Consider the following 144,179-nt stretch of genomic DNA (forward strand, 5'->3'; position numbering starts at 1 on the left):
TCCAATACCGCCTCCCTGTCGGAGGGAGACGTTGGTACAGCAGACTTCAGGAAACGGCGAGGGGGAGACGTCTCGAGTTCCAATTTGTACCCCTGAGATACTACCTGCAGGATCCAGGGGTCCACTTGCGAGTGAGCCCACTGTGCGCTGAAATTCTTGAGACGGGCCCCCACCGTGCCTGAGTCCGCTTGTAAGGCCCCAGCGTCATGCTGAGGACTTGGCAGAAGCGGGGGAGGGCTTCTGTTCCTGGGAAGAGGCTGCCTGCTGCAGTCTTTTTCCCCTTCCTCTGCCCCGGGGCAGATATGAGTGGCCTTTTGCCCGCTTGCCCTTATGGGGACGAAAGGACTGAGCCTGAAAAGACGGTGTCTTTTTCTGCTGAGAGGTGACCTGGGGTAAAAAGGTGGATTTCCCAGCCGTTGCCGTGGCCACCAGGTCCGATAGACCGACCCCAAAAAACTCCTCCCCTTTATACGGCAATACTTCCATATGCCGTTTGGAATCCGCATCACCTGACCACTGTCGCGTCCATAACCCTCTTCTGGCAGAAATGGACAGCGCACTTACTCTTGATGCCAGAGTGCAAATATCCCTCTGTGCATCTCGCATATATAGAAATGCATCCTTTAAATGCTCTATAGTCAATAATATACTGTCCCTGTCCAGGGTATCAATATTTTCAGTCAGGGAATCCGACTAAGCCACCCCAGCACTGCACATCCAGGCTGAGGCGATTGCTGGTCGCAGTATAATACCAGTATGTGTGTATATACTTTTAAGGATATTTTCCAGCTTCCTATCAGCTGGTTCCTTGAGGGCGGCCGTATCAGGAGACGGTAACGCCACTTGTTTTGATAAGCGTGTGAGCGCCTTATCTACCCTAGGGGGTGTTTCCCAACGCGCCCTAACCTCTGGCGGGAAAGGGTATAATGCCAATAATTTTTTAGAAATTAGCAGTTTTTTATCGGGGGAAACCCACGCTTCATCACACACCTCATTTAATTCATCTGATTCAGGAAAAACTACGGGTAGTTTTTTCACACCCCACATAAAACCCTTTTTTGTGGTACTTGTAGTATCAGAAATGTTCAAAACCTCCTTCATTGCCGTGATCATGTAACGTGTGGCCCTACTGGAAAATACGTTTGTTTCCTCACCGTCGACACTGGAGTCAGTGTCCGTTCCATAAGACCATCCAGTCAGGTGTCGACTCCCTAGGGGGTGACATCACTATTACAGGCAATTGCTCCGCCTCCATACCATTTTCCTCCTCATACATGTCGACACAACGTACCGACACACAGCACACACACAGGGAATGCTCTGATAGAGGACAGGACCCCACTAGCCCTTTGGGGAGACAGAGGGAGAGTTTGCCAGCACACACCAGAGCGCTATATATATATATACAGGGATAACCTTATATAAGTGTTTTTCCCCTTATATAGCTGCTGTATTGATTTATCTGCCAAATTAGTGCCCCCCCTCTCTTGTTTTACCCTGTTTCTGTAGTGCAGGACTGCAGGGGAGAGTCAGGGAGCTTCCCTCCAACGGAGCTGTGAGGGAAAATGGCGCCAGTGTGCTGAGGAGATAGGCTCCGCCCCTTTGTCGGCGGCCTTTCCTCCCGCTTTTTCAAGGAAAAACTGGCAGGGGTTAAATGCATCCATATAGCCCAGGAGCTATATGTGATGTATTTTTTGCCATCTAAGGTATTTTTATTGCGTCTCAGGGCGCCCCCCCCCCAGCGCCCTGCACCCTCAGTGACCGGAGTGTGAAGTGTGCTGAGAGCAATGGCGCACAGCTGCGGTGCTGTGCGCTACCTTATTGAAGACAGGACGTCTTCTGCCGCCGATTTTCCGGACCTCTTCTGCTCTTCTGGCTCTGTAAGGGGGACGGCGGCGCGGCTCTGGGACCCATCCATGGCTGGGCCTGTGATCGTCCCTCTGGAGCTAATGTCCAGTAGCCTAAGAAGCCCAATCCACTCTGCACGCAGGTGAGTTCGCTTCTTCTCCCCTTAGTCCCTCGATGCAGTGAGCCTGTTGCCAGCAGGACTCACTGAAAATAAAAAACCTAATTTAAACTTTTACTCTAAGCAGCTCAGGAGAGCCACCTAGATTGCACCCTTCTCGTTCGGGCACAAAAATCTAACTGAGGCTTGGAGGAGGGTCATAGGGGGAGGAGCCAGTGCACACCAGCTAGTCCTAAAGCTTTTACTTTTGTGCCCAGTCTCCTGCGGAGCCGCTATTCCCATGGTCCTTTCGGAGTTCCCAGCATCCACTAGGACGTCAGAGAAATAAAGTAATGCCTCCAGTATAATAGAAATATATAGTGATACCTCCAGTATAATAGAAATATATAGTGATACCTCCAGTATAATAGAAATATATAGTTATGCCTCCAGTATAATAGAAATATATAGTGATACCTCCAGTATAATAGAAATATATAGTAATGCCTCCAGTATAATAGAAATATATAGTGATACTTCCAGTATAATAGAAATATATAGTGATACCTCCGGTATAATAGAAATATATAGTGATACCTCCAGTATAATAGAAATATATAGTGATACCTCCAGTATAATAGAAATATATAGTGATACCTCCAGTATAATAGAAATATATAGTGATACCTCCAGTATAATAGAAATATATAGTGATACCTCCAGTATAATAGAAATATATAGTGATACCTCCAGTATAATAGAAATATAAAGTAATGCCTCCAGTATAATAGAAATATATAGTGATACTTCCAGTATAATAGAAATATATAGTGATACCTCCAGTATAATAGAAATATATAGTAATGCCTCCAGTATAATAGAAATATATAGTACTGCCTCCAGTATAATAGAAATACATAGTGATGCCTCCAGTATAATAGAAATATATAGTGATACTTCCAGTATAATAGAAATATATAGTGATACCTCCCGTCAGAGGCGGAACTACCGCCAGTGCAACCAGTGCGTTGCACTGGGGCCCGCCTCTGTCCAGGGGCCCAAAGCATGTAATGAGTCAAAACTGACTCATTACATGCCGCTGTGTGCTGCGGGCAACCGCTACCCGCAGCACACAGCCGTCCAGAGTGGAGAGGAGCGCACTGCAGCGGCCACGGGGGAGAAGGAGGAGGAGGGAGGTGGAGAAGGGAGCCGCAGCAGCGCTTTGTTACTGGTGGAGGCGCTGCTGCTGCTGCCCCTCTGCTTCACTATAGGCTGTCTTCCGAGAACAGCCTATAGTGAAGCAGAGGGGCAGCAGCAGCAGCGCCTCCACCAATAACACAGCGCTGCTGCGGCTCCCTCCTCCACCTCCCTCCTCCTCCTTCTCTCCTGCCTGGGAATCGTCAGAAGCTGCACCGAGGAGCCTGAGCCAGCAGAGAGGGTATGTATAATTCTTCTTTCTTTCTTTCTTTCTTTCTTTCTTTCTTTCTTTCTTTCTTTCTTTCTTTCTTTCTTTCTTTCTTTCTTTCGACTGTCTGCCGCAATGTGTAAAAATGGGGAATCTGCCTGCCGCAATGTGTAAAAATGGGGAATCTGCCTGCCGCAATGTGTAAAAATGGGGAATCTGCCTGCCGCAATGTGTAAAAAGGGGAATCTGCCTGCCGTAATGTGTAAAAAGGGGGAATCTGCCTGCCGTAATGTGTAAAAAGGGGGAATCTGCCTGCCGCAATGTGTAACAAGGGCACGCTGTCTGCCGTTATGTGTAAAAAGTGCACGCTGTCTGCCGCTATGTGTAACAAGGGCACGCTGTCTGCCGTTATGTGTAAAAAGTGCACGCTGTCTGCCGTAATGTGTAAAAAGGGGGACGCTGTCTGCCGTAATGTGTAAAAAGGGGACGCTGTCTGCCGTAATGTGTAAAAATAGGAATCTGTTCACCGTAAGGTGTAAAAGGGTCTCTACCTGGTGTAGTGATGCTACTGTGCGGCGTAATTTGAATAATGGAGACTACTGTGCACCGTTTTATGAATTGGTATTATTTTGTGGCCACACCCCTTCCCCACGAAGCCACGCCACTATGTATTTTTGCGCGCGCCTATGGCACGCACTGCCCCTGTTTTGCATGCAGGGGTGGGGCTCCGATGCCGTTTCTTGCACACAGCGCTAAAATGTCTAGTTTCGGCACTGTTGCTAGGTATCCACTTCTCTGGCCCTGAGCAGGTCCCCCTCACCAGATCCTCTCCAGGGGTGAGGGGGTGGACTTGGATGGGATGGGGGGGAAAGCATTTTGCCGCACCTGGGCCCACCGCTCGCTAGTTCCACCACTGCCTCCAGTATAATAGAAATATATAGTGATACTTCCAGTATAATAGAAATATATAGTGATACCTCCAGTATAATAGAAATATATAGTGATACCTTCAGTATAATAGAAATATATAGTACTGCCTCCAGTATAATAGAAATATATAGTGATACCTCCAGTGTAATAGAAATATATAGTGAAATCTCCAGTATAATAGAAATATATAGTAATGCCTCCAGTATAATAGAAATATATAGTAATGCCTCCAGTATAATAGAAATATATAGTGATGCCTCCAGTATAATAGAAATATATAGTAATGCCTCCAGTATAATAGAAATATATAGTGATGCCTCCAGTACAATAGAAATATATAGTGATGCCTCCAGTACAATAGAAATATATAGTGATACCTCCAGTATAATAGAAATATAAAGTGATGCCTCCAGTATAATAGAAATATATAGTGATACCTCCAGTATAATAGAAATATATAGTAATGCCTCCAGTATAATAGAAATATATAGTGATACCTCCAGTATAATAGAAATATATAGTGATACCTCCAGTATAATAGAAATATATAGTGATGCCTCCAGTATAATAGAAATATAGTTATGCCTCCAGTATAATAGAAATATATAGTGATACCTCCAGTATAATAAAATATATAGTAATACCCCCAGTATAATAGAAATATATAGTAATGCGTCCAGTATAATAGAAATATATAGTGATACCTCCATTATAATAGAAATATATAGTAATACCCCCAGTATAATAGAAATATATAGTGATACCGCCAGTATAATAGAAATATATAGTGATACCTCCAGTATAATAGAAATATATAGTGATACCTCCATTATAATAGAAATATATAGTGATACCTCCAGTATAATAAAATATATAGTAATACCCCCAGTATAATAGAAATATATAGTAATGCCTCCAGTATAATAGAAATATATAGTGATACCTCCAGTATAATAGAAATATATAGTGATACCGCCAGTATAATAGAAATATATAGTAATACCCCCGGTATAATAGAAATATATAGTGATACCGCCAGTATAATAGAAATATATAGTGATACCTCCAGTATAATAGAAATATATAGTGATACCTCCAGTATAATAGAAATATATAGTAATGCCCCCAATTTAATAACAATTTATAGTAATGCCTCCATTATAACAGGAAAATGCAGCCACTGTCACACTCCCAGTAACCCTGACAACGTGGGAGGAGCCGTCATGCTGCCAGGCACCATGGTCTTGTTGCTTTGTGGCACATTATAATTGTGGTAATGGCAAAGTGTGCGGCTCCTACTGTATTGTGTCTTCCATTCGACCAAATGCTTAGTGAACCCCAACATTACTGTACTGTATGTCTCAAAACCAGCAATTAACTATATCAGAATCAATTAATCATGTCAGAGTAGATACTAGCGTAGATATAATGTCAGCCCTAAATAAACAATTTTATTTTTGACTCTAAAGGGGCTCTTGAAGCAGAAATTACCGCAGGGTTCTATATGACTCAGTCGGGCACTGATTGATAACACAGAATGGAGCAATATTTTGGCTTTGAGATGAACTTAACATTTGAACAAATGCTTATCTAAAATTAATCTCAACCTTTATCTCAAAGTCTGTCCTAAAAAAAATGGCAACAGAAGCCCCGTCGCAGAGAGAGAGAGTGATGCAAGAGGAAAGCTTTCAACTCGGAACTCAAATGTCAGAAATAGGCTTTAGGGTCAAAGCCATCCGTTCCTCTGATATCCTTTTTAACTTACCAGAAATCACAAAGTAAAATGACTATCATGTTAATATATTTATTTCCAGCACCTATCGCAGCCTCAGATGCCGAGTCATTTTCATCTCTGCTTAGATTTAGCTCAGTGTTGCGATGATTAGGATGGAAACTTCAAAAGGGCTGAAATATCATGAGACACACAACACATGAAGATGGAGATATTAAACACATACTATATTCATGCTTTTAACTTCACCTGGCTGCTGACTTTTTGATGATAGATTTATTCCTTCTCAGTCTGGAGCTAGAGCAGAGCATTCTGGGTAAGTCATAAATGGATAAAATGTGAAAAAAGTTTTCACCTTGGCCAAGATCTTGAAGACTTCAATAAACAGTTTAGTTGGAAAGTGCAGTAAGTTCCCTAATGTCTACCCAAAAATTCTTCCATTTAGATATTTGAAACCTCTTTTTTTTGGTTACAGTAGGAATAATTATTCTACGTGGTTATGTCGATTTCTTTTTTTCTAACTCCAATAAATAAAATAGCTATTTATAAAGGTTGCAATGGCCTTCTGCATAAATCTTTTGTTTGATACTCATCATCATAATCAACAGCTCCCTTTGTGTTGATGAGTAAGAGGTTTTATGGTACATTATGGGAACTTTATCATTTATCAATGTAGCATTTTAAAAAAACATTCTGTCACATGCTAAACTGAATCCAAACCTTCATTTACTGGTTAAGCTTAAAACCTAGGAGTCTAAATAATAACTTAATTGAAATGTTTAAATCATAACACCTGGAGTCTAACAGTCAATGTGAGTCCTAATGATTTGTCTTTGAATACTTGAATAGTATATATATATATATATATATATATACATACAGTATATAAATGTGAAAGCACTCACTCACTCAGTCAGTCAGTCACTCAGTCAGTCAGTCACTCACTCACTCACTCACTCACTCACTCACTCACTCACTCATCACTGATTCTCTTACTTCCCAATATGTTAGGAAGATGAAATGTAACATAGGTATTCTGCAGGCGGGAAATAGGAAAACTACGTCATTAACATTTTTAACAAACCTCCCCTAAGGGAATGAAAAGGGGGTTGACATAATTACATCATCACCGATGCGTGGCTTGCATTGCGTGAATGATAACGCCCAAATGGACAATCGGATCAAAATTTGGATTGCACCTCCAGTGCGTAGAGTTTAATTAACTGGTCCTGTCACTTTTTACTGTATCTGCTACGGGTGTTCCTCGGGTAATGCCAAGAACCATGGATTAATATTTACTTACATTAGCACGTCTCAGATTTACATCTCTAGAGATTTACCACATTTTTAACACTCATTTATATTTACAACCGTGAAAATCAGAAACTCCCGTGCGAAGAACGGGTAGAACAGCTAGTATACTGTATATATACTAGCTGTTCTACCCATGTGTATGTGTTTTACGGTTAGGGGCAGATGTTGTATGTGATAGGTTTTGGGTGGTTTTGTGCTGCATTGTGGAGGGGGGTGAAGGGACTGTGGGTGGCGGAGCGTGTTGTGGGAAGGTCTAGCAAGGATGGGGAAGGTGTTTTGTGTGTGCAGCGGGTGGGGGAGGGTGCGTGCGTGTTGCTAGGAGTGTGAAGGGTGAGTGTGTGTGTGTGTAAGGGAGAAGAGGTTGCATTGTTTGTGTGCTGATATGCGATGGTATATCTCTGGCTGCTGGCTGGAGCTGTAAAGTGTTGTGGTGATAGGGCTGTGTGGGACCATGAGGTGGCACTTGTTCCCCCCCTTGTGATGGGGGCATGCGAGTGTGGATTAGGGCAAAAGGCATTGCTGCACATACTGGGATGGATGATAGTGCAAGGTGGGCGTCTGTGAGTATATTGTACAGAAGATATAGAGAGCTAATATGGCGCCAACTTCAATATAAAGCAGCTACCCCCATTGCACCAAAAGGTATTCCCTATTACCAAAGTGTCGATGTGAGTATATATAGAATTAGTGCAATAGGGTGCGCTTCAAAGATCAATCTAAGACGTGGCACATAGATTGCTTAAACGTGAGAATAAAAACATATACTTCCCTTAATACTTTCACATATGCAAATGCGGTCCTCAGAGGGATTCCATATGAAAAGAGCAGATAAATAAGCATATAGTGTAGTATATTTGTATAGGGAAGATTTATTACAATGACATTCAATTTAAAAAGTAAAAATTGGTAACATGCACATAAAAACTAGTAATCCTTTTAAAATTCAATTCCCAAATGGGGGTTATAAGGGTGGAGGATTACCAGAAGGGAGTGTATAGTGGGCGTTTCAGATGTAACCTTAGGGTAACTGGCTCCGGAACCTGGTTCCCTCGTCCACGTCACACACGTCTGGTCAGCCTTTCCCCTTTCTGCAGTTCATCCAAGTCTCCAAACTCCTGCTGCTACGCGTTTCGGGATCAACCCTTCATCAGGCAGTGAGAGTGGAGTGTACAGGTATCCTATTTATACCATTAGTAGGATTCGTTTCCGGGTCAGGGGTCATGCCTGAACAAGTATGGTAAATACATATTCCTTTTCGATTTTCACTTAAATAATCTAATCTGCTTAACACATGACATAAAAGTATCATATACAATTTGTTTAAAAACTTAAATTTCATAATACATAATCTGATGAATAGGATACCTGTACACTCCACTCTCACTGCCTGATGAAGGGTTGATCCCGAAACGCGTAGCAGCAGGAGTTTGGAGACTTGGATGAACTGCAGAAAGGGGAAAGGCTGACCAGACGTGTGTGACGTGGACGAGGGAACCAGGTTCCGGAGCCAGTTACCCTAAGGTTACATCTGAAACGCCCACTATACACTCCCTTCTGGTAATCCTCCACCCTTATAACCCCCATTTGGGAATTGAATTTTAAAAGGATTACTAGTTTTTATGTGCATGTTACCAATTTTTACTTTTTAAATTGAATGTCATTGTAATAAATCTTCCCTATACAAATATACTACACTATATGCTTATTTATCTGCTCTTTTCATATGGAATCCCTCTGAGGACCGCATTTGCATATGTGAAAGTATTAAGGGAAGTATATGTTTTTATTCTCACGTTTAAGCAATCTATGTGCCACGTCTTAGGGCGTCTGTGAGTGTCTGCGTTGGGTGTATAGAATCTGGAATGTGCACTCGTGTCCCTTGTCCCGAGGTGTGGGTGTCTGGTGCTGGTGTGGAACATACATGTCTTCCGCAGGGCTGGGGGCAGTTGCGGCGATACACCTAACGGAGGTAGAGTGAGGTGCGGGGTGCTTGGAGTGTGATGCGGCGTCGCATGTGCAGCAACGGGCAGTGTTAACATGGTGTGTGCTGGTCCGTTGTGCGGACGGCGGCTCCTGGCCTGCATGTCCCCTCAGTAGCTGGATTTGGTAGGTGGTGACAGGGTTTGGCGGAGGGAGGGTTCCGTGGTGTGGGGTGCGGGTGTCAGTGGGGGTCTGGGTGGCTGTGTGTTGCCGGGAAAGGAGGCGCTCGTTTCCACATGGCCGCAGTGTGTGTGTGAGCTGGCAGCTGTGTGCGGAGCAGAGCATGGTGCGTGCAGTGGGAGTGTTGTGTGCGCAGGGATGGGTGGGTGGTGTGGCGTTGTGCAAATGGCGTGCGGTGGTCTGCATGGCCCCCCTGTGTTAGGTGGTGATGGGGTTGCATAAGTGAGGGGTCCATGGCGTGGGGTGTGGGTGTACACATGGCCGGATTAAGGGCACCCAAGACAGGAGTGCGCATCATCACCCCCCCCGCTGATCACCATCACCCCCCGCTGATCACCATCACCCCCCCCTACCCCCGCAGATTACCAGGAGAAAATCAGGCCGCTAATAACCATCCCTCTTCCTTCTCTCCCCCCCCCCCTCCTCTGCTGCTCGCGCTGCTCACCTGGCTCACACAGGCAACTGGTGCGCTGCAGCAGGGTGGGAGGACACCAGGTTGCCGGGGCAGTAGTGATCCACGCTGGCTGGGGCGGAGTGTGGGCTGTGCATGTGGCTTCCTCCTATCGGCCATCCACGCTGGCGGGGGCGGAGTGCGGGCTGTGCGTGCGGCTTCCTCCTCTCGGCCAGCATGGCCGAGCAATCTCCAGCCTCCGCCGCCAGCAGCATCTCTCCTGATAGCGGCGGAGGCTGGAGTTTGCTCGGCCGTGCTGGCCGAGAGGAGGAAGCCGCATGCACAGCCCGCACTCCTCCCCCGGCAGCATGGATCCCTCCTGCCCACCTGAATGGGGACAGAGCTCCGGCTGAGGGGACCCGTAAGTTAGGGATCCCAGGGTAGTGACCTCCCTTAATGCGGCTCTTGTGTGAGCGGGCGCGGTGTGGCGTCCATCCAGTGGCTGATTGTGTCCGCCTCCCTACTGAAGTGCTGTACAGGGCAGAGGCCGTTGCCTGCCCCCAGCACTGTAACTCCGCCCAGCGTTACGGCCAGGCACAGAGTCAGACTTGGGCTAATATATAGGAGATATATATATATATATTCAGAAAAGCAGCTGGATCGACACTCACAGTAACAATAATATAATTGCCTGCGTGCCCTTGCAGAAATGCACAAATACCCGGTAATCTCCCAGCCAGGGAGATGGAGACACGGCACTGCAGGGCTTGCAGTATTCAAAGATTTGTTTTCAACGTTTTGGGATCCATAATCCCGTCATCAGGAACAACATAAATACAGTGTATAACAGAGGGCTTACTTTATTCTGTTCCTGATGACGGGATTATGGATCCTGAAACGTTGAAAACAAATCTTTGAATACTGCAAGTCCTGCAGTGCCGTGTCTCCATCTCCCTGGCTGGGAGATTACCGGGTATTTATATATATTATATATACATATAAACTGTCTCCTCCCCCTGCTCTGATTCTTTCTGCTGTTCTATGCCCCCCTGCAGCTGCATCCCCCCCCACATGGCTCCGTCCTGACTCCACCCCTTTATTGCATTGTCCTGCCTCCTCACCTGCTCTCATACTAACCCTGGCAGCCAGTCCTTCTCCTCCAGGTCTATTCCATCTCTCCTGCTCACAATAGAAGCTCCCAGGTTTCCACTGTGTGTACTTTGTGGAGACAAGACAGCTACAATAAATAATGGCCCTCATTCCGAGTTGTTCGCTCGCAAGCTGCTTTTAGCAGCTTTGCACACGCTAAGCCGCCGCCTACTGAGAGTGAATCTTAGCTTATCAAAATTGCGAACGAAAGATTAGCAGAATTGCGAATAGACACTTCTTAGCAGTTTCTGAGTAGCTCCACACTTACTCGGCAACTGCGATCAGTTCAGTGCTTGTCGTTCCTGGTTTGACGTCACAAACACACCCAGCGTTCGCCCAGACACTCCTCCGTTTCTCCAGCCACTCCCGCGTTTTTCCCAGAAACGGTAGCGTTTTTTCGCACACACCCATAAAACGGTCTGTTTCCGCCCAGAAACACCCACTTTCTGTCAATCACATTACGATCACCAGAACGAAGAAAAAACCTTGTAATGCCGTGAGTAAAATACCTAACTGCATAGCAAATTTACTTGGCGCAGTCGCACTGCGGACATTGCGCATGCGCATTAGCAACTAATCGCTCCGTTGCGACAAAAAAATAACGAGCGAACAACTCGGAATGACCCCCAATATACAGTATATTATATATAAAAGTGAAAATATGTACATACGTACGTACGCATGTATGTATGTTTATTCTTCATAGGTTTACCTGGCTTGATAGATCTGGACCGAACTTGGTACACATACCCTTCATTATCCAACTTAAAATACTGATGGGGTTTCAACAAAAAAATCCACTCCTTTCAGCTATTTCTGTCCGATTATGTATTAAAACACTGTATCGATTGGGATGAAGCCAATGCAAGGTTGACCAGCTGGATCCTGAACCAGTTTTGGGGGTGTTACGGTCCCTGTCAGACCTTACGATGGAATGTGCCAGGCGGATGTTGACCCATGGAGCCTGTTCTGGGCCTTCCACTGTATGGATTTTAAATAAAACTTCACAGAGCGGTAACATTGCCTCCCAGAAGACATATTAGGGGGTTAGGATCAGTCGGACCTCACGGTGGAATGCATAAGGCAGAACATTGACCCAGGGATCCTGTTCAGGGCCTTCCATTGGATGGACTTTGAGAAAAACTTCAGAGTGGGTACATTGGATCCCAGAAGATATACTAGGGGCTTGGGGTCCCGGTCAGACCTCCCATTGGTGTATGCTGGGACGAATTTTGACACAGGGAGCCTGTTCTGGGCCTTCCACTGGATGGATTTAGATAAAAACTTAAATGAACTGTAATAAATGACCATAATTGAATTACCTGAAATAAATTACTAAAATATAATAAATCAATTAACTAAAACAACTGACAGAAATGGAGGTGGGAAGACAAAAAAATGTTGTGTACCCAAAAGCCTTGGAATAGCAACATTGATAATACAAGGAAAACTTTAAACCCATCTCACAATGGAAAACTGATTACAAAACTGAACAGAAAGCTGGGAGTCAGGGCTGCTATCTGCTATTTCTTATATATTGACAGTCACATTCAACTCTTTGACATCGTAACGCAAGGTACTTCAGCTAGTATACAGTATATATATATATATATTGTGCCCTGAAGATGTGATATACCTACCTGTTCAGCTTGTTATTATTACCCGTGCCGTCATACGTGATGTATGTTAGATATATATATATATATATATATATACATATAAAAGTCTCAATTGAAACTTTCATTGTCAATTGTCAATTGGGGTATATATAGCTATTGAGCTTTGATATTCTTGGTTATTTATGGGGTTTTTTTTTTTTTTTTTTGGGGGGGGGGGATTGCAGACATTTAGTCAAATTGCATTAGATACTTTGGATAACTTGATTAAGTTGTAGCAGTTTAGTGTAGGGCAATTGAATTTCACTTTATTTTTCTCAAGATTTTATATGCGTCAGAGGGACCAGGATGATTCTGGATAGGAACCTGCAATACAGTGCACCCCAGGTTCTAAAAGAAAAGTATAAACCTGACACAGTAACATTAGCATTGTCCACTTGTGTTGTTGCACAGAGCAGCAGCAGTGTTTACACATCTCCTGCTATTGCATAGCCTGATGGCACTGTGAGCTTCTACTGGGCTCATGTTACTGAACTAGCTCATGTGCAGGATAGAAGAGGATCCATGAGACCACAGAGTCCAAGAGAGCACTGAGTCCAGGAGAACACTTTGTCCAAGAGAGCACTAAGTCCAGGAGAACACTTTGTTCAAGAGAGCACTAAGTCCAGGAGATCACTTTGTCCAAGAGAGCACTGAGTCCAGGAGAACACTTTGTCCAAGAGAGCACTAAGTCCAGGAGAACACTTTGTCCAAGAGAGCACTAAGTCCAGGAGAACACTTTGTCCAAGAGAGCACTAAGTCCAGGAGAACACTTTGTCCAAGAGAGCACTAAGTCCAGGAGAACACTTTGTCCAAGAGAGCACTAAGTCCAGGAGAACACTTTGTCCAAGAGAGCACTGAGTCCAGGAGAACACTTTGTCCAAGAGAGCACTAAGTCCAGGAGAACACTTTGTCCAAGAGAGCACTGAGTCCAGGAGAACACTTTGTCCAAGAGAGCACTAAGTCCAGGAGAGCACTGAGTTCAAGAGAGCACTAAGTCCAGGAGAACACTTTGTCCAAGAGAGCACTGAGTCCAGGAGAACACTTTGTCCAAGAGAGCACTAAGTCCAGGAGAACACTTTGTCCAAGAGAGCACTGAGTCCAGGAGAACACTTTGTCCAAGAGAGCACTAAGTCCAGGAGAGCACTGAGTTCAAGAGAGTACTGAGTCCAAGAGTGCATTGAGTTCTGGAGAACACTTTGTCCAAGAGAGCACTAAGTCCAGGGAGTATATTTACTAAGGTCTCGATTTACTTAGAATCCATTCGATTTGTTTTTGTATTTTTTCTAAGTGATCTCTCGGTAATTTACTAAACATGAAACTCGGTAGTGTTTGCTGCATTCTTATTTTTTTACACAGCTGCCTACAAAATTACGAATGAATAGACCATTGGTCTAATACGGTTGTTATTTAATACAACATGGTAATTTACTATGTATTCGTATTTATGAATGCGGCCAAAAATACCTTAAACTGTGCAGCAAAAGTCCTTGAATCGTACAAAAGTTCACATTTCAAATAGAACTGCTTTTGGCTGGCGTGTTTAACATCTCTCAGTACTCTCGGATTACTATGTTAAGTGTTAGAATATTAATTTCTGGTTTTGTATGTATTGTGTATGTTGTATTGTATACCTGTTGTGTTTTTATCAACACTAAATTTGTAGGGAATGCATTATCCATTTTTTAACAAATATAACTCCTGTATAGTTATACACAATATACAGTACTTGTCCAGCATTTATGTTGTGTTTACTTTTGTTTGTGAATGTTACCTCATGCTTACCCATCTCCCTAAGGTAATGTAAGGCGCTCATAACTTTATTGTGATTACATAAACCTTTTCTTTAAGCTAGCTTATCACTAAATTAAACAACACCACACACTGAAATAAAGACACGGACACAGTAGCTGGAGTTAAAGGTCAGACGATGTTTATTAATCGCTGACCAACTCTTTAAACTATAATTGTGATCGAATTAGAATTGATTTTGAATATAGACTTAAATTTAGTTTGGAGGATGGCAAACAGAAAGTCGCTGCCAAACACCAGCACCAGTCACCTAGATGAAACCACCAAACCAAGAAGGGGAGTACACATACCCCGCCTCCTTCCCGCATAACCCGCATTGTGCTGGCCTTACCCCTCTTTCTCTGGCAAACGTTCGGTTCCCGCAGGGGAACGTCTAAATGTCCAACCGCAAGAAAAGGACACACCTGCCGTCCTTCTAAAGAGGGAGCCCCACAATGACCACTTATGCCTGTGTGACAGCTGGTTGGTAGCGACTTCCCGCCACCAAGGTTTACCAAACCGCCACCGCCATCCGCAACAGTAACCAACTAAAAACAACTAAATAGCTCTACCGAAACAGACAAAAAATATCCTCCAGGAAAAACTGCACTCCTTCCGGAGAAAGATGAACCCCATCCTCCTTGTAGAACTGCCTGTTCCTTAGCCCCAGTAGAGGATGCCTGATCGCCACTCCACCTATGGCCCTAACAAAAAGAGACACTGCCGGATTACCCTTCTTGCGTGCTTTCTCCAGCGCCGAGAAACGCACCGCACCACGCCAATGGAAACGAGGCACCATTTCCGACCAAACAATGCAGACTCCTGGCCAGTGACAACGGATTGCCACCAAATCCGCCTTAACGGACAAAACCAAATCTATCCCTTAACTCGACCTATATCATTCCCACCCAAATGAATGACAATACAACTGGGGCGACCCTGGCGGCGCTCCCGGGAAAAAAGGACCCGCAACAAATCACCCCATAACATGCCTAGAACACCTAACCATCTCACTTGCCTGGATCCAAAAACCTCCGCTGCCCTAAGTGCCATGGGATGCTAAAAAATATAGGAATGACCAACCAGCCATATTTGGTCCCCAAAATTGATGATAGCTGCAAAGAAAATATCCTAACATCAGATTATGAACGTAATACATACAAAAAACACAACGGAACAAAAAGAAACCCAAGTGAAGGAGAAAAATCAAAAAACCTCCCGTGGACCTTGAGAGAACAGCCAATTGAAATTAGGCCCCCTCGGAGGAAAAATTTTAAAAATTCACTTCACACCCTCGATTCCTGAACGGTAAGCGTTCAAAAACCGACGAGTAAACACGTTTTTGGGTTAGCGCAACAGGCGCACTTATAACTTATACCAACGGACATATGACCTATAGGAGGCGGACTTCCAACGGCCCAACTCCCGAACAGCCGCAGGGGATGAACCTGTAGCCGCTGCATGAGTAGCCGCCCCAATCCGCAAGGAATGGATACCGAAGTCCGCCCCCTGCAAGCCCAATGCCGCCAAACATTTTTTGAACACAGCAGCAAATTGAAATTTCGTCAGAGGGTCAACCTGCGCGTGCACCAGCAGCTGATCGCCCCCCGGAGGCCTCAACCGTACATACTCCTGCGTCAACCGCAGCGGGTAAACACCCGGTTCTTCCTGAGCCTCCAAGGACAACCAGCGACCCCGACCTGCTTGATCTGTCTTGGACCGCACAATCCTACAGAGTAACAGGCCCTCCTGCCAGCGCACATTTTCGTAAAGCCAACCCGACTCCCGAGACGTTTGCTGCATGCCACCAACTCGCTCACCCGAAAAGCCCCGAAAAAGGCCAGGGCATACGCACAACCAAACAACGCGACCTCGAATTCCGAGGACGCAATTTGAGGCAGTACCCGCAGTAAATCCGTTAGAAGCTGCAACGTTACGGGCCTACGTGAATCCGCAGGCGCCGGGCGCAACCTGGCCCAACCTTTCAGCGCTCTGGAAAGGACAAACGACCCCGTGGGGTCCGTCATCCCGTGGAGCCGCGAGTGAAAGGAAATGCCCGCAAGGGCAGATGCCATGGTCGCTTTTGACCTACCGTTTTGGCAATGTTCCCAAACAAAGGTCATCAGGGCGACGGCCGAGGACTCACCTGCTACCCCGTACCTACTCTGAAAGACCGACCAATCCCGCCCGGCTGCATCATACGCTCGGAGAGTGGAAGGAGCCAGCGCACACCTGGCTAAAGCATTTTAAACCGACTCGACCATCTGCCAGACAGAAGGTGGGCACTGTAACCCCTCCGCCGTCGCTCCCGGAACCCACGTCCTGAATTTGTCAAACTGGAACCGAGACAATGCATCCGCAATTCCATTGTCAACTCCAGGCACGTGGCGGGCCCTGAAATTAATATTGCGCTGCAAGCAAACTAACACTAGATGCCGTAGCAGCCTCAGAGCCTGCGGCGAGGAGGAACGCTGATTATTAATCGCATGTACCACCCCCAAGTTGTTGCAATGAAACAAAATGTCCCTATTTGCGAACTGGCCGGCCCATAATTCAAGCGCCACTATGATCGGGAACAATTCCAGCAAAAGGAGGTTTCTTGGTAAACTCACGCGTTACCCACGAGGCCGGCCAAGCCGCAGCGCACCATGCGCCAGCAACAAACGCGCCCTAAACCTCGACTGCCTGAGGCATCCGTGAACAATTGCAGCTGCTTACTGGAACAACAAGGCGCGGGCCACAAAACTTCCCTGTTGAAGGACACCAGGAAAGAGACCCAAATCCGCAAATCATTTCTGATCTCGCGGGAAAGGTACATGGTGTGATTCTGCCGGACCGTCCCCGCCGTGGCCCGCTCAAGTTTGCGACAGAAAATCCTACCCATGGGGATAATCCTGCACGCAAAATTGAGAGAACCCAGCAAGGACTGCACCTGCTTAAGCCGAACTCTGCGTTTGCCTAAACAGTCAGTAATTAAACCCAAAAGCTTACGCACTTTATCCTCGGGCAGGCGACAGCAACCCCCCACCGTGTCAATTTCGATACCTAAATAGCTAAGACAAGTGCAAGGGCCCTCGCATTTGTCTTGCGCGACAGGCACCCCTAGCCTTATGAACAAGGATCTAGCCACCAACAGAATATCCCCACAGATCGAACTGCCCCCCAGGCCAACAAAGAGAAAGTCGTCCAGGTAGTGACCCACCCCGCGTTGACCGGAGGCGGACTGGACGCACCAATGCAAAAATGTGCTAAAACTCTCAAAGTGGGCACAGGAGACCGAACAACCCATGGGGAGCCACCGATCCACGTAAAACTCGCCCCCTATTTTGAAACCCAGAAACCGCAGGGAATCCGGATGCAGTGTAAAAAGCCGGAAAGCCGACTCCACGTCCATATTTGCCAACAAGCCCCCCGGACCACAACCCGCACCAAGCGCAGAGCGTCATCAAAAGACTGATAACGTACCCTGCACATAGCCTGCGGAATAGCGTCGTTAACCGAAAAGCCCGGCGGGTGCGACAAGTGCTGTATCAGGCGGAACTTGCCCGTGGCCTTCTTGGGCACCACCCCACCTGGGGAATTGCACAAGGAGGGCAGTGGGGGAAAGGCGTGGGGCCCCAACATGCGCCCCAAGCCGATCTCCCCGACCACCTTCCGCCTAATCTCCTGCGGGAATTCGCGCGCCGCTCTCAAATTCTGGCGCGCCACCACGTGCACCGAATCCGAAATGGGCAAACCAAAAACGTGCAGAAAAAACCCGCCAAGAGGAATGACGCTGCCGACCTGTCGGGGTATAAGCTCAGCCAGCGCCGCAACTCGGGAACTCGAATTGGGGAAAAAGGCCTTACTTGCCAATTCCCCTGGTCTCGGCAGGGGCGGAGGGCTTCCCGCTCGCCGCCGAGGTCTAATCTTTGGCCGGGTGACTGGCCCCGCACAACCTGCACGAGTGGCGAAAACGACAATTCACCCCCTTGACGCAATTTCCCTCGTCGTAGGCAAAACACTTCCCTTTCCCTATCGAGCGGGAACCCGGAGCCCCGGCCGCCCCGGGCTTCTTGACCGTGACGTCCGGGGCGGGCTTAACCTGCTGCGTGACCTCCAACCACACCTTGACATCCTTAAAACCCGCGGGCAGGGCGGGGTTGCCATCCTGATTGCGACGGAATTTCTCATCGTAATCCCGCCAAGCATAACCCTTGGATTTCAAGTACATGTCATGTACTAAAAACAACTATTTCACTAAATTGTGATACTCCGCGGGTAGCGATTCCGTGTAGCAAGCAGTAAACCAAAAATCCTCGCAACCACTGGTGAAAATTGCGGCAAGCATTTTCCCCAATGCCGCCCGGTTTCTTAGCTGCGTCGAAACCCTGCCGCATCGCATCCTTAAGGGTGAAGATCCCTTTTCTGTGATTCCTTTGCCATGCGCCGCGCGATGAGTCTAGCTAATTTACGCGGGCGCCGCGGAGAGCCTGAAGAAACACTGCTAGATGATGAGGAAGAACAACTAGATGAACTGTGTAAAGGAAGGGCATGCTCACCAGTGTCAGAAGAACCCGGAACAGCGTCGTCCGTTGCACCCGACTCAGTTGGTGGCCGAACTTCCCCCGTTGCTGCCGCGTCCCTCTGTGACCTTCGTCCCCCACGCGACGTAGCCCCGGAACCGGCCAGCACCTGTGAGGGAGAAACAGAAGGGACAACAGGCGCGGGGGAAACCAGCGCATAAATGGTAATGGGGTGAGCATGCAGGGGAGGAGGCCAAGTACAGCCGCCCCCTGCGGCGGAGGGCCGGCGGGAAGCGGCGGGTGAGGACCCCCAATTGAGGGGTACCCGACGGCGTGGGGGAAGGCAGTCCCGGCCCCCGCAGCGCCCCCCATGGAGTAAGCAGGCCGCCAAGAAGGATGCGGCATGTAACCGCCCGCCCCTGAAAATCCGGACGAAACCGGGGGGAACTGTGGAGGGGCAGGAAGGGGCGGCAAAATTTGGGCCAATTGATTGGCTACAGCTAGGGGCGGCCCGTGATGCGAGCCCGAAAAGGCAGGGAGGGGAACCATAACCCGGGGGGCCGCCGACCGACCACGTGGGCCGGACGCCGGAGCCCGAGCCGTCAAAGTAAGGGTAAAATTGTGGTGTGGACGCCACCGTTAGGCCCATGGAGGGTGCTCAGGCAGCTGCAGGGAACGCCGGCGCAATAGGCCAAGGAAGGACACCGGAGAAAAATTGGTCCCCAGCGAAACCTTGAGGCGCGTTCATCGAGTGGGCAGGGCCGGGCAGGTGGTAAGCCGCCACGATGGACGACTGATTCGCCACCAACTGCAGCGCCCCCGGCGGGCCAGGAGGAGTCGCCTGGAGCCCGACGACCGGGGATGATGACACGGGCAGCCGCGCAACGGGCGACCGGGGGCCCAGCCAAAAGGCCCCCGATGCGTGACTCCCAACCGGGAACCCCAGCCATGCAACCGCAGGAGGGGCGGGCGCTGCGGCAGCACCAGCCACGCCCCCTACTCCTGAAACACCCGGTAGCGCCCCCGGCACCCCATTCCCTAACTGGGTACTACAGGCCCCTCCGCAGACAGGGGTACCTGTACCCCACAAACCGTACTGGGGACAGAGGGCACCTCACCCTGCTGCCCCAGACTCATATTCCCCACTGTTGGCCCAGCCCCCCCCCCTCGCCCTCCGCAGCCCCGCCGCGGCCGCTCGACACCACGTGGGCGCCCGAGCCGCCGCTCAGAGCCGCTGTCGGGTAAGGCGGAGGAGACCCGGCGCTGCCCAGCGCGCCGGGCGAAGGAACTGTAGATGCCGCTGCAGCAGCCGGGGACGCCGGTGACCGCGGCCCGGCCGAGCCGCTCGCCCCAGCGACACGTGCAGAGCGGCCATTGGCCGTCTGCCTCGCGCTGACAGGGTAGCGGGTAGTCGTGGCCCGACTCTGCCGCGTGCCAGCCGACGCCAAAAGGAGTCTCCTAGGGGCCGCACTGCGGGAATGGGAGCGGGGGGTGCCCGCGGCCTCCACGAGGCGGGTGGGGGGAGCGGAGCGGCGCGGGCTCGGCAAACCAGGGGGAGAGGGGGAACCAATAAATACAATATAATAACATGTCACAGGAAGAATCACTGAAAAGAAAAGGGGGGAAGGGGGGGGGAGGTGCAGAACAGAAAGCTAATATACAAAGGAAAAACAGCAATGAAATTACAGTGCCAATGTACTTAACCTTCCTGGGCCATAAAATGAATGGCAAGAGGAAGTCTAGGAAAATGGCCCCCACCTATATACTATCCTAAGACCCTCCTATTAAGCTTGATGCACAACCTTCCAATCCAATAGGAAAAAACCAAAAGGGGAAACTGATCTGCCTAGCAACTGCTTAGTCACTTAACAACCAATCACAAAAAGTGGATCTCTTATATGGCCTCAGGCTTATGCAGCCTTCAGCTTATCTTAACGTAATTGAGTAGTTAAGATTTAAACATACTTTTATCAATATATATACTTAACCACTCCTGCATGTGTAATGTATGTAGCTTGATTGTGACCATGCATCTAATTTTCTTAAACAACTATTGTTAAAAGGGTAATTTAAAAAGACACATACAACTTTTGGATGTTTAACCTTGTTTTTACTTGTGAATGTGTATCAAAAGTACATTTGATATCCAATATAAAACCATTTCTGAATTGTGTACACAAAAACAACAATGCAACTAGCAAAAAAATATCAAACACTTTGAGTTTATTTAGCAGGTTATCCTCTTGAGCTGGCTGGCCCATTCACACTGGTGTCTGGTTATGTTCGGTCAGAACGTCTGGGTGGGGACGTTACAGGTGTCACTAAGGGGGTTGTGGTTGAGGAACTTGAACTTGTCTGCTCCCCTTGATGACTGAAATGTTGGGTAAGGGTTGTAAGTGTTAAATTTAAGTCTCTTGTGGCAGACATGGGGTTCTCCATGATTCCGACCATGGTGTCTTGGGTATTTTGTGTTGCAGTTATGATCTGCAAGTAGGCTTGATGGAGCCTGTGATTGTCATCTATGACTCATTGAAATGTGTCTATCATACGTTTGTTGCCTGCCCTCAATAATTCTAGGGTGTTGGCCATCCTGGTTAGTTCTGCAGTTTGTCTGCTGTTGCTTCTGGCGAGTCTTAGTATGTGATGGCCTATACTTGAAATAGATTGTGTTTGCCTTCGCAAACATTCTAAATTATTGGCTTGCTGGGAGGACCAGCTGTCCCAAAAAGCCTGGTCTTGAGCCTGTGTTCTAAGTGTGGTTGTGCTTCTGTCCTGCTCAGGTGTTTGTTGAGTGGGCGGAGTAGCAAAATGTGAGGATGTTTGGTCATTGGGTGGTATTGCAGTGAGGTTGAGGGTAAATGGTTCCTCATTGTCCGATTCATGCAGTTGTCCTGGCTGACGTGGCTGAAGAATGTTGTCGGCTGAAATGGAAAACCAGCTGTGTGTAAGTACATTTGAATACTTAATGAAGAAGATAATTTATGGTATGTTTACTAGTGTTCCTAATGTTAGTAAAATTATTGAGTGTTGATGTCACATTTTTTTTAAACTATATTTTTTTGTTTTTTCATTTTGGTCATCATTTGGCCCTCACATTTTAGGAATTAAGTATTTTGAGGACCTAATGTAAATGTTTTTTTGGGGGAATATTGATAACTAAATTTGGTTACTAAGGGGGACATGTAATAAGCAGTGATAAAAGTGGAGAAGTGAGCCAGTGGAGAATTTACCCATGGCAACCAATCAGCTGCTCTGTATACTTTAAAAGTATGCAAATTATAAATGTTACGTCAATGCTGATTGGTTGCCATGGGCAACTTCTCCACTGGCTCACTTCTCCACTTTTATCACTGCTTATTACATATCCCCCTAAGTTGCTTCCTTAAACTGTGAAAATACAATGGAGTATTATACTTAAGATTGTAATTCTATTTAACGTGGGATATAGGATATAGCTAACAATGGCCCTCATTCCGAGTTGATCGCTAGCTGCCGTTGTTTGCAGCGCAGCGATCAAGCTACAAATCGGCACTTCTGCGCAATGCGCACGCGCGACATACTTTCACAAAAGCCGATGCAGTTTTACACAAGCTCTAGCGACGCTTTTCAGTCGCACTGCTGTCCGCAGAGTGGTTGACAGGAAGTGGGTGTTTCTGGGTGGTAACTGACCGGTTTCGGGGAGTGTGTGTAAAAACGCAGGCGTGCCAGATAAAAACGCAGGAGTGGCAGGGGAAACGTAGGTGTGGCTGGGCGAACGCAGGGCGTGTTTGTGATGTCAAAACAGGAACTAAACAGACTGAAGTGATCGCAAGCTAGGAGTAAGTCTCGAGCTACTCTGAAACTGCACAATCTTTTTTTGTAGCAGCTCTGCGATCCTTTCGTTCGCACTTCTGCTATGCTAAGATACACTCCCAGAGGGCGGCGGCCTAGCGTTTGCACTGCTGCTAAAAGCAGCTAGCGAGCGATCAACTCGGAATGAGGGCCCATAACATTTCATGTGTTACCTTCTAGAAGGTGCAACATAAATGACCGGTTTATTGTGAGTTGTTAAGGCCAACATACCATCTTAAGTAGGCTAACAATCTTACTTTAATTTGTACAATGTTTGTATTATGGAAAAGTGTGTGAGTGTAAATATTGGTATTGTGTGATTGTGCCAATGAACTCATCAGGCAGGTGTGAGGAATGCGGTGACATGGGTGCTGTGGGGGCACTTCAGAGCATACTTACCTACATTTTATTTCTCCTCTCCGGGAGAAGCCCGGAGAGGAGAGGCTGCAGGTGTCTTCGGGGGGGCGGGGGGGGGGGGGGGGGGGATCTGGACTGTGACATCACTAAGCCCGCCCCACATCGGGAAATGCCGCGATTTGCGGGTCCGCGGGAAGGGGGCGGGGCTAAAATGATGCGATTTGCGTTATTTTAACCCCTTCTCCACCCGACGGACCCGCGAATGCGGGAGGTAATCTCTCCATCCTGCTCGCATCACTAGGGTGCGAGCAGGATGCGGGAGACCTGCCCACTCTTCCGTGGGTGCGGGGGGCTACCCCAAAAAACGGGAGCCTCCCGCAGCTTCCGGGAAAGTAGGTAAGTATGCTTCAGAGACCATTGAGATTCTTCGTTGTGGTGGAGGCTCTTGTGCCTCTCTTGAAGACACCTCCAGACTTCGCTTCCGCGTAGGCAATACGTGTGTGGATGGGCCTTTTAAAATACAAAAAAAAATAATAATATTAGTTCACCATTTATGTAAAAATACACCCAATGCTAATGTACTTACCAGCATCAGCACCATCCGAGGCTTCACTAACAGTGGCCAGAGGCCGAGAAGGTCTTTGTGTCTTTTTAGAGCCTGGAAAAGGAGAAGAAATATTTGTAATTAATTTGTTTAAAAGTGATAAAAACATTTTTATTTGTAAGAAAAGGTACGCTCTCAGCAGCAGGGCCCTCTTCCATCATGTGTTTTCCCGTGTCTTAATGTACTTATCTTCACAATAATACTCCCTTTGAAGGAACAAAAGCCTTAAGGGGGGTACTCACGGAGAGATCCATGCTTAAAATCTAAGCAATCTGACTAGATTGCTGAGATTTTAAGCACAGATCACTCGTGTGTAGCCCCCTCAGCGATAGCGATGCGCAGCCCCGCACATTGCTATCGCCGCTGCTAGATTGAGCCTGCATGCAGGCCAATCGATTGTCAGCCACCATGATACTTTTTAAAGTGCTGTTCACTGATGCAACTATAATTAGATACCCTGGACTAGTTCTAAATTGTTTAGAACTAGAACACACTGGCTTCATGTCTACATTTTTTCTTGAATGTGTTTTTTTGCTAAAATGAGGCCATGTGACGCAATATAAATTTTGCTTTTTAAAACTAATAAAAAAAAAAAAATCACACCATTATAATCCAAATATGATGTGTTTAGAACAATAGGCACAGCATACATTTATGTGCTGCCAACATACACAATGGAAAATGTGAAAAAAAACAAATAACATTATTGGCAAAAAAAAAAAAAAAACAGTCTGCTCACTTAAAAAAAAAAAAATTCTTCAACAATAATATATTCACAAACAAAACTTACCAGCATCTTTGGGCCGATTGGAGTCCCGTACACAAGTTGCCCTCACTACCTCAGGAGGAGTGAGGTTCTGCAGGGGTTCCTCATACTCCAGATAAGTTGCTATAAATGGCCGCCCACCTCCAGTTTCATGTGCAGACTTCGCCTCCTTTGCCATTTTAGCTTTCACACGACGCTTTATGTCATAGAAGCGCTTTCTGCACGCATGTCTCTTCTGTTTGCCTCACCAGGCCCTCACTATTGACAGCGTCAACCACCTTCTGCCACATTACTGCCTTTTTACGAGATGACACCTAAGCTGCATCTTGACCAAAAAGCTGCCGATGGTATTTCATTATCATACGAACAAGGGCCACATTCTCTGCAAAAGTGAACTTAGCATTGCGGCCTGTCTTGGTCCTGGTATGTGGCTACGGAGCAACATCACTATCACTAGAAGACCCAGGCGCTTCCTCTGCCACCTCCTCCAACTCACCCCCCTCACTACCCTCCTCCACCTCACTACCCTCCTCCACCTCGCTAACCTCCTCCACCTCACAAACCTCCTCCACCTCACCATCCTCAGTAATCTCTGACTCTGACATGCTTAGGACAAACAACACTGAACACTAAAAATAAAACAAACAAAACACACACCTCCTCTACCTCTACACACACACACACACACACACACACACACACACACACACACACACACACACACACACACACACACTGACAAGAGAATAAATAAAAAAAATACACTGACAGAGTTTATGACACACTTTCAAATAACAATACTACAATAAAGACAAGACAACTTTCAACAACAATACAACACTCAGAAATTGCAAAGCTACTAACCAAGAAACTCACCAACTCCTCACAGCATTATCTCTCTCCTCTCCACTAACTAAAGCCACGAGGTTTGGGGCGTATTTATATGGCTGCGCTTTGACACTCCCGCATATTCCACATAACCAATCACGCATCACCTTCAAAATCGAAACTAAATATGAAAACACGGCCGCAAAGTCCACAAAACACTGCCGCAAAGGAAATATACGAATCATGCGTCACAATATGTATCTTTGGCCGAATACAAACAAATTCGGCCGAAAAAGACACCCCAGAAATACGAATGACATCGACATCGTAAAATACGAATAGGACAAACACGAACGCTTAGTAAATTACCGAACACAGGGGGTAATTCCAAGTTGATCGCAGAAGGAATTTTGTTAGCAGTTGGGCAAAACCATGTGCAGTGCAGGGGGGGCAGATGTAACATGTGCAAAGAGTTAGATTTGGGTGTGGTGTCTTCAATCTGCAATCTAAATTGCAGTGTAAAAATAAAGCAGCCAGTATTTACCCTGCACAGAAACAAAATAACCCACCCAAATCTAACTCTCTCTGCACATGTTACATCTGCCTCCCCTGCAGTGCACATGGTTTTGCCCAACTGCTAACAGAGTTCCTGCTGCGATCAACTCAGAATTACCCCCACAGATTCAAAAAGTTGCACTTTTGTACGGCCGATGTCATTTAAATTCATTTTCGACTGAAATCGGTACAAATACGAATAATAGTAAATATACCCCAAGGAGAGCACTGAGTTCAAGAGAGTACTGAGCCCAAGAGTGTATTGAGTTCTGAAGAACACTCTGTCCAAGAGCGCATTAAGGGGGTCATTCCGATTTGATCGCTCACTAGCAGTTTTTAGCAGCCGTGCAAACGCTAAGCCGCCGCCCTCTGGGTGTGTATTTTAGCTTAGCAGAAGTGCGAACGGTTGTATTGCAGAGCGACTACAAAAAATTTTTGTGTAGTTTCAGAGTAGCTGAAAACCTACTCAGCGCTTGCGATCACTTCAGACTATTCAGTTCCGGATTTGACATCACAAACCCGCCCAGCGTTCGCCCAGCCACGCCTGCGTTTTTCCTGGCACGCCTGCATTTTTCCCACACTCCCTGAAAACGGTCAGTTGCCACCCAGAAACGCCCACTTCCTGTCAATCACTCTGCGGCCAGCAGTGCGACTGAAATGCATCGCTAGACCCTGTGCAAAACGACATAATTCGTTGTGCCCGTACGTCACGCGTGCGCATTGCGCCGCATACACATGCGCAGAACTGCTGTTTTTTAGCCTGATCACTGCGCTGCAAACAAATGCAGCTAGCGATCAACTCGGAATAACCCCCTAAAATCAAGAGAGGACTGAGATCAAGAGAGCAGTGAGTCCAGGAGAAAACTGGTGGTCATTCCGAGTTGATCGCACGTAGCAACTTTTTGCTGCTCGTGTAATTAACTAGACGCCGCCTATGGGGGAGTGTATTTTAGCATATGAGGGCTGCGATCGCTTGTGCAGCAATGCTATGCTAAAAAAGTTTCCTGCAAAACAAGACCACGGTCAGACTTACTTACCCTGTGCAATGGATCCAGCGACGAAGGTCCCGGGATTGACGTCAGGCATCCGCCCTCCAAACGCCTGGATATGCCTGCATTCGGATCTCCACGCCTGGAAAACAGTGAGTAGATGCCCCGGAATGCCTCCCCATCATCAATCTTCTTGCGATCGCTGCTGCGATCACTTTCAGCGCTGGTGGCATCGCTGCCCAGCGATGACCATCGCCAAGCAACAACGCACGTGCGCATTACGGGCACCGCGCAGCCGCTGTCCCTACCTATTCGCATCTCAGTGAAGAACTGTTGCGTGCGAACGGGTTGGAATGACCCACACTGTGTCCAAGAGAGCTTTGTGTCCAGTAGAGCACTGTGTCCAGGAAAGCTCAATTATGTAGCTTTCCACAGATGATGTGTGTCCCTTTCTCGGTAAGAAGGTTTTGCCAGTGGGAGCTACTCTGAGACCTTTATGAGTGTTTAGGAAAATTAAACACTTTGGGGGTAATTCCGAGTTGTTCGCTCGTTAGCTGCTTTTAGCAGCATTGCACACGCTAGGCCGCCGCCCTCTGGGAGTGTATCTTCGCTTAGCAGAATTGCGAACGAAAGATTAGCAGAATTGCGAATAGAAAATTCTTAGCAGTTTCTGAGTAGCTCGAGACTTACTCCTACACTGCGATCAGCTCAGCCCGCTTCTTTCCTGGTTTGACGTCACAAACACGCCCTGTGTTCGGACAGCCACTCCCCCGTTTCTCCAGACACTCCCGCGTTTTATCCTGGCACGCCTGCGTTTTTCCGCACACTCCCAGGAAACTGTCAGTTTCCGCCCAGAAACACCCACTTCCTGTCAATCACACTACGATCACCAGAATGATGAAAATTCTTTGTTCTGCCGTGAGTAAATCTACTAAGTTTTGAGCAAAAATACTTAGCGCATGCGCACTGCGTACCATGCGCATTTTCGCAATAACCACTCCGTTGCGAAAATCGGCAATGAGCGTTCAACTCGGAATGACCCACCTTGCCATTGGAGAGAGGTCCTTCACGGTTTTCTCTTTTGATTCATTAAGTCAGCTGATGTACCCTGGAATAGAAAGACAAAGCTTGAAGCTATTCTTATTTAAAATATTAAATACAGCTTGGTGGTGGGAATGATGGTAAGGGCGCACATGGATAGAAGGCTCTGAGCAGGAGAGGAAAGTCCATCTCTTAGAGTATTTCTCAAATTTAGAAGTACCATAAACATGTCAGAACTATCTCAGTAGCATTTGTCAGGTTGTCAGAAAACATACTGCCCTTTCTGCTAGTCTGTTGTACAGCTGTGCAATCACTTATTCAATACACCTGCAAAAAGACATGGTAGTAACGGATAATGGAAGCAATTGAAAAAAAACATAAAAGTAAGAAAGAATTGCAGGTCTCCAGAACCTATGAATATTGCAGAAATCACACCAACAAAACAAAATACTTCAGTTTCTTTTCTTTTTTTTCTTTCTGCTATTCTTGTGCCGTCTGCTACAGTTTATTTCTGTCTCAGTTCCATAATTTATAACTACCATTAGCATAAATTGACTTAAAGTGTTGGAAAACTTTTACTAGTCACTTTATTGTTTATTAGAGATGTGCACTTGAAATTTTTCGGGTTTTGTGTTTTGGTTTTGGGTTCGGTTCCGCGGCCGTGTTTTGGGTTCGACCGCGTTTTGGCAAAACCTCACCGATTTTTTTTTGTCGGATTCGGGTGTGTTTTGGATTCGGGTGTTTTTTTCAAAAAACACTAAAAAACAGCTTAAATCATAGAATTTGGGGGTCATTTTGATCCCAAAGTATTATTAACCTCAAAAACCATAATTTCCACTCATTTTCAGTCTATTCTGAACACCTCACACCTCACAATATTATTTTTAGTCCTAAAATTTGCACCGAGGTCGCTGGATGACTAAGCTAAGCGACCCTAGTGGCCGACACAAACACCTGGCCCATCTAGGAGTGGCACTGCAGTGTCACGCAGGATGGCCCTTCCAAAAAACACTCCCCAAACAGCACATGACGCAAAGAAAAAAAGAGGCGCAATGAGGTAGCTGTGTGAGTAAGCTAAGCGACCCTAGTGGCCGACACAAACACCTGGCCCATCTAGGAGTGGCACTGCAGTGTCACGCAGGATGGCCCTTCCAAAAAACACTCCCCAAACAGCACATGACGCAAAAAAAAAAGAGGTGCAATGAGGTAGCTGTGTGAGTAAGATAAGCGACCCTAGTGGCCGACACAAACACCTGGCCCATCTAGGAGTGGCACTGCAGTGTCACGCAGGATGGCCCTTCCAAAAAACACTCCCCAAACAGCACATGACGCAAAGAAAAAAAGAGGCGCAATGAGGTAGCTGTGTGAGTAAGATAAGCGACCCTAGTGGCCGACACAAACACCTGGCCCATCTAGGAGTGGCACTGCAGTGTCACGCAGGATGGCCCTTCAAAAAAATACTCCCCAAACAGCACATGACGCAAAGAAAAATGAAAGAAAAAATAAGTATTTACTTACCGATAATTCTATTTCTCGTAGTCCGTAGTGGATGCTGGGGACTCCGTCAGGACCATGGGGATTAGCGGCTCCGCAGGAGACAGGGCACAAAAATAAAGCTTTAGGATCAGGTGGTGTGCACTGGCTCCTCCCCCTATGACCCTCCTCCAAGCCTCAGTTAGGATACTGTGCCCGGACGAGCGTACACAATAAGGAAGGATCTTGAATCCCGGGTAAGACTCATACCAGCCACACCAATCACACCGTACAACTTGTGATCTGAACCCAGTTAACAGTATGACAAAACGTAGGAGCCTCTGAACAGACGGCTCACAACAATAACAACCCGATTTTTTTGTAACAATAACTATGTACAAGTATTGCAGACAATCCGCACTTGGGATGGGCGCCCAGCATCCACTACGGACTACGAGAAATAGAATTATCGGTAAGTAAATTCTTATTTTCTCTAACGTCCTAAGTGGATGCTGGGGACTCCGTCAGGACCATGGGGATTATACCAAAGCTCCCAAACGGGCGGGAGAGTGCGGATGACCCTGCAGCACCGAATGAGAGACTCCATGTCCTCCTCAGCCAGGGTATCAAATTTGTAGAATTTAGCAAACGTGTTTGCCCCTGACCAAGTAAATGCTCAGCAAAGTTGTAAAGCCGAGACCCCTCAGGCAGTCGCCCAAGATGAGCCCACTTCCTTGTGGAATGGGCTTTTTCTGATTTTGTCTGTGGCAAGCCTGCCACAGAATGTGCAAGCTGAATTGTACTACAAATCCAGCGAGCAATCGTCTGTTTAGAAGCAGGAGCACCCATCTTGTTGAGTGCATACAGGCTAAACAGCGAGTCAGATTTTCTGACTCCAGTCGTCCTGGAAACATATATTTTCAGGGCCCTGACAACGTCAAGTAACTTAGAGTCCTCCAAGTCCCTAGTAGCCGCAGGTACCACAATAGGTTGGTTCATGTGAAAAACAGAAAACACCTTAAGGAGAAATTGAGGACGAGTCCTCAATTCTGCCCTGTCAGAATGAAAAATTAAGTAAGGGCTTTTATATGATAAAGCCGCCCATTCTGACACACGCCTGGCTGAAGCCAGGGCTAATAGAATCTTCACCTTCCATGTGAAATATTTTAAGTCCACAGTGGTGAGTGGATCAAACCAATGTGACTTTAGGAAACTCAAACAACATTGAGATCCCAAGGTGCCACTGGGGGCACAAAAGGAGGCTGTATATGCAGTACCCCTTTTACAAACGTCTGAACTTCAGGCACTGAAGCCAGTTCTTTCTGGAAGAAAATCGACAGGGCCGAAATTTGAACCTTAATGGACCCTAATTTTAGGCCCATAGACAGTCCTGTTTTCAGGAAATGTAGGAAACGACCCAGTTGGAATTCCTCTGTAGGGACCTTCTTGGCCTCACACCACGCAACATATTTTCGCCAATTGCGGTGAAAATGTTTTGCGGTTACATCCTTCCTGGCTTCGACCAGGGTAGGGATGACTTCATCTGGAATGCCCTTTCAGGATCCGGCGTTCAACCGCCAAACGCAGCCGCGGTAAGTCTTGGAACAGACAAGGCCCCTGCTGGAGCAGGTCCTTTCTTAAAGGTAGAGGCCACGGTTCTTCCGTGAGAATCTCTTGAAATTCCGGGTACCAAGTCCTTCTTGACCCATCCGGAACCACGAGTATCGTTCTTACTCATCTCCTTCTTATGATTCTCAGTACTTTTGGTATGAGATGCATAGGAGGGAACACATACCATGACTGGTACATCCACAGTGTTACCAGAGCGTCCACCGCTATTGCCTGAGGGTTCCTTGACCTGGCGCAATATCTGTCTAGTTTTTTGTTCAGGCGGGACGCCATCATGTCCACCTTTGGTTTTTCCCAACGGTTTACAATCATGTGGAAGACTTCCCGCTGAAGTCCCCACTCTCCCGGGTGGAAGTTATGCTGAGGAAGTCTGCTTCCCAGTTTTACACTCCCGGAATTAACACTGCTGAGAGTGTTATCACATGATTTTTCGCCCAGCGAAGAATCCTTGCAGTTTCTGCCATTTCCCTCCTGCTTCTTGTGCCGCCCTGTCTGTTTTCGTGGGCGACTGCCGTGATGTTGTCCCACTGGATCAATACCGGCTGACCTTGAAGCAGAGGTCTTGCTAAGCTTAGAGCCTTGTAAATTGCCCTTAGCTCCAGTATATTTATGTGGAGAGAAGTCTCCAGACTTGATCACACTCCCTGGAAATTTTTTCCTTGTGTGACTGCTCCCCAGCCACTCAGGCTGGCATCTGTGGTCACCAGGACCCAGTCCTGAATGCCGAATCTGCGGCCCTTTCATAGATGAGCACTCTGCAGCCACCGCAGAAGAAACACCCTTGTCCTTGGAGACAGGGTTATCCGCTGATGCATCTGAAGATGCGATCCGGACCATTTTCCCAGCAGATCCCACTGAAAGGTTCTTGCGTGAAATCTACCGAATGGGATCGCTTTTTTAAGAAACCACCATTTTTCACAGGACCCTTTGTGCAATGATGCACTGATACTTTTCCTGGTTTTAGGAGGTTCCTGACTAGCTCGGATAACTCCCTGGCTTTCTTCTCCGGGAGAAAACATCCTTTTCTGGACTGTGTCCAGAATCATCCCTAGGAACATTAGACGTGTCGTCGGAAAAAGCTGCGATTTTGGAATATTTAGAATCCACTCGTGCTGTCGTAGAACTACTTGAGATAGTGCTACTCCGACCGCCAACTGTTCTCTGGACCTTGCCCTTATCAGGAAAGCGTCCATATTTCTTTTAGGAAGAATCATCATTTCGGCCATTACCTTGGTAAAGACCCGGGGTGCCGTGGACAATTCAAACGGCAGCGTCTGAACTGATAGTGACAGTTCTGTACCACGAACCTGAGATACCCTTGGTGAGAAGGGCAAAATTTTGACTTGTAGGTAAGCGTCCCTGATATCCAGTGACACCATATCGTCCTGGTTCGCTATCACTGCTCTGAGTGACTCCATCTTGATTTGAACCCTTGTATGTAATTGTTCAAATCTTTTAGATCTCACCGAGCCGTTTGGCTTCAGTACCACAATATAGTGTGGAATAATACCCCTTCCCTTGTTGTAGGAGGGGTACTTTGATTATCACGTGCTGGGAATACAGCCTGTGAATTTTTTCCCAATACTGCCTCCCTGTCGGAGGGAGACGTTGGTAAAGCAGACTTCAGGAACTTGTGAGGGGAAGACGTCTCGAATTTCCAATGTACACCTGGGATACTACGTGTAGGATCCAGGAGTCCACTTGCGAGTGAGCCCACTGCGTGCTGAAACTCTTGAGATGACCCCCCACCGCACCTGAGTCCGCTTGTATGGCCCCAGCGTCATGCTGCGGACTTGGCAGAAGCTGTGGAGGACTTCTGTTCCTGGGAATGGGCTGCCTGCTGCAGTCTTCTTCCCTTTCCTCTAACCCTGGGCAGATATGACTGGCCTTTTGCCCCCTGCCTTTATGGGTACGAAAGGACTGAGACTGAAAAGACTGTGTCCTTTTCTGCTGAGATGTGACTTGGGGTAACAAAAGTGGATTTTCCAGCTGTTGCCATGGCCACCAGGTCCGATGGACCGCCCCTTTATACGGCAATACTTCCATGTGCCGTCTGGAATCTGCATCACCTGACCACTGTCGTGTCTATAAACATCGTCTGGCAGATATGGACATCACATCTACTCTTGATGCCAGAATGCAAATATCCCTCTGCGCATCTCGCATATATAGAAATGCATCCTTAAAATGCTCTATAGTCAATAAAATATTGTTCCTGTCAAGGGTATCAATATTTTCAGTCAGGAAATCCGACCAAGCCCCCCCAGCGCTGCACATCCAGGCTGGGGCGATTGCTGGTCGTAGTATAACACCAGTATGTGTGTATATACTTCTTAGGATATTTTTCAGCTTCCTATCAGCTGGCTCCTTGAGGGCGGCCGTATCTGGAGACGGTAACGCCACTTGTTTTTATAAGCGAGTTGGGAAACACACCCTAAGGTGTGTTTCCCAACTCGCCCTCACTTCTGGCGGGAAAAGGTATACCTCCAATAATTTTCTATCGGAGGAAACCCACGTATCATCACACACTTTAATTTATCTGATTCAGGAAAAACTACAAGTAGATTATTCCCACCCTACATAATACCCTTATTTGTGGTACTTGTAGTATCAGAAATATGTAACACCTCCTTCATTGCCCTTAACATGTAACGTGTGGCCCTAAAGGAAAATACGTTTGTTTCTTCACCGTCGACACTGAAGTCAGTGTCCGTGTCTGTGTCTGTGTCGACCAACTGAGGTAAATGGGCGTTTTTACAAGCCCCTGACGGTGTCTGAGACGCCTGGACAGGTACTAATTTGTTTGCCGGCCGTCTCATGTCGTCAACCGACCTTGCATCGTGTTGACATTATCACGTAATTCCTAAATAAGCCATCCATTCCGGTGTCGACTCCCTAGAGAGTGACATCACCCATACAGGCAAATTGCTCCGCCTCCTCACCAACATCGTCCTCCTACATGTCGACACACACGTACCGACACACAGCACACACACAGGGAATGCTCTGATAGAGGACAGGACCCCACTAGCCCTTTGGGGAGACAGAGGGAGAGTTTGCCAGCACACACCAAAAACGCTATAATTATACAGGGACAACCCCTTATACAAGTGTTTTCCCTTATAGCATTTTCACATATGTAATCATATCGCCAAATAAGTGCCCCCCCTCTCTGTTTTAACCCTGTTTCTGTAGTGCAGTGCAGGGGAGAGCCTGGGAGCCTTCCTCACAGCAGAGCTGAGCAGGAAAATGGCGCCGTGTGCTGAGGAGAATAGGCCCCGCCCCCTAAAACGGCGGGCTCTTCTCCCGGAGTTTGTGAGATCTGGCAGGGGTTAAATACATCCATATAGCCTCAAGGGCTATATGTGATGTATTTTAGCCATAAAAAGGTATAATACATTGCTGCCCAGAGCGCCCCCCCCAGCGCCCTGCACCCTCAGTGACCGCTGGTATGAAGTGTGCTGACAACAATGGCGCACAGCTGCAGTGCTGTGCGCTACCTTATGAAGACTGAAAGTCTTCTGCCGCCTGTTTCTGGACCTCTGGACCTCTTCAACTTCGGCATCTGCAAGGGGGGTCGGCGGCGCGGCTCCGGGACGAACCCCAGGGTGAGACCTGTGTTCCGACTCCCTCTGGAGCTAATGGTGTCCAGTAGCCTAAGAATCCAATCCATCCTGCACGTAGGTGAGTTGAAATTCTCTCCCCTAAGTCCCTCGATGCAGTGAGCCTGTTGCCAGCAGGACTCACTGAAAATAAAAAACCTAAAAAACTTTTTCTAAGCAGCTCTTTAGGAGAGCCACCTAGATTGCACCCTGCTCGGACGGGCACAAAAACCTAACTGAGGCTTGGAGGAGGGTCATAGGGGGAGGAGCCAGTGCACACCACCTGATCGTAAAGCTTTATTTTTGTGCCCTGTCTCCTGCGGAGCCGCTAATCCCCATGGTCCTGACGGAGTCCCCAGCATCCACTTAGGACGTTAGAGAAAAGAGGTGCAAGATGGAATTGTCCTTGGGCCCTCCCACCCACCCTTATGTTGTATAAACAGGACATGCACACTTTAACCAACCCATCATTTCAGTGACAGGGTCTGCCACACGACTGTGACTGAAATTACGGGTTGGTTTGGACCCCCACCAAAAAAGAAGCAATTAATCTCTCCTTGCACAAACTGGCTCTACAGAGGCAAGATGTCCACCTCATCATCATCCTCCGATATATCACCGTGTACATCCCCCTCCTCACAGATTATCAATTCGTCCCCACTGGAATCCACCATCTCAGCTCCCTGTGTACTTTGTGGAGGCAATTGCTGCTGGTCAATGTCTCCACGGAGGAATTGATTATAATTCATTTTAATGAACATCATCTTCTCCACATTTTCTGGAAGTAACCTTGTACGCCGATTGCTGACAAGGTGAGCGGCGGCACTAAACACTCTTTCGGAGTACACACTTGTGGGAGGGCAACTTAGGTAGAATAAAGCCAGTTTGTGCAAGGGCCTCCAAATTGCCTCTTTTTCCTGCCAGTATAAGTACGGACTGTCTGACGTGCCTACTTGGATGCGGTCACTCATATAATCCTCCACCATTCTTTCAATGGGGAGAGAATCATATGCAGTGCCAGTAGACGACATGTCCGTAATCGTTGGCAGTTCCTTCAGTCCGGACCAGATGTCAGCATCAGCAGTCGCTCCAGACTGCCCTGCATCACCGCCAGCGGGTGGGCTCGGAATTCTGAGCCTTTTCCTCGCACCCCCAAATGCGGGAGAATGTGAAGGAGGAGATGTTGACAGGTCGCGTTCCGCTTGACTTGACAATTTTCTCACCAGCAGGTCTTTGAACCCCAGCAGACTTGTGTGTGCCGGAAAGAGAGATCCAAGGTAGGTTTTAAATCTAGGATCGAGCACGGTGGCCAAAATGTAGTGCTCTGATTTCAACAGATTGACCACCCGTGAATCCTTGTTAAGCGAATTAAGGGCTCCATTCACAAGTCCCACATGCCTAGCGGAATCGCTCTGTGTTAGCTCCTCCTTCAATGTCTCCAGCTTCTTCTGCAAAAGCCTGATGAGGGGAATGACCTGACTCTGGCTGGCAGTGTCTGAACTGACTTCACGTGTGGCAAGTTCAAAGGGCAGCAGAACCTTGCACAACGTTGAAATCATTCTCCACTGCGCTTGAGACAGGTGCATTCCACCTCCTATATCGTGCTCAATTGTATAGGCTTGAATGGCCTTTTGCTGCTCCTCCAACCTCTGAAGCATATATAGGGTTGAATTCCACCTCGTTACCACTTCTTGCTTCAGATGATGGCAGGGCAGGTTCAGGCGTTTTTGGTGGTGCTCCAGTCTTCTGTACGTGGTGCCTGTACGCCGAAAGTGTCCCGCAATTCTTCTGGCCACCGACAGCATCTCTTGCACGCCCCTCTCGTTTTTTAAATAATTCTGCACCACCAAATTCAAGGTATGTGCAAAACATGGGACGTGCTGGAATTTGCCCATATTTAATGCACACACAATATTGCTGGCGTTGTCCGATGCCACAAATCCACAGGAGAGTCCAATTGGGGTAAGAGGTTTTCAGCTGTGTGCGTATTCTGGAAACCGGTGATACAAAGCGTAGCCTGCCTAGGAAAGAGTTGGCGTTTGCGAGATGCTGCTACTGGTGCCGCCGCTGCTGTTCTTGCGGCGGGAGTCCATACATCTACCCAGTGGGCTGTCACAGTCATATAGTCCTGACCCTGCCCTGCTCCACTTGTCCACATGTCCGTGGTTAAGTGGACATTGGGTACAACTGCATTTTTTAGGACACTGGTGAGTCTTTTTCTGACGTCCGTGTACATTCTCGGTATCGCCTGCCTAGAGAAGTGGAACCTAGATGGTATTTGGTAACGGGGGCACACTACCTCAAGAAATTGTCTAGTTCCCTGTGAACTAACGGCGGATACCGGACGCACGTCTAACACCAACATAGTTGTCAAGGCCTCAGTTATCCGCTTTGCAACAGGATGACTGCTGTGATATTTCATCTTCCTCGCAAAGGACTGTTGGACAGTCAATTGCTTGGTGGAAGTAGTAAAAGTGGTCTTACGACTTCCCCTCTGGGATGACCATCGACTCCCAGCAGCAACAACAGCAGCGCCAGCAGCAGTAGGCGTTACACGCAAGGATGCATCGGAGGAATCCCAGGCAGGAGAGGACTCGTCAGAATTGCCAGTGACATGGCCTGCAGGACTATTGGCATTCCTGGGGAAGGAGGAAATTGACACTGAGGGAGTTGGTGGGGTGGTTTGCGTGAGCTTGGTTACAAGAGGAAGGGATTTACTGGTCAGTGGACTGCTTCCGCTGTTGCCCAAAGTTTTTGAACTTGTCACTGACTTATTATGAATGCGCTGCAGGTGACGTATAAGGGAGGATGTTCCGAGGTGGTTAACGTCCTTACCCCTACTTATTACAGCTTGACAAAGGCAACACACGGCTTGACAAATGTTGTCCGCATTTCTGTTGAAATACTTCCACACCGAAGAGCTGATTTTTTTGGTATTTTCACCAGGCATGTCAATGGCCATATTCCTCCCACGGACAACAGGTGTCTCCCCAGGTGCCTGACTTAAACAAACCACCTCACCATCAGAATCCTCCTTGTCAATTTCCTCCCCAGCGCCAGCAACACCCATATCCTCCTCATCCTGGTGTACTTCAACACTGACATCTTCAATCTGACTATCAGGAACTGGACTGCGGGTGCTCCTTCCAGCACTTGCAGGGGGCGTGCAAATGGTGGAAGGCGCATGCTCTTCACGTCCAGTGTTGGGAAGGTCAGGCATCGCAACCGACACAATTGGACTCTCCTTGTGGATTTGGGATTTCGAAGAACGCACAGTTCTTTGCTGTGCGTTTGCCAGCTTGAGTCTTTTCATTTTTCTAGCGAGAGGCTGAGTGCTTCCATCCTCATGTGAAGCTGAACCACTAGCCATGAACATAGGCCAGGGCCTCAGCCGTTCCTTGCCACTCCGTGTGGTAAATGGCATATTGGCAAGTTTACGCTTCTCCTCCGACAATTTTATTTTAGATTTTTGAGTCCTTTTTTTACTGATATTTGGTGTTTTGGATTTTACATGCTCTGTACTATGACATTGGGCATCGGCCTTGGCAGACGACGTTGCTGGCATTTCATCGTCTCGGCCATGACTAGTGGCAGCAGCTTCAGCACGAGGTGGAAGTCGATCTTGATCTTACCCTATTTTTGGAACCTCAACATTTTTGTTCTCCATATTTTAATAGGCACAACTAAAAGGCACCTCAGGTAAACAATGGAGATGGATGGATACTAGTATACTTATGGATGACGAGCGACTGCCGACACAGAGGTAGCTACAGCCGTGGACTACCGTACTGTGTCTGCTGCTAATATAGACTGGATGATAATGAGATAAAATTAAAATATATATATATATCACACTAGTACTGCAGCCGGACAGGTATATATTATGTAATGACGGACCTGCTGGACACTGTCTGTCAGACTCAGCACTGCAGACTCCTAAAGTAAGCTACTAGTATCAAGAAGATAGAAAAAAACAAAAAACCACTGGTAGGTGGTATACAATTATGGATGGACGAGCGACTGCCGACACAGAGGTAGCTACAGCCGTGGACTACCGTACTGTGTCTGCTGCTAATATAGACTGGATGATAATGAGATAAAATTAATATATATATATATATCACACTAGTACTGCAGCCGGACAGGTATATATTATGTAATGACGGACCTGCTGGACACTGTCTGTCAGCACTGCAGACTCCTAAAGTAAGCTACTAGTATCAAGAGGATAGGAAAAAAAAAACACGGGTAGGTGGTATACAATTATGGATAGACGAGCGACTGCCGACACAGAGGTAGCTACAGCCGTGGACTACCGTACTGTGTCTGCTGCTAATATAGACTGGATGATAATGAGATAAAATTAAAATATATATATATATATCACACTAGTACTGCAGCCGGACAGGTATATATTATGTAATGACGGACCTGCTGGACACTGTCTGCAGAATGCGTTTATAAAAACACCACACGACGAGTGTTTAACTTTTTCAGGCAGACAATCACAATATACTGGTGGTCAGCAGACAATCACAATACTGGTGGTCAGTGGTCACTGGTCAGTCACACTGGCAGTGGCACTCTGGCAGCAAAAGTGTGCACTGTACTTAAAATATGTACTCCTGCTATAACTGCTCCCCAGTCTCCCCCACAATTAAGCTGTGTGAGCAGTGAGCACTCAGCACAGTCAGATAATGATATACAGTATTACATATGATGCAGCACACTGGGCTGAGCACAGATATGGTATGTGACTGTGTCACACTGTGTATCGTTTTTTTTCAAGCAGAGAACGGATTAATTAAACTGGTGGTCACTGGTCACACTATCAGCAGCAAGTAGTACTCCTCCTAATAATATGCTCCCCAAAATTTGTGTCTCTCTCTAGTACTCTAGTCTAAACAGAGAGGACGCCAGCCACGTCCTTTCCCTATCATTCTCAATGCACGTGTGAAAATGGCGGCGACGCGCGGCTCCTTATATAGAATCCGAGTCTCGCGATAGAATACGAGCCTCGCGAGAATCCGACAGCGGGATGATGACGTTCGGGCGCGCTCGGGTTATCCGAGCAAGGCGGGAAGATCCAAGTCGCTCGGACCCGTGTAAAAAAACATGAAGTTCGGGCGGGTTCGGATTCCGAGGAACCGAACCCGCTCATCTCTATTGTTTATATAAATACTCTGTTCCGGGGAAATATAAATTGTCTGTTCCTAGGAAATGTAAATTATCTGTGCTGAGGTCAACCATGTGATTTTTTTTGTTCTCCGAGTGAAAGTAAACTTTGAAGCAGCTATACGTAGGAAACATTTTTACAAAGCCATTATCTCCTATATATTAGCCCAGATCTGTGACTCTGTGACTCATTTCCTAATGCTGGGCGTGACTAGGAGCTCTCATTAGATTAGCGGCAGGTTTATCACACCCAGCCCACAACTGATTGGGCGAGAAACACCCTCCCACACAGGTTACATCCAATGGGAGGCTCTGCTCTTTGGCTGATGTGTGTTCCCAGGACTCCACTGGTCTGCAGAGGGACTCCCCATCGGGGGAAGCTGCGATTCCTGGTCCGGAGCCTTCACCGCCTGCTGCAGGGAGCACCAACAAAGCTTACCTGCTTCCAGGAGGAGAAGCAGGAGAAGCATTACCCGCCCCTCCCCCACTCGCAACACCTCTCCCATCCATGGAATCCCTGCACCTGCCCCTCCCCCACCCACGGTGGCTCCGGACCCCCTCTCCCACCCGTGGAACCCTGCACCCGCCCCTCCCCCACCCGCGGCAACCTCGCACCTGCCCCACCCCCATTAATTCCAAAATAATCTTTCATCATTGCATTATAAAATGTTAGATCATGTTCCATTTGATGAAAGAGGAGGGGTTAGAGGCAGGATTCTGCAGCTAAAAGAAGCTTGTTGGATGAACCTTTTAAACACAGTATCTCTTAAATGGGTTAAATGAAACTCTTTCCTTCTCTTCTTTTCTTCCTAGTAACATTGATAATTCTGTAACTTTGTATTTCACATAAGGAATGTTACTGTTACACATGTCTGTTAAAAATAGTGGCTCTGTATTTAAAACATTGCATTGTTTGTGTTGTTACACTATCTAAAAACTCCTTTCATCTAGTTTCCTTGGTGATGGTAACACTGTTGCCAGCTAGCGTCATCACCTTGACAGATGTGTCTTTGGTTGATGACGTGTCCGGAAATCCGACTTTTGACGTTATTTGAATGTTGAACGTGGGGTGTATTGATTTGTATAAAAGTAAAAGATGAACCTTATGCATTTTATTCCTGATGACAGTTTGTGATAAACCAAAACGTTGAAATAAGACAGGGGTGTATACCTGGTCTTTCTGTGCTGTAAGTCTGTGAGTGCCACTTTTACCCTATGTTTAGAGGCTGTTCAGTCTTCCCAGAACTTATTGGGTTTGGTTGTTTAGATCTGGACTCCGGCCAGGGTACTGCTCCTGCATGGCGGTCAGACTGCGCATTTGAAAGCAAAGAGTGCCGGGGAGGAATCTTATGGATCCCTCTCCTAGAAACTTTTGTTCTCTTTAGCCCACAGGCTACAATGGACAACAACATCTAAAGATGGCATTAGCTACTATGGCCAAGCTCTAGAATGCTTCATATCAGGGGCCAACTTAACAACATTGTTGGCCCTGGGCAAAGCAGTTCACTTGGGCCCCTACCCACTATTCAGTGGAATACATTTTAAAAATAATCATAATGTACATTAAAAAAAAGTAGTGATGAGCGGATTCGGTTCCTCGGGATCCGAACCCCCCCCCCCCTCCCCCGAACTTCACCCATTTTACACGGTTCCGAAGCAGACTCGAATCTTCCCGCCTTGCTCGGTTAACCCGAGCGCGCCCGAACGTCATCATCCCGCTGTCGGATTCTCGCGGGATTTGTATTCTATATAAGGAGCCGTGCATCACCGCCATTTTCACTCGTGCTTTGGAGATGATAGCGAGAGGACGTGGCTGCGTTCTCTCAGTTTCTGTGTTCAGTGTGCTGCAAATATCTGTGCTCAGTGTGCTGCAAATATCTGTGCTCAGTGTGCTTGCAAATATCTGTGCTCAGTGTGCTGAAAATATCTACGTTCTCTGCCTGAAAAATGCTCCATATCTGTGTTGCATTGTAGTATATAGAAGGAGGACAGTGCAGAATTTTGCTGTGACCACCAGTATATATATAGCAGTACGGTACAGTAGTCCATTGCTCTAACTCTGTGTCGTCAAGTATACTATCCATATCTGTGCTGCATTGTAGTTGTGCGCAGTATATAGTAGGAGGACAGTGCTGAATTTTGCTGATCACCAGTATATATATATAGCAGTACGGTACAGTAGTCCATTGCTCTACCTCTGTGTCGTCAAGTATACTATCCATATCTGTGCTGCATTGTAGTTGTGCGCAGTATATAGTAGGAGGACAGTGCAGAATTTTGCTGTGACCACCAATATATATATAGCAGTACGGTACAGTAGTCCATTGCTCTACCTCTGTGTCATCAAGTATACTATGCATCCATACCTGTGCTGCATTTTAGTTGTGCGCAGTATATAGTAGGAGGGCAGTGCAGAATTTTGCTGACCACCAGTATATATATAGCAGTACGCTACAGTAGTCCATTGCTCTACCTCTGTGTCGTCAAGTATACTATACATCCATACCTGTGCTGCATTTTAGTTGTGCGCAGTATGTAGTAGGAGGACAGTGCAGAATTTTGCTGTGACCACCAGTATATATATAGCAGTACGGTACAGTAGTCCATTGCTCTACCTCTGTGTCGTCAAGTATACTATGCATCCATACCTGTGCTGCATTTTAGTTGTGCACAGTATATAGTAGGAGGACAGTGCAGAATTTTGCTGACCACCAGTATATATATAGCAGTACGGTACAGTAGTCCACTGCTCTACCTCTGTGTCGTCTAGTATACTACAAAAAGTTCAGTAAAATGACCCAAAAATCAAAATAAAAAGCGTCTGATGAGAAGCGTAAACTTGCCAATATGCCATTTACGACACGGAGTGGCAAGGAACGGCTGAGGCCCTGGCCTATGTTCATGGCTAGTGGTTCAGATTCACATGAGGAAGGACGCACTCATCCACTCACTAGAAAACTGCAGTGCCACTCCTAGATGGGCCAGGTGTTTGTGTCGGCCACTTTGGTCGCTTAGCTTAGTCACACATCGACCTTGGTGCACCTCTTTTTTTCTTTGCATCATGTGCTGTGTGGGGACTATTTTTTAAATCTGCCATCCTGTCTGACAGTGCAGTGCCACTCCTAGATGGGCCAGGTGTTTGTGTCGGCCACTTGTGTCGCTTAGCTTAGCCATCCAGCAACCAAGGTGCACCTCTTTTTTTCTTTGCATCATGTGCTGTTTGGAGACTATTTTTTAAATCTGCCATCCTGTCTGACACTGCAGTGCCACTCCTAGATGGGCTAGGTGTTTGTGTCGGCCACTTGTGTCGCTTAGCTTAGTCACACAGCTACCTCATTGCACCTCTTTTTTTCTTTGCATCATGTGCTGTTTGGGGACTATTATTTGAAGTGCCATCCTTTCTGACACTGCAGTGCCACTCCTAGATGGGCCAGGTGTTTGTGTCGGCCACTTGGGTCGCTTAGCTTAGTCACACAGCTACCTCATTGCACCTCTTTTTTTCTTTGCATCATGTGCTGTTTGGGGACTATTTTTTAAATCTGCCATCTTGTCTGACACTGCAGTGCCACTCCTAGATGGGCCAGGTGTTTGTGTCGGCCACTTGGGTCGCTTAGCTTAGTCACACAGCTACCTCATTGCACCTCTTTTTTTCTTTGCATCATGTGCTGTTTGGGGACTTTTTTTAAATCTACCATCCTGTCTGACACTGCAGTGCCACTCCTAGATGGGCCAGGTGTTTGTGTCGGCCACTTGGGTCGCTTAGCTTAGTCATCCAGCGACCTCGGTGCAAATTTTAGGACTAAAAATAATATTGTGAGGTGTAAGGTGTTCAGAATAGACTGGAAATGAGTGGAAATTATGGTTAATGAGGTTAATTATACTATGGGATCAAAATGACCCCCAAATTCTATGATTTAAGCTGTTTTTGAGGGTTTTTTGTAAAAAAACACCCAAATCCAAAACACACCCGAATCCACCAAAAAATTTTCAGGGAGGTTTTACCAAAACGCGTCCGAATCCAAAACACGGCCGCCGAACCGAAACCAAAACACAAAACTAGAGATGAGCGGGTTCGGTTCCTCGGAATCCGAACCCCCCCGAACTTCAGCCTTTTTACACGGGTCCGAGGCAGACTCGGATCTTCCCGCCTTGCTCGGCTAACCCGAGCGCGCCCAAACGTCATCATCCCGCTGTCGGATTCTCGCGAGGCTCGTATTCTATCGCGAGACTCGGATTCTATATAAGGAGCCGCGCGTCGCCGCCATTTTCACACGTGCATTGAGATTGATAGGGAGAGGATGTGGCTGGCGTCCTCTCCGTTTAGATAGAGAGTGAGACACTTGATTTACTAGTAATTTAATTTTAGTAATTTTGGGGAGCATTAGGAGTACTCAGAGAGTGCAGAGTTTTGCTGATAGTTATACTAGTGACCACCAGTTTTATTTATTATTTAAAATCCGTTCTCTGCCTGAAAAAAAACGATACACAGTCACATACCATATCTGTGCTCAGCCTCAGTGTGCTGCATGATAATATCATCTATGTATATCTGACTGTGCTGAGTGCTCACTGCTCACACAGCTTAATTGTGGGGGAGACTGGGGAACAGTTATAGCAGGAGTACATAACAGTGCATACTTTTGCTGCCAGTGTGACTGACCAGTGACCACCAGTATATTGTCTGCCTGAAAAAGTTAAACACTCGTGTGGTGTTTTTTTTTTTTATTCTATAAACGCATTCTGCTGACAGACAGTGTCCAGCAGGTCCGTCATTCATTATATTATAATATATACCTGCAGTAGTGATATATATATATTTTTTATATCATTATCATCCAGTCTATACTAGCAGATGCAGTACGGTAGTCCACGGCTGTAGCTACCTCTGTGTCGGCAGTGCTCGTCCATAATTGTATACCTACCTGTGGTGGGTTTTTTTTTCTATCTTCTTCATACTAGTAGTTTAGGAGTCTGCTGCTGACAGTGTCCAGCAGGTCCGTCATTATATAATATATACCTGTCCTGCAGTAGTGATATATATATATATTTTTTATATCATTATCATCCAGTCTATACTAGCAGACGCAGTACGGTAGTCCACGGCTGTAGCTACCTCTGTGTCGGCAGTCACTCGTCATCCATAAGTATACTAGTATCCATCCATCTCCATTGTTTACCTGAGGTGCCTTTTAGTTGTGCCTATTAAAATATGGAGAACAAAAATGTTGAGGTTCCAAAAATAGGGAAAGATCAAGATCGACTTCCACCTCGTGCTGAAGCTGCTGCCACTAGTCATGGCTGAGACGATGAAATGCCATCAACGTCGTCTGCCAAGGCCGATACCCAATGTCATAGTACAGAGCATGTAAAATCCAAAACACCAAATATCAGTAAAGAAAGGACTCAAAAATCTAAAATAAAATCGTCGGAGGAGAAGCGTAAACTTGCCAATATGCCATTTACCACACGGAGTGGCAAGGAACGGCTGAGGCCCTGGCCTATGTTCATGGCTAGTGGTTCAGCTTCACATGAGGATGGAAGCACTCAGCCTCTCGCTAGAAAAATGAAAAGACTTAAGCTGGCAAAAGCACAGCAAAGAACTGTGCGTTCTTCGAAATCACAAATCCACAAGGAGAGTCCAATTGTGTCGGTTGCGATGCCTGACCTTCCCAACACTGGACGTGAAGAGCATGCGCCTTCCACCATTTGCACGCCCCCTGCAAGTGCTGGAAGGAGCACCCGCAGTCCAGTTCCTGATAGTCAGATTGAAGATGTCAGTGTTGAAGTACACCAGGATGAGGAGGATATGGGTGTTGCTGGCGCTGGGGAGGAAATTGACCAGGAGGATTCTGATGGTGAGGTGGTTTGTTTAAGTCAGGTACCCGGGGAGACACCTGTTGTCCGTGGGAGGAATATGGCCATTGACATGCCTGGTGAAAATACCAAAAAAATCAGCTCTTCGGTGTGGAAGTATTTCAACAGAAATGCGGACAACATTTGTCAAGCCGTGTGTTGCCTTTGTCAAGCTGTAATAAGTAGGGGTAAGGACGTTAACCACCTCGGAACATCCTCCCTTATACGTCACCTGCAGCGCATTCATCATAAGTCAGTGACAAGTTCAAAAACTTTGGGCGACAGCGTAAGCAGTCCACTGACCAGTAAATCCCTTCCTCTTGTAACAAAGCTCACGCAAACCACCCCACCAACTCCCTCAGTGTCAATTTCCTCCTTCCCCAGGAATGCCAATAGTCCTGCAGGCCATGTCACTGGCAATTCTGACGAGTCCTCTCCTGCCTGGGATTCCTCCGATGCATCCTTGCGTGTAACGCCTACTGCTGCTGGCGCTGCTGTTGTTGCTGCTGGGAGTCGATGGTCATCCCAGAGGGGAAGTCGTAAGACCACTTTTACTACTTCCACCAAGCAATTGACTGTCCAACAGTCCTTTGCGAGGAAGATGAAATATCACAGCAGTCATCCTGCTGCAAAGCGGATAACTGAGGCCTTGGCATCCTGGGCGGTGAGAACCGTGGTTCCGGTATCCATCATTACTGCAGAGCCAACTATAGACTTGTTTGAGGTACTGTGTCCCCGGTACCAAATACCATCTAGGTTCCATTTCTCTAGGCAGGCGATACCGAAAATGTACACAGACCTCAGAAAAAGACTCACCAGTGTCCTAAAAAATGCAGTTGTACCCAATGTCCACTTAACCACGGACATGTGGACAAGTGGAGCAGGGCAGACTCAGGACTATATGACTGTGACAGCCCACTGGGAAGATGTATGGACTCCCGCCGCAAGAACAGCAGCGGCGGCACCAGTAGCAGCATCTCGCAAACGCCAACTCTTTCCTAGGCAGGCTACGCTTTGTATCACCGCTTTCCAGAATACGCACACAGCTAAAAACCTCTTACGGCAACTGAGGAAGATCATCGCAGAATGGCTTACCCCAATTGGACTCTCCTGTGGATTTGTGGCATCGGACAACGCCAGCAATATTGTGTGTGCATTAAATATGGGCAAATTCCAGCACGTCCCATGTTTTGCACATACCTTGAATTTGGTGGTGCAGAATTATTTAAAAAACGAGAGGGGCGTGCAAGAGATGCTGTCGGTGGCCAGAAGAATTGCGGGACACTTTCGGCGTACAGGCACCACGTACAGAAGACTGGAGCACCACCAAAAACGCCTGAACCTGCCCTGCCATCATCTGAAGCAAGAAGTGGTAACGAGGTGGAATTCAACCCTCTATATGCTTCAGAGGTTGGAGGAGCAGCAAAAGGCCATTCAAGCCTATACAACTGAGCACGATATAGGAGGTGGAATGCACCTGTCTCAAGCGCAGTGGAGAATGATTTCAACGTTGTGCAAGGTTCTGCAACCTTTTGAACTTGCCACACGTGAAGTCAGTTCAGACACTGCCAGCCTGAGTCAGGTCATTCCCCTCATCAGGCTTTTGCAGAAGAAGCTGGAGACATTGAAGGAGGAGCTAACACAGAGCAATTCCGCTAGGCATGTGGGACTTGTGGATGGAGCCCTTAATTCGCTTAACAAGGATTCACGGGTGGTCAATCTGTTGAAATCAGAGCACTACATTTTGGCCACCGTGCTCGATCCTAGATTTAAAACCTACCTTGGATCTCTCTTTACGGCAGACACAAGTCTGCAGGGGTTCAAAGAACTGCTGGTGAGAAAATTGTCAAGTCAAGCGGAACGCGACCTGTCAACATCTCCTCCTTCACATTCTCCCGCAACTGGGGGTGCGAGGAAAAGGCTCAGAATTCCGAGCCCACCCGCTGGCGGTGATGCAGGGCAGTCTGGAGTGACTGCTGATGCTGACATCTGGTCCGGACTGAAGGACCTGCCAACGATTACGGACATGTCGTCTACTGTAACTGCATATGATTCTCTCCCCATTGAAAGAATGGTGGAGGATTATATGAGTGACCGCATCCAAGTAGGCACGTCAGACAGTCCGTACGTATACTGGCAGGAAAAAGAGGCAATTTGGAGGCCCTTGCACAAACTGGCTTTATTCTACCTAAGTTGCCCTCCCACAAGTGTGTACTCCGAAAGAGTGTTTAGTGCCGCCGCTCACCTTGTCAGCAATCGGCGTATGAGGTTACTTCCAGAAAATGTGGAGAAGATGATGTTCATTAAAATGAATTATAATCAATTCCTCCATGGAGACATTCACCAGCAGCAATTGCCTCCACAAAGTACACAGGGAGCTGTGACGGTGGATTCCAGTGGGGACGAATTGATAACCTGTGAGGAGGGGGATGTACACAGTGATTAATCGGAGGATGATGATGAGGTGGACATCTTGCCTCTGTAGAGCCAGTTTGTGCAAGGAGAGATTAATTGCTTCTTTTTTGATGGGGGTCCAAACCAACCCGTCATTTCAGTCACAGCCGTGTGGCAGACCCTGTCACTGAAATGATGGGTTGGTTAAAGTGTGCATTTCCTGTTTATACAACATAAGGGTGGGTGGGAGGGCCCAAGGACAATTCCATCTTGCACCTCTTTTTTCTTTCATTTTTCTTTGCGTCATGTGCTGTTTGTGGAGTGTTTTTTGGAAGGGCCAGCCTGCTTGACACTGCAGTGCCACTCCTAGATGGGCCAGGTGTTTGTGTCGGCCACTAGGGTCGCTGAGCTTACTCACACAGCTACCTCATTGCGCCTCTTTTTTTCTTTGCGTCATGTGCTGTTTGGGGAGTGTTTTTTTGAAGGGCCATCCTGCGTGACACTGCAGTGCCACTCCTAGATGGGCCAGGTGTTTGTGTCGGCCACTTGGGTCGCTGAGCTTAGTCATCCAGCGACCTCGGTGCAAATTTTAGGACTAAAAATAATATTGTGAGGTGTGAGGTGTTCAGAATAGACTGAAAATGAGTGGAAATTATGGTTATTGAGGTTAATAATACTTTGGGATCAAAATGACCCCCAAATTCTATGATTTAAGCTGTTTTTTAGGGTTTTTTGAAAAAAACACCCGAATCCAAAACACACCCGAATCCGACAAAAAAAATTCGGTGAGGTTTTGCCAAAACGCGTTCGAACCCAAAACACGGCCGCGGAACCGAACCCAAAACCAAAACACAAAACCCGAAAAATTTCCGGTGCACATCTCTACACAAAACTAGTGATGTGCACCGGACATTTTTCGGGTTTTGTGTTTTGGGTTTAGATTCGGTTCGGCGGCCCTGAAATTTTTTTGTCGGATTCGGGTGTGTTTTGGATTCGGGTGTTTTTTTCAAAAAACCCTCAAAAACAGCTTAAATCATAGAATTTGGGGGTCATTTTGATCCCACAGTATTATTAACCTCAATAACCATAATTTCCACTCATTTCCAGTCTATTCTGAACACCTCAATATTATTTATAGTCCTAAAATTTGCACCGAGGTCGCTGGATGACAAAGCTAAGCGACCCAAGTGGCCGACACAAACACCTGGCCCATCTAGGAGTGGCACTGCAGTGTCAGAGAGGATGGCACTTCAAAAAATAGTCCCCAAACAGCACATGATGCAAAGAAAAAAAGAGGTGCACCAAGGTAGCTGGATGGCTAAGCTAAGTGACCCAAATGGCCGACACAAACACCTGGCCCATCTAGGAGTGGCACTGCAGTGTCAGACAGGATGGCACTTCAAAAAAATAGTCCCCAAACAGCACATGATGCAAAGAAAAAAAGAGGTGCACCAAGGTCGCTGGATGGCTAAGCTAAGCGACCCAAGTGGCTGACACAAACACCTGGCCCATCTAGGAGTGGCACTGCAGTGTCAGACAGGATGGCACTTCAAAAAATAGTCCCCAAACAGCACATGATGCAAAGAAAAATGAAAGAAAAAAGAGGTGCAAGATGGAATCCTTGGGCTCTCCCACCCACCCTTATGTTGTATAAACAGGACATGCACACTTTAACAAACCCATCATTTCAGCGACAGGGTGTGCCACACGACTGTGACTGAAATGACTGGTTGGTTTGGGCCCCCACCAAAAAAGAAGCAATCAATCTCTCCTTGCACAAACAGTCTCTACAGAGGCAAGTTGTCCACCTCCTCCTCATCCTCCGATTCCTCACCCCTTTCACTGTGTACATCCTCCTACTCACAGATTATTAATTCGTCCCCACTGGAATCCACCATCTCAGGTCCCTGTGTACTTTCTGGAGGCAATTGCTGGTGAATGTCTCCATGGAGGAATTGATTATAATTCATTTTGATGAACATCATCTTCTCCACATTTTCTGGAAGTAACCCCGTACGGCGATTGCTGACAAGGTGAGCGGCTGCACTAAACACTTTTTCGGAGTACACACTGGAGGGGGGGCAACTTAGGTAAAATAAAGCCAGTTTGTGCAAGGGCCTCCAAATTGCCTCTTTCCTGCCAGTATACGTACGGACTGTCTGACGTGCCTACTTGGATGTGGTCACTCATATAATCCTCCACCATTCTTTCAATGGTGACAGAATCATATGCAGTGACAGTAGACGACATGTCATTAATCGTTGGCAGGTCCTTCAGTCCGGACCAGATGTCAGCACTCGCTCCAGACTGCCCTGCATCACCGCCAGCGGGTGGCCTCGGAATTCTGAGCCTTTTCCTCGCAGCCCCAGTTGCTGGAGAATGTGAAGGAGGAGCTGTTGACAGGTCATGTTCCGCTTGACTTGACAATTTTCTCACCAGCAGGTCTTTGAATCTCTGCAGACTTGTGTCTGCCGGAAAGAGAGATACAACGTAGGTTTTAAATCTAGGATCGAACTGACTTCACGTGTGGCAAGTTCAAAGGGTTGCAGCACCTTGCACAACGTTGAAATCATTCTCCACTGCGCTTGAATCAGGTGCATTCCCCCTCCTTCGCCTATATCGTAGGTAGCTGTATAGGCTTGAATGGCCTTTTGTTGCTCCTCCATCCTCTGAAGCATATAGAGGGTTGAATTCCACCTCGTTACCACCTCTTGCTTCAGATGATGGCAGGGCAGGTTCAGGAGTGTTTGCTGGTGCTCCAGTCTTCGGCACGCGGTGGCTGAATGCCAAAAGTAGCCCGCAATTCTTCGGGCCACCGACAGCATCTCTTGCACGCCCCTGTCGTTTTAAAAAAATTCTGCACCACCAAATTCAATGTATGTGCAAAACATGGGACGTGCTGGAATTTGCCCACATGTAATGCACGCACAATATTGGTGGCGTTGTCCGATGTCACAAATCCCCAGGAGAGTCCAATTGGGGTAAGCCATTCTGCGATGATGTTCCTCAGTTTCCGTTAGAGGTTGTCAGCTGTGTGCCTCTTATGGAAAGCGGTGATACAAAGCGTAGCCTGCCTAGGAACGAGTTGGCATTTGCGATATGCTGCTACTGGTGCCGCCACTGCTGTTCTTGCTGCGGGAGGCAATACATCTACCCAGTGGGCTGTCACAGTCATATAGTCCTCGCTGTGGCTTGGGGGCGCAGAAAAATTTCTAGTTACGCCTCTGGCGCTTGAGTCAGGTGCATTCCCCCTCCTTTGCCTATATCGTAGGTAGCTGTATGGGCTTGAATGGCCTTTTGCTGCTCCTCCATCCTCTGAAGCATATAGAGGGTTGAATTCCACCTCATTACCACCTCTTGCTTCAGATGATGGCGGGGCACGTTCAGGAGTGTTTGCTGGTGCTCCAGTCTTCGGCACGCGGTGGCTGAATGCCGAAAGTGGCCCGCAATTCTTCGGGACACCGACAGCAGCTCTTGCACGCCCCTGTCGTTTTTTTTTTAAATTCTGCACCACCAAATTCAATGTATGTGCAAAACATGGGACTTAATGGAATTTGCCCACATGTAATGCACGCACAATATTGGTGGTGTTGTCCGATGTCACAAATCCCCAGGAGAGTCCAATTGGGGTAAGCCATTCTGCGATGATGTTCCTCAGTTTCCGTTAGAGGTTGTCAGCTGTGTGCCTCTTATGGAAAGCGGTGATACAAAGCGTAGCCTGCCTAGGAACGAGTTGGCATTTGCGATATGCTGCTACTGGTGCCGCCACTGCTGTTCTTGCTGCGGGAGGCAATACATCTACCCAGTGGGCTGTCACAGTCATATAGTCCTTAGTCTGCCCTGCTCCACTTGTCCACATGTCCGTGGTTAAGTGGACATTGGGTACAACTGCATTTTTTAGGACACTGGTGACTCTTTTTCTGAGGTCTGTGTACATTCTCGGTATCGCCTGCCTAGAGAAATGGAACCTAGATGGTATTTGGTACTGGGGACACAGTACCTCAAGCAATTCTCTAGTTTCCAGTGAATTAACGGTGGATACCGGAAACATGTTTAACACCACCCAGGCTGCCAAGGCCTGAGTTATCCGCTTTGCTGTGATATTTCATCTTCCTCGCAAAGGACTGTTGGACAGTTAATTGCTTACTGGAAGTAGTACAAGTGGTCTTCCGACTTCCCCTCTGGGATGACGATCGACTCCCAGCAGCAACAACAGCAGCGCCAGCAGCAGTAGGCGTTACACCAGAGGCGGATTTACCGCTAGACAACCAAGGCGGTTACCTAGGGCCCGGCGGGTCCCAAGGGTCCCGAACCGGGCCCCACTGCTTGTGTTACTGAGACACGCTGCCGCTCAGTCCGGCGGCAGCGTGTCTCAGCTGTAAGGAGGACAGCGCGGCGTGTAGCGGAGTTCAAACCAGCTCTGGTTCGTGAGCCAATCAGAGCTCGCGGACTGGCAGCCAATCAGGAGCCGCCGGTCCGCGAGCTCTGATTGGCTCACGAACCGGCGGCTAGTTTGAAGTCCTACACGCCGGCGCCCACGCTCTCCTCCACACCCTCACAGAGGGACGGAGGACGGAGCTGCAGCAGCAGCAGCGGTAAGCACTGCTGTTTGTGGGGGCATTTGTTTACCTGGCACTATGGGGCATTTGTATACCTGGCACTGTGGGGGCAATTTTTTATCTGGCACTGTGGGGCATTTGTATACCTGGCACTGTGGGGGCAATTGTTTACCTGGCACTGTGGGGCATTTGTATACTTGGCGCTGAGGGGGCAATTGTTTACCTGGCACTGTGGGGCATTTGAATACCTCGCACTGTGGGGGCATTTGTATACTTGTCAGGTATACAAGTGCCCCCACAGTGCCAGATCCACAATTGCCCCCACAGTGTCAGGTATTTACCTGACACTGTGGGAGCAATTGTGGATCTGGCACTGTGGGGGCAAATGTATGCCTGGCACTGTGGGGCATTTGTATACCTGGCAGTGTGGGGGCAATTGTGGATCTGGCACTGTGGGGACATTTGTGGAACCGGCACTGTGGGGGTATTTGTGGATCGGGCACTGTGGGGGCATTTGTGGATCTGGCACTGTGGGGGCATTTGTAGATCTGGCACTGTGGGGGCATTTGTGGATCTGGTACTGTGGGGGCATTTGTGGATCTGGTACTATGGGGGCATTTGTGGATCTGGTACTGTGGGGGCATATGTGGATCTGGCACTGTGGGGGCATTTGTATACCTGGCACTGTGGGGGCATTTGTGGATCTGGCACTGCACTATTGGGGGCATATGTCTGTGTATCACATCCCATTTTAATTGGCCACACCCATTTTTTGCCGCGCGCACCTTAGGCGCGCGCACACAGTACTTCTATCAGGCACTCTCTGTCAGATTGGTCACCGCTTAGCCCCACCGGGAGTGCACACAGACGCTCTCATTCTAGTGAATGGGGCATGTGCGTCATGGACACGTGCGTGCCCCAGACGAGGTGATAGACCCAGGCACAAACGGAACTCCATCAGTAATGTAAGGGGGCATAAGTCAGAACAAAATTATAGTGCTATGGATTGTTTGAGGTAGGGGGGCCCCAAATCAGTATTTTGCTTAGGGCCCCATTAAGTCTAAATCCGCCTCTGCGTTACACTCAAGGATGCATCGGAGGAATCCCAGGCAGGAGAGGACTCGTCAGACTTGACAGAGACATGGCCTGCAGGACTATTGGCTTTCCTGTCTAAGGAGGAAATTGACACTGAGGGAGTTGGTGGTGTGGTTTGCAGGAGCTTGGTTACAAGAGGAAGGGATTTAGTTGTCAGTGGACTGCTTCCGCTGTCACCCAAAGTTTTTGAACTTGTCAATGACTTCTGATGAATGCACTCTAGGTGACGTATAAGGGAGGATGTTCCGAGGTGGTTAACGTCCTTACCCCTACTTATTACAGCTTGACCAAGGCGACACACGGCTTAACACCTGTTTTCCGCATTTCTGTTAAAATTATTCCACACCGAAGAGGTGATTTTTTTTGTAATTTGACCAGGCATGTCAATGGCCATATTCGTCCCACGGACAACAGGTGTCTCCCCAGGTGCCTGACTTAAATAAACCACCTCACCATCAGAATCCTCCTGGTCAATTTCCTCCTCAGCGCCAGCAACACCCATATCCTCATCCTGGGGTACTTCAACAGTGACATCTACAACTTGACTATCAGGAACTGGACTGCGGGTGCTCCTTGCAGGGGGCGTGCAAATGGTGGAAGGCGCCACCTCTTCCCATCCAGTGTTGGGAAGGTCAGGCATCGCAACCGACACAATTGGACTCTCCTTGGAGATTTGTGATTTAGAAGAACGCACAGCTCTTTGCCTTGCTTTTGCCAGCTTAAATCTTTTCATTTTTCTAGCGAGAGGATGAGTGCTTCCATCCTCATGTGAAGCTGAACCACTAGCCATGAACATAGGCCAGGGCCTCAGCCGTTCCTTGCCACTCCGTGTCATAAATGGCATATTGGCAAGTTTACGCTTCTCATCAGACGCTTTTAATTTTGATTTTTGGGTCATTTTACTGAACTTTTGTTTTTTGGATTTTACATGCTCTCTACTATGACATTGGGCATCGGCCTTGGCAGACGACGTTGATGGCATTTCATCGTCTCGGCCATGACTAGTGGCAGCAGCTTCAGCACGAGGTGGAAGTGGATCTTGATCTTTCCCTATTTTACCCTCCACATTTTTGTAATCCATTTTTTAATGTGTGGAATTATATGCCAGTTATATATCAATAGCAATGGCCTACTGCACCGTACTGCCATATATTATGTACTGGTTGTCAGCAAAATTCTGCACTGTCCTTCTACTATATATACTGTGCACAACTACAATGCACCACAGGTATGGATGGATAGTATACTTGACGACATAGAAGTAGGTAGAGCAGTGGCCTACTGTACCGTACTGCTATATATTATATACTGGTGGTCAGCAAAATTCTGCACTGTCCTCCTACTATATATACTGCGCACAACAACTAAAGTGCACCTCAGGTATGGATGGATAGTATACTTGACGACACAGAGGTAGGTAGAGCAGTGGACTACTGTACCGTACTGATATAATACTGGTGGTAACTGGTCAGCAAAATTCTGCACTGTCCTCTTACTATATACTACAATGCAGCACAGATATGGAGCGTTTTTCAGGCAGAGAACGTATAATACTAGTGGTCACTGGTCAGCAAAACTCTGCACTGTCCTCCTACTATAATACTAGTGGTCCCCAGTCCCCACAATAAAGCACACTGAGCACAGATATTTGCAGCACACTGAGCACAGATATGGAGCGATTTTCAGGCAGAGAACGTAGATATTTTCAGCACACTGGGCACAGATATTTGCAGCACAAAGAGCACAGATATTTGCAGCACACTGAACACAACTGAGAGAACGCTGCACACGTTCTCTCCCTATCATCTCCAATGCACGAGTGAAAATGGCGGCATCGCGCTGCTCCTTATATAGAATACGAATCTTGCGAGAATCCGACAGCGGGATGATGACGTTCGGGCGCGCTCGGGTTAACCGAGCAAGGTGGGAGGATTCGAGTCTGCCTCGGAACCGTGTAAAATGGGTGAAGTTCGGGGGGGTTCAGATTCCGAGGAGCTGGACCCGCTCATCACTACACAAAACCCGAAAAATTTCCGGTGCATATCACTAATATATATATATATATATATATATATATTAGAGATGAGCGCGTTCGGTTCCTCGGGATCCGAACCCCCCGAACTTCACCCATTTTACACAGTTCCGAGGCAGACTCGAATCTTCCCGCCTTGCTCGGTTAACCAGAACGCCCCCGAACGTCATCATCCCGCTGTCGGATTCTCGCGAGATTCGTATTCTATATAAGGAGCCGCACGTCGCCGCCATTTTCACTCGTGCATTGGAGATGATAGCGAGAGGATGTGGCTGCGTTCTCTCAGTTTCTGTGTTCAGTGTGCTGCAAATATCTGTGCACAGTGTGCTGCAAATATCTGTGCTCAGTGTGCTGCAAATATCTACGTTCTATGCCTGAAAAACGCTCCACATCTGTGCTGCATTGTAGTATATAGCAGGAGGACAGTGCAGAATTTTGCTGACCACCAGTATATATATAGCAGTACGGTACAATAGTCCATTGCTCTACTTCTGTGTCGTCAAATATACTTTCCATCCATACCTGTGGAGCATTTTAGTTGTGCGCAGTATATAGTAGGAGGACAGTGCAGAATTGCAGAATTTTGCTGACCACCAGTATATATAAAGCAGTACGGTACAGTAGTCCATTGCTCTATCTCTGTGTCGTCAAGTATACTATCCATCCATATCTGTGCTGCATTCATTGTAGTTGTGTGCAGTATATAGTAGGAGGACAGCGCAGAATATTGCTGACCACCAATATATATAAAGCAGTACGGTACAGTAGTCCATTGCTCTACCTCTGTGTCGTCAAGTATACTATCCATCCATACCTGTGCTGCATTTTAGTTGTGCGCAGTATATAGTAGGAGGGCAGTGCAGAATTTTGCTGACCACCAGTATATATATAGCAGTACAGTAGTCCATTGCTCTACCTCTGTGTCATCAAATATACTATCCATCCAAACCTGTGCTGCATTTTAGTTGTGCGCAGTATATAGTAGGAGGACAGTGCAGAATTTTGCTGACAATCAGTATATATATAGCAGTATGGTACAGTAGTCCATTGCTCTATCTCTGTGTCGTCAAGTATACTATCCATCCATACTTGTGCTGCATTTTAGTTGTGCGCAGTATATAGTAGGAGGACAGTGCAAAATTTTGCTGACCACCAGTATATATATAGCAGTATGGTACAGTAGTCCATTGCTCTACCTCTGTGTCATCAAATATACTATCCATCCATACCTGTGCTGCATTTTAGTTGTGCGCAGTATATAGTAGGAGGGCAGTGCAGAATTTTGCTGACCACCAGTATATATATAGCAGTACAGTACAGTAGTCCATTGCTCTACCTCTGTGTCGTCAAGTATACTATCTATATCTGTGCTGCATTCATTGTAGTTGTGTGCAGTATAAAATAGGAGGACAGTGCAGAATTTGGCTGACCACCAGTATATATATAGCAGTGCGGTACAGTAGTCCATTGCTCTACCTCTGTGTCATCAAGTATACTATCCATCCATACCTGTGCTGCATTTTAGTTGTGCGCAGTATATAGTAGGAGGACAGTGCAGAATTTTGCTGACCACCAGTATATATATAGCAGTACGGTACAGTAGGCCATTGCTATTGATATATTACTGGCATATAATTCCACACATTAATAAATGGAGAACAAAAATGTGGAGGGTAAAATAGGGAAAGATCAAGATCCACTTCCACCTCGTGCTGAAGCTGCTGCCACTAGTCATGGGCGAAATGATGAAATGCCATCAACGTCGTCTGCCAAGGCCGATGCCCAATGTCATAGTAAAGAGCATGTAAAATCAAAAAAACAAAAGTTCAGTAAAATGACCCAAAAATCAAAATTAAAAGCGTCTGATGAGAAGCGTAAACTTGCCAATATGCCATTTATGACACGGAGTGGCAAGGAACGGCTGAGGCTAGTGGTTCAGCTTCACATGAGGATGGAAGCACTCATCCTCTCGCTAGAAAAATGAAAAGACTTAAGCTGGCAAAAGCACAGCAAAGAGCTGTGCGTTCTTCTAAATCACAAATCTCCAAGGAGAGTCCAATTGTGTCGGTTGCGATGCCTGACCTTCCCAACACTGGACGGGAAGAGGTGGCGCCTTCAACCATTTGCACGCCCCCTGCAAGTGCTGGAAGATGCACCCGCAGTCCAGTTCCTGATAGTGAAATTGAAGATGTCACTGTTGAAGTACACCAGGATGAGGATATGGGTGTTGCTGGCGCTGGGGAGGAAATTGACAAGGAGGATTCTGATGGTGAGGTGGTTTGTTTAAGCCAGGCACCCGGGGAGACACCTGTTGTCCGTGGGATGAATATGGCCATTGACATGCCTGGTCAAATTACAAAAAAAATCACCCCTTCGGTGTGGAATTATTTTAACAGAAATGCAGACAACAGGTGTCAAGCCGTGTGTTGCCTTTGTCAAGCTGTAATAAGTAGGGGTAAGGACGTTAACCACCTAGGAACATCCTCCCTTATACGTCACCTGGAGCGCATTCTTCAGAAGTCATTGACAAGTTCAAAAACTTTGTGTGACAGTGGAAGCAGTCCACTGACAACTAAATCCCTTCCTCTTGTAACCAAGCTCCTGCAAACCACACCACCAACTCCCTCAGTGTCAATTTCCTCCTTAGACAGGAAAGCCAATAGTCCTGCAGGCTATGTCACTGGCAAGTCTGACGAGTCCTCTCCTGCCTGGGATTTCTCCGATGCATCCTTGAGTGTAATGCCTATTGCTGCTGGCGCTGCTGTTGTTGCTGCTGGGAGTCGATCGTCATCCCAGAGGGGAAGTCGGAAGACCACTTGTACTACTTCCAGTAAGCAATTGACTGTCCAACAGTCCATTGCGAGGAAGATGAAATATCACAGCAGTCATCCTGCTGCAAAGCGTATAACTCAGGTCTTGGCAGCTTCGGTGGTGTTAAACGTGTATCCGGTATCCACCGTTAATACACAGGGAACTAGAGAATTGCTTAAGGTACTGTGTCCCCAGTACAAAATACCATCTAGGTTCCATTTCTCTAGGCAGGCGATACCGAGAATGTACACAGACGTCAGAAAAAGGGTCACCAGTGTCCTAAAAAATGCAGTTGTACCCAATGTCCACTTAACCACGGATATGTGGACAAGAGGAGCAGGGCAGACTCAGGACTATATGACTGTGACAGCCCACTGGGTAGATGTATGGACTCCCGCAGCAAGAACAGCAGCGGCGGCACCAGTAGCAGCATCTCACAAACGGCAACTCGTTCCTAGGCAGGCTACGCTTTGTATCACCGCTTTCCATAAGAGGCACACAGCTGACAACCTCTAACGGAAACTGAGGAACATCATCGCAGAATGGCTTACCCCAATTGGACTCTCCTGGGGATTTGTGACATCGGACAACACCACCAATATTGTGCGTGCATTACATGTGGGCAAATTCCATTAAGTCCCATGTTTTGCACATACATTGAATTTGGTGGTGCAGAATTTAAAAAAAAAACGACAGGGGCGTGCAAGAGCTGCTGTCGGTGTCCCGAAGAATTGCGGGCCACTTTCGGCATTCAGCCACCGCGTGCCGAAGACTGGAGCACCAGCAAACACTCCTGAACGTGCCCCGCCATCATCTGAAGCAAGAGGTGGTAATGAGGTGGAATTCAACCCTCTATATGCTTCAGAGGATGGAGGAGCAGCAAAAGGCCATTCAAGCCCATACAGCTACCTACGATATAGGCAAAGGAGGGGGAATGCACCTGACTCAAGCGCCAGAGGCGTAACTAGAAATTTTTCTGCGCCCCCAAGCCACAGCGAGGGCTGCGGGGACAGTAGTTATGCCACTGTCAAGCGCAGTGGAGAATGATTTCAACGTTGTGCAAGGTTCTGCGACCCTTTGAATTTACCACACGTGAAGTCAGTTCAGACACTGCCAGCCTGAGTCAGGTCATTCCCCTCATCAGGCTTTTGCAGAAGAAGCTGGAGAGATTGAAGGAGGAGCTAAAACAGAGCGATTCCGCTAGGCATATGGGACTTGTGGATGGAGCCCTTAATTCGCTTAACCAGGATTCACAGGTGGTCAATCTGTTGAAATCAGAGCACTACATTTTGACCACCGTGCTCGATCCTAGATTTAAAACCTACGTTGTATATCTCTTTCCGGCAGACACAAGTCTGCAGAGGTTCAAAGACCTGCTGGTGAGACACTTGTCAAATCAAGCGGAACGTGACCCTTCAACAGCTCCTCCTTCACATTCTCCCGCAACTGAGGCTGCGAGGAAAAGGCTAAGAATTCCGAGCCCACCCGCTGGCGGTGATGCAGGGCAGTCTGGAGTGAGTGCTGACATCTGGCCCGGACTGAAGGACCTGCCAACGATTACTGACATGTCGTCTACTGTCACTGCATATGATTCTGTCACCATTGAAAGAATGGTTGAGGATTATTTGAGTGACCGCATCCAAGTAGGCATGTCAGACAGTCCGTACGTATACTGGCAGGAAAAAGAGGCAATTTGGAGGCCCTTGCACAAACTGGCTTTATTTTACCTAAGTTGCCCCCCCTCCAGTGTGTACTCCGAAAGAGTGTTAAGTGCAGCCGGTCACCTTGTCAGCAATCGGCGTACGAGGTTACTTCCAGAAAATGTGGAGAAGATGATGTTCATCAAAATGAATTCTAATCAATTCCTCCGTGGAGACATTCACCAGCAATTGCCTCCAGAAAGTACACAGGGACCTGAGATGGTGGATTCCAGTGGGGACAAATTAATAATCTGTGAGGAGGGGGATGTACACAGTGAAAGGGGTGAGGAATCGGAGGATGATGATGAGGTCGACATCTTGCCTCTGTAGAGACAGTTTGTGCATGGAGAGATTGATTGCTTCTTTTTTGGTGGGGACCCAAACCAACCAGTCATTTCAGTCACAGTCGTGTGGCAGACCCTGTCGCTGAAATGATGGGTTTGTTAAAGTGTGCATGTCCTGTTTATACAACATAAGGGTGGGTGGGAGGGCCCAAGGACAATTCCATCTTGCACCTCTTTTTTCTTTAATTTATCTTTGCATCATGTGCTGTTTGGGGACTATTTTTTGAAGTGCCATCCTGTCTGACACTGCAGTGCCACTCCTAGATGGGCCAGGTGTTTGTGTCGGCCACTTAGGTCGCTTAGCTTAGCCATTCAGCGACCTTGGTGCACCTCTTTTTTTCTTTGCATCATGTGCTGTTTGGGGACTATTTTTTGAAGTGCCATCCTGTCTGACACTGCAGTGCCACTCCTAGATGGGCCAGGTGTTTGTGTCGGCCTCTTGGGTCGCTTAGCTTAGCCATCCAGCGACCTTGGTGCACCTCTTTTTTTCTTTGCATCATGTGCTGTTTGGGGACTATTTTTTAAAGTGCCATCCTGTCTGACACTGCAGTGCCACTCCTAGATGGGCCAGGTGTTTGTATCGGCCACTTGTGTCGCTTAGCTGGGATCCGGATTGAAAGTCGACAGTAACTAGGTCGACAGTGTCTAGGTCGACCACTATTGGTCGACAGTAACTAGGTCAACAGGGTTTTTAGGTCGACATGGTCTTTAGGTCGACATGTTCTAGGTCGACAGGTCAAAAGGTCAACATGAGGTTTTCACCATTTTTTTTATTTTTTTGAACCTTTTCATACTTAACGATCCATGTGGAGTATGATTGGAATGGTAATCTGTGCCGAGTGAAGCGGTAGCGGAGCGAAGGCACCATGCGAGGGGATGCGGTGCACTAATTGGGGTTCCCGGTCACTCTACGAAGAAAACGACACCAAAATAACATTAAAAACTCATGTCGACCTTTTGACCTGTCGACCTAGCACATGTCGACCTAAAGACCCTGTCGACCTAGACACTCTGTAGAGATGAGCGCCTGAAATTTTTCGGGTTTTGTGTTTTGGTTTTGGGTTCGGTTCCGCGGCCGTGTTTTGGGTTCGAACGCGTTTTGGCAAAACCTCACCGAATTATTTTTGTCGGATTCGGGTGTGTTTTGGATTCGGGTGTTTTTTTCCAAAAACACTAAAAAACAGCTTAAATCATAGAATTTGGGGGTCATTTTGATCCCAAAGTATTATTAACCTCAAAAACCATAATTTACACTCATTTTCAGTCTATTCTGAATACCTCACACCTCACAATATTATTTTTAGTCCTAAAATTTGCACCGAGGTCGCTGTGTGAGTAAGATAAGCGACCCTAGTGGCCGACACAAACACCGGGCCCATCTAGGAGTGGCACTGCAGTGTCACGCAGGATGTCCCTTCCAAAAAACCCTCCCCAAACAGCACATGACGCAAAGAAAAAAAGAGGCGCAATGAGGTAGCTGTGTGAGTAAGATTAGCGACCCTAGTGGCCGACACAAACACCGGGCACATCTAGGAGTGGCACTGCAGTGTCACGCAGGATGTCCCTTCCAAAAAACCCTCCCCAAACAGCACATGACGCAAAGAAAAAAAGAGGCGCAATGAGGTAGCTGACTGTGTGAGTAAGATTAGCGACCCTAGTGGCCGACACAAACACCGGGCCCATCTAGGAGTGGCACTGCAGTGTCACGCAGGATGGCCCTTCCAAAAAACCCTCCCCAAACAGCACATGACGCAAAGAAAAAAAGAGGCGCAATGAGGTAGCTGACTGTGTGAGTAAGATTAGCGACCCTAGTGGCCGACACAAACACCGGGCCCATCTAGGAGTGGCACTGCAGTGTCACGCAGGATGACCCTTCCAAAAAACCCTCCCCAAACAGCACATGACACAAAGAAAAAAAGAGGCGCAATGAGGTAGCTGACTGTGTGAGTAAGATTAGCGACCCTAGTGGCCGACACAAACACCGGGCCCATCTAGGAGTGGCACTGCAGTGTCACGCAGGATGTCCCTTCCAAAAAACCCTCCCCAAACAGCACATGACGCAAAGAAAAAAAGAGGCGCAATGAGGTAGCTGTGTGAGTAAGATTAGCGTCCCTAGTGGCCGACACAAACACCGGGCCCATCTAGGAGTGGCACTGCAGTGTCACGCAGGATGTCCCTTCCAAAAAACCCTCCCCAAACAGCACATGACGCAAAGAAAAAAAGAGGCGCAATGAGGTAGCTGTGTGAGTAAGATTAGCGACCCTAGTGGCCGACACAAACACCGGGCACATCTAGGAGTGGCACTGCAGTGTCACGCAGGATGTCCCTTCCAAAAAACCCTCCCCAAACAGCACATGACGCAAAGAAAAAAAGAGGCGCAATGAGGTAGCTGACTGTGTGAGTAAGATTAGCGACCCTAGTGGCCGACACAAACACCGGGCCCATCTAGGAGTGGCACTGCAGTGTCACGCAGGATGTCCCTTCCAAAAAACCCTCCCCAATCAGCACATGATGCAAAGAAAAAGAAAAGAAAAAAGAGGTGCAAGATGGAATTGTCCTTGGGCCCTCCCACCCACCCTTATGTTGTATAAACAAAACAGGACATGCACACTTTAACCAACCCATCATTTCAGTGACAGGGTCTGCCACACGACTGTGACTGATATGACGGGTTGGTTTGGACCCCCCCCAAAAAAGAAGCAATTAATCTCTCCTTGCACAAACTGGCTCTACAGAGGCAAGATGTCCACCTCATCTTCACCCTCCGATATATCACCGTGTACATCCCCCTCCTCACAGATTATCAATTCGTCCCCACTGGAATCCACCATCTCAGCTCCCTGTGTACTTTGTGGAGGCAATTGCTGCTGGTCAATGTCTCCGCGGAGGAATTGATTATAATTCATTTTAATGAACATCATCTTCTCCACATTTTCTGGATGTAACCTCGTACGCCGATTGCTGACAAGGTGAGTGGCGGCACTAAACACTCTTTCGGAGTACACACTTGTGGGAGGGCAACTTAGGTAGAATAAAGCCAGTTTGTGCAAGGGCCTCCAAATTGCCTCTTTTTCCTGCCAGTATAAGTACGGACTGTGTGACGTGCCTACTTGGATGCGGTCACTCATATAATCCTCCACCATTCTATCAATGTTGAGAGAATCATATGCAGTGACAGTAGACGACATGTCCGTAATCATTGTCAGGTCCTTCAGTCCGGACCAGATGTCAGCATCAGCAGTCGCTCCAGACTGCCCTGCATCACCGCCAGCGGGTGGGCTCGGAATTCTGAGCCTTTTCCTCGCACCCCCAGTTGCGGGAGAATGTGAAGGAGGAGATGTTGACAGGTCGCGTTCCGCTTGACTTGACAATCTTGTCACCAGCAGGTCTTTCAACCCCAGCAGACCTGTGTCTGCCGGAAAGAGAGATCCAAGGTAGGCTTTAAATCTAGGATCGAGCACGGTGGCCAAAATGTAGTGCTCTGATTTCAACAGATTGACCACCCGTGAATCCTTGTTAAGCGAATTAAGGGCTGCATCCACAAGTCCCACATGCCTAGCGGAATCGCTCCCTTTTAGCTCCTTCTTCAATGCCTCCAGCTTCTTCTGCAAAAGCCTGATGAGGGGAATGACCTGACTCAGGCTGGCAGTGTCTGAACTGACTTCACGTGTGGCAAGTTCAAAGGGCATCAGAACCTTGCACAACGTTGAAATCATTCTCCACTGCACTTGAGACAGGTGCATTCCATCTCCTATATCGTGCTCAATTGTATAGGCTTGAATGGCCTTTTGCTGCTCCTCCAACCTCTGAAGCATATAGAGGGTTGAATTCCACCTCGTTACCACTTCTTGCTTCAGATGATGGCAGGGCAGGTTCAGTAGTTTTTGGTGGTGCTCCAGTCTTCTGTACGTGGTGCCTGTACGCCGAAAGTGTCCCGCAATTTTTCTGGCCACCGACAGCATCTCTTGCACGCCCCTGTCGTTTTTTAAAAAATTCTGCACCACCAAATTCAAGGTATGTGCAAAACATGGGACGTGCTGGAATTTGCCCATATTTAATGCACACACAATATTGCTGGCGTTGTCCGATGCCACAAATCCACAGGAGAGTCCAATTGGGGTAAGCCATTCCGCGATGATCTTCCTCAGTTGCCGTAAGAGGTTTTCAGCTGTGTGCGTATTCTGGAAAGCGGTGATACAAAGCGTAGCCTGCCTAGGAAAGAGTTGGCGTTTGCGAGATGCTGCTACTGGTGCCGCCGCTGCTGTTCTTGCGGCGGGAGTCCATACATCTACCCAGTGGGCTGTCACAGTCATATAGTCCTGACCCTGCCCTGCTCCACTTGTCCACATGTCCGTGGTTAAGTGGACATTGGGTACAACTGCATTTTTTAGGAGACTGGTGAGTCTTTTTCTGACGTCCGTGTACATTCTCGGTATCGCCTGCCTAGAGAAGTGGAACCTAGATGGTATTTGGTAACGGGGGCACACTGCCTCAATAAATTGTCTAGTTCCCTGTGAACTAACGGCGGATACCGGACGCACGTCTAACACCAACATAGTTGTCAAGGACTCAGTTATCCGCTTTGCAGTAGGATGACTGCTGTGATATTTCATCTTCCTCGCAAAGGACTGTTGAACAGTCAATTGCTTACTGGAAGTAGTACAAGTGGGCTTACGACTTCCCCTCTGGGATGACCATCGACTCCCAGCGGCAACAACAGCAGCGCCAGCAGCAGTAGGCGTTACACGCAAGGATGCATCGGAGGAATCCCAGGCAGGAGAGGACTCGTCAGACTTGCCAGTGACATGGCCTGCAGGACTATTGGCATTCCTGGGGAAGGAGGAAATTGACACTGAGGGAGTTGGTGGGGTGGTTTGCGTGAGCTTGGTTACAAGAGGAAGGGATTTACTGGTCAGTGGACTGCTTCCGCTGTCACCCAAAGTTTTTGAACTTGTCACTGACTTATTATGAATGCGCTGCAGGTGACGTATAAGGGAGGATGTTCCGAGGTGGTTAACGTCCTTACCCCTACTTATTACAGCTTGACAAAGGGAACACACGGCTTGACACCTGTTGTCCGCATTTCTGGTGAAATACCTCCACACCGAAGAGCTGATTTTTTTGGTATTTTCACCTGGCATGTCAACGGCCATATTCCTCCCACGGACAACAGGTGTCTCCCCGGGTGCCTGACTTAAACAAACCACCTCACCATCAGAATCCTCCTGGTCAATTTCCTCCCCAGCGCCAGCAACACCCATATCCTCCTCATCCTGGTGTACTTCAACACTGACATCTTCAATCTGACTATCAGGAACTGGACTGCGGGTGCTCCTTCCAGCACTTGCAGGGGGCGTGCAAATGGTGGAAGGCGCATGCTCTTCACGTCCAGTGTTGGGAAGGTCAGGCATCGCAACCGACACAATTGGACTCTCCTTGTGGATTTGGGATTTCAAAGAACGCACAGTTCTTTGCGGTGCTTTTGCCAGCTTGAGTCTTTTCAGTTTTCTAGCGAGAGGCTGAGTGCTTCCATCCTCATGTGAAGCTGAACCACTAGCCATGAACATAGGCCAGGGCCTCAGCCGTTCCTTGCCACTCCGTGTGGTAAATGGCATATTGGCAAGTTTACGCTTCTCCTCCGACAATTTTATTTTAGGTTTTGGAGTCCTTTTTTTACTGATATTTGGTGTTTTGGTTTTGACATGCTCTGTACTATGCCATTGGGCATCGGCCTTGGCAGACGACGTTGCTGGCATTTCATCGTCTCGGCCATGACTAGTGGCAGCAGCTTCAGCACGAGGTGGAAGTGGATCTTGATCTTTCCCTAATTTTGGAACCTCAACATTTTTGTTCTCCATATTTTAATAGGCACAACTAAAAGGCACCTCAGGTAAACAATGGAGATGGATGGATTGGATACTAGTATACAATTATGGACGGGCTGCCGAGTGCCGACACAGAGGTAGCCACAGCCGTGAACTACCGCACTGTACTGTGTCTGCTGCTAATATATAGACTGGTTGATAAAGAGATAGTATACTCGTAACTAGTATGTATGTATAAAGAAAGAAAAAAAAACCACGGTTAGGTGGTATATACAATTATGGACGGGCTGCCGAGTGCCGACACAGAGGTAGCCACAGCCGTGAACTACCGCACTGTACTGTGTCTGCTGCTAATATATAGACTGGTTGATAAAGAGATAGTATACTCGTAACTAGTATGTATGTATAAAGAAAGAAAAAAAAAACACGGTTAGGTGGTATATACAATTATGGACGAGCTGCCGAGTGCCGACACAGAGGTAGCCACAGCCGTGAACTACCGCACTGTACTGTGTCTGCTGCTAATATATAGACTGGTTGATAAAGAGATAGTATACTCGTAACTAGTATGTATGTATAAAGAAAGAAAAAAAAACCACGGTTAGGTGGTATATACAATTATGGACGGGCTGCCGAGTGCCGACACAGAGGTAGCCACAGCCATGAACTACCGCACTGTACTGTGTCTGCTGCTAATATATAGACTGGTTGATAAAGAGATAGTATACTCGTAACTAGTATGTATGTATAAAGAAAGAAAAAAAAAACCACGGTTAGGTGGTATATACAATTATGGACGGGCTGCCGAGTGCCGACACAGAGGTAGCCACAGCCGTGAACTACCGCACTGTACTGTGTCTGCTGCTAATATATAGACTGGTTGATAAAGAGATAGTATACTCGTAACTAGTATGTATGTATAAAGAAAGAAAAAAAAAACACGGTTAGGTGGTATATACAATTATGGACGGGCTGCCGAGTGCCGACACAGAGGTAGCCACAGCCGTGAACTACCGCACTGTACTGTGTCTGCTGCTATTATATAGACTGGTTGATAAAGAGATAGTATACTCGTAACTAGTATGTATGTATAAAGAAAGAAAAAAAAACCACGGTTAGGTGGTATATACAATTATGGACGGGCTGCCGAGTGCCGACACAGAGGTAGCCACAGCCGTGAACTACCGCACTGTACTGTGTCTGCTGCTAATATATAGACTGGTTGATAAAGAGATAGTATACTCGTAACTAGTATGTATGTATAAAGAAAGAAAAAAAACCACGGTTAGGTGGTATATACAATTATGGACGGGCTGCCGAGTGCCGACACAGAGGTAGCCACAGCCGTGAACTACCGCACTGTACTGTGTCTGCTGCTAATATATAGACTGGTTGATAAAGAGATAGTATACTCGTAACTAGTATGTATGTATAAAGAAAGAAAAAAAAACCACGGTTAGGTGGTATATACAATTATGGACGGGCTGCCGAGTGCCGACACAGAGGTAGCCACAGCCGTGAACTACCGCACTGTACTGTGTCTGCTGCTAATATATAGACTGGTTGATAAAGAGATAGTATACTCGTAACTAGTATGTATGTATAAAGAAAGAAAAAAAAACCACGGTTAGGTGGTATATACAATTATGGACGGGCTGCCGAGTGCCGACACAGAGGTAGCCACAGCCGTGAACTACCGCACTGTACTGTGTCTGCTGCTAATATATAGACTGGTTGATAAAGAGATAGTATACTCGTAACTAGTATGTATGTATAAAGAAAGAAAAAAAAACCACGGTTAGGTCACTGGTATATACAATTATGGACGGGCTGCCGAGTGCCGACACAGAGGTAGCCACAGCCGTGAACTACCGCACTGTACTGTGTCTGCTGCTAATATATAGACTGGTTGATAAAGAGATAGTATACTCGTAACTAGTATGTATGTATAAAGAAAGAAAAAAAAACCACGGTTAGGTGGTATATACAATTATGGACGGGCTGCCGAGTGCCGACACAGAGGTAGCCACAGCCGTGAACTACCGCACTGTACTGTGTCTGCTGCTAATATATAGACTGGTTGATAAAGAGATAGTATACTCGTAACTAGTATGTATGTATAAAGAAAGAAAAAAAAACCACGGTTAGGTGGTATATACAATTATGGACGGGCTGCCGAGTGCCGACACAGAGGTAGCCACAGCCGTGAACTACCGCACTGTACTGTGTCTGCTGCTAATATATAGACTGGTTGATAAAGAGATAGTATACTCGTAACTAGTATGTATGTATAAAGAAAGAAAAAAAAACCACGGTTAGGTCACTGGTATATACAATTATGGACGGGCTGCCGAGTGCCGACACAGAGGTAGCCACAGCCGTGAACTACCGCACTGTACTGTGTCTGCTGCTAATATATAGACTGGTTGATAAAGAGATAGTATACTCGTAACTAGTATGTATGTATAAAGAAAGAAAAAAAAACCACGGTTAGGTGGTATATACAATTATGGACGGGCTGCCGAGTGCCGACACAGAGGTAGCCACAGCCGTGAACTACCGCACTGTACTGTGTCTGCTGCTAATATATAGACTGGTTGATAAAGAGATAGTATACTCGTAACTAGTATGTATGTATAAAGAAAGAAAAAAAAACCACGGTTAGGTCACTGGTATATACAATTATGGACGGGCTGCCGAGTGCCGACACAGAGGTAGCCACAGCCGTGAACTACCGCACTGTACTGTGTCTGCTGCTAATATATAGACTGGTTGATAAAGAGATAGTATACTCGTAACTAGTATGTATGTATAAAGAAAGAAAAAAAAACCACGGTTAGGTGGTATATACAATTATGGACGGGCTGCCGAGTGCCGACACAGAGGTAGCCACAGCCGTGAACTACCGCACTGTACTGTGTCTGCTGCTAATATAGACTGGTTGATAAAGAGATAGTATACTACTAATATTATATACTGGTGGTCAGGTCACTGGTCACTAGTCACACTGGCAGTGGCACTCCTGCAGCAAAAGTGTGCACTGTTTAATTTTAATATAATATTATGTACTCCTGGCTCCTGCTATAACCTATAACTGGCACTGCAGTAGTGCTCCCCAGTCTCCCCCACAATTATAAGCTGTGTGAGCTGAGCAGTCAGACAGATATATAATATATATAGATGATGCAGCACACTGGCCTGAGCCTGAGCAGTGCACACAGATATGGTATGTATGTGACTGAGTCACTGTGTGCTGTGTATCGCTTTTTTCAGGCAGAGAACGGATTATAAATAAAAGTGGTGGTCACTGGTCACTATCAGCAAAACTCTGCACTGTACACTACTGAGTACTCCTAATGCTCCCCAAAATTAGTAAATCAAGTGTCTCTCTAATCTATTCTAATTCTAAACGGAGAGGACGCCAGCCACGTCCTCTCCCTATCAATCTCAATGCACGTGTGAAAATGGCGGCGACGCGCGGCTCCTTATATAGAATCCGAGTCTCGCGATAGAATCCGAGCCTCACGAGAATCCGACAGCATCATGATGACGTTCGGGCGCGCTCGGGTTAACCGAGCAAGGCGGGAAGATCCGAGTCGCTCGGACCCGTGAAAAAAAACATGAAGTTCTGGCGGGTTCGGATTCAGAGAAACCGAACCCGCTCATCTCTAACACTCTGTCGACCTAGTTACTGTCGACCAATAGTGGTCGACCTAGACTTTGTCGACCTAGTTACTGTCGACTTTCAATACCACACCCGCTTAGCTTAGCCATCCAGCGACCTTGGTGCACCTCTTTTTTTCTTTGCATCATGTGCTGTTTGGGGACTATTTTTTTGAAGTGCCATCCTGTCTGACACTTGGGTCGCTTAGCTTAGTCACACAGCTACCTCATTGCACCTCTTTTTTTCTTGCATCATGTGCTGCTTGGAGACTATTTTTTAAATCTGCCATCCTGTCTGACACTGCAGTGCCACTCCTAGATGGGCCAGGTGTTTTTGTCGGCCACTTGGGTCGCTTAGCTTAGTTATCCAGCGACCTCGGTGCAAATTTTAGGACTAAAAATAATATTGTGAGGTGTGAGGTGTTCAGAATAGACTGGAAATGAGTGGAAATTATGGTTATTGAGGTTAATAATACTATGGGATCAAAATGACCCCCAAATTCTATGATTTAAGCTGTTTTTGAGGGGATTTTGTAAAAAAACACCCGAATCCAAAACACACCCGAATCCGCCAAAAAAATTTCAGGGAGGTTTTGCCAAAACGCGTCCGAATCCAAAACACGGCCGCGGAACCGAATCCAAAACCAAAACACAAAACCCGAAAAATTTCCGGTGCACATCCCTAATATATATATATATGCAGTTGGAGTAAGTAGTTAAGCTACGTGGAATTCAGGTGGAGCAGGTTTTATAGCACAGCCATAATCTTCAGTCTCTTTATCCGTCATGTCTAGTGGCTGACATGCGTCACTTCTGCTGGAGTGTGAAGAGTGAACGTCGCTCTTATTCATGCACTTTGCCAGGAATGTTTATGTGTACATGCAGAATAGATGCAATCATTAGCGAAAGCCAGAGCTGCTGAAATATACAGACATGAAGCTACAGTAGCCCGTAGCCTCAGCACCTTCTGTTTCCTTCCTTGCAGGCTCTATACACAATGCCGTAACTAGGCATTTTAGCGCTGTGTGCAAGAAACGGCATTGGCGCCCCCCACCATGCAAGACAGGGGCAGTGCGCGTCGTAGGCGCGCAAAAAATATATATAGGGGCGTGGCTTTGTGGGAAAGGGGCGTGGCCACAAAACAGTACCAATTATTCTACAGTGCACAGTAGTCTCCATTATTCAAATTGCGCTGCCCAGTAGCACCACTACACAAGGTAGAGCCCCTTTTACACATTACGGCAGTCAGTATCCCCTTTTACACATTACGGCAGACAACGTCCCCTTTTTACACATTACGGCAAACAGCGTCCCCCTTTTTACACATTACGGCTGACAGCGTCCCCCTTTTTAGACATTACGGCAGACAGCGTGCCTTTTTACACATTACGGCAGGCAACATCCCCTTTTACACATTACGGCAGACAGCGTCCCCTTTTTATACATTACGGCAGACAGCGTCCCCCTTTTTACACATTAGGGCAGCCAGTCCCCCTTTTTACACACTGTGGCAGACAGAATAGAGAGAGAGAGAGAGAGAGACAGATAGATACTTACCATCTCTCCCCGCTGGCAGTCAGGCTCCTCGTGATGACAGATCCCGGGCAGCCTCAGGGAAGAAGGAGGAGGAGGGATGATTACTGCAGCAGTCCCCTCTCCTTCCGCATTGGCTGGCCGCCGCTGTGAATGCTGGGATGAGGGAAGCGCATCACAGCATTCACAGCAGCGCCGGGCAGCCAATGCGGCAGGAGAGGGGAGTGCTGCAGCGGCGCTACTACCAATTACATAGCGCTGCTGCGGCTCCAGCCCCCTCCCTCCTCCTCTCCTGCCTCCGGTGCTGCTGCACTCCTCCAGCGCGGGGCACGGGCACACACAGCAGAGAACAGGCGGCTTGTAATGAGTTAATTTGACTCATTACAAGCCGCTGGCCGTGCGCCCTCAGTGTAACTGCGCTGTGTGCCTGGCACACACGTAGTTACGGCGCTGTCTATACAGTATGTTACTACCTGATCATCATTCAGGACTCATTAATCCTGGTTTTACAGCTGCTAAACTTTATTTTACTGAGGGATGATCATTTGCACAATGTAAGTTTAGGCTGACAAGTGCCATGGCTCTATTTTTGAGCATTGTTACAATCAGGAGAAGGCACCTTATTGGTGCCAATCCGCTGAGCTACAAAAGCCGTTAGTACAAATGACTATATTTTAATTAACTGCGTAATGTGCTTCTGCATTTTAGCTCAGGTTTGCACTCTCATTTTTAATCTTCCTTCCATTACGCCGAGTAATTAATAACGCAGCATGTCACCTGATTCTCTGGGATATTTGGCATACCATTGCAATGTCCAATCAGTATTGGGAGATTTATAGTCATGTCAATTTGAACAGGCTGCTTCCATTAAATTATATTAAAGCCTGGTTGATGTCAATCTATAGACTCATAAAAGATTGATTTAACATTTTTTGACCGAGTCGTTGGCGCGTGGGCTCTGATTTGCTATGCTATCAGCATTTGGATGTTTTATGGATGGAGCAGAGGTGCAGATAATGCTACTCAATTGCATTTGCCAAATGTTCTCTTTTGTGCGTTTAATAGTGAATATTAATATTATTCACTTATCAGCTGTATTCATGTGCTATAAAATATTAGCGTTTAAAGCAATGTACTGTACGTTACCAGGGCACAGAAATAACACCTCATTGATATCACTTGTATAAGACACAGTCTATTTCAGACCTGAGCGCTAGCAGGCGATTTTTGCACTGCTGCAATCAGATTTCGTGCAGTCTCTGCGCAGCCCAGGACTTACTCAGCCGCTGCGATCACTTCAGCCTGTCTGGGACCGGAATTGATGTCAGGAACCCTCCCTGCAAACGCTTGGACACGCCTGCATTTTTCCAACCACTCCCAGAAAACGGTCAGTTGACACCCACAAACGCCTTCTTCCTGTCAACCTCCTTGCGATCGCCCATGCGAACGGATCCGACGCACAAACCCATCGCTGAGCGGCGATCCACTTTGTACCCGTGCAACACGCCTGCGCATTGCGGTGCATACGCATGCGCAGTTTGGACATGATCATTCGCTGTCCGAAAACGCACAGCAGTGAATAGATCTGAATTACCCCCATAATACAGAAATTACAAAGGCTTTTTAAAAATGATGTTACTTTGTATCTTTATACACAACTAGCTGTTCTACCTGTTCTCCGCACAGGAGTTTCTGATTTTCACAGTTTTACATATAAATGAGTGTTAGTAATATGGTAAATCTATAGAGATAGAAATTTGAGACGTCTTAATGTAAGTAAATATTAATCCATGGTTCTTGGCATTACCCAAGGAGCACCCGTAGCAGAGACGGTAAAAAGTGACAGGAACATTATTGTGGTTTAATAAATTCTACACACTGGAGGTGCAATCCAAATTTTGATCATATTGTCCATTTGGGTGTTATCACTCACGCAACGCAAGCCATGCATCAGTGATGATGTCATTATGTCAACCCACTTTTCACCACCTTTGGCGGTTTTATTAAACATTCTAACTTACGTCGTTTTCCGACTTCCTACCTGGAGAATACCTATGTTACATTTCATCTTCCTAACGTATCGGAAAGTGAGAGAATTAGTGATGAGTCAGTGAGTGAGTGAGTGAGTGAGTGAGTGAGTGAGTGAGTGAGTGGGTGAGTCGGTGAGGGCTGTTGCAGTTATGTATATAGATTGCAGTCACACAATATATATACTTTTTAAGGGTAGCAGGGCCGTAACTAGGTATGAGCGGAGTGTGCCCCCGCACATAGCGCTGCATGGTAGGGGGCGCTGTTGGCGCCACTTGTCAATGATCTGTTTTCATTACTTTCACTTGCAGCTTCCTCCTTTTTGAAGCCCAGCATCTCCTGACCGCCGCTGTCTTCTACCCTGACCCCTTCTGACGCTAATACTTATACAACATTCATGAACTTAACTTGAGATTTTTTTGGTTATTCAGTCACACTGCCCATTATTAGATTTGAAGATGCTGACATACCTGGGATTCAAACCCATTTCCTGTGCCATTGCAGTCAGACACTCTATTCATTGAGCTATCTGCTCTTGCATACAAATGTAAATAGTTCTAAGCTATAGCTTCCTAATTATGCAAAGCTCACCTTGTGCTTTGTGAAAAATGATCAGCATTGCGGCTGAGCAGATCTATGTAGTGTGTGGCTGCAAGAGATTGGATGTGTGGCTGCATACTACATAGATCTGCTCCATAGCAATGCTGATTATTGGGGTTAGGTTTAGGCACTAGGTGGTGAGGTTAGGGTTAGGCTGCAGTAATGTAGGGTTAGGGGATCAAGGGGGAGGTAGAATGCTTACCAGACACTTATTGGGATCAAAAACATTGAGATGCTGGCTTCGGTACTGTGACAGCCGGCATCCCGTTCAATGGGATCACATACCGATTCTGTGATAACAATTGTACAGAGAAATAGCACGCCACTGCACCTGCCAAATAGCAGCAGCTACAAAGGATATACCTGTCAACAGGCATGTATGCATGTGTCTGCAAGTCACCATCAGTTTTTCATGAACACATCACAACTCTGCCTTCCCATATCTTGTGTTGCGTCAGGTCAGTGTACTGTGAGTGACAGAGTTGCAGAAGCCTGCAAATGTTCATACGTATGTGACCCCTTTCTGTTTATAGACAGCCCAGTTTTCCATAAGATACAGTGCACAATCTCAGGTACGTCCTCTCCGCATCAGGCCCACTGTGTGGATTGGTACAACAGATTCATACAGAGGGGTGGGACTAGTGACATCACAGCAGCTCAGCATACTGCAGTCTCAATAAGAAACTTCCCCATATCTACTGTACGAGGGTTGCTTCAGCTGTCTGTAATAGAATTTGGAGGTATATTTAACATTTTATTATAAGTGTAGTAGAATGTCAAGGTATTGCTCAGCTATAGGGTTTTTAATCTGAAAATATCACTTTTGAGGTTTTGTATCTGAGTTCTCAGTCTTGAGGTGGTGGGATGCCAACATGCTTCGACATTTAACATGAGAAAGATAATTGCTCATTGTATTCAGGAATCCCGGACAGCACTGATCAGGATGAGTGTTATATTGTACAGTCTCTTGCACAGAAGAAGTAAGCTCCGCAGACAATATTGTTCATTATGTTCCTGCTAATGATTCTTTTGAAATAAAGTCGAATGTTTACTGTTGATAATTAAAAATTAAAATTGTCTTGTATATTGGTTGGGGAATAGGGGAGTTTGAGAAAACGTCTTGCTGCCTCGAATGTCAAGGAAACACAGGCCAATAGTGATATACTATAGTGTAGTATTTAATAAACGCTACAGAGCAGCTCGCAAGACACTAAAACAGCAGCTGCAACCCTGAGATTTACTTTAAGGTAGACACTGATACTTTTCATCTTATACAGAAGAACAACAACTTCCCATGTTATGTTTTATTAAGTCTCTATAATGATGAAATTAAAATCTGGAACTTCAACAAGAAAACTGGAGCACAAGAAAGTGCACAGAAACCAGCTTGGAAAATGATTTCAAACGCTCTTACCAAATGTTTGCGATCATATATGAAGCGTGGAACTCAGCAGTGCGAAACCAATATATGACGCAACACAAGCCTCCATTTCCCCTGAGTTGCATGGGTTTTATGGCGAGTTGTCAGCACTTGCAGAAGGACAGAAGTTTGTGCAGGCTAGGACATCTTGTCCTTTGGAACCTGTGGAAACAAGATCATGGAAATAGTAGGGGGCACACTTTTACTGGCATTCCCTGTGATGTAGATGGGTCTAGGACAATTTCCTCTATGTAAAAATATGTGAATTTACCAAGGTTTTAAATGCATAGTAAGTGGAAACAATATAGTTTTAACTGAAGACACATTAAAGTTAATGAAAGACTACAGGATCTAGGAGGAGATGTTCACATTGCTGATGGCGCAGACTGTACTGTGCGTGTATATGGACAGCAGGCTCAGCCATTATGTATCATTATTGTTACAGCTCAGTATAAAAATGTATCATTATAAATTATTTCATATACTGTAACAGTAATGACACAGTAAGAAACAGCAATCTGCAAACATGTTAAGCAGTCTCAAATATGAACACTCATGTTGTAAAGGGTTGTCAGGGTCAAAAGCTAACCAGGGTCAATTAGTCGACATGTAAAAGGTAGACACATTGGTGTTTCTTTCATGGGTGCAATGTGTGCGGTGCACACGGGCCCACACCACACACAATGCACCCATGTTGTTTTATACTTACCTTTCCGGAGTCCCGCGATGGGCGCAGCAGCCGTGGCAAACAAAATCACTCCCAAAATGGCAGCCGAGCGTGCGCACTAGGAAATTTTGCGGGAGCTATGTTTCCAGAGACCTGCGTGCACAGCCCCCTCCTCTCTTAAAACGCTCCTGGGTAGACACCTGAAAAGGTCGACAGGTACAAAATGTTGACACCGTAAACAGGTCACTGTGGAAATAGTCGACACAAAAATTGTTGTATGTTAAACCATGTAAAAGCCAAGTTAGTGGAAACATATATCCTCGCAGGCTCGCTTCGCTCACCACGCTTCAGGCAGGTTACTATTCCCAGTCATAGTCCACGTGGATGGTAAAATATGACAAAGTTGAAAAAATTCTAATAAAACTTGTGTTGACCATATGTATCAACCATTGTCATGTTGACCAATTCAACCTGTCGACCTTTTGAATGTGTCGACCTTAAGCACGGTCAACCTTTTACATGTCGACCTTTTGACCATGTCAACCTTTTGAATGTCATCCATACGGGGTCAACCTAATATAGTATTATATTTAATGGTATTTATCAAATTGAACATCAAAACACCTGATACCCAGAGCATGAAATGCCTGGCAACGAGCATTACACCCCTGGCAATGAGCATGACACCCAGAGCATGAAACACCTGGCAACGAACATTACACCCAGAGCATGAAACTCCAGGCAACAAGCATTATACCCCTGGCAATGAGGATGACACCCAGAGCATGAAACCCCTGGCAATGAGCATTACACCCAGAGCATGAAACCCCTGGCAACGAGCATGACACCCAGAGCATGAAACCCCTGGCAACAAGCATGACACCTAGAGCATGAAACCCCTGGCAACGAGCATGACACCTAGAGCATGAAACCCCTGGCAATGAGCATGACACCCAGAGCATGAAACCCCTGGCAACAAGCATTACACCCCTGGCAACAAGCATGACACCCAGAGCATGAAACCCCTGGCAACGAGCATGACACCCAGAGCATGAAACCCCTGGCAATGAGCATGGCACCCAGAGCATGAAACCCCTGGCAACAAGCATGACACCCAGAGCATGAAACCCCTGGCAATGAGCATGACACCCAGAGCAAGAAACCCCTGGCAACAAGCATTACACCCCTGGCAACAAGCATGACACCCAGAGCATGAAACCCCTGGCAACGAGCATGACACCCAGCACATTAAACCCCTGGCAACAAGCATTACACCCCTGGCAACAAGCATGACACCCAGAGCATGAAACCCCTGGCAATGAGCATGACACCCAGAGCATGAAACTCCTGGCAATGAGCATTACACCCCTGGCAACGAGCATGACACCCAGAGCATGAAACCCCTGGCCACAAGCATTACACCCGTGGCAACAAACATGACACCCAGAGCATGAAACCCCTGGCAACGACCTTGACACACAGAGCATAAAACCCCTGGCAATGAGCATGACACCCAGAGCATGAAACCCTGGCAACAAGCATGACACACAGAGCATGAAACCCCTGGCAACAAGCATGACACCCAGAGCATGAAACCCCTGGCAACGAGCATGACACCCAGAGCATGAAACTCCTGGCAACGAGCATTACACCCGTGGCAACGAGCATGACACTCAGAGCATGAAACCCCTGGCAACAAGCATTACACCCCTGGAAATAAGCATGACACCCAGAACATGAAACTCCTGGCAACGAGCAGGACACCCAGACCATGAAACCCCTGGCAACGAGCAGGACACCCAGAGCATGAAACCGCTGGCAATGAGCATCAAGGCCGTAACTAGGTGTGGGCGGATGGTGCTTTGCACCCAGTGCATTTGCGCTGTGGGCACACCATCTGTACACACCCCAAGTGTCCACTGGTGCTGCTAGCAGTAATGTATTATAGTAGTGTTGTGCCCGGCTCCTTCTCTGCCAGGCGCATTCCTGCTAATACACATAATGACAGCTGGCAGTGTTGGGCAGTCAGGGCCGTCTCTCTGCAGTGTAATCTGCCCCCCCCCCCCCCCCCCCTCCTTTCCTGCTGTGTCTGCAAAGGCACTTCCGGACGGGTACTGGAGCCGGCTGCTGCTGGAGCTGAGGCTGTGCAGTGAAGTGAGCCACGCGTAGCTGCTAGGAAGGAGGCGGAGGCAGTATGTGATGACAGAGGTGGGGGAAAGGTGAGTGCAAATCTTCTGTACGTTCTCCACCTTCTGCTCCTCACCCTGACCTCTGTGCCTTTCTCTGTGATGCTCTCTTCCCTGCTCCATCTCCTGCTGCTATGTTATGAGAGAGGAGCACAATGTATGTGGAGGAGTCTGTTTGCTTCCTTCTGACATTGGTACATAAATTATATTGTGAAACCCTTCTGTTATTATGAAGTGGTGACTTTGTATTTTTCTAAAGAAATAAATTATTTTTACCTGCAGCATCATACTGTTTCTTTTTCTCCGTTCCCTTGGTGGCGACTGCATAGTGGAGATCAGGGTCATAACGAGGTGTGGGCGCACATCTACCCTCCGTAATGTGTAAATAGGGACTCTACCTGCCGTAATGTGTAAATGGAGACCTTACCTGCCGTAATGTGTAAATGGGGACTCTACCTGCCGTAATGTGTAAATGGAGACTCTACCTGCCGTAATGTGTAAATGGGGACTCTACCTGCCGTAATGTGTAAATGGAGACTTTACCTGCCGTAATGTGTAAATGGGGACTCTACCTGCCGTAATGTGTAGATGGGGACTCTGCCTGCCATAATGTGTAAATGGAGACTCTACCTGCCGTAATGTGTAAATGGGGACTCTACCTGCCGTAATGTGTAAATGGGGACTCTACCTGCCGTAATGTGTAAATGGGGACTCTACCTGCCGTAATGTGTAAATGGGGACTCTACCTGCCGTAATGTGTAAATGGAGACTCTACCTGCCGTAATGTGTAAATGGGGACTCTACCTGCCATAATGTGTAAATGGAGACTTTACCTGCCGTAATGTGTAAATGGGGACTCTACCTGCCGTAATGTGTAAATGGGGACTCTGCCTGCCATAATGTGTAAATGGAGACTCTACCTGCCGTAATGTGTAAATGGGGACTCTACCTGCCGTAATGTGTAAATGGGGACTCTACCTGCCGTAATGTGTAAATGGGGACTCTACCTGCCGTAATGTGTAAATTGGGACTCTACCTGCCGTAGTGTGTAAATGGAGACTCTACCTGCCGTAATGTGTAAATGGGGACTCTACCTGTCGTAATGTGTAAATGGGGACTCTACCTGCCGTAATGTGTAAATGGGGACTCTACCTGCCGTAATGTGTAAATGGGGACTCTGCCTGCCGTAATATGTAAATGGGGACTCTACCTACCGTAACGTGTAAAAGGAGCTCTAGTTGGTGTAATGTGTAAAATGGGCTCTACCTGGTGTAATGTGTGTAAGTGGCGCTACTGTGCGCCATAATTTGAATAATGGAGACTACTGTGCCTCGTAATATGAATTAGTTTTTTTTGTGTGACCACACTCCTATATTTTTTACGCCCTCCTTCGGCACACATTGGCCCTATTTTTAATATGTGGGGGCGCCAATGCTGTTTCTTGCACAATAATGTCTAGTTACGGCACTGATGAGCAAGACACCCAGAGCATTACACCCCTGGCAATGAGCAGGTACTTTGAAAGTAATTAGAAGCCTTACTGTAGGGCATAATGTATAACGGGCATTGTGGTGTGTGGCATAATATGGTGGATGGGGCATAATATGGTGCATGGGGCAGTACCGTGTTGGGCTTAATATGGTGGATTTTTTTTCTTTCCTGTGGTGGCCGAGGTTTGTTGGTGCAGCTTAAAAAACTGGGGTGTAACGTCGTCTTTTCCTGTGAGGCCACGCCCATTTTGAAGAGGACACGGTTCTTGTCGGGTGCTTTTTTATGTCTATGTGTGTGTGTGTGGGGGGGGGCACATTTTAAAATGTCTAGTGGGGACACTCTTTTTACTATTCGCACTGGGAGCCAAATTGTCTAAAAACAGCCCTGATGCCCTGAAACAGTGCCTGACTGTAATTCACTCTGTGTAAAAGTAAGCGAGGTGAGCGGCAACGCTATTAGACTTTAGCGCATGCACAGTGCTAAGCATATACATGTCAGGGCAGGTTCTACACCTTGTGGCGCACAGCAAAAAATAGGGGCGTGGCTTCATAGGGGAGGGGCGTGGCCACAGTTATGCCCCCCCAGTAGTTGTGCCCCCAGTAGCTGTGCCCCCAGTAGATTTTCCCCAAGTAATTGTGCCCCCCAGTTGATTTGCCCCAGTAGATTTGACCCTAGTAGAATTGCCCCCTATAGCTATGCCCCCTGTAGATTTGCCAAAGTAGTTATGCCCCCTGTTGCTGTGCCCCCAGTAGTTGTGCCCCCTGTTGCTGTGCCCCCAGTAGTTGTACCCCCTGTAGTTGTGCCCCCAGTAGTTGTGCCCACTGTAGTTGTGCCCCGTCACTGTGCCCCCAGTAGTTGTGCCCTCTGTTGCTGTGCCCCCAGTAGTTGTGCCCCTTAGCAGCCGCTTACAAACACACACATAAAAAAAAAACAATACTTACCACTGCCCCACTCCTGCTTCCCGACCGCTGCTGCTGCTGCTCTGGCCGCCCGCGGCTCCTTTCTATGAGAGAGACGTCATGACCTCTCTCCCATAGCAGCACCGCACAGACACTAGAGGTCAATAATGACCTCTAGCGTCTGACAGGTGCGCCGGCTGCAGCGGACGCCCACACAGCCCATTGCGTCTGCTGTAGCTGGGGTGCGGGTAGGCGGCGGGCGCCTGCGGGGTGACTGCGGCCACGCCCCCAGGCCGCAGCACACGGCGCAGACACTGCTTGCCCGCACCAACAACCGCTCCTGATACATGTGCAAGTTACCAATTATAGCTCAATTGCAAAAACACAGCCATATTTGGCATCATAATGAAGGTTTAGGGAATAGAATGTTGTCTAGAAGCTAAAATCACCTGTGTGCTATTAGTCTATTATTTTGGGGGATTTGTAGTACGATTTTCAATGAAAATTTTAATAATTCAGAGGATTCTATATTTGTCTATGCAAAAGAACCGATGTTTTGCCGATATTCGATTATGAACGGGAGTTGGTTTTATTTTCGATTTTACATTCTATTCTGCCTTTACTAAATCTCCAAATGCAAAATTGAATGCAAATCAAATGCAAAATCACCAAAAACCCAAAATCGAACTTTATTAAATATACCCCTGACAGTGGTCTATAAAACATCCTTAATCCCGATGAGTAATAAATTTAGAGGTTGGTGCTTCAGTCTGCAGATTTGTAGGGGTTTCAAAATAGCTTACTAAATATATCCCTTTGTGTTCATTTATTAAATCTCCATTTAAATAGCATTTTTCTTAATTAATAAAAATAATATATATTGTATATTTCTGCATTCTCTTTAAACAGTACATCAAATGTTTCTGTGTTTAGTTCACCATTCGCAATTAAACACCAACATGTACAGTACAGTAGTATTCCTCACATGTCCGCAAACCGACCCAAAATGTGGCCAAACTGTAGCCAAATGGATGAAAATGTGGATGGACCATTTCAACTTTCTCAAATTTCTTGATTTTTTTTTCTTTTTTGAGCTATTCCTTCTGCACAGTTCAAATATAAGAACTCAGTATGCAACCTGTTGCCGCATGTCTAGTTGTAAGTACTGGAAGCCTACTGAATTGCTTATCAGAGCTCCTGCAAGAGAGAGATATAAAAGTAATATAAGGACAAGGGGACTAAAAAAAAAAAACCATAAACAAAAAAACGTGTTTGGTTTATGTAGGTTTAAAACATTGAGACAAAGCCGTAACTAGACTTTTTGGTGCCCTGTCCCGAGAGAGAATTGGCGCCCCCACTTCATTTTCCTAATAGGTGCATAAGGCACATGCCTCGTGTCGAAGGGGCATGACAAAATTGATCCCAGAGAAAGCTCATGCTATGATGCCTCTTCCCACTTGATAGATAGATAGATAGATAGATAGATAGATAGATAGATAGATAGATAGATAGATAGATAGATAGATAGAGATAATTTAGGTTGCACTCACATCTTCCATAGTTTAACAACTGGGGTATCACCCACTATGCCCCTAGTAGGGGGTATCCAAATTTAGAGAAATGTAGATGGGACACTCACCAGATATTCATGCACTTAAGCAAATTTTATTCCAGGGTTAGAAACATGTTATCACAACATCTCAAACATTTTCTATCCAAGGGGATCTTCATCAGGAGGCTCAACCGTCCAGTAGCAAACAATAAAATGCATCTATCACCAGACTCCATCGGCAGTGAAATCTACTGTTGGAGTCTCTTGATGGATGCACTTTATTTTTTCCAAAAAATATATATCCAAAACCAAAACCCGCAAGGAGATATCGATCCAAAACCAAAACCTTGCGCACACCCCTAATAATATTATAGACCACTGCAAGAAAAAGGAATTTTACACAAATCCTCTTTATACCACACTCATGCACTTAACTGAGAGCTTGTTGTTATTCAGTTACCATACCCTTTATTAGATAACAGATTTCAATCTACTGCCATACCCAGGATTCAAACCTATAACCTGTTGAATTGTAATCACACACCCTACTCATTGAGCTATTTGATCCTGTATAACAACTATGAACACTATATGAAGCTACTGGTACTTTGTAAAAAGATAATCAGCATTGTAATAGAGCTGATCTATGTAGTGTGCAGCCACACATCCAATCCCTTGCAGCCACACACTACATAGATCTGCTCAGCCGCAATGCTGATCATTTTATGCAACTGCAGATAGCTCATTGAATAAATTGTCTGACTTCAATGCCACAGGCAATGGGTTTGAGTCCCAGGTATGTCAGCACAAAGACATTGTGACTAAATAAAGAAATCTCAAGTTGAGTTCATGAATGTTGTAAAGGTATTAGTGACAGAAGAGGTCAGGGTAGGGGACAGCGGTGGTCAGTAGATACTGGGCTTCAAAAACGGGGAAGCTACAAGTGAAAATATTTAAAACATATAATTGACAAGTGCCACCAACAGCGCCCCCTACCCTGCAGCGCTATGTGCGGTGCCCCCTCCGCACACACCTAGTTACGACCCTGCATTCAGATATTTGCTCTATTTATCTTCCCTAATAATTAATAGGATAGCAAATATATACTGTATATCTCTGCCTAGATGGCACATAGTGACTGATACAGAATTAGCCACAAACTGAGTGTAATTTATAATTGAAATAGTGGCACTTTAAAACAGCTTATTTACACCCCTATGCCGAGCTGGAGATTTGGTCTGGTTGGCAACATTAGCATACAGTATGTGTCAGATAAGGGCGGGCTAAGAGAGGAGTCTTCCCAAGTGCAGACTCCGTACAGGTCCCCTCTGCTCTCTTCACCGTGCCAGAGTTTTCTGCAAGTGCGCTGGTCTCCAGAAACATGGCACCTGCATCATGTTCCTAGATATACTGTATCTGTAATGCACATGTCCTAATATCTGAGAGGATCATTTTCCCAGGGATTTGTGCTGCACTAATGCGGGACCCAGTGCCAGATTAACGTCCACATGGGCCTGGAGCTGAACTTTACGAAAGGCCTATTATGTACTGCTGCAGCAGATCGGATTAAGGAGGTGCGAGCAGGGAATATGTTATCCTGAGGCCCCCTCTCTCAGGGCCCCACCGTGCCTGCCGTCAACCATTAGGCGATTGCATGTATTTTTATTAAGAGGAAGTTCAGCTGTGGGAGAGCCCCTACTCTATGTGTTCAGTGGTTTCCTCTAATACTCCCACCATGCACCTTGAAGCTGAGTACCCAACATTGGGGGTCATTCCGAGTTGATCGTAGCTGTGCTAAATTTAGCACAGCTGTGGTCATGAACTTAGACATGCGGGGGGACGCCCAGCACAGGGCTAGTTCACCCTGCATGTCAGTGCCGGCCCCTTCCGCACAAATACAAAAGCATCGCACAGCGGCGATGCTGTTGTATTTGTGGAGTAACTCCGGCCAGTGCAGCTCCTGCAGCTGGCCGGGAGTTGTGTGTCGCTGCTGCTGGCCGCAGCGGCTGCGTGAGACGTCACGCAGCCGCCGCCGCACGCCCCCCCCCCCAACGGTCCAGCCTACTAAGTGGCGGCTTAACGCCGCCGTTCAGCCCCCTCCCGCCCAGCGACCGCCTCTGTCTCAGAGGCAATCGCTAGGCAGCGATGACTGCAATGCGCTGGCGCACTGCGGCGTCGGTGCATGCGCAGTTCCGACCCGATCGCTGTGCTGCGACAAACTGTAGCAAGCGATCGGGTCGGAATGACCCCCATGGTCAGCACACATCAGCGGTGGCCGCTGATTTACATTTGCCAATAGAGGAGGCATCACATAGAAGGAGCAGTGAAGGATAGCTGCAGCTCCGTTACGTCTCTGTTGAGCAGCAGAGGACTTCAAATATCGGCTTTATCAGCCACAATTTTAATTAAAAGGAAGACTGCAGAGTAGTTGCTTAAAAGCATTGTGCTTTTATAATATATTAGATACATTTTTAGGGCATAGATGGTACCTACCTACAACCACTTTATAGTGTAGCTACTGTATATCAAGAAAAAAAATTTTTTTGTCTGTGAAAGGGTGAGAACTGTATTGTCTGCCTTTCCTTGGGCGCTAACATAGTTTAAATCAGTGGTTCTCAAACTCGGTCCTCAGGACCCCACACATTGCATGTTTTGCAGGTAACCCAGCAAGTGCACAGGTGTATTTATTACTCACTGACACATTTTAAAAGGTCCACAGGTGGAGCTAATTATTTCACTTGTGATTCTGTGAGGAGACATGGAAAACATGCACTGTGTGGGGTCCTGAGGACCGAGTTTGAGAACCTGTGGTTTAAATAAACAAAAAAAAAATTGTTCACTCATTATTACCATATTTATTTAAGTGTTCAGACCCCATTTCTAGTCACTGCAGTAAATGATAAAATGAATAAAATTATTAGCTGTTGTCTGTTTTGAAAAATAAATATTGTAGCTGCTGTACTGCAGCTGATACTGCACCTGGGCTGTAATGGTTAACTTACTGCTTCACAGGTGTGTATGCATGAGCCAGTTTGTGTTTTACTCTTTAATTACAAAATACAAACACATTTTTAAATAAAAAATATTTAAGATGATAAAGAATATCTGAAAAAAGTCTTTACAAATAAAAATATATAACCCCCCCCCCAATCTTAAACTTAGATGGCGCTTACAGAACAGGTAATGCGGTGATGCAAGTACCACTACTCTACTAGTTAAATTATATATTACAGAGTGCATCAGTGACCCGTATACTACAGAGAGCATCAATGACCACTAGAGCCATAGCTAAACATTTTGTGCCTGTACCAGAAAGTCCATTGGTGCCACCCTCTATATTTTATAAAGGGCATGGCAGCATCCATTAGTCACATTACACCACACAGTAGCGTCCGTTAGTCACATTACACCACACGGTAGCGTCCGTTAGTCACATTACACCACACGGTAGCGTCCGTTAGTCACATTACACCACAGAACAGCGTCCGTTAGTCACATTACGCCGCACGGCAGCATCTGTTATTCACATTACACCACACGGTAGTGTCCGGCAGTCACATTACACAGCACGGTAGTGTGTAGCGTCCATTAGTCACATTACACCACGCGGCAGCGTCCGTTAGTCACTATTTACATTGCACCGCACAGCAGCGCCTGTTAGTCACATTACACCACACGGTATTGTACGATAGTCACATTACACCGCGCAGTAGTGTGTAGTGTCCGTTAGTCCCATTACATGGCACAGCAGCATCCATTAGTCACATTACACCACTAGCAGGGTCCGTTAGTCACATTTCACTGCACCGCAGTGTCCGTTAGTAACTATTCACATTACATCGCTCAGCAGTATTCGTTAGTTACATTACACCCCACGGTAGTGTCCGAATCACATAACACTGCACGGCAGCGTCTGTTAGTCACATTACGTCACATGGTAGCATCCGTTAGTCACATTACGCCACACAGCAGCGTCTGTTAGGTACATTACACTGCACGTTAGTGTCCGAGTCACATTACACCGCATGGCAGCGTCCGTTAGTCACTATTCACATTACACCACACAGCAGTATCCGTTAGTTACATTACACTGCACGGTAGTGTCCAAGTCACATTGCACTGGATGGTAACGTCCGTTAGTCACATTACACCGCACAGCAGCGTCTGTTAGGTACATTAAACTACACGGTAGTGTACGAGTCGGACACTACCGTGTAGTTACACCGCATAGCAGCGTCCGTTAGTCACATTATGCAGCACGGTAGCGTCTGTTAGTCACATTACACCGCACAGCAGCACCCGTTAGTTACATTACACTGCATGGTAATGTCCGAGTCACATTACACCTCACGGCAGCATCCGTTTGTTACATTACACCGCATGGTAGCATCCGTAATATACACACTGGCCGGAATTCAATTGATTATCACGCACGATAGATGGATAATATTGTATATATACAATATATATATATATATATATATATATATATAAATACAAACAGAGAACCCAGCACTCACCAAAGTAAACTCACTTATCCTCAACAATTCAATAAATAAATGATGGGGGTTTAGTTGGTGGATTGGCCAATGCACGGACTCTTTTTGTGCCTACCTCAACTCTAATGACAGGAATATTGTTTTAACATTCAATATTGATAAACACCGGATAGATTTCCTAGACCTTAGTTTATACATGGAAGAAGGGGTCCTAAAAACGAAGAATTTCATTAAACCAACTGACTCAAGGGCATATATCCAAAGGGACAGTTGTCATCACGACAACTGGTTAAAATCGATACCTATAGGACAGTTTAAACGGTTAAGACGGAACTGCACTGAGAACTCTACTTTTAATGAACAGGCGGCTGAAATGAAAGATAATTTTTTAGCCTGTGGCTATGACGAGAAAAATGTCTTGAGTTCATTAGAAATTGCCCAAAACACCGATAGGAAAGATCTTATATATAAAGAACGGAAGACAGATAGGGAAGATGAAAGATTTAAGTGGGCCTTCACAACACAATTTACCTCACAACATAAACAAGTAGAAGGGGTTCTGAAGAAACACTGGAACTTGCTAAAAAGGGATCCGGTTACTGGAAATGATATCCCCGAAAAACCCTTATGCATATTTAGAAGAGCACCAAACCTTAAATCACAGCTGGTCAAAAGTTTATGCCCAACACCAGTAAACACCCCCACGATAACATCAAAGGGTTTCTATAGATGTGGAGACTGTGTAGGATGTAAGAACATAAAGAATACCTTCGGTAATAAAAAAGAGGATGTTAACATAAATGGGAAAATGTGTAAGATTCAGGAGTTTATAACTTGCAACACCAATAATGTTGTTTATGGGATTGAGTGCTCATGCCATCTATTTTATATTGGCAGAACAAGTAGGCCGCTAAAGATACGAATTAGTGAGCACCTACGCAATATTAAAAAGGGGATAGAAACCCATGCTTTATCTGCACATTTTAAAGATGAACACAGTTGTGATATTAAACATGTTATTAATTTTTATGGTCTGAAAAAAGTCAGTGGTGACACAAGACACAGTGATATTAATAAAAGATTGGCTAAAATGGAAATGAATATGATACATTGTTTTAAGACACTGAAACCAGAGGGTATCAACAAAGACTTTGAGTTGAAGTGGTTTTTATAATGTATATCCATTGCATCCAAGAAAGAATCTAATACGTGCATTTTTATATTAAGGTATATTAGATGAAGACCCAATACAGCCGAGTTACTAAAATCTACTACATCATGATATACAAATATGTTCCGCCGATGATGACATCATGGGACATTTATTATGAAAGATAAGCCGAGAACATTTGGAATCCATTTCGGGTATTAGTTTCTTTCCCTCGAGTGCCATATAAGATTCAGGATGGAACGTGGAATAAGACTTCCGGGTGTAATGCCGATGGTGACGACGCGGTATACATCACTTCCGGGAGACGAAGATCTGAAACGCAACACTGGACTTCCGGGTTTGACGCGGCCGATGACGGCATGGCTCGCGTCACTTCCGGGAGACGGACGGGAACGAGGGATGCAGTCATATGCAGTAACGCGGCCTGATGACGTTTTGATGATGTACACGGCTCCTTTTGGCGGACTTTTTAAGCAATAGGGGATCCTATAATTTAGGAAATGGATTGGATGTGGGAAAACTTGTTCCATGTATATACTTAGGGAAAGAATGTCAGTTGATCCATGTCTAGTTTTAGGGATAGTTCATGTTCACCGTCTAGTGGGTATAAAAGGCCCACTGTATGCACACCTTCCTTATGCCTTGAGGAAGATACTGTTGGTATCGAAACGCGTTGGCAAGGAAGGTGAACAGACAGAGGGATTCCTATCCAGGATTTGGAGGTCGAACTTCAGGGACGCCTGTTGGCCCCCCAGTCCATGCTCATATTGTCTACTTCTTGGAGTGGACAACACCATCTGGTAGGAGTCCCAGCTTCTGTATTTTAGGATTACATCTTGTTGTGATTTTAACAGAGTGGGTTCATATATCTGTCCCACATGATTTTATAAAAATAAAATGCTGTAAGGTTTTACACTATGGAGGCTTTTCTTTTCTTCATTGTATAACTGCGGAAGTGAAAAACCCACATACCATTTGAAGAAGACTAGACAGACCCCACGGTGATATCCGCTCCTCCAAAGCTTTATTGTCTACTTATGGTAGACCATCAGAAGGGGTACGAGTCATCACCTTAATATCTGACACTGTTTTCATTCATTACCATATTACGCTATGTTTATTTTTTTGTTCTTTTGAGGTATTGAGTATCACTGATCTATGTGAACCTCGAGAAGGAAAAGAACCGGTTCTGTTTGGGCCATTTACTTGAGGAGTTGTGCGCTTTTCGTGTGGTGGTATTGTTCCATTGTAATGCACGGAAGCCTGCACACCGATTTTCAAGGCACCCCACCTTCACGCAGGTCCTACACTATCACAGAGTCTTAAAACCTGACTACTTCACTGCTGCATCATCTGCCTGCTAGATGTAATGTGTACCTGCCACAGACTTTATGGCTTTTAAAGGCACACTAGTCACCTATTGCACTGGCTCAAAGATGATTGCTAAAGAACAGCTGAGACAGGTTCAGGATAATAAAGTCCACACAGGGGTGCATGAGAAAGTTAGTGGCCACGGTTAATAAGAGCTAACCATAGATTAACCCCTTCATATACACACAGAGGAAAAACCACAGCACTCACCACACCAGAAGCGGGGCACAGCTATGCACTTACCACTCACAGGGTGGGGTGCATGTAACACTGCACTCTCCACCACAGAAGCGGGGTACACAGCTGTACTTACCACTCACAGGGCGGGGTGCATGTAGCCCATGACCACATCGCTCTAATAAATACAAACAGAGAACCCAGCACTCACCAAAGTAAACTCACTTATCCTCAACAATTCAATAAATAAATGATGGGGGTTTAGTCGGTGGATTGGCCAATGCACGGAAGCCTGCACACCGATTTTCAAGGCACCCCACCTTCACGCAGGTCCTACACTATCACAGAGTCTTAAAACCTGACTACCACACTGCTGCATCATCTGCCTACACATTACATCTAGCAGGCAGATGATGCAGCATTGAATTGTTGAGGATAAGTGAGTTTACTTTGGTGAGTGCTGGGTTCTCTGTTTGTATTTATTAGAGCGATGTGGTCATGGGCTACATGCACCCCGCCCTGTGAGTGGTAAGTACAGCTGTGTACCCCGCTTCTGTGGTGGAGAGTGCAGTGTTACATGCACCCCACCCTGTGAGTGGTAAGTGCATAGCTGTGCCCCGCTTCTGGTGTGGTGAGTGCTGTGGTTTTTCCTCTGTGTGTATATATAATAAGATTTTACTTACCGATAAATCTATTTCTCGTAGTCCGTAGTGGATGCTGGGGACTCCGTAAGGACCATGGGGATATAGCGGCTCCGCAGGAGACAGGGCACAATAATAAAAGCTTTAGGATCAGGTGGTGTGCACTGGCTCCTCCCCCTATGACCCTCCTCCAAGCCTCAGTTAGGATACTGTGCCCGGACGAGCGTGCATAATAAGGAAGGATATTGAATCCCGGGTAAGACTCATACCAGCCACACCAATTACACCGTACAACCTGTGATCTGAACCCAGTTAACAGTATGATAACAACGAAGGAGCCTCTGACAAGATGGCTCACAACAAGAATAACCCGATTTTTGTAACAATAACTATGTACAAGTATTGCAGACAATCCGCACTTGGGATGGGCGCCCAGCATCCACTACGGACTACGAGAAATAGATTTATCGGTAAGTAAAATCTTATTTTCTCTGACGTCCTAGTGGATGCTGGGGACTCCGTAAGGACCATGGGGATTATACCAAAGCTCCCAAACGGGCGGGAGAGTGCGGATGACCCTGCAGCACCGAATGAGAGACTCCATGTCCTCCTCAGCCAGGGTATCAAATTTGTAGAATTTAGCAAACGTGTTTGCCCCTGACCAAGTAACTGCTCGGCAAAGTTGTAAAGCCGAGACCCCTCGGGCAGTCGCCCAAGATGAGCCCCCTTCCTTTTGGAATGGGCTTTTACAGATTTTGGCTGTGGCAGGCCTGCCACAGAATGTGTAAACTGAATTGTATTACAAATCCAGCGAGCAATCGTCTGCTTAGAAGCAGGAGCACCCATCTTGTTGGGTGCATACAGGCTAAACAGCGAGTCAGATTTTCTGACTCCAGCCGTCCTGGAAACATATTTTTCAGGGCCCTGACAACGTCAAGTAACTTGGAGTCCTCCAAGTCCCTAGTACCCGCAGGTACCACAATAGGTTGGTTCATGTGAAAAACAGAAAACACCTTAAGGAGAAATTGAGGACGAGTCCTCAATTCTGCCCTGTCAGAATGAAAAATTAAGTAAGGGCTTTATATATGATAAAGCCGCCAATTCTGACACACGCCTGGCTGAAGCCAGGGCTAATAGCATCGTCACCTTCCATGTGAGATATTTTAAGTCCACAGTGGTGAGTGGTTCAAACCAATGTGACTTTAGGAAACTCAAAACAACATTGAGATCCCAAGGTGCCACTGGGGCACAAAATGAGGCTGTATATGCAGTACCCCTTTTACAAACATCTGAACGTCAGGCACTAAAGCCAGTTCTTTCTGGAAGAAATTCGACAGGGCCGAAATTTGAACCTTAATGGACCCTAATTTTAGGCCCATAGACAGTCCTGTTTTCAGGAAATGTAGGAAACGACCCAGTTGGAATTCCTCTGTAGGGGCCTTCTTGGCCTCACACCACGCAACATATCTTCACCAAATGCGGTGAAAATGTTTTGCGGTTACATCCTTCCTGTCTTTGACCAGGGTAGGGATGACTTCATCTGGAATGCCCTTTCAGGATCCGGCGTTCAACCGCCATGCCGTCAAACGCGGCCGCGGTAAGTCTTGGAACAGACAAGGCCCCTGCTGGAGCAGGTCCTTTCTTAAAGGTAGAGGCCACGGGTCTTCCGTGAACATCTCTTGAAGTTTCGGGTACCAAGTCCTTCTTGGCCAATCCGGAACCACGAGTATCGTTCTTACTCATCTCCCTCTTATGATTCTCAGTACTTTTGGTATGAGAGGCATAGGAGGGAACACATACTCTGACTGGTACACCCACAGTGTTACCAGAGCGTCCACCGCTATTGCCTGAGGGTCCCTTGACCTGGCGCAATATCTGTCTAGTTTTTTGTTCAGGCGGGACGCCATCATGTCCACCTTTGGTTTTTCCCAACGGTTTACAATCATGTGGAAGACTTCCCGATGAAGTCCCCACTCTCCCGGGTAGAGGTCATGCCTGCTGAGGAAGTCTGCTTCCCAGTTTTCCACTCCCGGAATGAACACTGCTGAGAGTGTTATCACATGATTTTTCGCCCAGCGAAGAATCCTTGTAGTTTCTGCCATTTCCCTCCTGCTTCTTGTGCCGCCCTGTTTACGTGGGCGACTGCCGTGATGTTGTCCCACTGGATCAATACCGGCTGACCTTGAAGCAGAGGTCTTGCTAAGCTTAGAGCATTGTAAATTGCCCTTAGCTCCAGTATATTTATGTGGAGAGAAGTCTCCAGACTTGATCACACTCTCTGGAAATTTTTTCCTTGTGTGACTGCTCCCCAGCCACTCAGGCTGGCATCCGTGGTCACCAGGACCCAGTCCTGAATGCCGAATCTGCGGCCCTTTCATAGATGAGCACTCTGCAGCCACCGCAGAAGAAACACCCTTGTCCTTGGAGACAGGGTTATCCGCTGATGCATCTGAAGATGCGATCCGGACCATTTTTCCAGCAGATCCCACGGAAAGGTTCTTGCGTGAAATCTACCGAATGGGATCGCTTTGTAAGAAACCACCATTTTTCACAGGATCCTTGTGCAATGATGCACTGATACTTTTCCTGGTTTTAGGAGGTTCCTGACTAGCTCGGATAACTCCCTGGCTTTCTTCTCCGGGAGAAAACATCCTTTTCTGGACTGTGTCCAGAATCATCCCTAGGAACAGTAGACGTGTCGTCGGAAAAAACTGCGATTTTGGAATATTTAGAATCCACTCGTGCTGTCGTAGAACTACTTAAGATAGTGCTACTCCGACCTCCAACTGTTCTCTGGACCTTGCCTTTATCAGGAAAGCGTCCATATTTCTTTTAAGAAGAATCATCATTTCGGCCATTACCTTGGTAAAGACCCGGGGTGCCGTGGACAATCCAAACGGCAGCGTCTGAACTGATAGTGACAGTTCTGTACCACGAACCTGAGGTACCCTTGGTGAGAAGGCAAATTTGGACATGTAGGTAAGCGTCCCTGATATCCAGTGACACCATATCGTCCCCTTCTTCCTGGTTCGCTATCACTACTCTGAGTGACTCCATCTTGATTTGAACGCTTGTATGTAAGTGTTCAAATATTTCAGATCTCACCGAGCCGTCTGGCTTCAGTACCACAATATAGTGTGGAATGATACCCCTTCCCTTGTTGTAGAAGGGGTACTTTGATTATCACCTGCTGGGAATACAGCCTGTGAATTTTCCCAATACTGCCTCCCTGTCGGAGGGAGACGTTGGTAAAGCAGACTTCAGGAAATTGTGAGGGGGAGACGTCTCGAATTTCCAATGTACACCTGGGATACTACGTGTAGGATCCAGGAGTCCACTTGTGAGTGAGCCTGCGTGCTGAAACTCTTGAGATGACCCCCTACCGCACCTGAGTCCGCTTGTACTGCCCCAGCGTCATGCTGCGGACTTGGCAGAAGCTGTGGAGGGCTTCTGTTCCTGGGAATGGGCTGCCTGCTGCAGTCTTCTTCCCTTTCCTCTACCCCTGGGCAGATATGACTGGCCCTTTTGCCCGCCTGCCCTTATGGGGACGAAAGGACTGAGACTGAAAAGACTGTGTCCTTTTCTGCTGAGATGTGACTTGGGGTAACAAAAGGTGGATTTTTCAGCTGTTGCCATGGCCACCAGGTCCGATGGACCGCCCCTTTATACGGCAATACTTCCATGTGCCGTCTGGAATCTGCATCACCTGACCACTGTCGTGTCTTCGTCTGGCAGATATGGACATCACATTTACTCTTGATGCCAGAATGCAAATATCCCTCTGCGCATCTCGCATATATAGAAATGCATCTATAGTCAATAAAATCTTGTCCCTGTCGAGGGTATCAATATTTTCAGTCAGGAAATCCGACCAAGCCCCCTCAGCGCTGCACATCCAGGCTGAGGCGATTGCTGGTCGTAGTATAACACCAGTATGTGTGTATATACTTTTAGGATATTTTTTAGCTTCCTATCAGCTGGCTCCTTGAGGGCTGCCGTATCTGGAGACGGTAACGCCCCTTGTTTTTATAAGCGTGTGAGCGCCTTATCCACCCTAAGGTGTGTTTCCCAACTCGCCCTAACTTCTGGCGGGAAAGGGTATACCGCCAATAATTTTCTATCGGAGGAAACCCACGTATCATCACACACTTCATTTAATTTATCTGATTCAGGAAAAACTACAAGTAGTTTATTCACACCCTACATAATACCCTTATTTGTGGTACTTGTAGTATCAGAAATATGTAACACCTCCTTCATTGCCCTTAACATGAAACGTGTGGCCCTAAAGGAAAATACGTTTGTTTATTCACCGTCGACACTGGAGTCAGTGTCCGTGTCTGTGTCTGTGTCAACCGACTGAGGTAAATGGGCGTTTTTACAAGCCCCTGACGGTGTCTGAGACGCCTGGACAGGTACTAATTTGTTTGCCGGCCGTCTCATGTCGTCATCCGACCTTACAGCGTGTTGACATTATCACGTAATTCCTAAATAAGCCATCCATTCCAGTGTCGACTCCCTAGAGAGTGACATCACCAATACAGGCAATTTGCTCCGCCTCCTCACCAACATCGTCCTCCTACATGTTGACACACACGTACCGACACACAGCACACACACAGGGAATGCTCTGATAGAGGACAGGACCCCACTAGCCCTTTGGGGAGACAGAGGGAGAGTTTGCCAGCACACACCAAAAACGCTATAATTATACAGGGACAACCCCTTATACAAGTGTTTTCCCTTATAGCATTTTTATATATGTAATCATATCGCCAAATAAGTGCCCCCCCTCTCTGTTTTAACCCTGTTTCTGTAGTGCAGTGCAGGGGAGAGCCTGGGAGCCTTCCTCACAGCAGAGCTGAGCAGGAAAATGGCGCCGTGTGCTGAGGAGAATAGGCCCCGCCCCCTTTTCGGCGGGCTCTTCTCCCGGAGTTTGTGAGATCTGGCAGGGGTTAAATACATCCATATAGCCTCAAGGGCTATATGTGATGTATTTTAGCCATAAAAAGGTATTATACATTGCTGCCCAGGGCGCCCCCCCCAGCGCCCTGCACCCTCAGTGACAGTTGGTGACTGTTGGTGAAGTGTGCTGACAACAAAGGCGCACAGCTGCAGTGCTGTGCGCTACCTTATGAAGACTGAAAGTCTTCTGCCGCCTGTTTCTGGACCTCTTCAACTTCGGCATCTGCAAGGGGGGTCGGCGGCACGGCTCCGGGACGAACCCCAGGGTGAGACCTGTGTTCCGACTCCCTCTGGAGCTAATGGTGTCCAGTAGCCTAAGAAGCAAATCCATCCTGCACGCAGGTGAGTTTACTTCTCTCCCCTAAGTCCCTCGTAGCAGTGAGCCTGTTGCCAGCAGGTCTCACTGAAAGAAAAAAACCTAACTTAAACTTTTATTCTAAGCAGCTCAGGAGAGCCACCTAGATTGCACCCTTTTCGGCCGGGCACAAAAATCTAACTGAGGCTTGGAGGAGGGTCATAGGGGGAGGAGCCAGTGCACACCACCTGATCCTAAAGCTTTTATTATTGTGCCCTGTCTCCTGCGGAGCCGCTATATCCCCATGGTCCTTACGGAGTCCCCAGCATCCACTAGGACGTCAGAGAAATATATATATATATATATATCTGGGCAATATTTAAAACAGTATGTCATTAAGGTCACAAAACATGCAGACATAACTTTCTATGTTGGGATTTCGGGTGTTAACACGAAGTCAAGACTGCTTAGTATGCTGTCCTGGGTACAGGGATACAGAGCATATACTCTTTTGTACCTCGGCTCAAACAGCAGCGGCAGAACACCTCAGATGACTTGGGCAGGGAGCACTGCAATGTACTGTCCAGTGGGCGGGGCTTAGAACGGCCTGGGGGCGGAGCTTCGGGCAACAGGGGACTCAGCAGTGGAAGAACCAGGGGGCGGAGCTTATAATGGGCAGAGACACAGCTTGGGATGGCATGTGAGGGGACCTTTTTGGCAATCGTAGGCACAGCTGTAGATGAACAAGGAGGCGGAGCTTATCGCGATCGGGGGGAGGAGCCTATAGCGAACCTTGGTATGAGCTTCAACTGATGGGTATGAGCTTCAACTGATGGGTTGGGGGGGGGGGTGGTTAGCGCTTGTGCACAGCTGCTGGCAGATTGGAAGAGCCTCTCTGAGGCAGGAGTCCAATGAAGGAATGATACTGGTGATGACAGGAGAAAAGTTTTTTTCCCCCTGTCAACACTATCGGAACTGCAGGGGATCTGTGGGCCTATTTTCAGTGGGGGGCCTGGAGCTGCAGCTCCATCCGCCGCATTGTTAATCCGGCCCTGGCGGGACCCAGTAGAGGTAAGTATACAAAGTAGAAGCACGGTGTGCAGGGCTGGTCTGTGTACACCGCACAACCTGCACACATTATATATACACCACTGACGTCAGATATACGCCGGGCACATGACACAAACACTTGTATCCCACTTGCGCCCGTATTTAAGTAGCTAATGTGCAACAATCACATTCACTATTAAACATTAATTATATTATTTAAAAAAATCTCTCTAATACAGCATAAACTACTTCAGTCTCACTTACACAAATAAACAAGACAAAAGAATTAGTCTCTCAATAGCATAATACTTTATATGCCTGAACGACACAAAAAAGTCCCATGTAAGTCATTAGTAATAGCTGCGAGAGAGCATGCACAAGTGGATACATTGCAATTAAAACCCCTGCAACACACAGGACCGTCAGATGATGGCGACACTGTACAACTCCTGTGGGCAGGGAGCAGTTGTCACCAACACTGTACAACGCCCCCTGGTCTGTGCATTTCTACAAATGCTTTAGTTTTAGGGCGACTTACATCTTAATACATGAAGTAATTAATTATTTTGAATATGTCATCTGTAGCGGTGCTCTAAGGAGGAGATATAGTTGGTTGACAAACATAAAAATAAACTTGCAATTAATATTCATCAAATTAAGTTTGTGAAACTTTTTGCTGTTGGCGTAGAATTATTTGCTTAGAACAGCAAATTAGTTCAGAAGTTATTAATACATTCCTGTCTGCTGATTGGTACAATGAATCTACATTCCTGCAGTAAACACTTCTTGGCATTATTGGACTGGTTGTATGCTAATTATGTGGTATACTCTAAACAACATGAACTATTAAAGATAATTAGTAGAACTATCCTCAAACCTATCTGGATGACTGAATTTACCTTACTTGTTACTTTTCTTCTATTTTTCAGTTTTCTCTTACAGTATTGGACGCCGTTTCAGGGGCTGCTAAGCTTTGTCTTCTCTTTTCAGAACTCTACAGCCATGGCATTCAAAGTGTCATTGTTCTGGGACCCCAAGTGTCAATGTGCCATTGTTCTAGGACCACAAATGTCAATGTGTCATTGTTCTGGGACCCCAAGTGTCAGTGTGCCGTTGTTCTGGGACCCCAAGTATCAGTGTGCCGTTGTTCTAGGATCCCAAGTGTCAGTGTGACATTGTTCTGGGACCCCAAGTGTCATTGTGAGATTGTTCGGGGACCACAAGTGCCAGAGTGTCATTGTTCTGGGACCTCAAGTGTCAGTGTGTCATTATTCTTGGACCCCACGTGTCAGTGTGCCATTATTCTGAGACCCAAAGTGTCAGTGTGTCATTGTTTTGGGACCTCAAATGCCAGTATGACATTATTCTGGAACCCCAAGTGTCAGTGTTCCATTATCCCAGGACCCCAAGTGTCAGTGTGCCATTATTATGGGACCCCAAGTGTCAGTGTGTCATTGTTCTGGGACCCCAAGTGTCAGTGTGTCATTGTTCTAGGACCCCACGTGCCAGTGTGTTGTTGTTCTGGGACCCCAAGTGCCAGTGTGTCATTGTTCTAGGACCCCAAGTGTCAGTGTGTCATTACTCAGGGAAAAAAAGACAGCATAGGACCCCTAAGAAATTAACTGGGTGAATTGTTAAATAGTGACTATGAAAAAGCAGAGTTATTGAATAAATTATTCTTGTCCGTATTTATTAGAGAGGTAAAAATGGAAGGAATAGAACAAAATAAAAGTAAGGTTAAGGACCCAAACTATTTCTTGTGTTTAAGAAAGGATGTAGTCAAAGAATGACTAAATAAAATGAAAATCAATAAATCACCGGGGCCGGATAGACTGCACCCAAGGGTTCTCAAGGAGTTAAGCTTAGAGATAGCAATGCCAGTACATTTAATCTTTAAAGCTCCCATCATAACAAGCGTGGTTCCAAGGGACTGGCGAATTGCAGATGTGGTGCCACTTTTTAAAAAGGGAACTAAATCTAATCCTGGGAATTACAGACCAGTAAGCCTAACATCTATAGTGGGGAAAATAATGGAAGGTGTATTAATGGATAACATTCAAGAGTATTTGGGATGCCTTAACATAATTAGTGAGAACCAGTATGGGTTTGTGAAAAATAGGTCATGTCTGTTATGAGCCACGGCTGTGGCTCATTCCTGTTTTGCATTTTTGTTATGTATTTTATGTTATACTTCTGTTTATGTTCCCCGTGGGTGTCATGGGGTGCTCGGAGCTCACCCTTAAGGAGGGGATACTGTTATGAACCACAGGTAGTGGTTCATTTCTATTTTATGTTTATTTAGTTGTCTTGCATGCCAGGATTTCCCATTGCTCTGTTTTAGATTACTCTTGTCTGCTGCCGCTGGTGAGTCTGTGCAATTGCAGCTTGTTCCCATGTGTTCAGCCTCATCTGGCTGCTAATTGCATCTTGTCAGCTTGGAGTCCTGCAATAGGCCAGCTGCACTGGATTATTAATTAGGCCTCTCTGTTATATGCTGGCTGATTGCAGTTCGCAGATGCTGGTGATATTTCTGGGTTTTCAGTCTGCTTGAGTTCTGAGCTTGGTTCCTGCTAGTTCCTGAGCTTCCTGAATGCTGAATCTGTTTGCTGAAAGTGTTTCCAGTCCTGCTGTATCCGGTCGTTCCTGTTCTCAGTTGTCCTGTACTCGGAAGTCGTCATCTGTTCCTGGAGTCCTGACTGAGCACCTTTGAACATCCAGTGGTGTTCGTGAGTCACGGCGTAGCCGTGTGTTGCGGCTTGGGCCGCTTAATTATTTATCTTTTATTATTTGTGTTCCGGAGCTTTTGCGGAGGATTCCGCTCCCACAGATCCACTCTGGTATCCAGCGGTGCTGGGTAGGAGTACGGACTAGTGGATTTTGGTTGTCCTTTTCCCTGGCGGGTTACCGCACATACCTCAGGTTTAGTCAGTTAGCTTGTAGCCCCTGGCCTGGTTGTTTAGTCAGAGGGCCCCTTGTTATCACCCTGTCTCGGATTTCCCTTTGTCTCCCATTAAGACCTGAGGGGGCATCGGAGTTGGGCAGACATAATCCGCCCTTCAAACGCGGCTGCCATGGGCTCAAGCAACCATAGTCTCGCAGGGGATTTCTGACCACACGGGCGAGACAACGGAGTTAGGGCGCCAGGGGCTATTCCCTTTCCATTCCCCTTTGCCAGCATTACGTCCTGGTGCTCTGGACTCGCTTCATAACATCTCCCTTGTTCTGAGCACCAGGAACCTAACATTATCACCAGCCATACCACAAAAAAGAAATAAAACTTTTTTTTCTTTTTTGGCCCAGTCCAGTGTCTAGTCTAGAATCCAGTCCGGTGTTTTGAATCCAGTCCGGTGTTTTGAATCCAGTCCGGTGTTTTGAATCCAGTCCGGTGTTTAAAAAAAAAAAAAAGTCTTGTTTTGTTTAGCAAAATTTAGTTTCCTTGCCTTGCCTTGTCTTGCCTTGTCTTGCCTTGTCTTGCCTTGTCTTGTCTTGTCTCGTCTAGTTTTAAATCCTCCTATGTCTACTATGCAAGCCCTGCAGGCATCTCTTGCAGCTCTGAACTCTGTATTCACTGCTTTGAGACCAGAGCGACTAGAAGTTTTGCAGCAATCCCTAAAGCAACTGCAAAACCTTCTGACTAAAATCTTGCTCATTTTGCCAGAAGTCGTTGAGAGTACATCTATCTCTAAAGAGACTCTTGCTCACAGTATGGTGACAAGAGAATCCTCTGGTCTAATTGAAGAGAAAAGGTTTAAAAGTTTTCTGCGGCCCAGGCTCTCAGAAGAGGAGCGTCTGCGTCGCAGAAACTTAAACTTATGCCTATATTGTGGGGGTTTAGGCCATTATCTGCAGACCTGTGAGTTGCGCAAGCCAAAGTGTGGTGATGAGTCTTGCCCTCTGGCCAAGTTGAGTCATGATATAAGACCTACTCCTGTCTCTACTGTGGCAGAGGCACTTATCACACAACCCACACAAAAAAGCTCTCTGTCCTATAATTGGGGTCCTTGGGCAAGGGAGCCCCATTATAGATTCAGGAATCAAAAGAGAATGTTTCTCTCCTCTCTTGAGGTTCCTGTGGAAGCGGAGTTGCAAGTCCCTGGAGTGATGCCTGATGCCCAGGTTCCTGGAGTGGTGCCCGATGCCCAAGTTCCTGGAGTGGAGCCCGATGCCCAGGTTCCTGGAGTGGTGCCCGATGCCCAGGTTCCTGGAGTGGTGCCCGATGCCCAGGTTCCTGGAGTGGTGCCCGATGCCCAGGTTCCTGGAGTGGTGCCCGATGCCCAGGGTCCTGGAGTGGTGCCCGTAGCCCAGGGTCCTGGAGTGGTGCCCGTAGCCCAGGGTCCTAGAGTGGTGCCCGTAGCCCAGGGTCCTGGAGTGGTGCCGGTAGCCCAGGGTCCTGGAGCGGTACCCGATGCCCAGAGTGCTGGAGCGGTACCCGATGCCCAGAGTGCTGGAGCGGTACCCGATGCCCAGAGTGCTGGAGCGGTACCCGATGCCCAGAGTGCTGGAGCGGTACCCGATGCCCAGAGTGCTGGAGCGGTACCCGATGCCCAGAGTGCTGGAGCGGTACCTGATGCCCTAGCTTATAGAGGGACATCAAATATTATAGTTCAGGTGTCCATATATGAAGGGGTCTCAGAAGCTGTTACCCCAGGTAGGGACTTGAAAAGCGCAACCCTAGAAAGGGTCTCTAAAACCATAGTTCTTGAGGGGAACTCGAGAAGCAAAACCCCAGAAGGGATCTTTGAAGTAATATCCCCAAGTGGGGTCTCGAGAGACGCAGCCCCAAAGAAGGGTCTAGAAGTCGCTTCCCCAGGAAAGAACTTAAGAAGCATAGCATTGGTGGAGGATCTGAACGTTATTGCTTCAGCAAAAGTCCCGGAAGTCATAGTCCCGGGAGAACTTTCGATAATTATCGACTCAGAGAGGGAGGCTGATGGCCCGATCCCAGTCAGGGAGGCCAACGGCCCGGTCCCAGTAAAAGAATCCGAGGTGCTGGCCCCAGCGGGGTTCTCGGAGGCCACTGCCCCAGCGGGGTTCTCGGAGGCCACTGCCCCAGCGGGGTTCTCGGAGGCCACTGCCCCAGCGGGGTTCTCGGAGGCCACTGTCCCAGCGGGGTTCTCGGAGGCCACTGTCCCAGCGGGGTTCCCGGAGGCCACTGCCCCAGCGGGGTTCCCGGAGGCCACTGCCCCAGCGGGGTTCCCGGAGGCCACTGCCCCGGGTGGGGTTCAGAAAGTCACTGCCCCGGGTGGGGTTCAGAAAGTCACTGCCCCGGGTGGGGTTCAGAAAGTCACTGCCCCGGGTGGGGTTCAGAAAGTCACTGCCCCGGGTGGGGTTCAGAAAGTCTCAGCCCCGGGTGGGGTTCAGAGAGTCTCAGCCTCGAGTAAGGTCAATAGTGACCAGGTCCTAGCAAAGCACTCCAGTCAGTCAGATGAGAAGGAAACAGATCCTGACTCTGATATCTCAACATCCATAACCTTTGATGGGGACTTCGCCCAATTTCTGGCGCTTTTCAAACACTATTACACTATTATGTTGTCTAGACCATTTCTGGGCATCACTTCAGAAAACCTTGGGCTCTATCTGATTTATTCTTTTAGAGGAGAGCCTTCTGAGTGGGCAACCAGCCTAATGAAAGCTGAAGATCCCATTCTTCAGGATCCCCTAGCATTCTGTGATGCAATTGTTAAAAGATACGGTTCCAAAGAAATTGGTTCAGGTTCCTCTAAGTCACCCGTCTTGTCTGCTGAGAGTCCACCAAATACTGTAAACTCTGCACAAGAGTCCCAGCCCGATGTTTTGACTGCAGGATGTGCTTTTTTGACTTCTTCTTCTTCTAATAATAGTACTTTACCAGAAAGTTCAGCTCCCAAGGGTAAGAAACCTGTCTCTGATTTGAACGCAGCCTTGCTGGGTGGTACCATCAGTTCAGACAATGTTTGGGGAATTACCTTGGTCAGACCTAAAGAGCTTTGTAAAAAGAAGAAGAAAAAGAAATAATTTTTTGACTCTTGCCTTGATTAAAAAAAAAAAAAAAAGAGATATATTTTTTTCTCCTTGTCTTGTGTCCTGTGGCCACCGTTAGGGGGAGGGCACTGTTACAAGTTGTTGCTACAGCTTGTTTTTGTTTTCTTGTCTGTTAGACCAGTGTGTCAGGTTTTTTTTTTTTTTTGTATCCCTTGTTCTGGATAGTCTGAATTTTGGGGTCTTTTGACCCCTCCTCAAGGGGGGGGTAATGTTATGAGCCACGGCTGTGGCTCATTCCTGTTTTGCATTTTTGTTATGTATTTTATGTTATACTTCTGTTTATGTTCCCCGTGGGTGTCATGGGGTGCTCGGAGCTCACCCTTAAGGAGGGGATACTGTTATGAACCACAGGTAGTGGTTCATTTCTATTTTATGTTTATTTAGTTGTCTTGCATGCCAGGATTTCCCATTGCTCTGTTTTAGATTACTCTTGTCTGCTGCCGCTGGTGAGTCTGTGCAATTGCAGCTTGTTCCCATGTGTTCAGCCTCATCTGGCTGCTAATTGCATCTTGTCAGCTTGGAGTCCTGCAATAGGCCAGCTGCACTGGATTATTAATTAGGCCTCTCTGTTATATGCTGGCTGATTGCAGTTCGCAGATGCTGGTGATATTTCTGGGTTTTCAGTCTGCTTGAGTTCTGAGCTTGGTTCCTGCTAGTTCCTGAGCTTCCTGAATGCTGAATCTGTTTGCTGAAAGTGTTTCCAGTCCTGCTGTATCCGGTCGTTCCTGTTCTCAGTTGTCCTGTACTCGGAAGTTGTCATCTGTTCCTGGAGTCCTGACTGAGCACCTTTGAACATCCAGTGGTGTTCGTGAGTCACGGCGTAGCCGTGTGTTGCGGCTTGGGCCGCTTAATTATTTATCTTTTATTATTTGTGTTCCGGAGCTTTTGTGGAGGATTCCGCTCCCACAGATCCACTCTGGTATCCAGCGGTGCTGGGTAGGAGTACGGACTAGTGGATTTTGGTTGTCCTTTTCCCTGGCGGGTTACCGCACATACCTCAGGTTTAGTCAGTTAGCTTGTAGCCCCTGGCCTGGTTGTTTAGTCAGAGGGCCCCTTGTTATCACCCTGTCTCGGATTTCCCTTTGTCACCCATTAAGACCTGAGGGGGCATCGGAGTTGGGCAGACATAATCCGCCCTTCAAACGCGGCTGCCATGGGCTCAAGCAACCATAGTCTCGCAGGGGATTTCTGACCACACGGGCGAGACAACGGAGTTAGGGCGCCAGGGGCTATTCCCTTTCCATTCCCCTTTGCCAGCATTACGTCCTGGTGCTCTGGACTCGCTTCATAACATCTCCCTTGTTCTGAGCACCAGGAACCTAACAATGTCAAACTAACTTAATTAACTTCTTTTATGACGTAAGTGCAAATTTAGACAAGGGAAATGCTGTGGATGTGGTCTTTTTAGATTTTGCAAAAGCCTTCGACACGAGGTTGTGTCGTAAATTAAGAGAGCTGGTGTTTGGAGACAGCATTTGTATGTAACCCCTCCCAACTTAGTGGCACTAATGGTAATGGGGTTGTACTATACTGTAGACTATGTGTGCCTCCACCCAAGCGTTAAGGATATTATAGGCTTGCTTGGGAAAGCCAAGAAAGGGTATATATCAATACACTTTACTCAGTAATAACTTATTACCTACATTTACCACCGCTTGTTTTTTTATTTTCTTCCAGATCCCTTAATGACGTGTTCGTTCGGAGTTCAGTAGTCCTGGTAAGTATTTATTGTTCAGCAATACAGTGCATTTTCACAACAGCAGAATTTACATTTTATTTAAATGTTATACCGTTACCAACACTAACACTCTATAAATATTAATATGTTAATGTATACTAATTCCTATACACTTCCTCCTGCATGCATTACAAAAAAAATCAACATAACTGGTTAGGTAGAAAAATTGATAAGGTAATTAGTCTTAAGACTTATTGTATTACCTAGTGTAATACTATCGCTAATCAATTACTCCAGTCTCTGTGTCTCTCTGGGTGGAGTAATTGAGGTAACACGTTGGTGCACAGTTGGGGCCCAATGTACAGTGATGATAGTTGGGCCACGCTTGGCCAATGATGGGATCCTGTGGATAATACCAGTCTAGAATTATATATATATATGTATATATATTCTCCTCCTAGGTGTGTCACTCAATTCCACGGCAAGGGGTTTGATCACTTACTACGGTTGCTTCCCCAGAGTTCCACTCTACCTTCCCTATTTTCCTGACAGAGATGAGTTCAATAGGTAGAGGGGAGGTGAAAGGTGCGGTGACTCCCTCTACTGTCACTGAGTGGATATTTATCTCGGTAATTTCTCTGTCACTGGAGGGGATATTTATCCTGGTAGAGGGGTATAGTTGTGGTCTATCGGCACTTGTGTAAAAGTGATACCCCATACCTGCTATGCAACATCTCCAGGTTCACCTGGCTGGGCAGTGCTGCGCGTCCCTATAGCCTCTCATCCATACGCACTTACAGCCCGTTATCAAAGTTCCTCCTCAGTTCCCATCACTGTGTAGGGGGTATTATTTAGTGAAAACCATGTAAATCACATAAAGCTCTTGAATTTACCTTCCTGGTCCTTGCTGTTCTGGCTGTATTATGGACCTACGTGCGGCTGTTAGTAGGCAGGCTTACTGGTCCCCAAAAGGGTAGTCCCTTTCCTCTTGCTCCTCTGACTGTGCTGCACTATGTATTTGAGGGCTGTAATTATATATAGGATTACTGACCCCCCCTCAAGAGGGTAGTCCCTTTGTCTTGCTCCTATTGCTGTGCTGCCCTTTATGTCCCTTATTGGGCAAGTATCAGATAGGGGCGTTTCACAATATAGGCAGCGCTATAACAGCAGTGGGCATCGCTCCCCCGTACCTGCAGCATCATTAGCAGCTCTGGTTACAGCTGGGGTTATTTCCGTCACAACAGCTCATCGCCCGCCTGCCTCCGTTCATCAGTCTCCGGGAGATGGATCAGGTTAGCGGTATCCGTGGCTCCCCTAGCTCAGCTCTCTGGCCTCCTCCTCCGCCAGTCACTCAGCTCCCTTCAGCTGGCCGCATATAGCCTTTCACCCCGTCTCTCTCCATCTGCATCACCGCTCCGGCTCTCCTCTTCCCGGGGGGTAACGGTCTCTAACTGACATTATCCTTGTGCGCTGCTTGAAGTCCTCCCCAGCATGCGATCACACTTTTTACAGCACGAGGGGATTCTGGACTAGTCTCTCTATCCCAGCTCGTGCCAATTTACTCATATAATCCCATAGTTCAATACCCATAGGGATATATCGTCCTCCAGCATCCCCCATATATATTATATACTTAAAATAGTTACACTTTTATTACGATATGCATATTATAAACAATTCATATATTTACACCTAGCATACCAGGTATATCTATTCATAGGGTCCTTGCCTATTTGGAAATATCTTCTCTTCACCCCAGTGAGCATAGATAATAGGGTGTTACGTGTACTTGGGTCGAAAATTGGTCGGAAAATAGAGAACAGTGAGTTACCAGTCAATGGAACATTTTCGAGTTGGACTAAAGTATTAAGTGGTGTGCCACAAGGGTCTGTACTAGGCCGTCTGCTGTTTAATATATTTATAAATGATATAGGAAATGGTATTGAGAGTAAAATATAATTTTTTGTGGCTGATACTAAACTGTGTAGGATAATTAGATCAGATCAGGATGTTGACTCGCTTCAGAACGATTTAACTAAACTGGGGGCTTGGGCAACAAAGTGGAATTTTAGGTTCAATATAGAGAAATGTAAAATTATGCATTTCGGGATCAAAAACAAACAGGCAATCCATACATTGAATGGGGTAATTCTTGGAAAATCAATACTGAAGAAAGATTTGGGGGGGATCATTGACAATAGACTTAGTAGTAGTCTGCAATGTTGAGATGCTGCAGTAAAGACCAATAGGGTATTAGCATGCATAAAACGGGGAATAGAGACCAGGGGGTATATTTACTAAGGTACCAATTTTGGCCGAGTTTGTTTGTTTTTTCAAAGAGTCATCTCAGAAATTTACTAAACACAAATCTAGGCAGTGATGAGGGCATTCGTATTTGTTTTAACGGCAGAGTTCACAGATACGAATGAATACACCATCGGTCAAACACGCCTGTTATTTTATAGAACTCTGTAATTTACTAAGAATTTGTATTCACAATCACTGCCGGCAATAGCCAAACACTGCCGGTAAATATTCTAATTCGTAAAAAAAAGCAGTTTTCAAATAGACCTGCTTTTTGGATGCGTATTCTGATAGGCATGCACGGATCACCGTGCATGCTGATCTGTGGGAAGGGGTGTGAAAATGTTACAAATAAAAATAAAAATTGCATGGGGTCCCCCCTCCTAAGCATAACCAGCCTCGGGCTCTTTGAGCCGGTCCTGGTAGTAAAAATACAGGGGATAAATTGCGTAGTGTCCCCCCATATTTAAACAACCAGCACTGGCTCTGCATCCGGTCCTGGTTAAAAAAATACAGGGGACAAAAGACGTAGGGGTCCCCTGTATTTTTCAAACCAGCATCAGGATCCACTAGCCAGAGAGATAATGCCACAGCCGGGGGACACTTTATGTAGGTCCCTGCGGCCGTGGCATTACCCCCCCAACTAAACACCCCTGGCCGGGGTACCCTGGAGGAGTGGGGACCCCTTAAATCAAGGGGTCCCCCCCTCCAGCCACCCAAGGGCCAGGGGTGATGCCCGAGGCTGTCCCTCCCATCCGTGGGCGATGGATGGGAGGCTGATAGCCTTTGTTTAAAAACAATGAACATTGGTTTTTGGAGGAGAACTACAAGTCCCAGCAAGCCTCCCCCGCAAGTTGGCACTTGGAGAACCACAAGTACCAGCATGTGGGGAAAGAACCAGCCTGCTGGCACCTGTAGTTCTACTGCTAAAAAAATACCCCCCAAAAAACACAACACACACACCGTGACAGTAAAGCTTTAATTTACATACATGCACACTTACACACTCACATACTTACCTATTGTCCCACGGAGCCCCTCGGTCCTCTTGTCCCGTAGAATCCACCGTGGACCTGTGAAAAGATGCCCAAAATACTCACCTATTATCCGGTGAAGTTCGGTCCTCTTCATTCCATGTAGCATCCAGGGGGTTAAAAAACATAAAACTGCTAAAACCCGAACCCTCGCACTAAAGGGGTTCCATGTTTACACACGAAACCCCTTTTTCCGTCTGCCGGGACCCCCCATGACTACTCTCAGTGAAGGTCCCATCAGCCAATCAGGGAGCGCCACGTCATGGCGCTCTCCTGATTGGCTGTGTGCTCCTTGCCTGTCAATCAGGCTCAGCGCAGGGGGCTAGAATGGAAGATCGCGGTCCTCCATTATAGCCTATGATGGGAACTTTGTGGTCTGCAGTTGACCGCAAAGTTAATTGGGGTCACTCTTGTGGGGTCAATCTTATAATGTTATAAACTGTAAACATGCACCTATTTCCCTTCAGTTATGAGCCCACTTTGCAATTTGGTAAAACAATTGAAAAAAAAAAACTTCACATGCAATGAGCTGAGCACAAAGAAGTGCATGCTGCGCCAAAGTCACAATTGTGTTGTGTAAATTATTCTTTGGATGTTAAAAAATTGCAGTCTGACAGTTGTATAGGAACAAGTGATCCCTTTGTCAGTAAAGGGTCAATGGCGATGTGTTACTTACACGGAAATCGCTCGTATCATTTTCTGTGGGAGGGAAGCGAGTTATTCAGAAGCATCGCACTAGTTCATGTTGCAGGTGCTAAATGAAACAGAGGTGGCAGGTGAAACCCCTAATGAACGGAACCGCCATGGTAACACATTCTTATAGAGACATACAGTAAGTATGCGAGAAATCTCTACATCTCCAAATGTTACCACTGTGCATCCATAACATATTATTATCCTAATGTAGTCAGTACTTTGACAGCTTTATTGAAATGGATACACTGCAAATTAACCGCAGATGAGCTAAGAGGTTCAATAAGTCGCTGAAATAACGTCTTCCGGGGACGTGAAAGTCAAACTTTAAGGCAACAGCGTTCTATGCACAGTATGAAATGAAGCTTCTTTGTTTTTATTAAGTCTCAGGTTTATTTCTATGTGTTTATCATTTCTTTTAGAACATAAGTCAGACTTCTTTCTCCTGCTACAGTATCAGTGAGGGGCTTCATGATGTTTCGAAAAAAAAAGAAAATGCAATACAAATAGGTTGATGCACCAGAGTTGTTTAAATACAAAAATAGACGTATATCCAGGGCACACCAGTGTAACAGAGTAATAGTAATAGAGCCTGGATGTAAGTGTCCCATCTCCAATCCAAGGTGCCATTGGAAGACTTGAGACCCTTTCTTCTAAGGAACAGACTTCTCTTTAAAGTTACTTGGCAACAATAATCCTAATAAATAATTAACTAGAGATGTGCGGCTGGCACTTTTCGTGTTTTGGTTTTGGTTCTAATTCCCCGCTCGTGTTTTGGTTTTGGCTTGGTTTTGCCAAAACCACCCTTTCGTGTTTTGGTTTTGGATCTGGATGATTTTTGAAAAAAACATAAAAACAGCTAAAATCACAGAACTTGGGGGTAATTTTGCTCCTACGCAGTAGCGGATCTTGCCACAGGCAAGCAGGACTTTTGCCCGGGGCGCCGCCTTCCAGAGGGCGCAGGGCGCCCTCCGGAGGGCGCAGCACCAGGGCAAGATCCGCTGCTGCTGTGTGCCCCCCACTGCCCGCTGCCCCCTGCTGCCGCTGGCCGCTGCCCCCCCCCCCCCCCCGCTGCCGCTGGGAAGGGAAACTAGACGTGTACGAGTCTAGTTTCCCTTCGTGGAGAGGTCCTTTACTGTGCGGTGCGTGATGACGTCATCGCGCACCGCACAGCAAAGGTGCTCTCCACGAAGGGAACTAGACGCTACGCGTCTAGATTCCCTTCGTGGAGAGGACCTTTGCTGTGCGGTGCGCGCTGACGTCATCGCTCACCGCACATCATTTCAGTCTGTACAGGGGGCGGAAATAACCACGCCCCCTGTACGAAGCCACGCCCCGAATGCCGCCCGGGGCGCCAGAAGCCCCGGAATCGGCCCTGCTCCTACGGTATTATTAACCTCAATAACATTCATTTCCAATCATTGCCAGTCTATTCTGAACACCTCACACCTCACAATATTGTTTTTAGGCCAAAAGGTTGCACAGAGGTGGCTGTATGACTAAGTAAAGCGTCACAAGTGTGCGGCACAAACACCTGGCCCATCTAGGAGTGGCACTGCAGTTGCAGACAGGATGGCAGATTTAAAAAATAGGCCCCAAACAGCAAATGATCCAAAGAAGAAAAAGAGGTGCAATGAGGTAGCTGTATGACTAAGCTAAGTGACACAAGTGTGCGGCAATAAACAACATGGGACGTGCTGGAATGCAATACACAGATGCAATACACGCAGAATATTGGTGGCACAGGATAGCGTACCCCTAAACCAAATACACACAGACCCTTTTATTTGAAGCTATTATAATAATATGCAGCACAGGAGAGCGTACCCCTACACCACACAGGGCAAACCCTGTAAATATTATTTGGATTAAATATTAATAACCCCGTTATTTGGAGTAAATAATATACAGCACAGGACAGCACCACTGAATTTATATGGCAACACCAATGTTCTGGATTTATATGGAATTATATGGATTTATATGGAATTATATGTCAAGATCATTGGAATTATACGGCAGGATTACTAGAATTATACGGCAGGATTACTAGAATTATACGGCAGGATCACTGTAATTATACGGCAGGATTACTGTAATTATACGACAGAATCACTGGAATTATATGGCAGGATTACTGTAATTATACGGCAGGATCACTGTAATTATACGGCAGGATCACTGTAATTATACGGCAGGATCACTGTAATTATATGGCAGGATTACTGGAATTATACCCAAGTAACACTGTAATTATACGGCAGGATCACTGTAATTATACGGCAGGATTACTGGAATTATATGGCAGGATTACTGTAATTATACGGCAGGATCACTGTAATTATACGGCAGGATCACTGTAATTATATGGCAGGATTACTGGAATTATACCCAAGTAACACTGTAATTATACGGCAGGATCACTGTAATTATACGGCAGGATTGCTGGAATTATACGGCACAATCACTGTAATTATACAGCAGGATTACTGTAATTATATGGCAGGATTACTGTAATTACACAGCAGGATCACTGTAATTATACGGCAGGATTACTGGAATTATACGTCAGTACCACTGTTATTAAATGGCAGGATTACTGTAATTATATGTCAGGATTACTGGAATTTTATGGCAGGATTACTGGAATTATACGGCAGGATCACTGGAATTATACGGCAGGATTACTGGAATTATACAGCAGGATCACTGGACATATACGGCAGGATCACTGTAATTATACGGCAGGATTACTGGAATTATACGTCAGTACCACTGTTATTATATGGCAGGATTACTGGAATTATATGTCAGGATTACTGGAATTATATGGCAGGATTACTGGAATTATATGTCAGGATTACTGGAATTATATGGCAGGATTACTGGAATTATACGGCAGGATCACTGGAATTATATGGCAGGATTACTGGAATTATACGGCAGGATCACTGGAATTATACGGCAGGATTACTGGAATTATACGGCAGGATCACTGGACATATGCGGCAGTACCACTGGATTTATACGGCAGCACAGGGACACCACCACTGGACTGATGCAGGACAACACAGCACCACTTCAATGGACTGGATTTATACAGCAGCACTGGACATATGGCAGCAGAGGACACCACCACTGTGATTGGTCACTGGAATGACTGATGCACAGGACACTACCACTGGTCTGATGCAGGACAACACAGCATTACTGTAAGGATCTTATTATTAAGCAGCACTGGACATATAGCAGCAGAGGACACCACCACTGTGACTGGACTGATGCAGCACAATACACCACCCTGAACTGATGCAGCACAACACAGCACTCTATACAGCAGCACTGGACATATAGCAGTAGAGGACACCACCACTGTGACTGGACTGATGCAGCACAATACACTACCACTGAACTGATGCAGGACAACCAGTGTCGGACTGGGGCATGTAGGGCCCACCGGGGGAATAAAGTGGTAGGGGCCTATGTTTGGGGTGTGGCCAGTCTGCTGAGGGGGTGTGGCCTGCCACTTTATTGGTTTGACTAACCATTAGAGAGTGCAACGTCTGGGCCCCTTAATAAATATATACAGTAAATTCAGCTGCTGCATGCATGATAATGTACCAGATTAATAACAGATTAATAACAGCAATGCACTGTAGAAAATACACCATAGTCCAGTATAAGGTAACATGTGTATAATTCCAGTGCACAATATAGAACATGATCCTCAGAGCAGGAGGTGGACCCTCAGGCAGGAGGGCCCACCGGTGGTTTCCCCTGTACCCCTGTAGGCCAGTCCGAGCCTGAGTACAACACAGCACCACTGACCTGGATTTATATAGCAGCACTGGACATATGGCAGCAGAGGACACCACCACTGTGACTGGACAGATGCAGTACAAGACAAGGACACTGAAGACACTGAGAGAACGGAGACACGTCCTCTCTACACTCTCTAATGCCAGAGTGAAAATGGCGGTGACGTGTGGCTCCTTATATGGAATCCAAACCCCGCGAGAATCCGGCAGCGGGATGATGACATTTTGCCTCGTTCTGGTTTCCGAGTCAGGCGGGAAAACCCAAGCCTGACTCGGATCCGGGCTCGGATGGTAAAGTCCGGTAGGGTTCGGTTCTCTGAGAACCGAACCCGCTCATCTCTAATAATAATGTATGTACAGTGCTTCCATGTCTGCTGGCTCAGGTAAGCATTTTTTTTATTTTATGAAGACACCTGGATGCCTACTGGACAAGAGGACCGATCAGCACCATGGAAAGATAAGTATAGGGTGGGAGTGCAGGTGAGTGTGAAGTAAAGGGTTAAACACATGGGGGTATATTTACTAAGGTCCCGATTTTGACCGAGATGCCGTTTTTTCTTCAAAGTGTCATCTCGGTAATTTACTAAGCAAAAATCACGGCAGTGATGAGGGCATTCGTAATATTTTGGAAGTCCTAGGAAAAAATCATGAATCAATACACCATCGGTCAAATATGCCTGCAATTTGGTAGAAATCGGGAATTTACTAAAAAGTGCAAATCACAAACACTGCCGACAATAGCCAAACACTGCCGTGCAGAAATACAAATCGTAAAAAAGTGCTAAAAAAAAACAGACCTGCTTTTTTATCCCGTGTTTGGATAGGCATGCAGGGATCCATGAGATCCGTGCATGTTTTTCAGTGGGAAGGGGATGGGAAAGTGTTAATTTTTTTTAAAAATTGCGTGGGGTCCCCCCTCCTAAGCCAAACCAGCCTCGGGCTCTTTGAGCCGGTCCTGGTTGCAAAAATATGGGGAAAAAATTGACAGGGGTTCCCCCATATTTAAACAACCAGCACCGGGCTCTGCGCCTGGTCCTGGTTCCAAAAATATGGGGGACAAAAAGCGTAGGGGTCCCCCGTATTTTTGAAACCAGCACCGGGCTCCACTAGCTGGACAGATAATGCCACAGCCGGGGGTCACTTTTATACAGCGCCCTGCGGCAGTGGCATTAAATACCCAACTAGTCACCCCTGGCCGGGGTACCCTGGAGGAGTGGGAACCCCTTCAATCAAGGGGTCCCCCCCCCTCCAGCCACCCAAGGGCAAGGGGTGAAGCCCGAGGCTGTCCACCCCATCCAATGGGCTGCGGATGGGAGGCTGATAGCCTTTGTTGTAAGTTATGAATATTGTTTTTAGTAGCAGTACTACAAGTCCCAGCAAGCCTCCCCCGCAAGCTGGTACTTGGAGAACCACAAGAACCAGCATGCGGAGGAAAACCAGGCCCGCTGGTACCTGTAGTACTACTACTAAAGAAATACCCCAATAAAGACATAACACACACACCTTGAAAGTATAACTTTAATGCATACATACACACCACCATATACACATACTTACCTTATGTTCACACGAGGGTCGGTCCTCTTCTCCATGTAGAATCCATGGTGTACCTGTTGAAAAAATTCTACTCACCAAATCCAGTGTAGAGGGCTCCTCGGGTAATCCATTTGTAATCCACGTACTTGTAAAAATAAAAAAACGGACACCCGACCACGAACTGAAAGGGGCCCCATGTTTTCACATGGGACCCCTTTCCCCGAATGCCAGAAACCCCCTCTGACTTATGTCTAAGTGGGTTTCTTCAGCCAATCAGGGAGCGCCACGTTGTGGCACCCTCCTGATCGGCTGTGTGCCCCTGTACTGTCTGACAGGCGGCACACGGCAGTGTTACAATGTAGCGCCTATGCGCTCCATTGTAACCAATGGTGGGAACTTTGTGGTCAGCGGTGAGGTTACTTTCGGTCACCCACTGACCACAAAGTTCCCACCATTGGTTACAATGGAGCGCATAGGCGCTCCATTGTAACACTGCCGTGTGCCGCCTGTCATACAGTACAGGAGCTCACAGCCGATCAGGATGGTGCCACAACGTGGCGCTCCCTGATTGGCTGAAGAAACCCACTTAGACATAAGTCAGAGGGGGTTTCTGGCATTTGGGGAAAGGGGTCCCATGTGAAAACATGGGGCCCCTTTCAGTTCGTGGTCGGGTGTCCGTTTTTTTATTTTTACAAGTACGTGGATTACAAATGGATTACCCGAGGAGCCCTCTACACTGGATTTGGTGAGTAGAATTTTTTCAACAGGTACACCATGGATTCTACATGGAGAAGAGGACCGACCCTCGTGTGAACATAAGGTAAGTATGTGTATATGGTGGTGTGTATGTATGCATTAAAGTTATACTTTCAAGGTGTGTGTGTTATGTCTTTATTGGGGTATTTTTTTAGTAGTAGTACTACTACAGGTACCAGCGGGCCCGGTTTTCCGCCGCATGCTGGTACTTGTGGTTCTCCAAGTACCAGCTTGCGGGGGAGGCTTGCTGGGACTTGTAGTACTGCTACTAAAAACAATATTCATAACTTACAACAAAGGCTATCAGCCTCCCATCCGCAGCCCATTGGATGGGGGGGACAGCCTCGGGCTTCACCCCTGGCCCTTGGGTGGCTGGAGGGGGGAACCCCTTGATTGAAGGGGTTCCCACTCCTCCAGGGTACCCCGGCCAGGGGTGACTAGTTGGGTATTTAATGCCACGGCCGCAGGGCGCTGTATAAAAGTGACCCCCGGCTGTGGCATTATCTGTCCAGCTAGTGGAGCCCGGTGCTGGTTTCAAAAATACGGGGGACCCCTACGCATTTTGTCCCCCGTATTTTTGGAACCAGGACCAGGCGCAGAGCCCGGTGCTGGTTGCTTAAATATGGGGGAACCCCTGTCAATTTTTCCCCCATATTTTTGCAACCAGGGCCGGCTCAAAGAGCCCAAGGCTGGTTTGGCTTAGGAGGGGGGACCCCACGCAATTTTTTTTAAAGTTTAAACATTTTTTTTTTTTTTTTTACAAGGTGCACAATGAAGCCCAGCACGGATCTCTCAGATCCGGCCGAGATTCATTGTATTTAAGTCGGCAGTGTTTTACAAGTCACTCACGTAAAACACTGCCTAAAAAAACGAATGACATCGACATCGGAAAAACCGAAAATGCAGAATACGGCAGCTTAGTAAATTAGTCGTAATCAATTCAAAAAGTTGCATATTTACACTTTCAATGTCATTCGTGATTGAACTTTGACCTCAAACGGGAAAATACGATTCTTAGTAAATTTACCCCATGGTGTGTGTGTGTGTGTGTGTGTGTGTGTGTCTTGTCATTTTTTAAATATTTCCTTTTACAGTTGGGTTATAGGTGTGAGCAGGCCTTTTACTGCCCAGGCATGCTGGCACTTGTGGTTCTCCTAGTGCCGGCAAGCTGGGCAGACTTGCTGAGATCTGTTGTCCCGCTGTAACGGACAATATTTTTATACAACCAACAATGCACGGTTGTGGGGGATATCCCTGAACTTCAAACCAGGCCTGGGGTATACTCAGGAGGGGGGACCCCTTTATTAGTGGGGTCCCCACTACCGGAGGAGTCCCTGGCCGGGGCTGACTAGCTGGGGGAGGTTAATGTTTTGGTTAGGGGACCCAGTGAAGTGTGTCTCTCGGCTATGGCATTATCCCCCGCTGGTTGAGCTCTGTGCTGGTTCATGGAAATATATGGATCCCCCATGCATTGTTTTACCTCTTGTTCCAGAACCTGGACCTACGCATATAACCACCATTTTTTTTTTTTTTTTTCATTTTTAATAATTTTGTTACAGTGTTACATACAGAATCACTGCAGGCTTCTGCACAACACGCTGCTCACAGGCAGGTCTATTTGAGTATTCTGTTTTGGTCCAAGTTTGCTCTGTGTTTTTAAACATGATTCTTAGTAAATCTGTGAGTTGTATTCTTGTCTATGGAAAGTATTTCAGTTTTTACTAGAGATGTGCGGTCCGGTTCTTTAGAATTCCGATGAACGTCTAGCGAGGAAGATCAGCCTCGCAGCTGCATTCAGAATGGATTGTAGTGCTGAGAGTCTCTTTTTGGTAAGACCGGTAAGAAGACTACTGCAATATAGATAACTAGAGGGCTGATCGTGCCCTACGGGCGCTCCTCACACCGTCGGAAGGGGCTACGCCCCCTTAACCCTTGCACGCCCTTGGGGCGTGCAACATTTTTATTATCTGGAGTATTACCGCCAACCATAATTTTGTGAGTGGTGAAATATTGCACGGACAAAGGGCGTGCAATGGTTAAGTGGCAGTAGCCCCTTGCGATGGCGGGAACAGCGCACGCAGGGCACGATGAATCACCTAGTAGATGCTGTGATTGGGGGAGTGGCAGGTGCAGGGGAGACGCGGATGGGAGAGAGGGTCCGGGCGTGCCGCGGGTGGTGGAGAGGCAGTTGCGAGGGTGCCGTGGGTGGGGGAGGGGCGGGTGTGCCGCGGATGGGGCAGGGTGTCTGGAAGTGCTATGGTACGGGTAGGGGCGGATGGGGGAGTGCACGGATGGGGGAGGGGTCGAGAGGTGCTGCGGCTGGGACAGGGTGGGGGGAGTGGGGGTCGTGAATGGGGGAGGGGGTCGGGATGGGCTGCAGGTGGGGGAGGGCAGGCATGACGTGGGTGCAGGAGGGGCAGGTGCGGGGATGCAGCGGATGGGGAGGGGTTCCGGAGGTGTTTTGTGGGTGGGGAAGGGGCGGGTGCAAAGTTGGTGGTGTAGGGGGTCCGGAGGCGCTGCAGGTGGTGGAGGGGTGGGTGCAGGGTGCCGCGGGTAGGTGGTCCAGAAGTGCAGCAGGTGGGGGAGGGGTGGGTGCAGTGTTGCAGTGGATGGGGGAAGGGGCCAGGGGTGGTGCAGGTGGTGGAGGGGAGGCCGCGGGGGTGTGGAGGGATAGGTGTGGTGGTGCCACGGGTGGGGAAGGGGCACTGTATATACATCATACCATTCACACATGATACACTGTACACATACCCCATACACACAATACACCATACACACAATCTGCTGGAGCAGCAGCAGCAGCGCTGTAGTGAACCAGATAAGCGCTCCCTCACACTTTCTGCTGGCGCTGCTCCTGCTGTCCGGGTAATGCCGGCGGGTGATTGGAGTTGGGGTCGCGCCTAGCCTGGAGCAGCAGCAGTTGACGGGCGGGAGCGCGCCGGGCAGTGACACGCACAGGGCGCGCCCCTGGTGGCTGACAGAGACTTGGTAGAGGGGATCTGGGGATCCTTGGTGCCCGCAGCTGTAGCAACGGCGGGAGGCGGCCTCATCCTCCGCCTCATGGCATCCTATGGCCAGGCTCAGCCGCCCTCCTAACCCAAGCACAGGAGTAGGGAAACACGGGGAGGACGACGCGTCCGGCCAGGAAGATGGTGAAGAGGTATTTGGCCAGATCTGTGACTCTATGACTGTGACTCCACCCAGCGTTATACACACAGGCACAGCCAGCTCTGGCACTGTGCCTCAGTCTACTGCGTATGCGCAGGTCTCCGGAAATATGGTGGACGCCATGGTACAGAGACTAATTTCACTACTGCGCAGGCACAGTGGCCATTTGGCTGTGGTTTTTGCCACGGCTGCAGTGCCCGGTGCTGGACTCCGGAGAGGTTAGAATTAAATCGTGAGTGCGATGTGTGGGCGCCCCGTGGAGCCAGGGACCCATGTGCACCGCACACACTACACCCATTATATAATCGCCACTGCGCACGCGCTTACACGTGGTCAGGAGCCGGTTACCTTAGCAGCATGAGTCTGGAGCACCCGAAGGAAAACCACGCAGGCACGGGGAGAACATACAAACTCCATGGAGGGTATCACACCCGATGCAGGGTGTGGGGAGGTGACACCGGTAACTATGGGGGGGCACATGTGGTCAATACACAGCCCCAATAATGACCCTTTGCAGCCCCCTCACACATTCATTGCCCCCCTCCTACCTCCCACACCTGTCACTGAGGATTATTTCCCTGCACTGGGAGGATCCTGGGTTTGAGGCTGAGGCTGCCTGTCACTGCTAGGACTTGTGGTTCTCTCACCTCTCCTCGTCTCACGCATGTTCCCTCAGTGCCAACCACTTCCGCTAGTATTGCTAAGCCAATCCACAGAGAGGACGTCATCAGCAGGCCGCCCACTCCTGCGTGACACATATCCCGGACACCCGGCATGCAGCTAGGGGCCCAAAGGTGATTGGAGAACTGCAGGAGTGGGTGTGGCAAGTGGGCGGGGATGAGACTGAAAAAGGAAAAGCGGGAAGTAAGGAAAAGGTAGCACCGCCTCTCCGTGATGGGCATGGCTAAGCAGGGTGGGCAGGGAAGCGCATTGAATAGACGTGTCGTGGTGGTGCTAACAGCGCTGTGATTGGTGGAGGCTAGTGTTGTGGGCGTATCATGGTGTGATCGGGACGGGCGGCCTCGCTCAGACTGTGACCTGAACCGGGTGCAGATGGCGGAACTGGGTGGTGGTGTGACCCGGAGGAAGCGGCCGGTGCAGCGGCTACAGAGTGCCAGCCAGAGGCCCGAGGAAGTGTCAAACCCCCGGGGGTCTGTGACTGTATGCCTGCCAGATCTGTGACTGTATGCCTGTGACTCCACCCAGCATTTTGGCTCCGCCCAGCATTAGGCACACAGGCACAGAGTCACAGATCTGGGCTATTATATAGGAGATGAAAGCATGGTTTATAGTTTTTGTGATGTTAGTGTATTAGAATGCTTAATATTTGTAGACACTCCCTTATTAATCTGTGTAAGCCTGAATCTTCAGTGATGGTCCCTAGGACCAGGGGGATGCTGGGAAGTGGGTGGTCCAGTGTGCAGTGTGTCTGGAGTTGGTGATGGAATAAACAGCACAGCAGTGAACTCACATGTCTCTGTGTCCTGATGACTGGATTTACAAACATATGAACAAAACATGGTGTCAGAAGAAGTTTAACTTGGACTGCTAGTGCTCTCAGAGTGTGTAAGAATCTTGCAGAAGTCTGTAAGGCTATGATACTCAGTGTCTGCAAAGCCTACCGTGTGCTCCTCTCTTCAAACAGTGAGTAACCATGGATAAACTAGCTCCTCCAACCGGCATGCTGATGTCTGGTAACTTGTCTGAAAATTGGAAAAGATTTAAGCAAAGGTTTAATATATATCTTGCTGCATGTTGAGCTGATTCAGAGGCTGACAAAACGAAGGCATCCATTTTCCTCCATGTGATAGGAGAGGATGTTAAGGACATTTATAATAGTTTTCAGTTTGCTGAGGGGCAGAATATGGTGCTACCTTCTATAATGCAAAAGTTTGAAGATTACTTTGTGCCAAGGAAAAATGTGACATATGAAAGATATAAGTTTTTCACATGTGATCAGAAGTCTGTAGATGGATTTGATCAGTATGTTACAGAGCGGCAATCACTCAGTAAAACCTGTGAGTTTGGTGATTTAAAGGATTTACTGATTAGAGATCGTATTGTCTGTGGAATACCTGATAATGGACTCAGAGAGAGATTGCTGAGAGAGCAAGACCTAACACTAGAAAAGGCAGTGACTATGTGCAGATCAGCAGAAATAACTAGATTTCAAGCCAAAACGATACACAAGGAAGCTGATGCTGATGTACATGTAGTGCAGACAACAGAGCCAACTCTCAAGAATGAAGCAGTCTAAGCCACAGTCTAATAAGGAAATGTGTAGTAGATGTGGAAATGCTCACAATCCTAAAATGTGCCCTGCTTATGGTAAAACATGCATGAAATGTGATAGACTTAATAACTTTGCCAAATGCTGTAAACTGAAAAGGGAAACAACCAATATGCATGCTGTTAAACAAACAGAGGAATTCTTTGTGGATTGCATTGAACTTTGCAGTGCAGATAAGAAAGAATGGATTGTCCCTTTAACTGTGAATGAGAATGTCATTCCCTTTAAGCTTGATACTGGCGCGCAGGTGAATTTAATATCGTTTCAAGACTATAAGACTTTTAGAGTAAAACCTAAAATTCATCCAGCCAAAGTGAAAGTTACAGGGTACACTGGGGAGTAAATTCCTGTGAAAGGTAAATGCTTAGTGACACTGAAATATAAGGGACAACAGTTTAGAACATCTCTACTGATTGTGGATAAAAATGTGCAACCGATTCTAGGATTAAGTTCCTGTGAGAAACTAAGCTTGCTAAAGAAAGTTTTTATGGTGACATCACAAGTAGAAGATGACTGCAAATCAATGTTTACAGAATACAGAGACTGGTTTGAAGGTCTAGATTGTTTGCCTGGAGAGCATAAAATAAATATAGACACGCAAGTTTCTTCAGTGATACACCCCTGCAGAAAAGTGCCATTTGCGCTGAGAGAAAAACTGATACAAGAGTTAAATCGCATGGAAGCCTTGGGTGTGATACAGAAAGTTGATGAGCCTACTGAATGGGTAAGCTCCTTAGTAATTGTTGAAAAGAAAAATGGACAACTCAGAATATGTCTAGACCCCAAAGATTTAAACAAAGCTATTAAATGAGAACATTTCAAACTACCAATCAGAGATGAAATCATGTCGCAATTTGCAGGAGCAAAATGGTTCAGTAAATTGGACGCATCTTCAGGATTCTGGCAAATGAAGCTAGATGAGGCCAGCTCAAAGCTTTGTACATTTAATACACCAGAAGGTCGATACAGATTTCTTCGACTACCATATGGAATATTGTCTGCTCCAGAAGTATATCACAAAAAGATACATTGAACATATTCCAGGTGTTGAAACAATGATGGATGACATTATTGTCAGGAGATCTACAAAGGAAGAACATGATTCTAGATTGAGACAAGTAATGGAACTTGTCAAGAAAGTGAATCTAAAGCTAAACAAGGACAAATGTGAATTTGGCGTGAATACACTTACCTTTATGGGCGACATGGTCTCAGATCAAGGTGTAAAACCAGACCCAAGGAAAATATCAGCCATAGTGAACATGGATCGTCCTAACAACAAAGACGACGTCAGAAGATTCCTAGGAATGATTACTTACTTAGGAAAGTTTATTTCTCAACTCTCTGAATGAACAGCCTCTCTAGATGGTTGTTGGACAAAGATAACGAGTGGATGTGGTCACATGAACAACAAGAAAAATGGCAAAACTTGAAACAGATCATTACAGAGCAACCAGTGCTAAAATTCTTTGATCCTGCGAAAAGAATAAGAATTTCAGCAGATGCTTCACAATTTGGCCTAGGCTCAGTGCTGTTACAAGAACATGAGGACAGAGCCGGATTAAGGGGGGGGTCCCGGGGATACGTACCCCGGGCCCCCCTTTCCAAAAGGGCCCCCTGCCACACCACAGATCGGATCTTTCTTCAATCCGATCTGCGGTGCAGCGCTCACGAGCCCCGGCTCCCCGCTGCCCTGTACCTCCTCCTCCTTCAGTACAGCGTGCGGCCAGACGCCCGCCGCGGCACTTTGTGACTACTTATCTCCTCCCTCTCTCCCCCCCCCCGAGCGCTCCTGCTCGGGGGGCGGGGCTTCGCGGAATGACGCGTTTGCGTCGTGGCGTCACGACGCAAACGCATCATTCCGCGAAGCCCCGCCCCCCGAGCAGGAGCGCTGTGGGGGGGGGGGAGAGGGAGGAGAGGAGATAAGCAATAAGCATCGAAGGAGATAAGCATCGAAGGAGGAGGCGGCCGGCGCGAGGGACGTGAGTCGGCGGGACCCGAAGAGCGGGAAGATGAAAGTATTTTTTTTTCTCTCTCTCTCTTCCTCCCTTCCTCCCCCCCACTTGACACCTGCCTGCCGCACTATGTAAAATGAGGATACCTGCCGCACTGTGTAAAATGGGGATACCTGCCGCACTGTGTAAAATAGGGGCACCTGCCGCACTGTGTAAAATGGGGGCACCTGCCGCACTGTGTAAAATGAGGATACCTTCCGCACTGTGTAAAATGGGGATACCTGCCGCACTGTGTAAAATGGGGACACCTGCCTGCGTACTGTGTAAAATGGGGACACCTGCCGCACTGTGTAAAATGGGGATACCTGCCGCACTGTGTAAAATGGGGGCACTTGCCGCACTGTGTAAAATGGGGGCACCTGCCGCACTGTGTAAAATAGGGATACCTTCCGCACTGTGTAAAATGGGGATACCTGCTGCACTGTGTAAAATGGGGGCACCTGCCGCACTGTGTAAAATGGGGATACCTTCCGCACTGTGTAAAATGGGGATACCTGCCGCACTGTGTAAAATGGGGGCACCTGCCGCACTGTGTAAAATGGGGATACCTTCCGCACTGTGTAAAATGGGGATACCTGCCGCACTGTGTAAAATGGGGACACCTGCCTGCGTACTGTGTAAAATGGGGACACCTGCCGCACTGTGTAAAATGGGGACACCTGCTGCACTGTGTAAAATGGGGACACCTGCCGCACTGTAAAATGGGGACACCTGCCTGCGTATTGTGTAAAATGGGGACACCTGCCGTACTGTGTAAAATGGGGACACCTGCCTGCGTACTGTGTAAAATGGGGACACCTGCCTGCGTACTGTGTAAAATGGGGACACCTGCCTGCGTACTGTGTAAAATGGGGATATCTGCCTACCGTACTGTGTAAAATGGGAACACCTGCCTGCGTACTGTGTAATATGGGGACACTTGCCTGGTGTAATGTGTAAAAAGGGGACTTTTTTTATTTTTATTTTTTCCCCCTGTGGTGGGTGTGATGATATCAGATGAGGCCACGCCCACTTTAATGAGACCACGCCCATTTTAATCAGGCCACACACCCTTGTCGGGAGCGCGCGCGCATGCTTTTTCTTTTTCTGGCTATATGGGGGGGGGGGCACGCAAATTTTTTTTATAGCAAGGGGGGGAGGCGCATTTTGAAATCTCGCACAGGGAGCCAAATTGTCTAGAAACGGCCCTGCGTGCGGCGCACTAATGACGGAGCCGCAGGCTTGCTGAGCCAGACAGCAATTGGACAACTGAGCCGTCGCTCAGCTGCGCTGACTACAGCTCTAAGAAGAGTGCTCTAACAGCTGTAGTCAGGGCAGCTGAGCGACGGCTCAGCTGTCCAATTGCTGTCCGGCTCAGCAAGCCTGCGGCTCAGACATTGGCGCGCCGCACGCTGAACTGAAGGAGGAGGGATTCTTAGATAAATTATTTATATATATATATATATATAAATCCCTCCTCCTTCAGTGGACTAAAAAACTAATAAAAAATATCTATATCTATATCTATATATATATATATATATATATATATATTTTTTTTTTATTTTTATTTTTTTATTAGTTTTTTAGTCCATGGGGGCCCCCTGCAATTTAGTACCCCAGGCCTCCCAGGGCCTTAATCCGGCTCTGCATGAGGATACATGGCAACCAGTAATCTATGCATCAAGAGCACTGACAAGTGCTGAAACAAGGTATGCTCAGATAGAAAAAGAACTTCTAGCGATCACATATGCATGTGAGCAATTTCATCAGTTTGTGTATGGTCAAACATTTAAAGTGGAAACTGACCACAAGCCATTGGTAGCTATCATGACTAAATCATTACATGACTGTCCCATGAGATTTCAACAAATGCTTATCAGACTACAGAAATATGATGTACACTTGCTGTACTGTCCCGGCAAATACATGTACATTGCTGATACACTTTCTCGTGCTGTGGACAAAAGTGAAGGTTCCAAAAGTCTGATGGATGAAGAGATAGAAGCCTATGTTAATTTGATCGTAGCTTCTCTACCAGTGTCTCTTGCAAGACAAGAACAGATTAGGAAAGAAACTGAGACAGATGACACAATGAAAGTGTTGAAAGATATCATTCTGAAAGGTTTGCCAGCAGAAAAAACATGCGTGCCCGCTGTCTATCCATGATTATTGGGTGTACCGCAGTGACCTTACAGTTGTCGATGGTATTATTTACAAAGGCAATAGGTTTGTCATACCTGCACGACTAAGAAAATCTATGCTGTGCAAGATACATGAAGGCCACTTAGGAGTAGAAAAATGTAAGCGGAGAGCACGTAAAGTTATGTATTGGCCAAGAATGAACCAAGACATGCACAGACTATAGCTACATGTGAATTATGTTTTATGTACAGACCGAAACAACAAGTCGAGCCACTGAGTCCTCACGCAGTGCCAGAGAGACCTACCAGAAAGTTGGCACAGATTTGTTTGATTGTAATGGGAAAACGTACATTGTCATGACTGATTATTACTCTAACTACCCTGAGGTGAAGACACTACATACAACTACTAGTAAAGCCGTAATCAATTGCATGAAGTCAATCTTTGCAAGGCATGGTGTTCCTATGGAAGTGTTCACTGACAATGGTCCTCAGTTTTCCAGTGCTGAAATTAGACAATTTGCTGATGAGTGGGAATTTGTCCATACTACGTCAAGTCCCCACTATCCACGCTCAAATGGGTTGGTGGAAAGTTCAGTAAAAACTGTAAAGAGTCTCATGAAAAAAGCTCAAGAAGGTAAAGAAGATTTCTACAAAAGTCTTATAATCTACCACAGTACACCTTTACAGAATGGACTTTCTCCTGCACAAATGCTGATGGGAAGGAGGATTAGAGCAAATCTCCTGATACATGATGAACTGCTTAATACACATAACTCAGCGTTGATCAGACTGAGTAAGGAACAGAAACTGTTCCATGACAGGTGAGCAAAAAGCTTATCTGATCTAAAATCGGGTGACCAAGTCCATCTCAGAGATCACGAGAAAGGTATTTGGGTGCAGAAAGGTATTGTGCAAGCACAAGTAGCACCAAGATCTTATACTATACATACAGAGCGTGGAACGGAAGTAAGAAGAAATCGGGTGGATTTAAGATCTCAACCTAACCATAATGAAGACAACATGACTGAAGAATAACCTTCATCTGACATGTATGATGTTCCTGATAATGGTGAACAAACCACGATTCTAGAAAGGTCCAACATAGTCGATGAAACAGACTGTGTATGAAAGACCCAAAAGGGAAATACGCAGACCTGAGAGACTCATTGAAACGTGTTAGATGATGTTCTTGATATGACGTTTTTAATTGTTGCATTGAAGCGTACAGGGCTTATCTTTAAAGAAAAGAGGATGTGATGTTAGTGTATTAGAATGCTTAATATTTGTAGACACTCCCTTACTAACATGTGTAAGCCTGAATCTTCAGTGATGGTCCCTAGGACCAGGGGGATGCTGGGAAGTGGGTGGTCCAGTGTGCAGTGTGTCTGGAGTTGGTGATGGAATAAACAGCATAGCAGTGAACTCACGTGTCTCTGTGTCCTGATGACTGGATTTACAAACATATGAACAAAACAGTTTTTGCAGTGTCTTGTGTAAGATATGGTCACAGACTGAATGTGGTGAACAAAGTAGAGTTCAGAGTCAACGATGACACCTAGGCAGCGAGTTTGCGGGGTAGGAATGATTGTCAAGTTCTCAACAGTGATAGAGATATCAGGTTGGTAACTAACATTGGTCGGTGGAAATATAGTTAATTCTGTTTAAGAATAATTAAGTTTGAAGTGGCGAGATGACATCTAAGATGAAATACAAGAAAGGCATTCAGTGATACGGACCAATACAGATGGTGACACATCTGGGGAGGATAGGTAAATTTAAGTATCATACACGTACAGATGATACTGAAATCCAAAAGAGCTGATTAGCTTGCTAAGAGATGTGGTATAGATTGAGAAAAGCAGAGGATCTAAAATTATTGTGGTACTCCAACTGATAGAGGTAGTGAAGAGGAGGTAGATACAAAGAAGTGGACACTGAAAGAGCAATTAGATATGTAGGATGAGAACCAACAAAGGGCTGTGGGGGTAATTCCAAGTTGATCGCAGCAGGAATTTAGTTAGCAATTGGGCAAAACCATGTGCACTGCAGGGGAGGCAGATTTAACATGTGCAGAGAGAGTTCGATTTGGGTGGGTTATTTTATTTCTGTGCAGGGTAAATACTGGCTGCTTTATTTTTACACTGCAAATTAGATTGCAGATTGAACACACCCCACCCAAATCTAACTCTCTCTGCACATGTTAAATCTGCTTCCCCTGCAGTGCACATGGTTTTGCCCAATTTCTAACTAAATTCCTGCTGCGATCAACTTGGAATTACCCCCTGTGTCTTGAAGACCTAGGGATTGTAGTGTTTGTTTGAAGAGAGAGTGGTCAACAGTGTGAAAGGCAGCAGAGAGATCAAGGAGAATAAGTAGTGAGTAATGGCCTTTAGACTTTGCAGTGACCAAATCATTCACTACCTTAGTCAGTGCTGTGTCTGTGGAGTGTTGGGAACGAAAGCCTGACTAAAGTGGATCAAATAAATTGTGTGAATTAAGGAAGTGTGTGAGACGAGTGTAGGCAAGTCTCGCAAGAAGCTTGGAGGGGAATGGGAGCTGAGAGATGGGACGGTAGAGGGGCATGGGAGCTGAGAGATGGGACGGTAGTTTGAGAGAGAGTTAGGGTCAGAATTTTGTTTTTCAGAATGGGAGTAATCACTGCATGCTTGTACAGAGAAGGAAAGATACCAGTAGAGAGAGAGAGAGAGATTTCAGATGTTAGCTAAGGATGGGATGAGCACAGGAGACAGATATTTACTCACTTGTGCGGGTATAGGGGGTCATTCCGAGTTGATCGCTCGCTATCAGTTTTTAGCAGCCATGCAAATGCTATGCCGCGCCCACTGGGAGTGTATTTTAGCTTAGCAGAAGTGCGAACGTTTTTATCGCAGAGTGCCTGCAAAAAATTTTTGTGTAGTTTCAGAGTAGCTCAATACCTACTCAGCGCTTGCGATCACTTCAGACTATTCAGTTCCGGATTTGACGTCTCACACACCCACCCAGCCACGCCTGCGTTTTCCCTGGCATGCCTTTGTTTTTCCGAACATTCCCTGAAAACGGTCAGTTGTCACCCAGAAACGCCCACTACATGTCAATCACTCTGCGGCAACCAGTGCAACTGAAATGCATCGCTAGACCCTGTGGAAAACTACATTGTTCGTTGTGCCCGTACGTCGCGCGTGTGCATTGCACCACATACGCATGCGCAGAACTGCCGTTTTTTTGCCTGATCGCTGCGCTACGATCAAATGCAGCTAGCGATCAACTCGGAATGACCACCATAGGGCCTAATTCAGAGTTGATCGCAGCAGCAAATTTGTTAGCTGTTGGGCAATACCATGTGCACTGCAGGGGGGGGGCAGATGTAACATGTGCAGAGAGTTAGATTTGGGTGGGGTGTGTTCAAACTGAAATCTAAATTGCAGTGTAAAAATAAAGCAGCCAGTATTTACCCTGCACAGAAACAATATAACCCACCCAAATCTAACTCTCTCTGCACATGTTACATCTGCCCCACCTACAGTGCACATGGTTTTGCCCAACTGCTAACAAATTTGCTGCTGCGATCAACTCTGAATTACCCCCATAGGCTCAAGAGGAGAGGTAGTAGAGTAACAGGATGAGAAGAGTGCAGACACTTCATCTTCATTTGTGGGATAAAATGAAGAGAAGGTGTTAGAGGATTCAGGTAGGGAACTGAGCAGGTCACTGGCTGTGGAAGAGCATACCATTTCATCTCTGATCTTATCAATCTGTCCTTGAAGTAGGAAGCAAGATCTTGTGCCTTAATAGAGGCTGGTTGGTTGGATGAGGGAGGGTTCAGAAGTGATTTAAATGTATTAAAAAAGTTGCTTGGGGTTAGAGGCTTGAGCAGAGATGAGAGTTTGGAAAAATTTTTGTTTGGCAGAGTCCAGGACATTACGATAAGAGTAGTAGACAGTCTTATATGTAAGAAAGCCGCTTGGGATACGATATTTACGCCACTGACATTCAACTTTTACTACAGGTGGGGCAGATGTAACACATGCAGAGAGAGTTAGATTTGGGAGGGAGTGTGTCAAAACGGAAATTTAAATTGCAGTGCAAAAATAAAGGGGCTCCTTGATGAGGTCTCATTGATGAAATGCGTTGGGTGTGCCTCACTGACCTCCTGTACAAAACTAAGCCACTATTTAACCCTGTACTCAATACTGTTTTTTTTTTTTGTATCTATGTATGTATGCATATATATATATATATATATATATATATATATATATATATACAGTATATATATATATATATATGTTTTATATATAAAATAATTTCACTGTTACATGTTGAACTACAATTTTTAAACATATATATTATTATTACCATTAAATAAACTTCATATATATTTTGTAATTATATTTTGGCAACCTGATCATTTTTATATGTACCTTATATATAGTATTATTTACGATTCATAAACACCAGTGGTCGCCGAATCCCCTATCACACCCTTGTTATATATATACAGTATATTAGGGATGAGCGGGACCAAACCCCCCCAAACCTAGGGGATTTAGTGTGATCTGAGCCACAGCTTGGATCTCCCTGCCTGCCCCGGATCCCCAATCGAGGCAAAACCTCAGGATCCCGCTGTTGGATCCTGAGGTTTTGCCTCGGACGCCGGTCTCCATAGTAACCTATGGAAGACCGCTGATTGGCTGAGAGAGCCATATGTCACTACTCTCAGCCAATCAGCGTTTCCCCATAGGCTACAATGGCCAAGATGAATGCCCCCACAGTGCACCCCCGAACTGCTGGCACTCCTGCATTGGGGACACTGCCAGCACTCCTGCACTGACGACACCTCCCACAATGCCAACACTGCTGGCACCCTTGCACTGAGGAAACTGCCGACACTCCTGCACTGAGGACACCTCCAGCACTTCCGCACTGCCGACACTGCTGGCACCCCTGCACTGAGGACACTGCCAGTACTCCTGCACTGAGGACGCCTCCAGCACTCCCGTATTGGCGACACTGCTGGCACCCCTACACTGCTGGCACCACCGCACTGATGACACCGCTGGCACCCTTGCATTGCCGACACTGTCGGCACCACAGCACCGAGGACACCGCTGGCACCCTTGCATTGCCAACACTGTCGGCACCACCGCACTGAGGACACCGCTGGCACCCTGCACTGCCGACACTGCCGGCACCACAGCATCGAGGACACCGTTGACACCCCTGCACTGCTGGCACTACCACTCTAAGGACACCGCTGGCACCCCTGCACTGCCAACACTGCTGACACCACCACACTGAGGACCCTCTGTTACAGTCAGTGCACTATTGGTGTATTTAACCTGCACTGTATCCGACATCGCAATAAAAACATCCCAAATTCTGTGATTTTAGCTGTTTTTATGTGTAAAAAAAAATACAGATCCAAAACCAAAACCAAAACCTGAAAGGGTGGTTTTGGCAAAACTAATCCAGATCCAAAACACGAAAGGAGATCCAGATCCAAAATCAAAACACAAAACCCGAATAGTGTCTACTGTATATATGGGCATTTTCAGTGGCGGAACTAGCAAGCGGTGGGCCCATGTGCGACAAAATGGCTTGCCCCCCCATCCCATCCAAGTCCACCCCCTCACCCCTGGAGAGGATCTGGTGAGGGGGGCCTGCTCGGCGAAGTGGATACCTAGCAACAGTGCCGTAACTAGACATTTTATCACTGTGTGCAAGAAACGGCATTGGAGCCCCACCCCTGCATGCAAAACAGGGACAGTGCGCGTTGTGGGCGCGCGCAAAAATTCATAGTGGCGTGGCTTCGTGGGGAAGGGGTGTGGCCACAAAATAATACCAATTCCTAAAACGGTGCACAGTAGTCTCCATTCTACAAATTACGCCGCACAGTAACACCACTACACCAGGTAGAGACCCTTTTACACCTTACAGCGGACAGATTCCTCTTTTTACACATTACGGCAGACAGCGTCCCCTTTTTACACATTACAGCAGACAGTGTCCCCCTTTTTACACATTACGGCAGACAGCTTCCCCCTTTTACACATTACAGCAGACAGCGTCCCCCTTTTTACACATTACGGCAGACAGCGTCCCCCTTATTACACATTACAGCAGACAGCGTCCTCTTTTTACACATTACGGCAGACAGCTTCCCCTTTTTACACATTACAGCAGACAGCGTCCTCTTTTTACACATTACGGCAGACAGCTTCCCCTTTTTACACATTACGGCAGACAGCGTCCCCTTTTTACACATTACAGCAGACAGCGTCCCCTTTTTACACATTACGGCAGACAGCGTCCCCCTTTTTTACACATAACGGCAGAGAGCGTGCCCTTTTTACACATAGCGGCAGACAGCGTGCCCTTTTTAAACATAGCGGCAGACAACGTACACTTTTTACTAGTGATGAGCGGGTTCACTTTCTCGGAAACCGAACCCCCCCGAACTTCACCCATTTTACACGGGTCCGAGGCAGGTTCGAACCTTCCCGCCTTGCTCAGCTAACCCGAGCGCGCCCGAACGTCATCAGCCCGCTGTCGGATTCTCGCGAGATTCGGATTCTATATAAGCAGCCGCGCGTCGCCGCCATTTTCACTCGTGCATTGGAGATGATAGGGAGAGGACGTGACTGGCGTCCTCTCCGTTTATTGTTGAACTTGATTGCTTTATTGCTTAATTGTGGGGAGGACTGGGGAGCAGCTGTTAGGAGGAGTACAGTGCAGAGTTTTGCTGATAAGTGACCACCAGTTTTATCCGTTCTCTGCCTGAAAAAACTGCTCCATACCATATCTGTGCTCAGTGTGCTGCATAATATATCTGTGCTCACACTGCTTAATTGTGGGGACTGGGGAGCAGCTGTATTATATAGCAGGAGTACAGTGCAGAGTTTTGCTGACAGTGACCACCAGTATACGTTGTCTGCCTGAAAAACACTCCATATCTGTGCTCAGTGTGCTGCTTTATTGTGGGGACTGGGGACCACCAGTATAATTAATATTATATAGGAGGAGTACAGTGCAGAGTTTTGCTGACACAGTGACCACCAGTATACTATATATAGCAGTACGGTAGGCCACTGCTGTACCTACCTCTGTGTCATCATTCATTAAGTATACTATCCATCTACATTCTATACCTGTGGTGCATTTTAGTTTTGCAGTTTGCTGACACAGTGACCACCAGTATACTATATATAGCAGTACGGTAGGCCACTGCTGCACCTACCTCTGTGTCGTCATTCATTAAGTATACTATCCATCTACATTCTGAACCTGTGGTGCATTTTAGTTTTGCAGTTTGCTGACACAGTGACCACCAGTATACTATATATAGCAGTATGGTAGGCCACTGCTGTACCTACCTCTGTGTCGTCATTCATTAAGTATACTATCCATCTTCATTCTATACCTGTGGTGCATTTTAGTTTTGCAGTTTGCTGACACAGTGACCACCAGTATACTATATATAGCAGTACGGTAGGCCACTGCTGTACCTACCTCTGTGTCGTCATTCATTAAGTATACTATCCATCTACATTCTCTACTTGTGGTGCATTTTAGTTTTGCAGTTTGCTGACACAGTGACCACCAGTATACTATATATAGCAGTACGGTAGGCCACTGCTGTACCTACCTCTGTGTCGTCATTCATTAAGTACACTATCCATCTACATTCTATACCTGTGGTGCATTTTAGTTTTGCAGTTTGCTGACACAGTGACCACCAGTATACTATATATAGCAGTACGGTAGGCCACTGCTGTACCTACCTCTGTGTCGTCATTCATTAAGTATACTATCCATCTACATTCTATACCTGTGGTGCATTTTAGTTTTGCAGTTTGCTGACATAGTGACCACCAGTATACTATATATAGCAGTACGGTAGGCCACTGCTGTACTTACCTCTGTGTCGTCATTCATTAAGTATACTATCCATCTACATTCTATACCTGTGGTGCATTTTAGTTTTGCAGTTTGCTGACACAGTGACCACCAGTATACTATATATAGCAGTACGGTAGGCCACTGCTGTACCTACCTCTGTGTCGTCATTCATTAAGTATACTATCCATCTACATTCTATACCTGTGGTGCATTTTAGTTTTGCAGTTTGCTGACACAGTGACCACCAGTATACTATATATAGCAGTACGGTAGGCCACTGCTGTACCTACCTCTGTGTCGTCATTCATTAAGTATACTATCCATCTACATTCTATACCTGTGGTGTATTTTAGTTTTGCAGTTTGCTGACACAGTGACCACCAGTATACTATATATAGCAGTACGGTAGGCCACTGCTGTACCTACCTCTGTGTCGTCATTCATTAAGTATACTATCCATCTACATTCTATACCTATGGTGCATTTTAGTTTTGCAGTTTGCTGACACAGTGACCACCAGTATACTATACATAGCAGTACGGTAGGCCACTGCTGTACCTACCTCTGTGTCGTCATTCATTAAGTATACTATCCATCTACATTCTATACCTGTGGTGCATTTTAGTTTTGCAGTTTGCTGACACAGTGACCACCAGTATACTATATATAGCAGTACGGTAGGCCACTGCTGTACCTACCTCTGTGTCGTCATTCATTAAGTATACTATCCATCTACATTCTATACCTGTGGTGCATTTTAGTTTTGCAGTTTGCTGACACAGTGACCACCAGTATACTATATATAGCAGTACGGTAGGCCACTGCTGTACCTACCTCTGTGTCGTCATTCATTAAGTATACTATCCATCTACATTCTATACCTGTGGTGCATTTTAGTTTTGCAATTTGCTGACACAGTGACCACCAGTATACTATATATAGCAGTACGGTAGGCCACTGCTGTACCTACCTCTATGTCGTCATTCATTAAGTATACTATCCATCTACATTCTATACCTGTGGTGCATTTTAGTTTTGCAGTTTGCTGACACAGTGACCACCAGTATACTATATATAGCAATACGGTAGGCCACTGCTGTACCTACCTCTGTGTCGTCATTCATTAAGTATACTATCCATTTACATTCTATACCTGTGGTGAATTTTAGTTTTGCAGTTTGCTGACACAGTGACCACCAGTATACTATATATAGCAGTATGGTAGGCCACTGCTGTACCTACCTCTGTGTCGTCATTCATTAAGTATACTATCCATCTACATTCTATACCTGTGGTGCATTTTAGTTTTGCAGTTTGCTGACACAGTGACCACCAGTATACTATATATAGCAGTACGGTAGGCAACTGCTGTACCTACATCTGTGTCGTCATTCATTAAGTATACTATCCATCTACATTCTATACCTGTGGTGCATTTAAGTTTTGCAGTTTGCTGACACAGTGACCACCAGTATACTATATATAGCAGTACGGTAGGCCACTGCTGTACCTACCTCTGTGTCGTCATTCATTAAGTATACTATCCATCTACATTCTATACCTGTGGTGCATTTTAGTTTTGCAGTTTGCTGACACAGTGACCACCAGTATACTATATATAGCAATACGGTAGGCCACTGCTGTACCTACCTCTGTGTCGTCATTCATTAAGTATACTATCCATCTACATTCTATACCTGTGGTGCATTTTAGTTTTGCAGTTTGCTGACATAGTGACCACCAGTATACTATATATAGCAGTATGGTAGGCCACTGCTGTACCTACCTCTGTGTCATCATTCATTAAGTATACTATCCATCTACATTCTATACCTGTGGTGCATTTTAGTTTTGCAGTTTGCAGACACAGTGACCACCAGTATACTATATATAGCAGTACGGTAGGCCACTGCTGTACCTACCTCTATGTCGTCATTCATTAAGTATACTATCCATCTACATTCTATACCTGTGGTGCATTTTAGTTTTGCAGTTTGCTGACACAGTGACCACCAGTATACTATATATAGCAATACGGTAGGCCACTGCTGTACCTACCTCTGTGTCATCATTCATTAAGTATACTATCCATCTACATTCTATACCTGTGGTGCATTTTAGTTTTGCAGTTTGCTGACACAGTGACCACCAGTATACTATATATAGCAATACGGTAGGCCACTGCTGTACCTACCTCTGTGTCGTCATTCATTAAGTATACTATCCATTTACATTCTATACCTGTGGTGCATTTTAGTTTTGCAGTTTGCTGACACAGTGACCACCAGTATACTATATATAGCAGTACGGTAGGCCACTGCTGTACCTACCTCTGTGTCGTCATTCATTAAGTATACTATCCATCTACATTTTATACCTGTGGTGCATTTTAGTTTTGCAGTTTGCTGACACAGTGACCACCAGTATACTTTATATAGCAGTACGGTAGGCCACTGCTGTACCTACCTCTGTGTCGTCATTCATTAAGTATACTATCCATCTACATTCTATACATGTGGTGCATTTTAGTTTTGCAGTTTGCTGACACAGTGACCACCAGTATACTATTTATAGCAGTACGGTAGGCCACTGCTGTACCTACCTCTGTGTCGTCATTCATTAAGTATACTATCCATCTACATTCTATACCTGTGGTGCATTTTAGTTTTGCAGTTTGCTGACACAGTGACCACCAGTATACTATATATAGCAGTACGGTAGGCCACTGCTGTACCTACCTCTGTGTCGTCATTCATTAAGTATACTATCCATCTACATTCTATACCTGTGGTGCATTTTAGTTTTGCAGTTTGCTGACACAGTGACCACCAGTATACTATATATAGCAGTACGGTAGGCCACTGCTGTACCTACCTCTGTGTCGTCATTCATTAAGTATACTATCCATCTACATTCTATACCTGTGGTGCATTTTAGTTTTGCAGTTTGCTGACACAGTGACCACCAGTATACTATATATAGCAGTACGGTAGGCCACTGCTGTACCTACCTCTGTGTCGTCATTCATTAAGTATACTATCCATCTACATTCTATACCTGTGGTGCATTTTAGTTTTGCAGTTTGCTGACACAGTTACCACCAGTATACTATATATAGCAGTACGGTAGGCCACTGCTGTACCTACCTCTGTGTCGTCAATCATTAAGTATACTATCCATCTACATTCTATACCTGTGGTGCATTTTAGTTTTGCAGTTTGCTGACACAGTGACCACCAGTATACTATATATAGCAGTACGGTAGGTCACTGCTGTACCTACCTCTGTGTCATCATTCATTAAGTATACTATCCATCTATATTCTATACCTGTGGTGCGCCTCTTTTTTTCTTTGCATCATGTGCTGTTTGGGGACAATTTTTTTGAAGTGCTATCCTGTCTTGACACTGCAGTGCCACTCCTAGATGGGCCAGGTGTTTGTTTCGGCCACTTGTGTCGCTTTGCTTAGTCACACAGCGACCTTGGTGCGCCTCTTTTATTCTTTGCATCATGTGCTGTTTGGGGACAATTTTTTTTAAGTGCCATCCTATCTTGACACTGCAGTGCCACTCCTAGATGGGCCAGGTGTTTGTGTCGGCCACTTGTGTCGCTTAGCTTAGTCACACAGCGACCTTGGTGCGCCTCTTTTTTTCTCTGCATCATGTGCTGTTTGGGGACAATTTTTTTGAAGTGCCATACTGTCTTGACACTGCAGTGCCACTCCTAGATGGGCCAGGTGTTTGTGTCGGCCACTTGTGTCGCTTAGCTTAGTCACACAGCGACCATGGTGCGCCTCTTTTTTTCTTTGCATCATGTGCTGTTTGGGGACAAATATTTTGAAGTGCCATCCTGTCTTGACACTGCAGTGCCACTCCTAGATCGGTTCCGCGGCCGTGTTTTGGATTCGGACGCGTTTTGGCAAAACCTCACCAAAAATTTTTTGTCGGATTCGGGTGTGTTTTGGATTCGGGTGTTTTTTTCAAAAAACCCTAAAAAAAAGCTTAAATCATAGAATTTGGGTGTCATTTTGATCCCATAGTATTATTAACCTCAATTACCATAATTTCCACTCATTTCCAGTCTATTCTGAACACCTCACACCTCACAATATTATTTTTAGTCCTTAAATTTGCACCGATTTCGCTGGATGGCTAAGCTAAGCGACCCAAGTGGCCGACACAAACACCTGGCCCATCTAGGAGTGGCACTGCAGTGTCAGACAGGATGGCAGAATTAAAAAATAGTCCCCAAACAGCACATGATGCAAAGAAAAAAAGAGGCGCACCAAAGTCGCTGGATAGCTAAGCTAAGCTAAGCGACACAAGTGGCCGACACAAACACCTGGCCCATCTAGGAGTGGCACTGCAGTGTCAGACAGGATGGCAGATTTAAAAAATAGTCCCCAAACAGCACATGATGCAAAGAAAAAAAGAGGTGCACCAAGGTCGCTGGATGGCTAAGCTAAGTGACACAAGTGGCCTACACAAACATCTGGCCCATCTAGGAGTGGCACTGCAGTGTCAGACAGGATGGCAGATTTAAAAAATTGTCCTCAAACAGCACATGATGCAAAGAAAAAAAGAGGCGCAATGAGGTAGCTGTGTGACTAAGCTAAGCGACCCAAGTGGCCGACACAAACACCTGGCCCATCTAGGAGTGGCACTGCAGTGTCAGACAGGATGGCACTTAAAAAAATAGTTCCCAAAGAGCACATGATGCAAAGAAAAAAAGAGGTGCACCAAGGTCGCTGGATGGCTAAGCTAAGTGACACAAGTGGCCGACACAAACACCTGGCCCATCTAGGAGTGGCACTGCAGTGTCAGACAGGATGGCAGATTTAAAAAATTGTCCTCAAACAGCACATGATGCAAAGAAAAAAAGAGGCGCAATGAGGTAGCTGTGTGACTAAGCTAAGCGACCCAAGTGGCCGACACAAACACCTGGCCCATCTAGGAGTGGCACTGCAGTGTCAGACAGGATGGCACTTAAAAAAATAGTCCCCAAACAGCACATGATGCAAAGAAAAAAAAGAGGTGCACCAAGGTCGCTGGATGGCGGTCGCTGGATGGCTAGGCTAAGCGACACAAACACCTGGCCCATCTAGAATTAGACTCCAGTATCGTGTGAATTATAAGGCAATATCACTGGAATTATTTGTTCTAATCAATGGTATTATTGGTCCAAATCACTGGAAGAAAATGACAAAATCACTGGAATTAAATGGCAGTAATGTCGGGAATTATATCAAATGGCAGTACCACTGGACATATACGGAAGTGTCAGACAGGATGGCACTTTTTTTTAAAATAGTCCCCAAACAGCACATGATGTAAAGAAAAGAGAAAAAGAGGTGCACTGACACTGAGCACTGATGATACTACTGAGCAGTGATACTGAGCACTGATGATACTACTGAGCAGTGATTCTGAGCACTGATGATACTGAGCACTGATGATACTACGGAGAACTGACACTGAGCAGTGATACTGAGAACTGCCACTGAGCAGCACGATGCAGCACAAGACACTGTACTAGTATTAGTGAGCAGTACCACAATGAGATATCATGGTGATGGGACCTACGTCTAAGCACAGAATGCATTTATGTTACATATACACCTTATACACACAGAAGGAAGGTCATTTTAGCCAATATTTTTTATAACTTTGTGCATTAAACAAAGTGTGTCTACATCTACATTCACACAATTCATTTATGTTTCACATACACTTTATACACACAGCCTGAAGGTCATTTAATACAATATTTTTAATAACTTTGTGTATCAAACAAAGTTTGTGTACATTGAGCCATCAGAAAACAAAGGTTTCACTATCTCACTCTCACTCAAAAAAGTCCGTATTTCAGAATATTCCGTATTTCGGAATATTTGGATATGGGATACTCAACCTGTATATATATACTGTATATACAGGTGCTTGGGCTATCTGATCCACTCTTTAACCTACAGTATTTTCTATGACCTCAATATTTTCTTGCTATAAACCTGACACACCCAGTTGAAGATACCCCTATCCACCTGTTTTATGTTCCATTTGCACGGTAAATTACCATTGCTTTACATTTAGAGGTTAGCTGATTATATATATATATATATATATATATATATATATTATTGTTATACCATCAGTTAAGAATATCTTCAGTGATTGGCAGGCGAGTCAGAGCATCCTGAATGCTTATTTGACATACAATACCCGGTAGCACAAGTGGCACTGCTTTCTGCTTATCAGTAATGTACTGACACTACATAAGTTCTGAATCTGCCTGCAATCAATAATAAATGAAAGGAAACACGGCCAGTATGATAATAAACATTTACAGCGCCTCCCGCTGAGACTCCCCTATGACAAAGTAATCTACGGCACGCTGCTGAGCTGCGCATTTCTGCTGTAAATTATTGTGAATTACACTAATACGCCAGGCATACTGTATCAAAACCTTTAAAAACGGTGAAATAATACTTCAAGGGAAATAAAACCGACTTCACTTAACTGCAACAGAAGACATGTTGGAGTGATATTTTACATTGAAAATAAAACCGGAAAAGGAATTTATCCTTTGCTGAAATATACAAGCTGCTCAGTCCTAAAGGTTCCACTTAGGTGGCCCTGGCTTAAACCGCAGCTGTTCGCATTCACGTGGAAGCTTGGAAAGAGCGACTGAATAACTGCTGTGACGTAGTAAATTATTCATTCATTTCAAATACTTGTATTTTTCAGAGCAATTTGGCATTTCAGAGGTGCCACTAGGATCAGACATCAAGTGCTTTGTGATACGCCACGTCATATCTGACATTACTGCGCTGCGAGCAACGCTGGGAGCCTGGCATTCAGCAAACAAATGGCGGCTTATGCTTCAAAACATATTACATTAATCCCTATTAGCACCAGGGAGCCCCTGAAATATGCACAGGAATTTTACTGCATGGGGAGGACACAGAACTACAGTACGGTGTTCTGAATGCTGCAAATACATTTCTGAGGAAAAATGTGATGGTTTTTTTTTTTTTTTTATGCTATATATTGTAAATGTCATTACATACTGTACAATATGTATGTGTCACTGCAGATATTACACATGCACACACATTGTATTTATCCACAGTGGTCAACTCATAAATATTGGAAATGAACCAGACATACGTTAGAAAATGAATATATTCCACCACAGGGTTGGACTGGCCCACAGGGGTACAGGGAAACCACCGGTGGGCCCTACTGCCTGGGGGCCCACCTCCTGCTCTAGGGATCAGGTTCCAGACTGTGCTGTTATTAATCTAGTACATTATCATGTATGTACTACAGTATTTACTGTATATATTTATCTAGGGGACCAACACTTGCAAAATGGTTAGGAAAACCAATGTGGAGGCTGGGCACACCCCCTGTAGAGACTGGCCACACCCCTAAATATGGGCCCCTACCACTGCATCCCCCCGGTGGGCCCTACATGCCCCAGTCCGACACTGTTCCACCATATTCAGTTATACTCACCGCAAGATATGACAGGATCTGTGTCTGGTGCCACCATCATCAGTGAGAACTTACACAAAGCAAAATTTCCCTTCTGTCCAGGACTGCATAGACGCAACTGCATGAATACGCAGAACTTATCCTACATAATAGAGGTGGTCATTCCGAGTTGTTCGCTCGCTAGCTGTTTTTAGCAGCAATGCAAATGCTATGCCGCCTCCCACTGGGAGTGTATTTTAGCTTAGCAGAAGTGCGAACGAAAGGATCGCAGAGCGGCTACAAAAAAAAATTGTGCAGTTTCAGAGTAGCTCCAGACCTACTCAGTGCTTGCAATCACTTCAGACCATTCAGTTCCGGAGTTGATGTCACAATCATGCCCCGCGTTCGCCCAGCCACGCCTGCGTTTTTCCTGGCACGCCTGCGTTTTTCCGAACACTCCCTGAAAACGCTCAGTTTTACACCCAGAAACGCCCACTTCATGTCAATCACTCTGCGGCCAGCAGTGCGACTGAAAAGCTTGGCTAGACCTTGTGTTAAACTATATCGACAGTTGTGAAAGTACGTCGCGCGTGCGCATTGCGCCACACACGCATGCACAGAACTGCCTTTTTTTGCATCATCGCTGCGCAGCAAACATTTTCAGCTAGCAATCAACTCAGAATGACCCCCATAGAGCCATTACAACCCAGGGCATTTGTTCAGTCTTAGCTGGAGATCATGTGACTGAAATGAAAATGGCCGTGCGGTTTGGTTTTTCTTAAATATTTACACACCCAAACTTAGGGGTTCCAAATTAGAATTGTATCCCAGTTTGGAATCACTTTAGGGTTCCAAGTGCAAATGGGTCCCGGCTTGGGTCTGTTGGCAGTTTGGAACTAAGGCTGTGCGTACACAGCGCCATGCGACGTACAGCTCGACATTGACTATTCGATGTGGCTGGAGCCCGGCCCCACCGATATAGTCAATGTTGGGCTGCCTGCACAGTCTTTTTTTCCTTGCGATGCCGATCCCGCAGGACCGCGCATCGGCATCGCAAGGACCATACACACGGTGCGATATGCACTATATTTTCTTACGATTTTGACTCTATAGTCAAAATTGAAAGAAATATCTCACCGTGTGTACACACCTTCAGATTTACAATCTGAAATTAAGTGTTGGATTGTAGGTACAAATCACATGATCTTAACTGTTTTATCGATTTTTAGCATTTTTTTTTAACAATGATTATAGATTTTTATTGATTTTAAAAGGAATCCAAAACCGAACCAAAAACCTACATTTAGGTTAACATCGCCCCCACATTTACATTAAGTGTTACCAGGGCAGTCGAGAGCCGGGATGGGCCCAGGTACTTTTCAAGGGGTGTGGCCTAATCGCAGCAGGTGTGGTCATGTACCCTTAGAAAAAAATACTGAAAAAATTTGTATTTTAAGCACCTCCACGGCCACACTGCAGCCCCGTACACAGTAGCGTGTGATGGACTGAGGAAAAGAGCTGCGTCTGCTGCTTCTAGGTAAGGGAAGGGGGCCTGAGCCCCTACTGGACCCTCACTGGGCCCCTCCATCAGACCTGGGCCCGGGTAATTTGCACTCTCCCCCCCCCCCCCCCCCTCTGTCGGAAACCATTACCTTTGTCTAGCAGAATAAAATGTTTGTCTGTGGGAAGACACTACTTGACATTAATGGACTTCGCTCTGGGCTGGCAGAGCAGCTACACAGCGATGACTGCAGCATTGCGCTATAGTAAAATTTCTGAGAGGTCCAAATCTGCAGTACATTATAGCAATTACTCAGGCAGTAGTTCCTTTGTCTGACCCAGAGATTTACAATGTAAGTCCCAGGACCTATGTTTGTAGCACAGCACATCCTAATGACAGCTGACGCTCTGGGTCCCAGCAAAAATAAAAATAAAAAGATGAGCACTAATCTCAAGCACTAGATCGATGACTGGTAGTAAAAGTAAAACGCTCTTGTTCTGCTTTTTTAAGACCCAGAAATGAACCTGTTAGTTCATAAATTATAGCATGTCACCTTTAGTCGAGATGTACACTATCTACTATTCAATTAAATCAGCAGTTAAAACCTTGACTGTCAAGGGTTTGCTTCACAAAGAACGACTCTTTACTCTTCAGTCTTTGCTCTGTCAGGTGGCTTCCTTATTCCTCACAAATGTTATCACATCACACTTGTTGAGCAAACATGGTTTCCTTGTCCACTAGCTAAGACCAACCCGGCCCTTTCTGTCATCCGGCCACTAACTGGCGTCAGAAGCCCCGCCCACTGGTTCCCACAAACATTTATAAGTTCACACAACTAATTAGTCCCACCCACGCAGTGCAGCTTTGTGTATTATTATTATTATTATTATCCTTTATTTATATGGCGTCACAAGGGTTCCGCAGCGCCCAATTACAGAGTACATAAATAATCAAACATAAATAATCAAACAGAAAAACAGCAACTTACAGTTGATGACAGTATAGGACAAGTACAGGGTAAATAAACATAGTTACATCAGCAGATGACACTGGAATAAGTATCAGGTGGCAGAAGACTGCTAGATGTGGTACAGTTGAAGATTATTAAAGTAAGACAAAGGATAAGCACATGAGGGAAGAGGGCCCTGCTCGTGAGAGCTTACAATCTAAAGGGGAGGGGTAGACAGACTGGGGTGACACAGATGGGGTACATAGAGAACGTGGAACAGAGGATTCTTAACACTACCTGCCCCTCGCTCTTGGGAGTGAGTCTTGTTCTGAGCATCAGAACTTGGCAAAGTACTCTCTTTTGCCACATGACTTCATTTGATAACCAAAAAAAAAACAAAAACAAAAAGAATAAACATATCCAATTATTTGTTGCCTTATGGACTCAGCTAGTGTATAGTATGTTAGAAAGGAATAAGGATCTCGTATACAGTAGCATATAGTTATACAAGTGCAGGGCCGGACTGGTCAATAGACACCCAGGGGGAAATTTGCGGTGGTACGCATTGCCTGAGGTACCACCCCTTCCTCTAGAAGTCAGTTTCCAGACTGTGCTGTCAAATTTTACATTTTTATTCTACTACTAGAGAGTCAGAAAGTTAGTGGAGAAGGATCATGGATGAGCTTGGAAAATTAAACGTCTAGTATACTATCTGTGTCCATAGTGCCCTGAGTAACTGTTTATTTTTTGTTGGCAATCAATTTCGTGAGTATTCAGTGGTAGCACGCCTCCAGAACATTTCAGCTATTTCTTCTATGCATAGCATAAACTTGTCTTAATGCAGTACTGTGGAAAATAAGAGTTTGCTGTCCTTTGTAGGGGATGTAGTTGTCATCCCCATGTTTGAAATGATGGCAGTCAGAATACCGACAGCTGACATCCTGAATGTAAGTATAGTATGTTGGGGAGGGTTTGAGTTAGGCACTAGGGGGAGGGTTAGGGTTAGACTGCGGGAAGAGGGGGTTAGGAATAGGCTGCAGGAAGGGAGGGTTAAGGATAGACTGCGGGAAGGGAGGGTTATGGACAGGCTGTGGGAAGGGAGGGTTAGGGATAGGCTGCAGGAAGGGAGAGTTAGGGATAGGCTGCAGGAAGGGAGGGTTATGGGCAGGCTGTGGGAAGGGGGGGTTATGGAGAGGCTGCGGGAAGGGAGGGTTAGGGATAGGCTGCAGGAAGGGAGGGTTAAGGATATGCTGCGGGAAGGGAGGGTTAGGGACAGGCTGCGGGAAGAGGGGGTTAGGGATAGGCTGCAGGAGGGGGGGTTAGGGACAGGCTGCAGGAAGGGAGGGTTAGGGATAGGCTGCGGGAAGGGAGGGTTAGGGATAGGCTGCAGGAAGGGAGGGTTAGGGATAGGCTGCGGGAAGGAAGGGTTAGGGATAGGCTGCGGGAAGGGAGGGTTAGGGACAGGCTGTGGCAAGGGGGGGCTAAGGATAGGCTGCAGGAGGGGAGGGTTAGGGACAGGCTGCAGGAAGGGAGGGTTAGGGACAGGCTGCGGGAAGCGAGGGTTAGGGACAGGCTGCGGGAAGGGGGGGTTAGGGATAGGCTGCAGGAAGGGAGGCTTAGGGTTAGGCTGCAGGAATGGAGGTTTAGGCTACAGGAAGGGAGGGTTTAGGTTGGGAGAGGGTTTGTATACTTACGTCCGCGGTGTTGGGATTCTAACTGTCAGAAAGCCACTGTCGTTCATGTGGCCACCGGCATTTTAAACAACAGTCTCCCGTATTCAACCCCTTTGTAGAATTCAAGACTCACCCTTTATGGATCTGCCAACAGCTCCAGTCTAGGAAGCAGACAGAGGGGCTTATTTTATGGTTTATTCTGTGTCACACACAAAGTGGCTGTAGTGGCAGATGATCAGCTGCGGAAGCCTAATTTACTACCTTACACTAATGTTAGAATCCATTCAGATAACGCGGGCGTTCTTTCCGTGCTGCCCACTCACAATCAGCACTAGAGGGCAAAATATTACAAAAGTCCCTACACTCAGTAGCATATCCACAATATCCACATGGTGTGCGGTGCACATGGGCCGCACTGCACACCCTACATCCACTTCTTCTTCACTTACCCCCCTGGAGTCCTTCATAGGTGGCAGCAGTGCTGCAGAAATCACCAAGAAAATGGTGCAGCGTCCATTTTCCCGGTGTTTTTCACATGCACATTAGGAAAATCACCGGGAAAATGGCCGCTGCTCACTAGATTCTGGTCTCCTAG

At 46.6% G+C, this 144,179-nt stretch overlaps 1 long non-coding RNA gene across 1 annotated transcript; it reads right to left on the reverse strand.

The window, feature by feature from the left end:
• Nucleotides 1-21,216: 21,216 nt before the first annotated feature.
• Nucleotides 21,217-105,778, reverse strand: LOC134947982 (uncharacterized). The gene is made up of 6 exons (XR_010182895.1): nt 105,538-105,778; nt 75,679-75,846; nt 27,952-28,015; nt 23,752-23,823; nt 23,581-23,675; nt 21,217-21,898 (listed from the first exon to the last, which is right to left on the reverse strand). It is a non-coding gene; the product is annotated as an uncharacterized LOC134947982 (long non-coding RNA).
• Nucleotides 105,779-144,179: the final 38,401 nt, after the last annotated feature.

This window comes from Pseudophryne corroboree, chromosome 8 (genome assembly GCF_028390025.1).
Source record: "Pseudophryne corroboree isolate aPseCor3 chromosome 8, aPseCor3.hap2, whole genome shotgun sequence".
In the NCBI taxonomy this organism is placed as follows: domain Eukaryota; kingdom Metazoa; phylum Chordata; class Amphibia; order Anura; family Myobatrachidae; genus Pseudophryne; species Pseudophryne corroboree.